This window comes from Heterocephalus glaber, unplaced genomic scaffold, assembly GCF_053883595.1.
Source record: "Heterocephalus glaber isolate CG9 unplaced genomic scaffold, H.glaber_assembly_v1.0 deba00000122, whole genome shotgun sequence".
Taxonomy (NCBI): Eukaryota; Metazoa; Chordata; class Mammalia; order Rodentia; family Bathyergidae; genus Heterocephalus; species Heterocephalus glaber.
This window is the reverse complement of record NW_028258138.1, coordinates 76791745-76928975: the sequence shown is the minus strand read 5'-3', so window position 1 is coordinate 76928975 and position 137231 is coordinate 76791745. Positions and strand designations below refer to the sequence as shown.

The 137231-nt window shown below is 48.6% G+C and overlaps 1 protein-coding gene across 6 annotated transcripts; it reads right to left on the bottom strand.

Moving 5' to 3' along the window:
* Window positions 1-16528: 16528 nt before the first annotated feature.
* LOC101710111 (sodium channel protein type 5 subunit alpha) lies at window positions 16529-113440 on the bottom strand. 6 transcript variants are annotated; one of them, XM_087216501.1, is made up of 28 exons: window positions 113288-113440; window positions 97566-97890; window positions 95118-95235; window positions 89353-89443; window positions 87932-88060; window positions 81680-81771; window positions 78442-78672; window positions 76898-76961; window positions 75732-75873; window positions 75098-75295; window positions 74005-74184; window positions 73094-73453; window positions 66989-67121; window positions 65921-66159; window positions 57856-58029; window positions 56315-56671; window positions 52400-52840; window positions 51062-51220; window positions 48300-48420; window positions 47316-47470; window positions 38678-38851; window positions 35625-35747; window positions 33547-33828; window positions 31514-31567; window positions 30725-30866; window positions 29990-30090; window positions 22141-22411; window positions 16529-19955 (listed from the first exon to the last, which is right to left on the bottom strand). In XM_087216501.1, the coding sequence occupies exons 2-28, from the start codon at window positions 97836-97838 to the stop codon at window positions 18715-18717; spliced, it is 6045 nt and encodes a 2014-aa protein (XP_087072627.1). In that variant the 5' UTR covers window positions 97839-97890; window positions 113288-113440; the 3' UTR covers window positions 16529-18714. The 6 variants fall into 6 exon arrangements, with proteins under 6 accessions (XP_087072627.1, XP_087072625.1, XP_087072630.1 ...); XM_087216499.1 differs by lacking the exon at window positions 81680-81771 and adding an exon at window positions 81449-81540; XM_087216504.1 differs by lacking the exon at window positions 51062-51220.
* Between the last annotated feature and the right edge of the window lie 23791 nt (window positions 113441-137231).

The following is a 137231-nucleotide window of genomic DNA, read 5'->3' as shown; positions in this document are numbered from 1 at the left end:
TGTGGGTGGCACCACCTCATGGGCGGGTAGCCTAGAAGGGATAAAAGAGGCAGGCTGCTATTGCTGCTTCCTCACTGCCTTGCTGCCTTCCTGCCTTCTGCCTACCATGAACTCTTTCTCCTCTGTGATGCCCCTCTGCCATGCCACCCTGCCTTGGAGCCAGCCAACTATGAACTGAAACATCTATAAACTGTGAGCCAAATAAACCTTTCCTCTTTTAACTTTAGGTGTCGGGTATTTTGTCTCAGCAAAGAGAAAAGTAATTAGGATAGTAGTGGTTCATAAAATTAAGCTACAGTCTTCCATGCAACTCCTCCATCAGTAGCAGGCCACCCCTGTCCTAGGTTAGACAAGACTCCTCTCCATCAAAAGTTGGCACCTGCCTTCTTTTAAAATAAGCCTCATAAAGACATCGGGGCGGCTCATTTCTCACCCAAATGCCTGTGATCCCAGGCCCTTCACTGTCATGATTTTACATGCCCTGTGACTCAGCAGTCACATTGAAGCAAAGCACTCAGGACAGGTGACAGCACTGCTGGATTGGGTTGGAAACTGACCTCTCGTGGGGACAGTTGCTCCTCTCACTGTATCATTGCTTCATGTGGCACTTATTCCAGCTAACTGCCCCAGGTCTTTTCCTCATGATCTGCTGTCAGATCAGTTTCCCACAAGGCACATACACAGTCAATTTTGAAACACAAATGTGGAATTTTACGTATGTCCAACTGTTAAGATTTCCTCTTACAGTTTCAATCCATCTTCAAACAAGTTCATATTCTTGATGATTCTGATTTGGCCATCTGACACGTTAACTATGCCTCTCAGCTTTGAGATTGCAGATTGGATAAACAGGCTTTCAATGTGTTAAAAACATCGAATGAGACAGAGCCAACGAAGATCTCTTTGGTAAAAAATTTGTTTTATTGGCAACCCACATCACACAGTCACCCAACACGTTTCTTATGATAATGTGCTCTGGTAATTTCAGTTAAGTTCATTTCTGTTTCTCTAAAGAGAAGGACAACACTAAATTAATTGCAGTGCGGAAATAGGTCTCTGTGACAGTTTGCCTCTGAGTCACTGGACAGGGACTGTGATGGGCCCCCATGGCATGGCCAGACCAGCATTCTGGGCTCTGCAGTAGGTGGGGGACACCAGCCTTTCTGTCTTTCCACTCTCCAGTGGGATAGCTTTGACCAGCTACATCCTCTGAATGGAGTTTCATCCCCAGGTTGAGAATGACCTGCAGGATTTTATGAGGATTGGATGGCAATGTATTAGTTTGGTAAGCTCTTTGTAAATGGTAGCTAGTTACTGTGCATCCTGAGAATGAGAATCAAGTGATTGATGAAGGTCGTGCTGTTCTGAGAGGGTAAAGGGCAGAGTATGACCTCAGGACAGTACTGAGCTGTGGAATGGGGGGAATCAGTCACGTCTCTTTTCAAATCCTAAGTCTCTGTATGATGTGTTGCTGCAACCTTTTGGCCATATCAGGGCTTCACAGTTTATGAAGTACTTTCCCAGCAGAGCGTATCCAGTCCATCATTAGTATAGGTAGTATTCATTCCATTTCATATGTGAAGATATTTTAACTGCAGGAATTTATCAGTTTTCCAGCTCAAAATCTGTTTACCCTTAATCCCTGAAGGAAGTTCACTTCTTTTCATTTGCTTTATAATTCAGTCATTTATGCATTTGCTCATCTTCACCCTACTGTGCCCTGCTGACTTCCTAGAGGTAGGTACCTCATGGAGTTGGCTCCTTTTGGGACTCCCAGAGGGTTCTACCAATAGTAGGTAATCAAACATTTTGGAGTTACCCAACTCAGAAAAGTTGAGCGTATCCTAATGGTTCATTTTCCCTGTTGGGAGGTTGGGGACGAAGGGCTGCTTGGTTGTGGGCACATCTGAGGGTACTCCACGCAGAGCAGCAGCCTGTGTCTCTTGACACTGGGTGCTGAGTGTGGCTGACAACATGCTGGGTTCCTTGGTGTTTCCCTGGGATCCCTGCAGCAGGCTCTGCAGAGTCTGGGCTCTGTCTGAGGCAGCCTGCCCTGTGGGAAGATGGGAACAAGAAGGTGGCAGAGTGTGCCAAGCAGGGTTTTTGTGTTTGGGCCTGGGACAAGGGAAGCAGATCTGGGTCTTGAAATGCATGTGTTTTCTTCCTCCTTCCTCCTCCAGTTACTCCCAGGTAGGAGATGTCCTGCCTCTGGCAATGTCCTCTTAAGGCTTTGGGGGTGGGGACAGTGACAAGCCGAGGTCCTGGGTTTGCCAACCCCCCTGTACCCCTGAGACTTGAGCACAGCTGGCTCCTTGTTAAGACCACCAGGCAGCACAATGTTTTAGTTCCCTGTCATTACCCATGAAGGATCCCTGGCTTCTCCTGCGGACTCCCAATTGACATGTTCTGTGCCCACTCATGCCCTCTGCCTCCACACTCCCTGCTGCTTCCAAGAGAGCCTTGGAGCCCTTGCCAGCCATGCCACTGAGACACAGGTGACAGAGACCAGGCCTGGGGCACAGATGGCAGAATGCTGGCCTGGTGGTGTTTCTTTCTTTTTTTCCTTTCTTTTGGTACCAGGGATTGAACTTGGGTCCTTGCGCTTGCAGGGCAGGTGGCAGAACCACTGAGCTAAATCCCTGGCCCTAGCCTGGTGGTGTTTACCCTAGCTGAGTGGAGCCCAGGACAAGATGACATGACTGTGCCCTCTCTCCCTGAATGGACTGGCCTTCCTCAGGGGTAAATGCCTCTTGTGCCCCCATCACTGTGGCCTTTGGAATCTCTTCTCATTCCCAGACTGAGGTGCAGACCTTTATGTCCTCTGTTCGTGGCTCAGAGCCTGTCTTCTGGGGCTAGCTCTTATATGTATTTTGACATGGTTTTAGGTAAGTGGAGCCTCCTTGCTCCTCAGTTTCCCTGCCTGTTATGTGAGGAGCTAGGCTAGGCAGTCTGCAAGGTTCCTCTCCAGTTGGCATGTCCTGTTTGTGCCCGGCAGAGCCTTCCTTGGAGCTTGTGAGGGAGGCACAGCAGGGTGGGCTAGAGGCACCAGGGCAAAGTGGCCGAGGGCCTCTGAGGAGGTGTGAATGAGGGAGGCCGAGCAGGGCCAGTGTGGACAGGCCTGTCCCGGGCCTATCTCCTGTCTGAGACACCCTCTCCACACCCCAGTGCTGATAAGCAGGTGTGAGCCATGGCCGCCTTGTGACAGGCCCTTCAGCAGGGAGGGTGGTGCTGGGGGTCCACTCCACTTCTGAATCCAGACGTCAGCATCTTCCTCCCCTCACCCTGTTTCTCTGCCAGACCTGACAGACTCAGTGAATCAGGCATTGTCCCTGACAGTTTGCCTTAGCTTTGAGACCCAGTTCCTGCTCCAGGAGGCAGGGTGAGGAGCAGACTCCTCAGGCCTTTCTGGCAGAGTACCAAGGAGGAAGGGCACCTGTGTCCACCCCAGACCCATTTCTGCAGTGACTGTAGCTGCAGGGCTGGCACAGCTGGTGCTTCTTACTGCGTGTGCACTTCAGGGGCCGGTACTTGAGTTCCCATGGCCATCAGCCCCCAGCTTTCCACTCCCAACTTGGCTTTTGGGCCACTGCTCCATCTGGGCCCACACTTTCCCCAGAACCTGACCCATTGTTCACCCAAAGGCCAAAAGCTCCTTTCTGGCTTTGTGGCCATAAGGGTAGGTGGGGGAGGCTTGGAGAAAGAAACAGAAGCTTGGAACTCTAGGGAAGGAAAAGGGAAGACAAATAGGACTGAGCCTGAGGCCACAGAAAGCTCCAGGATGGAAGGTCTGTCTAAGCCTTTTTCTGATCTGAAAGGTTCTTTTCTGTGTTCAGATGTGAAGATTATTTTGATGTGCAGGCTGCAGCCATTCTGTCCCAGGCAGCCCCAAGTGTGTGCATGTGCACGCGCTCCTGTAAGGGGTGTTTGTCTTCCTCTATGTGCTCCTGTGTGTGGGTTTCATTCTCAGCTTCTGCACAGCTTATGAGGCAGCACAGGATACTGGAGCCAGATACATTGACCTAGGGTCAAATCCTAGCTCTGCCACCTTTCCAGGTAGGGAAGCTTGGGCAGGTAGCTCAGCTGCTGTGCACCTGAGTGTCCCATCTATGGGACAAAGAGGATGATACTAATGATAGATGATGCCATCTGAGTTAAAATGTGTAAAGGATTTTGAACTCTACCTGGCACAGTAAGCACTGTGCAACTGTTGATTGTTATGAATCTTTTTTTTTTTTTTTTGTACTGGGGATCGCACTCAGGACCTTGTGCTTGTGAGGCAGCGGCAGAACCACTGAGCTAAATCCCTGGCCCTATTATGAATCTTTTCATAAATTTTATTTTAATGTGATGTCAAACTTCCAGGAAAGTTGCAAGAAATTCTCATATACTTTTATGTAAGTTCATCCATTGTTTGTATTTTGCTCATTTAGCTTATCATTCTCTCTTCATTCCTCATATATATGTGTGTTTAATATGCTCTGTATTACACATATATTAAGCAGAGTATGCCTACAAATATACACATACACATGCATTTTTTACTGAGTTGTTGGAGAATGGGTTGACTGGCCCTTCTCAGGGGTAAGTGTGTCCCTTGCTTGCCCATCACTCTGGCCTTTGGAACTTTTCTTATACATTTGTGTATCATACATTTTTTACCCTTAAGTACTTTGTTGGTAAAGACAAGGATATTCTCAAAACACAGAAAATTTGACATTGATCTAATACTGTTACCTAGTCCACAGTCCATATTCACATTTCATCAGTTGTCTCAATCTTGTTTTCTTTTTGTTTTCTTTTCCCCCTGTTCCTGGGTCACCCATTATATTGAATTGTCACATATCTTTAGCCTCCTTCAATCTGGCAGAGTTTGCCAGCCTTTGTTTCTTGAACTTGACATTGTTTGAAGAATGTAAGGTTATTATTTTAGAGAATGAAGCTATTAAAATTCTGTTTGGTGTTTCCTTATTATAGTTTCAGGTTATGCACTTTTGGCAAGATTGCCACAAGGCAATGCTGTGTGTTTGTGGGTATCGCATCAGAAGGCAGACTGTTGAATTTTCTGCTTGCTAGGGATGTTACCTTTGATTACTTGGTTTTGGTGGTGTCTGTCAAGTCCCACACTGTAGAGTTACTATTTTCTCTTTATAATTAATACCTATTAGTTTTCAAACACTGATGGTTTTCTACTCCATCATTCCTTCTAAATTTATTAGTTGGTCCATTCATACCGGCTTTTGTGTCTTTCGACATATCTCCATCAGTTCTTGAGCACCTTCTTACTTTTTAGCACAACAGGATATTCCAGGCTCATGTGATATTTTCCCTGCTCTACCTCTAGATTGACCATTTTCCCAAAGAGTGGTGGGTGGCATTTAGAAACCAAGATTTCAGTGCTGGATGTGCTCATTGACCCTGGTGTGTTATTTTTATTGTCTAGTCACTTATATGCGATAGGGAACCACTGAAGAAAATTTAGCCTAGGGTTGAGAGGAAGACAAAGGAACGAGATGACCTACGTAGGCAGGTCTCCGTCCTTCTTTAGCTCTCTGGGTCTTTTCTGCTTCTCTTTCCCTCTTCATCATGACCTCATCTCCACTTTCTTGATCAGAATTCCTCTGGAGATTCCAGCTGTGGGAACTTCTGAAGCCATTTCCCCAGCTACGTGTGTGCTATCAGAGGCAGACAACTATGTGACCTTTCTGTGTGAATAGCCAAAGGCAAAGATAATTTATGAGAAAGATTTTGCTTAGAACAATCTGGTGACAAGGTGATTGGGGAAGACGCTTTTGGAAGATTTCCACCTGGAAGTGTTCTTTCTTCCTGCAAGAGAGCACTCAGACCAAAGCCTGTGTGGAGGTAGGGATAGGCTGCCGTTGGAGGTCTGCTCAGCATTCTGAGAACCAGCGAGGAGGATGTACATCCTGGCACAGCTCACTCTTTGTCCGCAGGGAGCAGAGACAATTTAAACCAGCAATGACAGACTGAGGAAAGCCACTTGAATGGCCTCCTTTCTTATGCAACTGTAGGGCAAGTGAGTAGCCTTGTCCCCCACTTAATTAACTGTTTCGAGGCTAGCCTCAAAGTCCCTTTCTCTGAGATCCCTGGTCCTTAGGGCTGGTCCCCGGAGCAAATATGAGTTTCCATGAGGAGCTCAGAGCCACCAGGAGGAAAAAAGCACTGCCCATCTTCTGCTTCTTGGGACTAAACTGAAGGAGGTCTGACAGGGTGGAGTCTGGTGGTCACAATAAAGGCTCTGGGCTAGAAGCCTTCTGAAAACAGTTGTCTAAGGACAATGGAGGGTAGCGTGGTGACTGAGGCTTTAGTACGGGTCCACCTTGCTGGGTGAGGCTGACTCCAGCAGGGTGTGAAGTCATTCCTGGGAGACTACTGTGCTCAGATTGTGCCTGCACTCCTGGAACACAAAGTAGCTCCTAATTCTCTCACTTCCTGCTCTGTACATCCTGGTCCAAGCCACCATCATCTCTCCCTAGAGAGGCTACTTGGCCGGCCCTTGTCTCTCACAAACCTTTCCCTCAGAACAGGCAATGGGATTTTTCTAAAGTGCAAACTTGATTAGCAACTAGACTCATCGCTGCAAATAATGAAAAATGTCTGCAACGGTAACCTCTTCAGAAGCTTTGTGTGCCTCTGGGTCACGCCAGGCTAGATTCTCTCTTGCTCTCTGACTCTCCCTTTGTGGGCTGTCTTTTCCTTCTGGAATGGTGCCTTCCACCTCAGGATCTCTGCTCCTCCCCGCCCCTCTGCCTGGAGAGGCCCACCTCGGGCCAACTCCACACCACATCTTCCACACTTCCCTGACCCTGTCCCCACACAGTCTTGTACTCTGTGCTCCCTCTTGCCAGCTTTGTTAACTAGAGCAGACCCTGTGTATGGAGGCTGAGGTTAATATTTGTCTCCCTGACTTGACTGTGAGCTACATGAGGGCAGGGGGCTTATCTGTTCTTACTCACGATAACTCCAGAATTTGTAAGGTACTCAAAACATGTTTGCTAGGGCTGGGGATTTAGCTCAGCAGCATAGTGTCTGCCTGGCAAGCACAAGGTCCTGAGTTCAATCCCTGGTACAAAAAAAAAATGTTTGCTCAATGAAGAAGGAGCAGATGCCTGGGTTTTCCAGCTGGTCCCTTCGGGGCTGGCCTTACTTAGAGTGAGTGAGGGAGTCAGCCTGTCACTCACTCTGGGTGACTGCTGGTGTCAGTCCTGCTGGCTGGGCTTGGCCCCCGCTGCTCAGCAAACACATACTTACCCTTCAGACATCACAGTCTCCGCAGGGGAGAGAGGGTGCTTGGTCAAGTGGTGGTCAGGGCTGGCTGGGGCAGACACGTGGCCTTGTAGTTCTGTCCCACACAGACCTCACCGGTCCTCAATGGGGGTGCAGGAGCTGAGGAATTGGCCCTGTATCAGGGCCTGGAGGCAGTGGGTGTTGAGGGCAGCATGAGGTGGTAGCTGGCCCAGAGAAGAGGAGGCATGGGGTGGCCAGGGTGCCAAGAGAGTTCTGGGGGGCGCGTGCTGGGGGCTGGGCGGGCTGGGCAGAGCTGCCCACAATCAAGGAGGTGACAATGAGTGTGAAGAGCATGTGTAGTGGAAATGAAGGGTGGGAGTGTGGGAAGGGCAAAGGTTTGTTTCCCCTGACCTCTCATCTTCCCACCCTCATTCCTGCCCCTTGGTGCTTCCATGTCTCTCCAACCTGTTCTTCTAGAGCTCATGGGACCCCAGCCCCTAAGCCCCTCGGCTCCACAGTTGCACCCCCTTTCCCTGCCCTGCCCTGCTGGTGCTCTGGGCCCTGCTGAGCCGCTGCACTCTTCTCTCATCACCTCCTCCTCTCTTTCTCGGCACCCTGGCACCAGCCCCAGATCTGTGTGTGCTGATTCCCCAGCACCCCTGCCCACCTCCCCACCCCACTGCCCCCAGGGGAGGGGCTCAGGGACTTGAGTCACTTCCTTTGGGGGTCCAGCTTTCCTGCGGAAGTCGGGGGGCTAAGGGTGGGGCTGATGAAGGCCTGGCCCCTGCAGAGGGCGAGGCTGCCTGGGAAGAAGTTCTGGGGTGGAGGGGAGAGTATGGTGAGCTGCTGCAGGCTAGGGGATGGGCCCAGCCTCCCTGTTTCTCTTGGTCTTGCGTGGTGTCACTGTGTCTCCTCCATCTTCCCTGGTCCTTCCAGTTGTTCATGGTCCCTCCCATTGGTAGCCAAGAAGCAGAGCCCTAGGCTGTTTCCTGCTTCCTCGTATGTATAACTCTGGTGTCCCATGGCAGGTGGCTGCTGGGGGTGCCCCTGGGTTGGGCAAAGGACCCATAAGGGTGTGTCAGTCAGCAGTGTAACAACTGGGTGGATGCTATTGTGGAGACGAGAACTAGAGGTTATCCAGCTCCCCACCCCCATGTGACCATTGACAGATGAAAACAGACTCTGAAGAGGGGAGTGGGGATGGCAGGAACAAGTCCTGTAGAGTTTCACTGTCACCATCATCATTATCATCTTGGATGTTTATTAAGTGCTTACTACATACCAGGGACTATTATAGATTCTTGCATGTCTTAACTTATACAATCCCCATACTACCATAGGAAGAAAGTGTTCTTATCCCTGTATTACAGAGGAGGAGGCACAGACTAGCACAGAGAAGCCATGGCACAGTGATGAAATGTTGTCACATGTCCAGGGCGTCTTGCTCCTTCACATGATGATGTCAGCACTGCATATAAGCATTCACACAGAGCTCTAGCTATGAGGATGGCCAATAAAAATATGAAAAGATGCTCAGCATCATTAGTTATCATGGAAATGCACATTGAAATTATAAGATACTCCCACTGAAATGGCTAAATTTAAAGGAAAAGTACAAAGGCTGACAATACTAAGTGTTGGCATGGATATGGAGCAACAAGAACTCTCATTGTTGAATGAAAAACACACTTTGGAGACCACTTTGACAATTCCTTATAGAGTTAAAGATATACTACTCATATAACCCCAAAGTTCTTTTATTAGGTATTTACCCAAAAGATAAAAACACATGACCACACAAATACCGTTACACACATGTTCATAGTAGCTTTATTCATCATAGCCCAAAATTTGCAAACAACCCAATATTCATCAACTATTGAATGGAACACAAAAAGTGACACATCCTTATGACAGATACTTCTCAACAGGCAAGAGTAACAGACTGGTGCATGCAACAGCATGGATCCAAGTGCATTAGGCTCAGTGAAAGCAACCGGGTGCAAAAGGCTACATACAATGTGATTCCATTTATAGAAATTCTTCAGAAAAGGCAAATCTATAGGAACAAAAAACAGATTAGTGGTTGCCAGGAGCTGGGGGTAGGGAAAAGGGTTGACTATGAAGGAAACAAAAAAACTTGCCATGGTGAAAATGTTCAATATCTTAATTAAGGTGGTGGCTACCCTGTGTATGCATTTGATAAAACTTTTCAAACCATGCATTTAAAATGGGGAGTTTTATTGTATGCAAATTATACCTCATAAACCTGATTTAAAAATTAATACAATGGTCTGGGGAAGGACAGAAATTAAGATGATCATGGTTGATGTCTTAGTTATTTTCCTATTGCTGGGACAAAATACCCAACACCCAAGACTTAAAGGAGAAGAGATTTTTTTGCCTCATGTTTCTAGTCTATGATTGGCTGGCTCCAGAAATGGCATGGCAGAGGAGCCTGGCAGGGGAGAGCTGCTCACAGCATGGCAAACAAGAAGCAGAGAGAAAGAATAGGACGGGAACAAGAACACACTCTTCCAGATTATTCTCTCAGTGACCCACCTCTGACCAGGACCCACCTCCTAATGGCACATGCCGCTGCTGAACTCGTCCATGGATGAATCCACTGATGACACAGCTTCCTCATCACCCAGTCACCTTCCAAAGCCCCTTCTCTGAAATGAAGGGTTTAGGGGGGCACTCTATAGCTCAATCATAACAGTTGACCTCATGGTAGAAGTGACATCTGTGAAATGACTTGGAGGACGAAGGAAGTGAGCCAGGCTGCTCCCAAGGAAAAAGCGTACTAGGCAGAGGGGTCTGCCAGTGCTGACCAGCTGTGCTCAGCCTGTCTAGGAACCAGGAAGGAGTTCATGTGGCCGAAGTGCAGTGAGACAGGGCTATGGGGGCTCAGGTGGATGGTGGGGAGCTGACCATCAAGGAGGGCTGAGTAAGGCCTCGGGTTTTTTCTCTGAAGTTTCTGAGCAGAGCAGTGGGGTGAACCGACTGGACCATCGTGGCTCCCCCTGGCTGACATGCTGACAATGTCCAGGAGCAGGGAACTTAAGAGACCACCACAGGTATCCAGGGGAGAGACGATGGTGCTAGACTGGTGTGGCGGCAGTGGAGGTACTGAGAAGTGGTTGGATTTGGGATGTATTTTGAGTAAAGCCAACAGGATTTCCTGCTGGATTGGATGTAGGGTATGAGGGAGGAGGCAAGAATGATAAGGTCACTGGCCTGAGCGGCTGGAATCCAGCTGGGGACCCCCTCCCCCACTGTCCTATGCTGTTAAGTGGTTTTAACTGTCTCCTTGGGCCTGTAGGTGAAGTCAAGACAGGGGTGGAGGGAGGGACAGCCTGGCCCTCCTCCTGGCTCTGGGCTGCACATACTTGTTATTCCATTACCCCTTATTTATTGGCCTTATTGGCTCTTGTCATTTCCTTGTCCTCTCCTGTCTGGAGTGAGGGATATGAATGTGATGGATTGATACAGGGTACAAGAGGCCCAATCATCTCTGGTAAACTGGCTTTTCCTCTTGGGCTAGCCCGCCCCAACCTTCACCACTCCTAAGCAACTCCCACAGATTTGCACACAGAAGCAGCCTGGTCTGGCCTTTCCAGGAAAGAGGGGTGCCCCTGAAAGGGTGAGCGGCAGACAGATGGTCCCCAAAGTGAGTCAACTCCAAAGACAAACCTTGGAGGCAACCTCAGCCCCTTGCTATTCACACTTAGCGTCCCAGCACATTCCTTAGTGCTGTGCCCCACAGAGAAACAGGCACAGGGCAGGGCAGGGTAGGCGGGATGACAGGACATACTGTGGCTGGTCAGCCTACATCCGGGGAGGGGGTTCTGGTGTGACCTTACACGCCTTTCTGGAACCCGAGCCAGTCAGTTTCTCCACAAAGACTGGGATGATGAGGCTTTTCTCTCCAGCAGCAGGTGCCTGGCAGCTGCCCGGGGATGCCAGCTTTGTGAGCTGGCATGGGAGGAAGTGCTTGTCGGGATGGTCATTACATGTGCTGGGCTCAGCCTGGCTCGGCCTGACCCCTGTTGCTTAAGGCCTTTTGGGATACCCGAAAGAGGGCAGTGCTTCTCACTGGGCTCCATGGTCCCTCTGAAGTCCCCCAGATAGAGTTTGGCAGCTGGTGCCTTTGAATGTCATTTCTGAATGAAACCCCTTACCACCCCTGTCTGATAGTCCTCTGGCCTGTCTGCCTCTGTCCCTGGGAATGTCCTGAGGCCTCTAGTCCAAGAGGGTTCAGGGCAGGAGGCCTGAGATTTGTTCCTGGGATTTCAGACATTGTCCTCAGCCCCCATCCCCCTCCCCAACACTGATTCTCATTATCAGCTTTGTGTCTATGTGTGCAAGAGTGTACGTGTGTGAACCCACGTGTGTTTTTCCATCTGGATGAGGATCTCAAATGGCTCTGCATCTGGCCTTCTTCCAGAATAACAGTGGAAGGTGGGGCTGCTGCAGAGAAAAGGGGCAGAGGGCCTCAGAGACAGGACAGGTTTAAAAGGAGAGGAGGATCCAGGGGAACCCAGCAGAGAGGGGATTGATGGGTCACTTGGTCTGCTTCTCCTGCAAACATTCCTAATATCTCATCTGGCTAGGGGCTGGAGACACAGGTGTGAACAGACAGGCCTAGCCTGGCCTTTGTCCTGGAGACTGACACAGAGACTGCTCAGAGCCTGGAGGTGGTGGGGTGCAGAGGCTCAATGTCTGCACAGAAGACTGTAGCAGCAGGGCCAGGAAATCCCAGTCTTTAGGGCCACCTTGAGCCCACTGGGGTCTGCTGCCACGCTCTGGCCTTGCTCTCAGTTGCTGCCACATTGCTGCCTGCCGTGTAGAGGGCCTGGGCCTCTGTCTCCCTGATGCTCCCAGTCTCCTGGGCACAGAGTCTCGTGGCTGTCAGGACTGATGGTGGAGGAGCGGCTGGCACAGGGGCAGGGGAGCTGCCAACGTCATGGCCCCAGGGTGAGAGCTGACATTTGTCCAGGAGCATCTCTTTTCCTGCCAAGGGCTGAGATCCCGGGCTGTGTGCCTTCCCTCTGACACAGGAGCTGGCGTCTGTCACTCACAGAGCCACTGGCTACCTGGACCCCAGCCCCACATCAGCGTGGCCCAGTGACAGCTGTGGCATTGCAACAAGCACAGGCCTGGTCCTGGCCCTACTTGCCCCTACCTCCAGGTGAGCCCACCCATGTCCCAGGGCAAGTGAAGGCCCAGCAGGTAGCTGGGAAAGACCAAGGGCTGCGAACCCCAGACTCCCAAGCTTTGGCTTCCAGAGCAGTAAGCCCAGCCCAAGGGAGCATCAGTGTTCCTGGGGCTTGTGACAGTGGAGACCTAACCCACTCACTGCCTTGCAGGGCAGAGGGTCACAGCCTTGGACCCGCCTGCTTTTGCACACCCCACAGACAGTTACTGAGTTCCTATGTGTCCCAGCATTGAGCAAGCTCCCAGGATGCAATGGTAAGGAACAGATGTGGATCCCTTCTTTATGTTTCCTTTCAGTTCTGTTCAGAGAGGTATCTGCTGTCATTTGGGTTACACACACAGGCACTCCCCAGGTTCCATACACGTCTGACACAACAGTTTCACAGAACAGGACTCGTCCTTACCTCACCAGGGGCACCACTGATTCATGCTCTGATGCTCTCTGGAAAAGAGCTGACTGTGATGGTCCACTGATCTGCTGTTTGGGAAACCCTGGTCTGGCTGGAGAAAGACAACTAAGTAGAAGTCATAGGAGCTTAGAGTGGACCCTCCCTGCTCTGGTTTTGACCAAAGGACCAAGATCAAGCATTTCAGAGTACCAAACCCCATGGGCAGATTATTTACAAAGAAAATGTTACCAGACACGCAGAGCCCTGAGTTATGTGAAGATATAAAATGGCATCTGAGAGAGCAAGGAAGGGCTGAAGGGACCTGTGAGCAATGTTCTTTGGGGAGAGCTGTCTCTGTGCTGTGCGTGGAGCCCTGGCACCTTCTCTTGAGGTGGGCCTCCTAAAGGAGACCTTCCTGAGGGGGGCCTGCCAAGGGGGATTCAAGGGGCCTCCCAGAGAGTTTTGAGATGTCAAGACATGGAGAAGTGGACCTTGCTGGGCTCAGAAAGCAAGTGAAGGGTGACTGTGGTCTGACTCTGGCCGAGGAAACTTGACGGGAGCTGAGCCTGCTGCTCCGCTGGGGGCTGCTGTCATGCATAGCCCCTGCCCAGAGTGGCTGGGGCAGTGCTCTGAGTGTTTCCCAGGGACCAGGAGGGTAGGCAGAGAGGGCCTTGGCAGGAAGAGGCTGGGGTTGGGGCAAGGGAAGAGGTACCCCCAGGGGCCCCCAGAAGACACTACATTGCCCGGGCTGTGGAAACTGCAAAAGGTCCAGTAGGGAGTCTCCACAAAGCTCTCAAACATTCCTGCCTGAGCCCCATCAACCATCTGCCTGGCCTGGGCAGCTGATGCCACTCCACCACTCTGCAAACTGAGGCTGTCTTTATAAGAAAAGTGACTGCAGACTGATGCTCTGTTATTTGAGCCCAAATGCTCGAGTGTCTGCCTGGGTCTTACCCAGGGGCAGGGAGGATGGTCTCCACTGAATAATGCTGAAAGGGAGAGGGAGGGACAAAACAGAGGTCAGATTCTATTCTCCCAGGGGCCATGTTTGTTCACATACTTAGGCTTCCCAGGTGTCTGTGAGGGGTATGAGTGCTGTGACAGGGGAGGTGTCAAGAATGGGGTGGGTAATGAGGAAGGTTCTTGGGAGGGGGCATTCTGCTGAGACCAGAAAGGAAAGAGGAAGAGAAGCTGAGCAGAAAGGAGAGTAGGTTTCTTCACAGAGGGAGCAGCAGTTGGCAAGGCTGGGGAGGAAGAGCCTGGAGCCTTATTGGAGAGATATAGTTACAGAGGTTGGCAGGGCTAGAGGGCCAGGGGAGTTTGCCTTGATCCTGAGACAACAGGAAGCCACTAAGAAATTTCACCCAGGGAGTGATGATCTTAGATTAAAATATCACTGGGACAGCTGTGTGAAGAGTTTGGAATGGATGTGGTTAGAGGAAGGAACTGGCCTGGCAGTCTCCATAGGCAAGATGCTGGTCCCAACCAAGCAAGGGGTGACAAGATGGAACCACATGGCAGTATTTGAAAGATGCTAAGAAGGTTGAGCCACAAGTCTTGGACTGAGTGAGTGGGTGAGGGGCAGCAAGTGGTGAACATGGCACCTGTGGGCATGCCTTGACAGCTAGGCTTGGGGGTGAGAGGAGTTCAGTGTTGGAAGGGGTTTGGAGATGCTCAAAGTAGGCAGCTGGATATACTGGCATGGAGGCTGGTGGGGATGCTGGGGCTCAGGAAAATGACTCAAGCTTCTTGAGGTGGGGCTGTAGCTTAATGATAGAACACTGGCCTACATGTGCAAGGCCCTGGTTTCAATTGCCAGCCCTGGGGAAAAAAATAAGATTTAAGACTCTTCTTCAAAGTCAGGTGTGGTTGCACATACTTCTATGACCAGCACTCTGGGAGGCTGAGGCAGGAACATTGCAAGTTCAAGACCAGTCTGGGCAGTTTGACAAGATTTTGTTACAAAAAAATTAAAAAAAAAAAATGTGGGTGAGGATGTAACTCACTATGAAAGCCCTGGGTTCAATCCATCATATCAGAAACAAAAAAAGGTCATGTTTGTTTTGAATGTGTTTCAGTCTTCCTGGAACAGAACCTAAGGCCTAAAGAACTTGGACTTTAGTCAGAATAGAAACAGAAGCCAAAAAGGCATAATTAAAAAGATGGGAGAAGGCACAGGCAACAACAGAAAAGACAAGACAGATTGGACTTTGCGAAAATAAGAAAATTCTGTGTCCAAAGACAATATAGCACCACAATAAAATGGCAACCCACAGAATGGGAGAAAAAAATCCACAATCATATATCTGATGATATATTTGAGAATTCCTCAAACTTGAAAAAAACACAATTAAAAACTGACCAAAGGACTTGTTACAGATATTTTTCCAAAGAAGATTTATAAATGGCCGATAAGTACATAGAAACATGCTCAGCATCACTGGTTACTAGGAATGTAAATCAAACCTAAAAGGAGATACCATCTCAGCATTGGGACTGGTGCTGTATCAAAAGAAAAACACAAAACAACTGCTGGTGAGGATGTGGAAGAACTGGAGCCACTGTACAGTTGGAAATGGTACATTCCCCAGGGAAGGCAGCCTGGCAGCTCTTTACAAGATGAAACAATTACTGTCTGATCCAGCAACTTCACTTCTGGGTAAAGACCTAGAAGAGTTCAAAGTAGGCTTTGGAAGAGGTATTTGTACACTCACGTTCACAACTGGTTTATGCACACAATGGAATATTATTCAGCTTTAAAAAGGAAGGCCATTGCTACACAGGTTGTGAAAGGGATGAACCTGAGGATATTACTCTAAGTGAGGTAATGTAGTCAGAAAAGACAAATGCTGTGTGATCCCAATTATCCAAAGCACTCAGAAGAGTCAAAACCATGGAGATAGACACAGAATGGTGCTTGCCAGAGGTGGGGGAGGGAGGACTGAGGAGTTGTGTTTAGTGGGTTACAGACTTTCAGTTCCCCAAGAGGAAGAGTTCTGGGGATGGACAGTGGGGATGATTGTGTAACAGTATGGATGCATTTAATGCCACTGAACTGTACACTTGAAAATGGTTAAGGTCATACATTTTATACTATGTACATTTTAGCACAGAAGAGGCGAAATGCTGCAGAAGACATGGCCACAGAAGTCAGGGGAGGATATCCAGAGAGGGGGCTGCTGTCCATCAAGCTAAATGCTGTGGAGAGGCACAGATGTGAGAAGAAAAGGTATCACTGGAGCCCCGGGAAGTCCTGCAGGCTTGAGGAGCACTTTTGGCCGGTGGTGGGCTGGCAACAGGGAACCACAGTGGACTGAGGAGTGAAGGGAGGAGAAGACACGTCAGAGCCAGTGGTCACAGATTCAAGGCAGCTGTGACTCCTGCCCTGGGAGCTGTCCCTGGCTTGATTCTGGGTGGGGGCCACCCCATCACAGTGCCCAGGCACCAATCACAAGGGCACACTGCTTTGCCCACACCCCACTTGTGCTGGCCTGGGCCATCTTTCCAGCCACTTTCCAGGGAAAACAACCTGAAGTTCTTCCTGGTTATTGGGATCCCCCCACCTCAGCACCCCGCTCTTCAGTCTTGTTCTGGCCGAGGCCTCCTGACAGCCTTCTTGAGAAGGTGCCACCAATCTTGTCAAGTCTGAATACAAGAACAGAGCCTAGACCAGGTCATGTAAGCCATTTATTGGTTTGTTTTTAAAAATATGTATTTTATTTATACACGAAGTTTGGTGAGAAGTGCTCAATTGGTTCAACAACATCTGGCACTTGAGGCATGTCCCTCCCCCTCTTCCTCCTTATTCTCCCCTCCTGCTGGTCACTGTGCAGTTCTGGAAAAAAAGGAGAGCCATATTGACCTTAGGAGCCAGCTTGGCCCTGCCCTCGGCGCCACCTGCAGCCAGCACCAGCACCTGTCTCCAGGCTCCAGGGCTGTCCACACACAGACCACAGTCTCCTTCCGGCTGGCGGGCAGGGAGCCTGGCTACATTCCTGTGGACAGGGGGGTGAGGGACACACTTCTCCAATCCTTGAGAGCAAAGCACAGGTCTACAAAAATAAGATTTCCACTCGGAAAAGTGTCACTGGGACAGTTAAAACCAAGTCCCACTATGGACTCAAAGGGTACTTGGGAGGAGTCTCTAGGGGTGGGGGTGGGGCTGGGGTTGCCACCGAGGGAACTAGGGTGACAAGAAACATAATACTTTACGCGCCGGCAACGCCCCCTTCAGCACTGCCATGAGCATCGTGATCATCTAGCCCTCCGACAGCGTGGCGAGGTAGGTGAGGAGAGCCAGCCTAGAGCAGGCGGGTGAGACTGAGGTGGCCTGTGAGGTGGTCGCCCCAGCAGGAGGCGGCTCTGCTGAGGAGCTAACTGCCAGTGGGGCTCTTGCCTGCTCAGGCTCCACCAGCAACCCTGTCACCTCAGGCAACAGTGCTTTACTTTAAAAGATTTGCATATGCTAAATAGGATTGTCAGCAGCTATAGAGGTCCTGGGGGTAATTGGACTAGTAAGGTGTTTTTCCCTGAAAAAGCCTTCTTATAAGACCTATGGGACATCCCCAATCCTGTCCCAAGGAAGTCCTGCATGTGGGTACACCAGGCTCTGGCCTCCTTTCCCAGAGGGGCTCATGGTTTTGTCCACCCCCAGGGACAAGAGCCAGGCCTGGCCATCCTGGGAGTCATTTCCGATGAACCCAAGCTACCCTCCCCACTTCACGATGCTGCATCTGGAGAAAAGCTGGGGTCCAGGCGGGATTCCCTCCCCACAAGGCCAGAGTCCTAGGGAGAGGCTGGCAGACAGCAGTGGCTTCTTTCACGTGGGCCTGGAGGCCAACACAGCTGCAAGTGGGTAAACTGAGCCTCAACCTCATGGCTCAGCCTTCTCATCCCTGGCCTGTCAGGCGGGGCCTGCCGGGTTCTAAGAGCAAGGACAAGCTGTAAGCCCGGCTGTGAGTTGGGCTGGTACCCTCATTCCCATGGGTTTTAGTGTTAATACTCTTACAGGAGGGAAGAAAGGCCAACATCCGTGCCCAGGACCAGTCCTGGGGCCCAGGCAAGTCTTCTGGAAGCTTTTTATTTTCGTAGGACTGACCAATGTGGCCTGCATAAAAACACAGGGGAAAAACAGGACCCCGGGGGCAATGGAAGGTCAGAATGAGCTCCAATGACAGAAACTCCATCCATGGACTCAGGAGGTTGGGACAGAGGTGGCTGTCTGACACTGCTCGAGGGGTGCCCGGGCCTCTGTGGCCTGGGTCTGCCCTCATGTGTGGAAGGAGTGTGTGCATGTGTGTGTGAATGAAGAGCCTCAGCCCCCTCAGCCCAAGCAGCAGAGGACCTGTCCCTCCTTCGGGTGGGGAAGGCCTATGGGAGCCATACTGCATTCCACTCTTGCAGGACAGAGTCTGGCAGCTCCCTAGACATTCCTGCTCTGGATTAAGAAGATGCAGCACGAATTGCTGCCAACATCCATGGAAAAAACATTAGTCCTTTGCTCAAGTAAAAAAATATCAAATATAGTAAATTTACGAAAGCCCATTCACAACATGTACAGTCTGTTTTATGTTTCACTTCAACAGCTGCGATGATGAGTGCTTTGCAGAGCCCAGGGTGCCACCTGACTAGGCCAGGCCCCTGATTTGTGCAGGGCTCCAGGGACAGCCTCCAGAATAGTGGGCTCCTCCTGTTTCTGTCTGATGACACAACACCACAGATCTCTGCCGTGTGGAGCCACTGGCCAAGGCCATCTCTCTCTCTTGAAGCTCAAGGCCAGGAAGGCCCCAGCATGCTGGTTTTGACTGCATTCAGGTTTGCCATGGTGCAAGAGCGTGTGTCTTGGCTGGTGGGGCTGGGCTCACACTATCGACTCTCGGTCCCTGTCCGGGGATGGGGGAAAGTCCGCGAGATCCTCACTGTGGCTATAGTCAGACACCCTCACCTGGAGGTTATCGCTAGTGGCCCTGGTGACACTGTCATAGGAGGGTGGGAAGGATGTGGAGGAAATGGAGGAGCTGGAGGGTGGTCTGTCCTGCCGGGAGAAGTTCTCATTCAACATGTAGGCAATGAGGCCCTCTCGCTCGGGGGCATCCTCTTCCGAGAGGCCACCACTGCCCACCTGCTGGCGGAAGAGGAAGGAGGCATGTTTCACAGAGCGCTGCAGCAGGTGCCTCCGGAAGGCCCGCTGGATGACTGTGGCCGACACCTCCTCATGCTTGCGCCGGAGCGTGGTGGTGATGGGCTCATAGGAGATCTTGGATGGGTTGGCGGCCATGAACTTCTCCTCCATCTGGATCTTTAGGGCATCCATCTCCCCAGACTCTCCCAGGACCCTCTTGGTGAAGGCAAAGAGGATGTCCATGCAGTGGATGCGGTCCCCACTCACCATAGGCAGGTCCATATTGATGAGGCTGATCTGGTTGGGCTTGGCGATACGAAGTGGCTCAGACAGGGCATCGGCAAAGTCGGACAGAGCTGAGTACTCGATGAACTGGGTTGCTTCTGGGTCAAACTTCTCCCAGATTTCATAGAACATGTCAAAGTCATCCTCACTCAGGGGCTCAGTGCTCTCCTCTGTGGCCACACTGAAGTTTTCCAGGATGATGGCGATATACATGTTGACCACGATGAGGAAGGAGATGATGATGTAGGTGGTGAAGAAGAGGATGCCCACGGCTGGGCTCCCACAGTTGCCCCGGGAGCCATTGCTGTTGGGCAGATTAGGGTCGCAGTAGGGGGGCCCCGTGTTGAGGATGGGGCTGAGGAGGCCATCCCAGCCAGCCGATGTGGTGATCTGGAAGAGGCACAGCATGCTGTTGGCGAAGGTCTGGAAGTTGAACATGTCGTCGATGCCAGCCTCCCACTTGACATAAGCAAAGTTAGCCATGCCAAAGATGGAGTAGATGAACATGACAAGGAAGAGCAGCAGCCCAATGTTGAAGAGGGCGGGCAGGGACATCATGAGGGCAAAGAGCAGCGTGCGGATCCCCTTGGCCCCTCGGATCAGTCGGAGGATGCGGCCAATTCGGGCCAGGCGGATGACTCGGAAGAGCGTCGGGGAGAAGAAGTACTTCTGAATGATGTCAGAGAGCACCGTGCCTGTGGAGAACAGCAGAGACTGTGGCCACTGACAGCACACTGTCGTCCTCCCAGGCCCGCACTACTCTCTGCTCAGTGAGGAGCCAAGGGGAGGAGGCCCTTGCAGGAGGACTGGGTCCAATGAGCATGATGCACTCTGCCTCCTCTCACCTCCCTGGGACCGACATCCCTAGCAAAGCTCAGGGTACACCTGCACAATGGAGTTGTATCCACCTTCTACACCGTGGGTTCTGAGGCTAGAGGGGACTCACTTACTTAGCATCTTGGCAGCCTAGAACTCAGAATGCAGTCTGAGGGCCGGCGATCATGGACTCTGAGTGCCTATTAGAAATGCAAAATCTCAGCCCCACTACCAGCCTATTTCTTTTAACAAGCCTGGACAATTCATCCATGTGTGGTGGGGGGCAAGAAACACTGGCCCCAAACCAATATTCCTCAAACCATACCATGCCTCAGTCGCTTTTCTCCTCCTTTCTATGATGGTTCCTGTCACCTTTCAGCTTTGCTTCCTTCTAGGGTGTCCCCACCCTTGGGTCTCTAGTGACTACCTGGATTTGGAGTTTTAAGGAACTTGGGTATAAATTATAGAAGAAAGCATGAAATAAACTTACCTTGTATTGGTCCAAGTGACCTTTCCAGGCCCTCATATAATAATAATTTGATGGCTGACATGTGTCAATAGGGCACTGAGCCAAGCACTTTATGACCATCATTCCATTCTGACCTTCCCATCACCCTGGGAAACTGAGCTGATACCATCATCCTCATTTTCCAGAAGAGGAAAACCGAGTGGTGACGTAAATTACTCAAGTTGCCACCTAAGTGAGAAGCAAGGATTTGACCCAGACACACCGGCTCCATCCAGGCTGTCCTCTTTTTTTTTTTTTGGTACTGGGGATGGAACTTGGGTCCTTGCGCTTGCGCAGCAGGCAGCGAAACCACTGAGCTCAATCCCCAGCCCCAGGCTGTCCTCTTAACCATGGCTCCTGGCATAGCTCACACACTGGGACAGGCCATCCTGAGATACATGCTGCACCTCTAAGTCCTCCTGTGATTCTTCCTCCATGGCTCACTCCTGCTGCTCATGTCCTGCAGTCTCTAAAGGGTCTCTCCAGCTCCATGAGGCAACTGTCACCCTCACCTCCACCTGGGACATTAAGGCATTCCTGACCTTCCTTCACGCCTCTAACCATTTGCCCACCATTGCAGTAACAGCCATGCCTGACTTGGCCTCTGCATTACCATTTGGGTTCACCAGAGGCAGAAACACAGAAGTCAGAATCACCCCAAAGGCAGAGGTACCCTTGAGGTAAGGTAAAGGGTTTGGGCTCTGAGCACAATGTGACAAAATAAAATATACATAAAATAAATTAGAATTAGAATTTGTTAATATTAAAAATTCCTGTTCTAGGCCCGGGGATTTAGCTCAGTGGTTCTGCCACCTGCCTCGCAAGCACAAGGATCCGAGTTCGATCCCTGGTACCAAAAAAACCAAACTAAAACAACAGCAAAAAATTCCTGTGCTTCAGTAGATACCACCAAACTTCACAGATAGGGAGAAAATATTGGCAAGTCATATATCTCGTAAGGGACTAATATTCAGAATATATAAAGAACTCTTACACCTCAACAATAAAAAGATAACCCAATTTTTAAAATGAAGCAAAGGATTTGAACAAAGATTTCTCCAAGGGAGATATACAAATGGCCAATAAGCACAAGCAAAGATGTCCAGCATCATCAGTTACCAGGAAAGTATAAAATAAAACCTCATGAGCATTCATACCCACCAGGGCTATAATAAAAAACTAGAGACAATAACATGTATTGGTGAGAAAGTAGAATAATGGGAATTCTCATAGATTTACAGTGAGCATGTAAAATGATGCAGCCACCCTGAAAACAGTTTGTCTCTCAAAACGTTAGATTAGTTGGGCCAGGGATTTAGCTCAGTGGTGCTGCCACCTGCCTTGCAAGCGCAAGGTCCCCAGTTCGATCTCCAGTATCCTCCCAACCCTCCTCGCCACAAACACTTTAGATTAGTGGTTGCTAGAAGCTGTGGGAGAGGGGAAGTGGAGAATGACTACTCATGAGTGGAATTTCTCTTAGGGGTGAGAAAAAATTATAAAATTAGACAATGATGGTTATGCTCTGCCCTCCTTGTTCAGCTGTCTTGCATACCCACCCACGATGGAGAGGATGACAACCACGAAGTCAAAGATGTTCCAGCTGTTGGTGAAGTAATAGTGGCGCAGGGCAGTCATCTTGACAATACACTCGCCTGTGAAGATGGCCACGAAGAGCAAGTTGATCTTGGACAAGATGTTCACTTTTTCAGGGCTTTGGTCATCAGTCTCTACCATCATGGTCACCATATTCAAGCAGATAAGAAACATAATGGTGACATCAAAGGCTTGCTTGGTCACAATATCAAATATGAAGCCCTGGTACTTGTTCTGAAAGGAAGGGCAAAGGGGACAAGCTCAGCAGCAACCTCAGACCAGCCAGTGACCCCCCTGGGGCTGCCTTTTGGTTCAAACCACCTGTCCTTCTTCTCCACTCTCTGGTGAAGACATAGCCCCCACCACACTGCCATGGCCAGTGCAGAGGAGGGTGTCATGGTGGCCAAAACAGTCAGCTTCCTACCTAACATCCTGAGCTCTGAGGCCCAGCCCAAAGGCCCTGTTCTCCAGGAGGCTGTGCCTGGTGGATCTTCAGGGAGACATTTCTCTTATCCTGAGTTTCCTCAGCACACATTCATGATGCTTCTCTTTGTTCCCAGAAGCAGAAGGCTCAAGTCAGATTTAAACTTCAATCCTAGTAATTGTACTGGCTCTCAGATGAATATATTTTCTCTACTCTTTTTATGGTATTGATTTTATTTACTCTACTGAGTAAAAATTATTCTATATTTGTATGTGTGTTTAATTATAAATCAACCTAGATTATTCTGGGGGGAAGAGAAGATTGTAAAGAAGGAAACACACACAAACCTAATCTAGAAAAGACCATGGTGCACAAACAACAATCAGACAAAAGTCACCACTGCCCCCAGCGCTGAGGAGCAGAGCTGCCCCTAGCTCAGAGGAGGTGAACCTTCTGGGCTGCTGTACCACCTCCCCCAGTGCAAAGGAGGTAAACCTCACAGGCACCAGCACCACACATCCAGCCCCCCCCCCCATTGAAATGAGAAGAAATGTAAACAAGTCTCAAAAACAGACTTCCAGATCACCTACAGCAACCACAAAGGGAAACGAGATGGAACAATCTGATACTCAACCACCTTGACTCCCTCAACTGGTAACAAAAGAGGATCTGGAAAAAATGAAATCAGAAATAATTTCTCACATAACAGCAGAGATTGTGCCCATAGTGCAAGACATGATTAATAAATCTAGAGAGGACACAGATAAAAAAAAAATAGAGGAGCTGAGGAACATGATAGAATCCCAACATAGGAAACAAGTGGAATTCACAAAACAGATGCAAATAGATTTTCAGATTAAAAACTCCATTGAAAGTTTACTCAACAGAATGAGCCAATGTGAGGACAGAATTTCAGATATAGAAGATAAGATTGCAATTAGTGACCAGGAAAAGAAATTTTTCTTTAAAATTGTAAGGGACCATGAGAAATCAATCCAGCAGCTGCTAGACGATGCAAAGAAGAATAACATAAGACTGCTCCGAGTCAATGAAGAAACAGGAGAAAACGCAGATGACATAAAAAAACTGTTCACAGAAGTGATGGCAGAAAACGTCCCGAGCAGGGGAAAAGAACTTGACATACAGATGAGTGAGGGATTTAGGACTCCAACTAACCTTAATTAAAAAAAAACTACACATAGACATATAATAGTGAAGATTCCAGAAACCCAACAGAAGAACAAAGTTCTACAAGCAGTTAGAAAAAAGAAACAAATCACACACAAAGGAAAAGCCTATCAGAATCACAGCAGACTTCTCAATGCAAACCCTCAAGGCAAGAAAAGCTTGGAGTGACACATTTCAAGCTCTAAAGGAAAACAGCCACCAACCCAGATTGATGTACCCTGCAAAACTATCTTTCAAAACTGATGGAGAAAGAAGATACTTTCATGACAAAGAGCACCTTAGGAACTTCATGAATACCAAACCAGCACTCCAAAAAATTTTAGACAATATCCTAGGAAAAGACAATGAGGATCACAAGCCCAGGAAGCCCAGCAGAATGACTCCATCAGGCATGACAAGAAACTAAACACAAAGGGGGAGAATCCAACAAAAAGAAAAAGTCATGACAATGATAAGTCAATACGTATTAGTTACAACCATCACTGTTAATGGTCTCAATTCACCAATCAAAAGAAATAGACTGGCAGAATGGGTCAAGAAGCAAGATCCAACAATAAGGTGCATGAAAGAAACACACTTAATTCAAAAAGAAAATCATAGACTGAAAGTTAAAGGATGGAAAACAATACTCCATGTGACAGGAACCCAAAAAAAGCAGGAGTAGCTATCCTCTTTGCAGATCAAGTAGATTTCAAACCAACACTGATTAAGAGGGACAAAGAAGGACACTACATCCTTGTAAAGGGAACAATCCAAGAGGAAGAGTTGACAATCATAAACATATATGCACCAAATACTAGTGCACCCAACTATATAAAACAAATACTAAAGGACATGAAAAATCAAATAAGCACTAATACAATAGTAGTGGGGGGCCTCAATACCCCACTGTCACAAATAGATAGATCAACTGGACAAAAAATAAGCAACAAAATACTAAAACTCAATCAAACTCTTGAACAAATGAACTTAACAGATGTTTACAGAGTGTTCCACCCCACAAAATCAGAATACACATTATTTTCAGCTGCACACAGGTTGTTCTCCAAAATAGACAACATACTTGCTCATAGAACATTTTTAAGTAAATGCAAAATAATTGAAGTTATCCCCTGTATATTATCAGACCACAGTGCGATGAAATTGATCAATAGCAAAAGAAACCTCAAGAATTTCATAAACACATGGAAATTGAACAACACACTTCTGAATAACCAATGGGTCCCAGAGGAAATTAAACAAGAAATCAGACACTTCCTACAACTAAATGACAATGACAATACAACATATCGGAATCTATGGGACACAATGAAAGCAGTCTTGTGAGGGAAATTCATAGCAGTGAATATGCATATTAGGAAAACAGAGCAAGCCCAATTAAACAACCTGGTGCTGAACCTCAAGCTTCTAGAAAAAGAAGAGCAGGACAAACCCAAAGCTCATACAAGGGAGGAAATTATAAAGATCAGAGCAGAAATCAATGCAATGGAGACTAAGAGAATGATACAAAAAAATCAATGAAGCCAAGAGTTGGTTCTTCGAAAGAATAAACAAAATTGACAAACCTTTAGCCAAACTTATCAGAAAAAGGAAAGAAAAGGCCCACATCCATGCAATTAGGAATGAGAAGGGTGAAATTACAACGGACCCAGCAGAAATCCAGAGGATCATCAAAACCTGCTTTGAGAACCTATATGCCAATAAGATGGAAAACACAGAAGAAATGGATAGATTCCTAGAAAAGTATGAATTACCAAAGTTGAAAGAAGACCTAAAAATTCTAAACAACACAATATCAATCAACAAAATTGAAAATGTAATTAAAAACTTACCAACTAAGAAAAGCCTGGGTCATGAGGGCTTCACTGCTCAATTCTACAAGACAGTTAGAGAGGAGCTACTGCCACTGCTGTTTAAACTCTTCAATGAAATTGAAAGGAAGCAATACTCCAAATTCATTCCTGGAAGCAATACTGGCAACTAGAATGCAGAAGATCATCAAGAAGATCATACACCCTGACCAAGTGGGATTCATTGTAGAGATGCAGGGATGGTTCAACATATGAAAATCAATCAATGTAATACACTATATCAATAGAGCCAAGAACAAAAACCATATGGTCATCTCAATAGATGCAGGAAAAGCATTTGACAAAATTCAACACAACATTTATGATTAAAACCCTACAAAGAATTGGAATAGATGGTCTCTACCTCAATCTGATAAAAGCCATCTATGAAAAACCAACAGCCAATATCATACTAAATGGTCAAAAACTGAAATCCTTCACACTAAAATCAGGAACAAGACAAGGATGTCCACTATCACCACTCCTGTTCAATATAGTTCTGGAAACATTAGCCATGGCAATTAGACAAGAGAAAGAAATAAAAGGAATAAAGATAGGAAATGAAGAAGTTAAATTGTCATTATTCACAGATGACATGAAACTCTATATAGAAGACCCAAAGAACTCCACCAAAAGTCTTCTAGACTTAATAACCAAATTCAGTAGAGTAGCTGGATACAAGGTCAATACACAAAAATCAATAGCTTTCCTCTACACTAAAAACAGACTCACTGAGAGAGAAATAGGGCAAACAATTCCTTTCACAATAGCATCCAAAAAATTGAAATACTTAGGAATCAACCTAACAAAAGAAATCAAAGACCTCTTCTCTGAAAAGTATAGCACTCTGAAAAGATTAAAGATGATATCAGAAAATGGAAAGACATCCCTTGCTCCTGGGTAGAAAATGGCGATATTTCCAAAACTGCTATATAGATTCAATGCAATCCCAATTGAAATCCCAGCAGCATACTTCACAGACTTGGAGAAAACAATCCAAAAATTCATTTGGAGCAAGAAGAGACCTAGAATACCAAAAGCAATTCTAGGCAACAGAGACATGGCAGTTGGTATCACAACCCCAACTTGAAACTGTACTACAAAGCTACTGTGATAAAAACAGCATGGTACCAGCAAAGAAATAGACCTGAGGACCAGTGGAACAGATTAGAAGATGTAGACTCTAGACACACTCAGTCATCTCATCTTTGACAAAGGAGCCAAACACCCTCACTGGAGGAAAGATAGCCTCTTTAATAAATCATGCTGGAAAAATTGGGCTTCAACATGCCAAAGATTAAAACTAGACCTATATCTCTCACCATGCACTAAACTAAAATCAAAATGGATTAAAGATCTAAATATTTTTTAAAATTTTATTTTAATGGTACATTTTAGGCATATAATATAATGACATTCATCATTGGAAATTTGGACTTTTACATAATCTCTCTTGGATCTTATTTTTCCCCCTTCCCCTGCCCTCCCTTCAACCCCTCTATCCCTCCCTATTTACAAAGACTTTGTTTCCATTTTTTCATTTTCTCATATTAATTCCATTCCCTTGTTTTCTTTCCCCTCCCCCTCCCACTTCCCCTTCCGCTTTGCCCCTTTTCTTCCTATTTCACATTATCTATTATACCTTTTAGTCCTCATTCTATTCAGTATTCAGTCCTCAAAACTATTCAGTATTTATACATGTGTGTCCTATTTATTTCACTTAAGAGTATCACCTCAATGTGCATCCATTTAGCTGTGTCTAATTTCTCATTTGGTGGGGGGTGGTTTTTTTTTTCTTTTCGTACCTGGGATCAAACTTGGGTCCTTGTGCTTGCGCAGCAGGTGGTGAAACCACTGAGCTAAATCCCCAGCCCTAATTTCTCATTTTTAAAGTAGTAGTACTGAGTAGTACTTCATTTTATTAAAAAAACACATTTTCTTTATCCAGTCTCCAGTTGATGGGCATTTGGGCTGTTTCCAAGTTTTAGCTATTACAAATTGTGCTGCTATGAATATGGATGCACATATATCACTGTGGTATGATTCTTTTAATTCTTTGTGGAAGATACCCTGCAGGGGAATAGCTGGGTCAAATGGGGCTTGAGTCCTAGTTTAAAGATCTAAACATTAAGACAGAAACACTTAACCGGCTGGAACAGAGGTTAGGTAGAAATCTTGAAGACCTTGGTGTAGGAAAAGATTTTATGAACAAAACCTCAGTTGCCTGTGAACTAGCACAGATAATCAACAAGTGGGATCTCTTCTTATTAAAAAGCTTCTGCACAGCAAGAGAAACCACCAACAGAGTGAAGAGACAACCCAGAACGTGGGAAAAAATTTTCACCTACTGTTCCTCAAACAAAAGTCTACTATCTAGAAGCTATAAAGAACTTAAAAAAATCAGATCTCCCAACTTAAAGACCCAATCCAAAAATGGGCATCTGAAATGAACAGACATTTCTCAAAGAAGTAGAAATATCAAATAAACATATGAAAAAGTTCAACATCACTGGTCATTCGAGAGATGCAAATGAAAACAATGCTGAGATTCCACTTCACTCCAGAAAGAATGGCTGCTATCATGAAATCAACCAATAACAAATGCTGGCCAGGCTGTGGGGAAAGAGGAACCCTGCTCCACTGCTGGTGGGAGTGTAGACTGGTGCAAGCACTGTGGAAATCCGTACAGAGATACCTCAAAGAACTAGGACTGGAAGTCCCATTTGACTCAGGTATTCCCCTGCTGGGGATCTTCCCCAAGGAATTAAAAGAATCATACCACAGAGATATATGTGCACCCTTGTTCATAGCAGCACAGTTTGTAATGGCTAAAACTTGGAAGCACCCCAATTGCCCATCAACTGGAGACTGGATAAAGAAAATGTGGTTTTTCCATCCAGAAACATCAGGTGTAATAGTCCCACTATACTAATTTTATGGTTTGTATAAACACTAACATTTTTTGCTGCTTGTAGTTGCATGAAAAACAAATATTGTTAATATAGTAGATAAATTGTTGTAAAATGCCAGAACAAACAAAAGTCTGTATCTTTTAACTGAGAACAACCAGTAGCCAAATAAATGACTGTATTAGGACTAAACTGCTTGTTACTACACAGAGTTGCCCAGAACCCTAAACTAATTCACAAGAGAAAATACCGATTAGTTATTGGTTATTCCTCATAAGTGTAGCTGTTGATGTTGTATCTAACTATTTGCTTTTTTATTTTATTAAAATTGTATAAAATTACATTTTTTTCCAGAGAAGAAAAAAAGTCAAAGAATCAAAAAGTAACATCTAATCATTCTTTCTGTTCTTTTGGTTTTTAACCACCTTTGGGGTTTCCCTTTGCAGAAACTACAGAAATATTCCCTTAGAATAAAATAGTATATTTGTATTTGAAAAAAAAAAGAAAATGTGGTTTTTTAATAAAATGGAGTACTACTCAGCCATAAAAAGTGAGAAATTAGAGACATTTATAGGTAAATAGATGCACATTGAGGCGATATTCTTAAGTGAAATAAATAGGACACACATGTGTAAATACACATGTGTGAGAAACTGAAAGTGTAAATAAGGACTAAAAGGTGTAATAGATAATGTGAAATAGGAAGAAAAGGGGCAAAGGAGAAGGGGAAGTGGGAGGGGTAGGGGAAAGGAAAGAAGGAAATGGAATTAATATGAGAAAATGAAAAAATGGAAACAAAGTCTTTGTAAATAGGGAGGGATAGAGGGGTTGAAGGGAGGGCAGGGGAAGGGGGAAAAATAAAAGCCAAGAGAGATTATGTAAAGGTGCAAATTTTCAATGATAAATGTCATTATATTGTATACCTAAAATGTACCAATAAAATTAATTTTTAAAAAACCAATCAGATGAAAGTGATGAGCTTGGATTTAAAAAAACTAGGTGTGCCACTCATTAGATTGAGGTTACATCACTTAATTATGTTGGGCTTTCTTCTCTTCCTACTCTTTGGGAGAGCAGCTTGATCAGGTCAAGGAACACAGCCTAGGAGAGAACCCAGCACTCCAGAGCCCAGCTCTGCTCACCCAGGGATTCCTGACCACAGCTCCTGATAACACAGGAGGAGGGGATGGGTGCTGTATAGGCTGGGAATGCTGCCTGCACTCTCCAGGGAAAATCTGTACCCTGAAGGATCAGTAGTATCTTCCAGATTACATAGCTTCTTCCCTGTTATCCATGTGCTGTAAGGACCTCTGTGTGGTCAGACATCCAAGAGCACCTCTAGATGGGATGACAAATTGTGAAGAGGCTCTAGTGGCTGGCTGCATGGCTGAGAGATCCCATCCAGAAGACTCTCTCCAGTCTGCCAGGAAGCCTGACTCACCAGGGGCCGAGGGATGGGCTTCTGGGGCTTCTTGGAGCCCAGCTTCTTCATGGCGTTGTAGTACTTCTTCTGCTCCTCTGTCATGAAGATATCCTGGCCCCCTAAGTGCAGAGAGACAAGGACCTGCCTCATTTTGGAGTTCTTAGTGCCCCAGCACAGGGAGCATAGGATCTTGCCACCAGCGTTAAGCGGGTCACCTCCTCACTCCTCCTGGTGGAGAAATGATGTCCCTATCCTGCACCAGAGATTCTACCCAGCTTTGCTTTTCCAGAATCCCTGTCCCCATTCACCTTAACATTTCCGTGGCATGGTGACCTGAAAATCCAATGCCCACCCTACCTCTTCCCCTTGCCCAGCTAAGCCAGGCCTGTGGTTCTCTCTGTCCCCTTGGTTTCCCTGCAAACAGTCGTGGCCCCCATGATGGAGCTCCAGGAAGACCTTGGGCATTTGCACCCATGACCTCTGACTACGGCCCAGATGAAAAGCCAAGCATCACCCCTGCAGCTCTCAGGGAGGTTTGGCAGGCACTGGGTCTCCCACCAAAGCCCCTTTTTATGTTCTTATGGGCCTCGGTGTGTTACATCCATGGATGCCCCCACTATACTTATTCTACCGCAGTAAGAGGACCATCCCCAGCAGGGATGGGGAGATGCGCCTTATAGCCACACTAGCTCCTCAGTACCCGGGCTCCAGCCCTGCCCAGCCCCGCTCTGCCCATGTGGAGCAGTGCTCTACGTATCTTTTTCTTCTGTTGGTTGAAGTTATCAATGATGACACCAATGAAAAGGTTCAGGGTGAAGAAGGACCCGAAGATGATGAAAACGACAAAGTAGATGTACATGTAGAGGTTGTACTCCCACTGGGGCTGCTCTTCGTACTAAGGGGAGAAATCAGACAGGGAGATCAGACAGGCTGAGGTCTCAGGATCTGACAGGTGGGGGCGGTGGCAGAGGGCCATTCTGTGGGAGAGGCTGTGTCCAGAGAAAGGCCACCAGCATGGGTGTATGGTAGTGTGTCTGTGAATACAGAGCAAGGCCACAGGAAGGTGGCACAGAGGTAAAAGGAATGGACAGTGGCAGGTAGGGGCAGCAAAAATGCTGGGCCCAGTGCTGGCACTGTGTCAGTGTGTGACTTCAGCTCCAGGGCCACTGATAGGTTGGGTATATTGGGGCCACTCTTAGTCTTCATTGAGCTGCCAGTGTGATTGTGTGGGGCACAAGGACAAAGAAGAACTATGATTTTCATCTCTGTCGCTGTCATCTCATTCTCCTGGAATAAGATCTGAGTAAACTACAGTGAGCTTAATTTAAAACACATTTGAGAATTGGAGTCTTCTTGGGCAATCATGCAACCCTGCTCTAGAGCTGGGCCTGGGTGCTCCAGTGAGGTTGAAGCTCAGGTGGATACACAAGATCTTGGCCTGGCAGGTGGGGTGTTCAGATGTGGACACTGATTCCCTGGCAGCCAAGCAGCCAAAAGCTTCAGGTGCTCCATCTGGTGACAGAGACAAGGGTGGCAACCTACCCCTCTTGAGTCCACGGCAGCATACATGATGTCCATCCAGCCTTTAAATGTTGCCTGGAAAGAAAAGAGAGGTTAAGAAAATCACTGAACTCTGCATCTTGCTTGGGCTATGCAAGGCTCCAGTCTTGACAGCCGAGGCCAGGAAAAAGCCTCCTATAGGAAGCAAGCAGGCCCTGTACACCCATTCAGTTGGTCCAAATGGCTGGGTGGTCCATGGAAACGTCTCCTTTAGGTCTAAGGGTGAAAGGGAAGCAGCTGAACAGACACCACAAGAAGGCTGTGCTGTGAGAGGTAACCTTCTTGATGGTGCCTTGAAGGGAGGTCTGCCTTTTGCTTTGCATATACTTCAGGTTCTAACACAACAGAGTCTCACCAGTGGGCATCAGGGACAAAGAGGTGGGCCTTGGACTCCCTGTCCCAGCTTAAGGTTGACCTCAGTGGTGACCTGAACCCCCTCATCCTGCACTTCAAGGAACCATGTGGCTTCTGCTCTGTGGACTTCCCCTGAAATGCATGAAAAATCCCTGCCTTGGCCTTAAGGAGACCTCTGGGCAGTGGCATGTTGGTCTTGGATTTCCAGAAAGAAAAACCTTCATTGTTGTGTTGACCAATTTCTCTTATATAAATACTCCTTCCATAGCCGATTTCAAGTCACCAACATGTTATTACTGAACACAGAGTTGGAAAGAGATGTGAAGAGGGACAGTGTTACAGTATTTCTAGTACAGGTAGAATAGATGTAAATAACTTCCCCAGCATAGATGATACTAAAAAGTAATGCTGAGTTTTGAGTATTTGCTACTTCTGTTTTAATCTCAGTTAATTATACATTCATAAAATTTAATTTTTTATAATGGCTGTGCTTAAGAACTGGCTTGCAAAATTTCTGCTAATGTTATACCCAGACCCAGCACAGCACAGCAAAGCACACCAAGGAATGTCTGGTTGGGGGCTGAGTGAAGGGGGCAGGGTCCTGGCGTGGCCATACTGGCTGCCCCAGTCTGGGCTGCTAGGAAGATTCAGAAAGTGCCAAGAGACATGCTTGGTGGTGAGACCAGTGGCCCAGTGGGGTCTTAATTGTGTACCTGGCAAAACCTAATCATGCCCAAGCCTCTCTTCAACACACAAACTCAGCTACACAAACTTTCTGTGCCTAAGCATACTGAGGTGGTCAAGTGCCATGGTTTGTATCTGGAGTGCCCCCTCAAATCTGTGTGGCACAGGCTTGGTCCCCTGCAAGACCTCCTGGGATGTAGGGAACCTTTCAGAGGTGGTACCTAGCAGGAGGTCCTCAGGGCACTGGGGTGGTGCCCTGGAAAGGGGGTGGGGGTGGGGTGGTTACTGCTGGGACTTAAGGGTTGGGCAGAGCTGTGAATGGATGCACAAAAAGTTTCCAGGTGATAGTCTCCTGAGTTTCCCTTGATTTTGGGGGGCTAGAGACATCCAGATTTATAATTAGGTAGCAAGATAATCAAGGTGCATGTATAATAATTCTGCTGGCATTTCTGTTGTCAAGGCTAATGGTAGGTTAATTTTTGGCATATGTCAGAATCACTGATGCTATCAAATTCACAGAATCAGTGGAAAGTCTAGAAGCACTGTGTGTTTAGACACTACATATCCTGCACATCAAAAATGGAAGAAAACATATTCTTTTAAAAAACACAAGAGGTGTTACTTCCTTTTACAACAAAGGGGTGGCCAGAGCCAGTTTTGCTAATAGTCCAGCCCCTGGGGAGTCTACAGTTTTTCACGTTTAACTGGCGCCATCACACTGCCTACCAGATAGCCTGAAGAGGTCCACTTGACTACTGGCTGGGAAGCTGGTTCTGCCACAGTACTGACCTGGCCCTTGTGCCATGCACCTTTTAGAGTGTGGCATCTGTTCTACAACTGAAAATCTGGGGACTTCTCAAGGCTCTGGAAAAATCCTTAGCCTCCTTGGGGCTCATCACCCCCTCTTGCCCACACCAGGGATGAAGGCAGGTGCTGCTGAGAGCTGGTGAGAGAAGTCCCTCCTCTCTGAGACTTACCACCTGCAGGAGGGCCAGGTACCCGGCCCCAACGTTGTCAAAATTGACCTTCACCTTGGTCCAGTACAACTCTCCAGTCATATTGAAGGACTCGCACTCGCTCTTGTTGTTCACAATGGTGTAGTTCAAAGGCAGGTCTCCCTCAGTCTGGTTGATGCACCTCCCAAACTTCCCCGCAAAGAGGTTCACACCCATGATGCTGAAGATGAGCCAGAAGATGAGGCAGACGAGGAGGACGTTCATGATGGATGGGATGGCACCCACCAGGGCATTGACCACCACCTCAAGGGGACCAAGAGGAGACTCAGTTCTTGAGGGTGCCCAGAGCATACACCCTTCTCCAGACTGCCCACTGAACTAATTCCCTGGCTACAGGTGGCTGCTGTGGGGAAGAGTACAGATCTATGATCATGGGAGAGGCCAACTCCATGGCTGGAAGCATGGCAGAACATATACGCCTTCCTTTGCACCAACATAACCGCAGAGCATATGTTTTTCCCTTGTTGCCTCTGCCTTGCTTGTATCCATGAGCTTCAAAACTTGACTTTTTATAAAAACAGGGTCTCTTTCAGTTGAGGATTCTCATGGGAAAGGGCCTCCAAAAACATATCCCCAAGAACCTCCTATCAGTACCACTAGTCTTACATTCCCTGGGATAAGTTTCTGGTTCCTTTCAGGGCGACTGCTACTGGAATCAATGGGCATTTTTCCCTAAAGCATACCCAGGGGACCTTTGTGTGACATGTCTGGAGCACACTGTGACAGTTCTGCAATGCTCAGTTAAGAACAGAGCTATACTGGCTGTGGCCTGGGCTCCCCTTGTGCCTCTCAATACCCAGTGAGGGCCTATCTGGCCCCATCAAGCCGAAGCCTCAACTCTCTTTGAATAATGCCCCCAACAACCAAGACAGGGCTCCCTGGAAGATTTGTTTGGGGTACACAGCCTCACTGAGGGACTTATCTGTCTATGAGCTGGGAGAATGTTTATCCCATGGAGGGGCTGGAGCTGGTGTGGGACTCTGTAGTATGGCTTAGAGGGCTCGGATGCCAAGGTGGGAGGTGCTGCTCCCCAGCAGGCAGGAGCAACCCTTGAACAGGGTGGGAAACCTGGCTCTCAAGGGCACCAAACTTGCCTAGGGAGAGGGCAGATCCTTCAGGAGTTGCCCTTGCTGGCTCTGGGGCCAGTGGCCAGAGGCATTCTTGGCATTTGGCATTTCCCTGTGTCCCTCTGGAACCAAATGCTTTTGCTCCCAAAGAGATCTTTAGGTCCAGACCAATTATTCACTTGTGGATGGTTTTCCACCAGGAATAAGCAACATATCTCTCCATATATTGGGGATGTGGGTAAGGTTCAAAGCTGTCAGCCAAATGGTGAGTGACAGTGCCCTCCAGGTCAGGGAGGTGACACATGTGACTTCAGCAGCCACATGGAATTGTGTATGTTTCGTTAGAAACAACAAAAACAAAGACACATACAGAAACACATGCATGTGTGTTTTCTTGTTACATGTCATAGCTAGTGTTTTTCTTGGGGGCTTTTAATTTGCCTTGAGTGCTCATATTCTTGATGGTAAAAAATATGGTGGCCTGCAAAATGCACAGGGAGGTGCACTAAGAAAACAGTGCAAAAGCATTCACTAAGCACATGATCCTTTCACTCTGCACACTGGCACCTGATGGTGCAAATACAGCTTGATCTGAGTCGCCTGGCCTTGGCTTTCCTGCCACAGTCCCCTGCCCAGCACAGATGGAGGGAAGGCAGCCCACGTCTGCCAGGAGCCAGGGGATGCCGACACACAGAGTGGGCACACAGACAGATGAGACCTCTCTCAGGGTGGAGGTGGAGGAGTCCTGGGTGCCAGGGACCTGGGGTGTCATTGAAACATCTGTGCCCAGTGAGCTCTTGTCTCCCCTCCTTTGTCCAGGGCTCTCTCAGTCTTCCACCTTCTGGGGGCCCCAGACTGGAGATTCTGGGCCATGCTTTCACCAAGTCTCTAGGACACTGCCAGCAAGCAGAGTCCAGAGGTCTCTGCGTGACTCCTCCCACAGCCTGGTAGAAAGGCCACAGCTCCTCTTACCCTCATGCCCTCAAATCGTGACAGGGCTCTCAGGGGTCGGAGGGCACGTAGCGTCCGCAGCGACTTGATGGGGCCCATCTCAGAAAAGCCCAGAGTGTTGGCCACCAGGCTGACCAGCGAGACCTGTGGAGCAAAGTGGAGGTGGGACATAGGACAGGGACAGATGGCAGGGCTCCAGGGCCAACTCGGACAGGCTGTGGGTGAGCTGGTCTCCATTGTCCCTGGCTGGCTTAGCTTCACAGGCTTGTGAGTACTGGGCCAGGCTCCAAGCACCCAAGGTTTAGGTCAAGCCAGAGAGTTGTGGCCTTGTACCCTTCTGAGAGCCACTGTGCACGTCACACATGTGCTCTGAAGGGGGCCACTATCCGAGATGGGGTGCACAGCATGCCCAGTCCACACAGAAGAACTCTGAGTTCCCCAGGGAACTCCCACTTGGTGCCTTTTGTCCTCTGAGCTCTGTGGGATCCACTCGTTGCCTGCTCCACTGCTGGCTGGTGGTCACAGGCTACAGAGGCCTCCTGTCTGACCTCCCTGAACCCTGCCCTGGTGCTCAGGCAGCCTGGGATGTGGAGGGTGGTAGCCGGGGCCTAAGTCCCAGAGCCTCCTTATCCCAGATGTGGGAGCACTGTGGGGCCGAGGGCTGGCTGCAAAGGGGCTGGAGGAGGCAGGGGGAATGTCTCGGGCAGGGCATCCAGAGCACCAAGTCCGGCCGGTCTGCTGGTCCCACTCCTGACAAGCCACCCTCGGCGTACTGTTCCTTCTGAAGCTCGCCCTGCCTGCCCCACCCTCGTCTCCCATCTGTTGATGGCAACCCCATCCTCTCAGGGCCATAATGTTGTCCCTGCCTCCTCCGTCACTGACACCCTAGGTCTAACCCGTCAGGATTTCCTGTTGGCTCTGCCTTCAAACTACATCAGATGGCTAACCCTTTCTCACCATGTCTGCTGCCGCTGTCCTGACCCGGCCCCCTCATCCCTCCCAAGGTGACTGTCACGGCCTCCTGACTCTGCTCCTACTATGCCCTCTCCCTCTTCCTGTGCCCTCCACCCACATCAGAGCCATCCTTTATGCGCAAAACCCAGGGCACATCACTGTTCCGTCCAAAGCCCTCCAATGCCTTCTGCATTTCATTCTTAATAAAAGCCAGTACCCCCACCCCTCCTGTGCAGTCCGGCCCAGTCCCCAGCCTTCAATCCTCTGTTCCAGCTACTCTGGTCCACTTCCATTTCCTCAAGTGTGCCATGGGTGCGCCAGCCTCAGAGGCTCTGTGTGGCTTTTCCAACCTCTGCTTGGAATGGTCTGCGGACATCCACCCTGCTAGCCCCGGCTTCCTTCAGAATTGCTCAGAAATCACCTCTCTGGACTCACTCTGGGCAGGTATTCACAGCTGTGACCTGCACCCCACCCCAGCTCTGCCCCACAGCTTCTACTCCTAATCCCCTTCCCTCCCCTAGTTCCTGTTCCCCCATGCTACATATTACCTTCTAACCTAACCTAACCTAACATAAAATTGGTTTCTTCCTTATGTCTCTTGTTAGCTGTCACCTTCTCCATGTGGGCAGGAGTTTTGTCTGTTTTGTTCCCTGAGATCTCTAGCACCTCCAGCAGTGCTTGTGCATAATAGATGCTTAATGGTATTGAAAAAAAATGCACAGACAGATGCTGGGAACCCCCTCTCCCAGAATGAAGCCCAAGACCTTTCCTGGGCAGCATGGCAACTGTCAAGAAACCCACCTCCTCTGCCCAGTGGTGGGCAAGGCCCTCCTTGTGGTGACTTCAGTGGCTTCTCCACAGGCTCATCCTCCTGGTGGCCTGAGTAGGAAGCACTGTCACTCCTTTTTCTCTACCTGGCCTGGACTCTGGTAGCAGGTTCTTGGGGCTCTGGGGGTGCCCCTCAGCAGTCCCAACTTCCCGAGCAGCTGCTGGAACAGCTGGGCAGGGAGCCTTGGTGTTCTTCCTTCACCTTGGGGAGGCTCAAGGACTGGGCCAGGCTGCCCAGGACATCTAGAACTCCGTCTCTCCAACCCCTGGAATACTGCACCCCTCATCCAAGAACTGGGGGGACAGAGACCCCAAATGGGGGCCCAAGGACCTGGGTCTGAGTCTCTCACATACTCTCCAGCCCATGTAGCCTCTCCTGCTGAGGACCCCATGGTCCGAGGGCCCCTCCTCCCACCCACACTTGGTGTCCCAGGCCTGCATCTAAACCAGATCTACGGGGGGCTGAGCCCCTGCCTTTGACCCCTGAGCAGGGTGTGGGAACTGAGCCTCTTCTGTAACTGCAGCAAGTCCCCCTTCTGGTGTGGAGAGCACATGTCATGCCCAGGAGCCCACAGACCAGCACTTTTTGGGAAGGCCTTTGCAGCCTGCAAGTCCTGACCTGTGCTCCGGGCTGTGTGTGGGGTCCCACAGATGAGCATGCACTGGAGTCCTCTGTACTCTTTGCTTCACTGTGACTCCTCTGGGACTCCCCTTGGTGACAGCAGGTCTGGGGGCTCCCACTTGACTGTGCTCAGGACCCCTGCTGAAGCCTACATACACCTTGCATGGTAGCTGCAGCACCCTGGGGCCTGGGAGGCTTGGGCTCAGGGCTTTCTACTCTGCCTGCCAATGGGGCACCTGGGCCAGTTATGCATCCCTGCTACACAGGTGACCTCACCCAGCCTTGTCCTCCCTGAGTGCACCTTCTCTCTGCACCTGCCCTGTCCTTCCCCAGCCTTCTCCCCTCTACTCCCCCCACCCCCAGTATGGTGCAGAGGCTCTGAGACACTTTGGAGTCACCTGTGGGGAGGACTACAGTACAGGTGTGTCTGCCACCTTCTCTTCTGGCCAGCTGGAGAGGGGGAACCTCTCATCCTCTCTGGCTCATGTACAGCCTGAATGGCTTTTGTACTGTCTCTCCTGAAAACAGGGGCTTTGATTTCCCCATTGCTTCTGCTCCTGCTCTAAGTAGGGGTTCCTAAGATTGGAGCCAGGTCTCCTACTTCTGCTCTTCCTTCCACATTGGGGACCATGAGGTCTCCCCCACCCCAGCTGGGAGTTCCCACACTCACGTCCACGATGAGGAAGTCCAGCCAGCACCAGGCATTGGTGAAGTACTTCTTGAAGCCATAGGCCACCCACTTGAGCAGCATCTCCAGCACGAAGACGTAGGTGAACATCTTGTCTGCGTACTCCAGCAGAACCTTGATGGTCTTCCGCTCCTCCAGGTAAATGTCCTCAAAGGCCTGTGGGCAAAGCAGACAGATGGGCACAGTGTCCTAGCCACCGCAGGGTCCACCATGTAGGAGGCACCAGGTCTAACAATAGTGCACTCAGGATGGTAGGAACAGAGGTGAGAACCACAGTGCTGGACTAGGTTCCCCTCCCAGCTTGAGTCGGAAGTGGTCCTGGCAGTAGGTGGATGGACAGGGCAGTAAGTGAGAACAGTTCTTCCTTTATGTTAAAAAGCAAATGCCAGTTCTGGGCCAGGGCATCTCTAAGATTAACTTTTCTCAAATACACACACATTCCATTTTAATACAGAGAGAGGGCAAGCAGGCTCGGCTCATTACTTTCTGCCCCAAACAGTGTAAAATGGTTTTTGCTTTCATTTTATTTAAACAGTTGCCTAATTTTCACAGGAAATAATAATGGTCTCTTATTATAATAATTATTATTTCCCTTTATAAAAAACCAGTGCGAGTTGCTCTACAGTAGAACTGTAAATACACGATCATGAAAGAGGAGCTGGGTGTGGTGGTGCACACCTGTAATCCCAGCACTTTGGAAGGCTGAGGCAGGAGGGTGGCAAGTTTGAGCTCATCCTGGGCAATTTAGTGACATCCTGTCTCAAAAAATTGAAAAAAGTTTGCAGATGTAGCTCAGCACAAAGGTCCTGGGTTCAATCCTTAGTACCACACACACACACACACACACACAAGATTTTAGATATGTAGTTTAGGAAATACCAATCTAGATGAAGTCAAATTTCTTGCAATCCTCAGAATCTAGGAGTCAAAGTTTTTAAAACACTAGAGGTTGTAAGTCTGTCTCCATTTGCTTATTCCTGCCACTACCCAATTCCTGAGCCAGTAGGAAGTGCCCTGCGGCCCTGTCTTCAGATCTGTACCGTTCCTTAGGTCCCTTCTCATCCTGAGCATGCCCTGAGGTCCCTGTCTAGGCAACTGAACACGTCACTCAGCTCCCAGGGGTGAAGCCTTCTCCTGCCACTCCTGGGCCACCTTGTGTGACTTTGGGGCCTCTGTGAGCTACAGTGACCAAGAGTGAGTGCAGCTGGAGGTGCCTGGGGATACACTGCAGAGGTGTAGAGAATATATAATGGTGCCTTGGTTCATGAACTTAGTTTGTTCCATGATCTTGGAAAAGATGGCCACATTTGTATTTGTGTGAGAAAGATGGCTGTCACCAAGTTTGTCACTGGATGCAGTCTGCAAACAAAAAGAAAATTTTGCCAAATGCTTCTGTTTGTGAACCAAATTGTTTGCAAACAAAACTGTTCATGAGCCGAGGCATCACTGCATATAGCTAATTGGGTCAGTGTAGACAGCACAACAGTGTAATTTAGGTCCCTAAATGGACTTTGGGAGTTGTTTGAGGTAAAGAGTAGGGGTGGTGTGTGTGTGTGTGTGTGTGTGTGTGTGTATGTGTTTAATGTTCCTTAAATAAAAATGCGTATTTCCTACCAAAAATATTTAATTTTTTCTATATTATTTAAATATAGAAATGATAAAAGATTAGCATTTCTAATTTCATGATACCACTGTAACTAATCACTGCTAACATGTAGGCAAACATCATTCTTGACACTAATTATGAGTGTGTGTACAAATGCATGTGTATTCACACACTCATGCACACACAACACACTTTAATAAAAGCCTCTGAATATTTGGCTTGAAATAGCTTTTATCATCAATATGTTGTGAACATTTATACTCTTGATGATGTGAATGCAAATTACATGATGAGTTTTAAAAGTCTGCATGATATTTCAATATTTGTGTACTACTATTTAGTCAGCTAATAACCCTAACAAGCACATTTCTGTTGTTTCCAGCTTATTCTGAGTAGAAACAACATGGGGATGAACAATGTGTGAGCACTTGTTGAGGATAAATTTCTAGAGCTGGGGTGTCAGGTCACAGGCAGCTTTCAGTACAAGCTGTGCACAGGCCCCTGGAAGAGGATACTGATTTATGTTCTGTCCACAGAGCACAAGCAGGCCTCTTTCCCCACCCTCCAGGCATGCTGGTATTGCTGCCCAGGTTAATGAACTAAAATTGTATTCTGTTACCTTTTAATTTATCTCCTTACAGAGACACTAATATCTCTTTCTTGAGTACGTGCAGTGTCCCTTTTGTGATCACCTGTTCATATCCTTTGCCTATTTTGAGTCTGGTATATTTGGTGACATTTTATTTGATAAACTTTATCCAGTTTGTTGTGTACCTTTAAACCTTGTTTGCTTTTGCTTACCATACTTCATTATCATTTATTATTTTACCATTTAATATAGTTACATCATTTGTTACAATTTTCATTTAGTAAAATCTTTGGTCTTATATTAAGAAAGCTCTTCCCAGCCAGGTGTGGTGGTGCACACTTGTAATCCCAGCACTCTGGGAAGCTGAGGCAGGAGGATCTTGAGTTCAAAGAGATCATGGCCTACATAGTGAGGCCACATCTAAAAAAAAAAAAAAAGAAAGCCTATCTCAAGACTAGAAAAATAAAAAAACAACAACCAAAACAAAAAACTTTTTTAAAATGATTTTTGGTTTAATTGTTTTATATTACCATTTTAAAATTTAAACATTTTGATAAAGTAAATACTTATTTTAATAAACTTTAATACTTCATCAAATAATTCACTTAAAATCCATTGATAAGAAGTCAATTTTAAAGCTGGGTGCAGTGGTGCACGCCTGTAATCCCAGCACTCAGGAGGCTGAGGCAGGAGGATCACTCCAAGTTCGAGAACAGCCTGGGCTACATAGTGAGTTGAAGGCCAGCCTGAAATACATGGTGAGATCCCTGTCTCAAAAAGCCAAAAAAAAAAAAAAAAGTCAATTTTATCATATACTCCATTTTGTATTTATTTAAATCTATTTCAGGTCTATGTGTTGTGTGTGTGTGTGTGTGTGTGTGTGTGTGTGTGTGTGTTGGATAGAACCCAGGATTGTATGCATGCTAGACATGAGCTATACCACAGAGCCACATCCCCAAGTTCCCCTATGTGGTTTTGATGCTGTCTAGTCCTGAATTAATATCATGTACATTTCCCTGGGCCTTTTTTTGCAATCTTCAAGACAAACTTCAGCAACTTTTATCAAATACACTCAAAATACGGTTGAAAATTTATTGCTATTTGTTATGGCTTATATCTAGATGTCCCCCCATAGCCTCATATGCTCATAGGTGGAGCTTTTTAGACGTGGCTGGATTTAGGGTGTGTGAATATGGATGAAGGGTGTGTGATAGCTAAATTAATCCATTGATTGTTTTAGCACAGTTCTGGATGTGGACAATGAGAAGCCCTACCCTGGGTGTGGGTGGCATCAACCTATAGGCTTGTAATCTGGAAGGCATAAAAATCCAGAAGACTTGCTGCTTTGCTGCTTCCTGCCTGTCTTGCCATGGACTGTTTCTTCTCTACCATGCTGTCCTGCCTTATGGACTAAAACCTTTACAAACTGTGAGCTGAAATAAACCTTTCCTCCTTTAACTTGTGGGTGTCAGGCATTTTGTCCTAGCAATGAGGAAGTAACTAAGATACTATTGCACTAAATCTATCAACTGCTTTAAGAACTAATATAGAGTTTTCCTGTTTGAGATCAGAGTATATATATTCATTTTTAAAATATTCTTTAGCAAAGTTTTAAACTGTTTTTCATGTACTTCTTTTATGTTGCTTATTATACAGTTATACCTTGGTTCCCAAACTTAATTATTTCCATGATTCTGGTTGCAAACTGAATTGGATGAGAACCAAATCAAATTCAATGGTTAGGTTCACTGTTGACCTTATGGGGAGATTTGATTTGGCTCTTGTCCAATTCGGTTTGCAACCAGAATCACAGAAAGAATTAAGTTTGTGAACCAAGGCACCAATGTATTTATTCCTGATTATGTTATGCTTACAGTGTCTGGCAGGTAAGGAATATTTGAGAAATATTATTTGTGACTAAATGGTTTCTGTTAGTATAAAACAGTAACAAGCCAGGTGTGGTGGCAAATGCTGGTAATTCCAGCATTCTAGGAGGCTGGGGCAGGAAGATTGCAAATTTGAGCCTAACCTGGGCATCTTAGTGACTTTGTGAGATCTTTTTTCAAAATAAAAGGGCTGGGAGTGTAGCTCAGTACAAAGGCCCTGGGTTTAATCTCCAGTACAACAAACAAACCAAAAATAAAACTAAACAAAGCAAAACACAGCAACAACCACGACAATTTCTTGTATGCTTATTTCATAATTGGCTAAATAATGTTTTAAATATTTTCTTTCTGTTTTTGTTTTTTTGGATTTTTTTTGGGGGGGGTACATGCTAGGCAAACACTCTACTAACTAGTTTTATCCCTAGCCTCAATTTTTATTATTTTTAAATTCTGCATTTATACTTGACTAATTGTACTGACTTCAATTCTTCCATTTTCCAATTTTTACTTTTCTGGATTAATTACACTGGTTAGTACTTAAAGATTCTTATTAAATAATGAGCAACAGCTACAGAGCAAGTAAATGATCCTTTTCATAGTCCTAACCCTAATGAAAACGTTCCAAGTACTATACTATTGTTGATGATAGAAGTTAATTTGAGAGTTCTTCACTGAAGTAAGAAAATAGTTTTTATTTCTATTTTACCAGAGTTTTAAACAGGTATTCCTTGGAATAATTATATGTTTTTAAAAAATCTGTTCTATTCATATACTTAGATTTCTTAATATGGCATCATACTGACATTTTAGAATATACCTAACTATGATATATTTAAGCTTTTAAATATACAACTGGATCCTGTTTTTATGTATTAATTTCAAGATTTTTTTAACCACTATTCACAAGTATGGAGTATGAGGTATAAAATTGATCTTTTATTTTCTTTTTTATATACTTTAAGTTTTTAAAATCAGCATTATCTTTTATAAGAATAATTTATAAACTTTCATCTTTTTTCATATACTAGTATATTTTAAATAGGATTGATTTGAAATTGTCTTCTTCCTTAAGAAAATGAGACTCCACCCTTTGAGATGTAAGAATTTAGCTAGTATTTTTATCTACTTGAGTGTTTTCAGTTTTGAAGGAATCAGCTTTGGAATTTTAAATAAATTTATTCTTTATTTTCTAATTCATTATTTTATGTTTTATTTAACTATTTCCTTTAGTTTTCCTAAGATTATTTTGCTGTTATATTTATAATTTCTTAAGTTATTAACTTATTTCACCCTTTTTATTTAATGGTAAACGTATCTATAAATTTTCCTCTTCTTACAGCTTACTACATTCCATATGCAGCATTCTTAAAATTTTTATTTCACTTTTTCTCCCAGGCAGTTCATTCTCTACTTGTATTTTTCCTTTCTTATTTTCCTATTGTTTAAGGTTGACAGAATTATTTGAATCATAACCTTTGATTTATAGCACATTGTAATTATTGGTCCATGAATAGCCCTCTTTATTGTATTTATTTGTTCACTTATTTACTGAACATCCATGAACCTACCACAAAACTATTTTGTGCTTGATACAAGGTCTGTTTAACAATGACTTTTACATTTTATTTTCTAACCTTCCTTCTTTCCCTCTCTCCCTATCTTCTTTCTCTTTCTTTCTCTATCAATTAATTTCTTTCTCCCCTTCCTTCCTTTCTGCCTGCCTGCCTGCCTGTAATGGTAGGGATCAAACCCAGGCCTCACACAAGCTAGATAAATGCTCTATCACTGAGTACAGCACCAGCCCCCATTTTTGATGATGTTTCCTTGCCCATAAAATTCATTTAATAACAGTATCTATCTCATAAGGTACTGTTACTTCAGAATTAAATGAGTTAAGGTTTATAAAATGCCTAAGTCAGTATCTGGCACATAATGCTACTCAAGTGTTAGTTAATATTTTTTTTGTTAGTTAATATTTTTATTATTCTGTTTGATCAAATTTATTAACAGTATATTTTTAGGCCTTTCATTTTCTTATTCTTTCCATTTGATTTGTGAAAAACTAATAGAATCATGGTAAAATCTTCCAGTACTATCAGATTTTGGAGCAATTTGGATTTGGGGTTAGGGTTGCTCAACTGCTAAAGTGTATGCAAACGTTCTCAGATCCCAAAATCTCCAAGATTGGAAACATCTCTGGTTCTGAGCATTTTGGATTTGGGATATTCATCTGTATAACTGCTTCATGTTTAACATTTCCAAGTCATCTTGTTTTGGATCTGTCATTTGAGAAGGCCCTTGAAATTGTCCTTTGCTTCAGTTTCCCTTCCCTCACTCATCATCCCTAATCTTTAGGCTGCAGAGAAGCCTGCTTAGATGTTAGCTGCTCAGCCTTTCTTTAGATCTACAGAATTCAGATGGTCTCTGTACCATCTTCCTCAGTAACTAGCTTCAGGAAGCTGAAATCCACTGTGATGTCCTGGACGAGCCATGCCCTCGCTGAGGAAGGCCCTACTCAGCCTGCAGCCTCTTTGCCTCCTCCGCTCCCTGTCCAAACCACTGTCCCTGAGCTTTGAGGAATGAGTGAGCCCTCTCTCTTCTTCAGAGCCTTTCTGAAATAATCCTGGTTCCTTCTCAGCAACACTTGTCTCCTGGATAGTGGTAGTTGAGCAGCAGGTAGCCTTGACATTTGCCTCTGGTAATGAGAACATACAACTGACTTTAAAAAAATGCATTCAGAACCCTTTCCTTTTAGAAGATTAATTTTATCCAGTTACATTTATTATTAAAGCATATTCAATCTTGCCTCTGCCATATTATCTTCTGTTTTCTGATTTTATGCTTCTTTTTTCTTCTCTCTTGTGTTGTAAAATCTCTTAAATAATTTTCCCCCCTCAGCAATTTGGAAGGAATATAGTTTGCTTTCGTTAAGCAAGTTTACAACTTTAAATAACACACTCAGACTTCTTTTTCCCAATATATCATTGACATGATTTTTAACACAGAGCTTGGCTGTCTATCCTGATTAGACTCATCAGACGCTTGCCAAAACTCCTCCTCACTTATGCCAGGCAGAGCTTTTCCTCCACAGCCCAGGCTAAAAGGCTTTGGCTGCCCTTGTTTATGGCTGTTTCCAAACAAAACTTGTTAACATATTGTCAAATCATCCTTCTTGGAAATACAGATTTGGCTGGCTCTGGCTGCGATGGTAAAACAGCAGGCAGGCTTCCAGTTGTGGCTCTAGACCACCCTGAGCCAGTGGAGGGGCAGTGCTGAGTGGGGTGGGAGGCCCAGAAGTTTGGGAGTGACTGCTCCAGAGCTGAGGAGTGACAGGTGCAAGGCCTCCCTGTGGCTGCCCCATAGGAGGCCACCATGTGAAGAGGAGGCCTAGAGCAGCATTAGGTCAAAGTGCCCTTTTCCCATTCTATTATCCAAAGGATTCCCCATTCCCTGCTTCCCAACGTACAGGGTTTCCTGCCTATGAGCCAAGATGCTTCCATTTCTTCTGCCTTCTTTTTTTTTTTGTGGAACAGGGGATTGAACCCGGGTCCTTGCACTTGCAAGGCAGGCGACAGAACCACTGAGCTAAATCCCTGGGCCCCGTACCTTCTTGATCTCCATTTTCTCTACTCACTAGCACCTTCCAGATCCTTCTCCAGGGCTGTCCCACCTCTTCCTAGAAGGGCTCTGACAGATCAGCCCAGGGTGCTTGAAAGTTTGGGGCATCTCTGGAGGCTTCTCTGCTCCTCCTGGCCTCAACCAACCTCCCTGACCTCTGAAGCTCAGCTCCAGCTTCCCCCAAGGAGTCCTCTTGACCTCCTATTCCTTACCTCTCCATGCCATTCTTGCTCAACTCTCTTGTTCCAATCTGTGACATCTCAAAGCTGAGGAATCTGGTTTCTCTAACTATACTCAGAGTGTTTGAGGCCTGAGCTGTGGTCTTCTGTGTCTGTTGCTCCCCCATGGTTTATAGGGCAAGACACAAGAAAAGCTAAGAATAGAACTATTGAATGAATGGAAGGTCAAGGCAAAGAACTCTGGAATCTGACTGCTTGGGTTCAAATGCTGGATCTGGTGGTGGGGCTTGAGGTAAGTTACCTAATGTCTCCACAAAGGTTGCTGTGGGTGTTAAATGCAACAATGTGAATGACATGGCCCAGCCTCCAGCCTAGAGAGGGTATGGACTAAGTGGAGTCAGTTATGACCAGGTCATACAGACTTGACTTGACAGAATATGTGGTACTGTATACAGGGGTAGGTGTGTCACCAGAGCTCCAGTGTGAGAGGCTGGTGACCAGGCACAAAGAATTTCCTTTTCATGGAAGAAGGAAGAGGACTGGACACATGGCCTTTGCTCTGGCCTCCATAAATGCTGTGGGTGTTGAGAGCGTGAACTCTGCTCCAGGGGCCTGGGGAGCACATTTTCAGCAGAGGTATTGACCCAGTTTCTGGCCTGGATTTCCATCAGGAGGCCTCCTTTCCCTGCTCTTTTCCCTTCCTCTAGCCTGGCCAGCCCAGCCCCACATCCCCAAGAGGTACCAGTGCTCCACTGCTGAGCAGGATCATGAAAATGATGAACGTCTCGAACCAGCTGTGCTCTACAATTCGATAGCAGGTCTTACGTAGTCTCCACCAGACCTTCCCTGGGGACTGTGTGGTGTCCACTGCACAGCAAGGACAGCGCCGGATGCAGCCTATGGGGAAGGGTGACAGTTAGGCTCAGCTCAGGCCCTTATGAATACCCTTGTCTGGGTGGCTGAGGGAATGGCTGAGGAATGGGGTGGTAGACGGGGTAACATGGTGGGTGGGCCCAGTGCGGGTGGACTGAGGGCATTCCCTACAGGGACCACACACACAGCCTAATGGACTAAGCACCCAGTGAGCAGGGAACAGCCTGGCAGGTCTGGGCAGGGCTTTGCAAGGCTGTGGCTGACATGGGTCCCAGCTTTTTCTCTGTGCATCTGGGAAGCCCTTTCCCTGAGAAAATGCTCTGGGGTACTCTGTCCTAGGTCTTCTCCATCTTTGTAGTTTCTGAGTCTTGGGAAGGGAGACCACTCAGTGATAGCCCTGACTGACACGCCACATGAAAGGAAACTCCTCATTTTATCCAACGTATACCACCAATTCATAAAAGATGTCAGTCACCAACATGGCCACATGCCACATCCACCTTGGGTATTGTCAAGGGCCTCCAATGTGCACAGCCTGGTGGTACAGGGGTGAGTTAGGGCCCATCCCTGCTGCAGTGGGGCACACACTTGTGCCACCATATCACCAAGTGTCACCGGTCCATGGTGCTGCTATACTACAGCTGCCCAGCCCTGCTCACCTGACTTGCCATGGCTATGTCACAGGTCGATGGAGGAAACCTGGTGTCACAGAGAACTGGGTACAGAGGACAGGTTCCAGGTTGGGGTGGGGGTGGGACATGGCCCCTTAAGGTGGGAACCTTAAGGAGCTGCTGGTCCTCCTGTCCCCTCTAGGTGGCGTTGGGGCTGGGGCAGAGGTCTGCCCAGGCAGTACCTTCAGTGAAGCAGTCCTCTGGATCCTTGACGTCCTCGCCGAGGTCGGGGATCTGCTCCAGGAGGTCAGCAGTGTTGGTCATGTCTGCTGTGCTACCTTCAGAGTAACTGTCCTCGTGGGTCTGTGGGCATGGCAAAGGGGTGGGAAGGGTGAGGGCATTGATCCCAGAGTCTAGGGGAAGTTGGGGAGCTCATATCATCCTCCGTGGCACACCCAGGCAAGCTGAGGTTGGGGCACCTGCTGCAGAGGCAGGGCCAGGGGGACTGAGCCCAGGCTGACCTCGGGGTCCTTTTGTCTGTGATTCTGGTCAGCTGGGGCTTAGGGCTGGGATGTGGGCATGTGAATGGCTCTGAAGAACTCTGGGATGGGGTGCATCTGGCTGGGAACAAGCAGACATGGGGCAGTAACAGGGACACATGCTGGGATATGGACACACACCCAGAACAGAGTCAGAACCAGAATCACAGCACACAGAGCAGCAAGGTAGGCATGCAGAAAATAGGGCAGCAACCCATCCGTGCTTCTCCCCTAACTATGTGGGTCCAGGTGTGACATTTATGCCCAAGATAAGACTGAGAAGGTGCTGAAGCCTTCCTTTCCTGGCCACTCAGGGTTTGCTGCCCAGACATTAACTTGATTACAGGGAGGTGTGGGTTGCATATGGATGCAGGTGTGTTCTTGTGAATGTGCCACCTGTGGGCAGTGGCCACTGCTGCTGCTCGGTGCAGGTCCCCTCTATTATAGGACCAGAGAACCCATGCCTGACCGGCTCAGCTGATCCCTCCTCCAGAAAACTCTTTCCGCAGGGAGCTGCCATCCTGGGAAAGGACTCTGCAGATACCAACGCTCAGCAGGACTCAGGACTCCAGAGGGCCAGCTCCTGCCTTAAGCTGGGACCACACAGTACAGTTTAGGCTCCAGAGCACCCCTGGGCTCAGGCAGGGTGGGCTCCAGCCTTTACCTAGCTTCTTCCTTTGCCTCATCTGCTCCTGGCACTTCCTTAGGGGTCTCTCCTAAGAGCACTTCCTCAACAAGTGATCTGCACAGCGATCCCTGTCCCCCAGTCCCAGCTCCAGCTCTTGTCCCAGGGAGCCCAGCCCAAAGACAGGTGTGGGGAAAGCATCATGTGAAGAAAGGAAATCCCTCTTCTGCTTCCAGCCGAGTCCAGCTCTGCCTCTGTTGGCTCCAGGCCCTACTTGGAGCAGGCTGAACTGAACTCTCAAGCACAGCTGTCCTTCTCTGGCTCTGCTCTTTCTCTTCCCTCAATGAATGGCTCTGCCAATGTCTACGTCATCTTTTCCATTTTTGAGGTTTGTGATGAGAAAGGTCTGGCTCTGGGGAAAGCAGAGCCTGCTACTGGGTGTGGACAGGCATGAGGCTCTGCATTTTGTGGTCCAATGGCTTTGAGGGCTAGGAAAGGGGAGGGCTGAGAAGGTCTTTCTGCTGCTATTCTGATATCCCTGGAGATGCCATGCAGAAGGACAAGATCATAGGATCCCACTCCAGGTGAGATGAGAGAGTCCTTTCCCAGGGAAAACTCCAGTACATTTTTCTCTCCCTTTTAAAGGTCCCACAATAAACTGATTTAAGGAAAGGAAGAGGTTACACAATATGGTCAAAGACACACATTCTTACTGGGACTTTTCCCCATCTTCCTGCTACCATGTGGTTCAAGGGTCAGACCATCAGGGGGAGGTGATAACCAGCAGAGTTGGGGCAATGACTCTACTAGGCTCTTGTGTCCCAGAACTGGCTGTGACCACAGGAACCCCTGGGCCTATTTCACAGGATGGAGTCACATGCCCTGGGCTGAGGACTGAGGTCAGCCCTCTGAACATGTGGCCTCCCCTTCCACATGCTTGACGTGAGGGAGGCTAGGCAGCACAGTTAGTCATACCACAGTCCCTCAGCTCTGGGGCCAAGCAGGGAATGACAGGTGGCCCTGCAGCACACCTGAGAGCTCCAACCACAGTCAGGAAGGTGGCTACCCCTTAGCTGGCTCCTTTAGCAGGGGGTGGCACCTCTTCCAATTTTAAAAGAGAAGTCAGAATGCAGATTTTTACATAAAAAGCTCCCAAGTTTGAAAAGGTGTTATGTAATTCAAAGTAAAACTTGTTTACTTTTAAATTTTGGTGCTAGAGATTGAACCCAGGGCCTCTGCACTGAGTTACATCCTCTGCTCATTTAAAAGAAAATGTTCTTTTTGAGACAAGGTCTTAATAAATTGCCCAGGCTGGGTTTGAACTTGCAGTCCTCCTGCCTTAATCTCCCAGAGTGCTGAGGTAACAGGTGTGCACCACCCCACCTGGCTAAAGTAAAACCTTTTGGTGGCAAAATAAATCTCTTTGGCAGGCTGGGGGTGGGGGGCTCCCGTTTGTGGCCTCTGCTTTAGTAGAGTAGAGAAGCATCTGGTGACCAATGTACTAGGAAGTTTTCTGAGCTCCTGGTGGGGGCTTCACAGGACAAACACTTGCCAAACAGGATGAGAGCATAGGAGTAGAATGTGAGGGTGAAGCCAGAGGTGTCAGGTTAGTGTTGTACCAGGTCTGGGACTGTCTGCTCCACAGGGGCCCGGATCCATCGGCACCATCTCTCCCATCAGGACGGGTGTCCACCCTCCTCTTTGCAGACAGATCCCCATGCTTCCTGTGACAGCGACAGTGGCTCCCAGCAGCAAGTACAGGTGTGTGCTGGGATCTCTTGCAGCTGTGCCCTCCCAAGCAGCAAGGCCCGCTGATTCCAGGGACAAAGGCGTGCATTACCTCACTGCACCCTGGGGCCTGGGGCTCTGCTTTCCGCTGCTGCCGCCAGTCTGCTTGAGACGCCCTGGCCTCAGCCTCCCAGGAGGTGGTCTCTGACCCCTGGCTCCAGGCCCTGGGCTCCTGGGGGGGTTCTGGGCCATCAGACACAGGCTGGGATTCCTGCCGAAGAGACCCCAGCCCATGAGCTGGCCTATACACCCAGCCAGAAGGTCTCTCTGTGGGCAGCCATCTCGCTGTGGACATACAGGGTCCTGAGTGGGTGGTGGGAGCTGCCTGTAGCTCCAGGCACAGGTCCTGTAGCCAACACCCCCCCGCCCCGCCAGCCTGGCACAAATCCCATCTCCAGACCTCAGCAAGGGCGCAGCTGGACCATGCTGTGAGTACGACCAACTTCCCTGAGGAGGGACACGCTGACTTCCCCCAGGAGCTTCCGGGCACCCCAGTGTGGTGGCTCATGTGTGCTTGCGTGTGCACGCACACACACACACACACACACACACACACACACACTCCCATGCTAGCCCCAGGGAGCCAGAGTCAACAGGCTCAAGGGAAGGAAAGGACAGGAAAAAGGGGGGTAGCCGGAATTCCACTCCTGGGCAGGAGATAATTGGAAGCTGTGCTCTTGGCAACACCAGACTCCCCTCCCGCAGTGGTACAGACCTGACTGCACAGGCAAGGCTGGCCTCTGGGACCCCACGGAGACCAGGGAGGCGGCGCTGCGCCCTGAGCTCCCCATGTGGCAAGGGGCAGAAGAGCTCCGCTCTCCACTGCCAGGCAGCCCAGCACCAGCCCACCTCTATGGGGAGAACAGGACTGCTGCTTGATTTGAAGACCCAAGGAGAAGCCTCTGGAGCCTGGCTCTGGCCAAGGGAACATTGCGGGGTGGCGCTGTCTGTTTTGTCCAGACACTGGTCCCGAGTGTTAAAAATAACAGGTTGGGAGATAAGATAGTGCTGTCTCTGACACCTCCGTCTTAGGGATGCTTATTTTTAAATCTCAGAATGAGCCCCGGGCATGGAGGAGGGGAAGGGGCAATCCGAAGGTCAGGAAACCACACTCCTGCCACGCCAAGACATTCCACCTTGCTGGTCTTGCAAGTGAACAGTGGTCAGGGTGGGGGCCTGGATCTGGCCTAGACTCACAAGGAGCTCCTAGCAAGTCTCTGCTGCCTTGCCTCAGTTTCCCTGTCTGTACAGCCAGCTTCCCATAACCAGCTGGCCTCAGAAGCCCTCTGTCCTCACCCCACTCCTCCAAGGTCTTCTGCTGCTACTGAGGTAGCAGGGTGGGGCTGGGAGTGAGACCCCTGGACAGCAGTGCTCTGTGGGCATGGCTCACCTGCTTGCTGGATTCTTCCTCGGTGGCCAGACTGTTTTCATCATCCTCCTCCTGGTCGTCCGTGTCTGACTCGGCCACGGCGATGGGCACGCACACAGGCTCTGGCTCCCCGGGGGCGCCCTGGCCAGGACACTTGCCCTCTTCAAACCGTGTTTCCTTGCGGGCTGGGGGTGCCTTCTCCACTTCTGGGGGTGGTGGGGAGCTGGGGCTGGCCATGCAGTTGGGCAGCTGACTGCGGGGAGCCAGGGCCGCAGGCTTCTTAGGCCGCCGCCGCAGGAGCCCACAGCAGAAGTCCCAAGTGGTCCGTTTGATGAAGCGCAGGCCCCGCTGGATGCGGGCCAAGGCCAGCTGTAGGTTGTTCATCTCTCCATCCTCATCGGGGGCTGTGAGGTTGTCTGCACTGAAGGAGCTGAGCAGCAAGGCCAGGAAGAGGTTCAGGACCTGTGGGGGACAGGGCTGGCTCACCCAGGCACCGTGCATGGCATGGGGCCAGCCTCAGCTCTGTGGTGGGGACACTGAGGCCAGAGGTCCTGAGCACTGCCTAGCACAAACAGCTCTAAGGCTTGAAGCCAGGGCCCTGGAGCCTCACTCTAACCCCCAGCCCGTGTTCTCTGGCATGTGGAGGATTTGTCTATAAAAGAGATATTCAAATACTTCCTCCAAAAAGGTGAGATAGTCTGAACTTTCAGAGCCAGGTCTCCTATATCCTAGCTCAGGCCCAGGCTGGAGATGGGGCTTAGGCCCAGAGGGGTTTGGCAAAGCTGCACAGAAGTAGGCAGAGTCCATCCAGGAGCCAGCTGCTTCTCCACACAGACCTTCCTCCTGCCTTACCTCTTCCTGCTACCTTGGGAGTAACATGGCAATAGGGTCAGGGTGGGCACAGGGGAAAGGGCATTCAGGGAGCAAAAAGAATCCCACTGGAAACCCCCACAGCTCTAGGGACCCTTGGGAAGGCGCCATGTGTCTATTGTTGAGGGAGCTGCAGAGATCTGCCTCTGAGCTCTCCACAGAAGTGGCTCCTGCTTGGAGACCAGGAGCTGCTGCTGTAGGGCACAGTCTACCTGTGTTCCCCATCTGACTGTTCTTTCCAGGGAAGGAATACAAGGGACTGAGCAGAGAAAAGGTAATGGCAGGAAAAGAGGCCAGGAGGGCACAAGAAGCCCTCAGGTGTCTCTGGCTGATTGTGGGATTGGCCACAGAGAGGTGGCTATGTCTAGCTTGTTAAGCCACCTAAGGGGATGCTGTGTGGGACCAGACCCTGTGGGGTGAGGACCTGGGGCTGGTGCCAGGGTCAGCCTGTTTTCAAAGCCCATTCTGCTGCAGAGGTCAGAGGAGCTGCATACGGTCCTGAGGTTCCGAAGGCACAGGACTTTTCTGAAGTCAGTACTTATTCAGGTGAGGGACTTGGGACTTGCATGACCTCTCGGCCTTTGTACGATTCTGGACAACTGTGTTGTCAAACCATCTTGCACATGTGGGGCTTTTGTTAAGAACAAGTGTCTGCTGTGTGACAAGGGGCTGGGCTTGGGTCCACTTCCCAGGCTCGTGGAGGGTGAACGAAAATAGCAGCTGGTTTGGCCCACACAGGGTCAGGCTGATCCATGAGCATTGCCAGGCTGACAGTGCTGGGTCACAGTCTCCCTGCAGTGGGCTTGGTGTCCTCTGGAGCGGGAGTGGAATTCAATGGGGACTTTGCAGTAGGGTGGCTGGTGAGGGGGCACACAGTTCTTGATGGAGATCCTCTCTGTTCTGGCTTCACAGCCCTGCAGAGATGCCCTCACCGGGACCCCACACTTGTCAGAAAGCTGGGAATGAGAATTCTGATGGAAACAGGAAGAAGGCTGGAGAACCAGGCCTTATGAACAGACCTTCTGTTTAAAAAGTAACACATAGTTACATGGCTGGTATGGGAAGCTTTAGGAGCAGGCAGCTTGGGCTGTCTCTGGGAGAGACGATCACTCCTGACACTGGGCAGTTCTTTCTTTGTCATCATTGTGGGGCACAACATGTGATGGGAATCAGAGCTGTTATCTATATGCACCTCTGGCCTGGCCTTTGACTGCGGTCTCAAAGGGCCAGGTATGCCCCTCCTGTGTTCCTGCAGACCCCAGGAACCCTCCCCTGCAGCCCTCAGCCTTGTCTGGCCCCAGGTCCCTCAATCCCAAGAGTTTTGGGCCCAGCAGGGGGGCATCTGGTGGTCTTGTCCACCCACATGGGACCTGTGGGCCTCCCTTGTCCCCAGCTTCCCAAGCTCAGCTTCTTCCAGTGCTTCTGCGTCAATCATATACTGCTCTCCAGCCCTGCCTGATCATCGCTTCCCATTTCAATGGCAATCTTGCTTCCACCCACGCTGCCAGCAGCAGCCCAATTCCTGAGGCGGCCAGGGAGGGGGCGTGGGCTGGCATTAGCTTCCCTCCTCCAGCAGCCTCTAATCTCATCCCCAAGCAGATCCGCTTGGAAATGGCAGGGCTCTGTGTGTGAGGGGAGGCTTGGCCTGGCCCTGGGCTGAGTGCTCCACACATTTGCTTTCTGCTTAGAACAGTCTGGCAGCCCATCCCTGCTACCTCAGGCCTTGGGCCAGGGGCTAAGTAAGGCTCCACCCCAGGGCAGCAGGTTTGAAGGCATGGAAGAGGTAATGTGAGGCCAGCCATAGAACTGGGTTCTATTGGCAGTGTGCACTGATGTCCTGGTTCCTTTGGGGGACTGAGGGGCCTGACTCTGGCTTAGCTTGGCTTGGTCTGGCCTGGCCTGGTTAAAGCTCCTGGGAGGTGAAGGCAGATTTGGGGAAATGCTCTGGTTCTACAGTCCAGTCTTATCCCACAGCAGGCTGAAAAAGTGGATTTAAAATCTCTCTATGTGCTTATGTGACCCTGTACTGCCCATGACAGAGACAACTACAGTGGAGCCAGACCATGCAGGTATGGGTGTCAGGAAGGTGGCTCCACATCCACAGGGGACCCTGACTTGTGTCTGAAGCACTGACTCACCTCAACCTTGCTTCTTCTTAAGGCCCCTTCTCTGGAACTTAGATTTCAATCTCTCTCATCTCTGGAATTCTGCACATTATAATGATACAAGGCAAGAGACACTTGCACTGGGACAGATGAGTGGCCATAGGAGCAAAGGCCTGGCCTTTGATGGAAAAGCAGGATGGAACATCAGGATGAGACTCCCACCACCGCTGCTCAGGACGACATAAAAAGCTCTTACTGGGCCCCACCCCACCAGGATATCCACATGTCTGCCCCTATGCTTGTTCACCCTTTGGCATTACCTGTTTCTTAGGCCAGTTTCTTCCAGGAAGCCTTCCTTCATCTCCCTAGCTGGAGGGGAACAGCACCCATGGGTTCCTCCTCAATGGCTCTGCTCACTCTGACCAGTCTGAGGATGATTTGAGGCCAGTCTGAACTCCCCATCTCCCTTTCTCTCTAGGTGAGCAGCATTAGGCTGAGGCTGGGCCCCATATACCTCTGTGTGCCCACCAGCATCTAGTACAACGTTTTGCATGCTGAATAAAATAATGTGTAGGTGAGTCAATAAATGAAAAAATGTGTAAATAATGAATAAACCTGCAGATAAGTGGGTAAATTAATTAGTAAGAAAAATACAATTCAGAGTGAGTGATTGGGGCTGGGGATGTAGCTCAGTGGTAGAGAGATTGCCTACCAGGTGTGAGGCCCTGGGTTCAATACCTAATAGTGCTAAAAAAAAAAAAGTGAATGAATGGATGGATGAGTTAATGAGTGACAGAGTAGCTAGCAAGATGGATGGGACTGGTTCATGAATGAATGGATGGGTAGGTTGATAGATGGTTGGGGTAGGGAATGAGTGGAAGGCTAGATGGGTGAATGGACAATGGATGACGGATGAATGGATGGACGGATGAGGTATTTGTGAGGCCCTTGGCTGACTCACCACAAGGTTGCCAATGACCATGACAAGCAAGAAGACCAGCAGGCACAATGACTGCCCAGACACCTCCATGCAGTCCCACATGGTCTCGATCCATTCTCCACAGAGTATGCGGAAGATGATGAGGAAAGCATGGAAGAAGTCCATCATGTGCCAGCGTGGCAGCAGGCCTGAGTCACTGATGCGATGCCTCAGCTCTGAGTAGTTCTTGCCAAAGAGCTGCATGCCCACCACAGCAAAGATGAACACAATGATGGCCAGCACCAGCGTCAGGTTCCCCAGCGCTCCCACTGAGTTCCCGATGATCTTGATGAGTGTGTTCAGGGTGGGCCATGATTTGGCCAACTTGAAGACCCGTAGCTGGTGAAGGAGGAATAGGAAGGAGACTTGTGAAGGGCTTTGGCTCTGATTGCCCATGGACACCCTTACTCTCCACAGATCCTGCTCCAAAGCCCAAGAAAGCCTTGATGTCACCAACATCTGTTTCTCCCCATTTCTGCAAGATCACCCACTATAGTTTTTCTGAATGGTCTGAGGGAGGCCTCACTGGACTCGGCTGTGGGGATCAGATCAACATCTCCCACCCGTCTCCCCAACTTAGACTCTCTGTCTCCACATCAGCCTACTACCTGGCTCTGTCTTACTTCTTGGAACTGCCCAATAGATTCTCCTGTCCTGGAATGTCCTTCCTCATAGACCCATCCCCATCAAGAATCCTTCAGGCCAACTCAAACCATCTCTGACTCATCCAATCACCCCCATCTTTCTCTTCACAGAGAAAGGGGGCAGGTGCTTAGCATTTATTGAATACCTACATGGACGAACTTCTCCAGAGTACTCCCAATAACCATAGGAGTTGGCACTATTACTACCTTGTTTGACAAATGAAGAAGTCAATCCTTTATGATGATGGAGCTGGGATTAGAACCCATAGCCTGCACTTTTCTTACTGCACCATCAGCCTACCTTCCTACGTCCCCCAGTGGAACCATTCACAGTGCTCAGGACTGGCTCTGGGCAACCTTCCCAAAATCTGGACCTCGGAGTCATTTGGAGCTACAAGTGTTGTATGGTGTCACCTAAGGCCTACTGAACCAGCCTCTGCCTTACAAGATCCTCAGGAGATTTGTGTGTGCACACATTAGTTCAAGAATACCTATCCTGCCTGCTTCACAAGAGCAAGGTCCTGCGTTTGATCCCCAATATCGCCCCCCCCCCGCCCCCGCCACAAGCCTATCCAGCAAACAGAGTCCTGGATGAGCAGCTGGCAGACTTGGCTCCACCAGTTACTTCCATGTGGCTTTGGGAAACTCATTTCATCTCTTAGCCTTAGTCTCTTCATCTGTGAAATGGGGATGGAGAAACACCAGCCCCTGGGACACCACTAGCATTGGGTCAGGCATTAAGGGACAGGCACTACTAGCAAAAGGCTCTGGGGTTCAGGCATGACACAGCAAAGCAAGAGTGGTTGAGTGGTGACCTCAGAGGGAGGTGCACTCAGCCCCCTTGCCCCACCCCCACCCCTGCAGCAGGACCCCTGGTACCAGGCGGAAGGAGCGCAGCACCGACAGGTTGCCCATACGGGACAGGCCCAGCTCCATGAGACTAAGAATGACGATGATGCTGTCGAAGATGTTCCAGCCCTGCTGGAAGTAGTAGTAGGGGTCGAGGGCAATGATCTTGAAGGTCATTTCTGCTGTGAAGATCCCTGTGAAGACCTAAGGAGGAAGCAGGAATCAGGGGTCCTGAAGTGTGTGCTGGAGAAACCTGTGGCCAGCAAGGGTACCCTGCTTCCTGACCTGCTCTGGCAGGGTCTTCTTCCAGGGTTGCCAGCTCTGACTGCTCCTGGGCTCCCCTGGGTGCCCGCTCAGCCATGGCTCTCTTCTCCAGCCTGATGCCCCAACCCTCTCAGCTGCTCACCAAACACAGCACCAGCCTGGCACTCAGAAACAGCTGGGGCCTACCCTGGGGTCTACAGGGACTCCAGCTCCAGAGGCTCCTGGAGCAGGGGAGGCTGAGGTAGGCAATAACTTAGCTCCAGGCTCTTTCCAGCAGTGGGCTGCATAGGAAGTGCTTCTCTCCTATGCAAAATCCATGCATCCCCACACACATCTGGCACACGTGACTCAGGGCCTTTGCCCAAGCTATACTTGCTACCTGAAAAACCCTCCCTCCTTAATACAAGCCAGGCTTTTCCCACCATAATATCAACCAGCCAGTGTTTCTCCACAGCTGACAATGTGCCAAGCAGTGGTCCAGAATTCTCCACATGTGTTGTTTCATTTAATCGGTCTAACAATCCTGTGGAGATATTATAACTGTCCCCATATGACAGATAAGGAAACTGAGGCACTGGAAGATGAAGTGGCTCTCTGGAGTCTACTTAGTATTTTTGAGATCAGGAGAGACAGTGCTGTCTCCAAGATTTGGAGCATGCCCTCTCTGCTGGAGACCTTCCAGAGAGTGCAGAAGCTGGGCTGTGCCTGGCTTGTTGACTCATGAGCCCCATGCTGCCTGGCCTGGGCCTGCGATGTGGTGGACCTGGCAGCCATCACCACAGCCAGCTGCTGCAAAGGGTGCCAACTGCTGTGATGCGGGCATGGTGCCAGAGGAAGGGGTGTCTGGTGAGCACATGGCTGGCTGGAAGCCAGGGGCCTATACACAGGGTTCTTGGCCAAGGTGAAGAGGTGGGAGCTGTTCTGAGGGCAGGGAGGAGATACTCAGGGTCTTCTGGAGGGGAGGGCTGTGTGGAGAGGACTGGGTGCCTCCGGAAACAGTGCCAGGCCTGCAGCAGCCATGAAGATACGGGAGTTGGAGACCGGCATGGTCACAGCACCTTGCTGGGGTTCAGCAATCAGAAGGAATTGGAATCTGCATTTTGGCCAGATTCCCAGGCCATGTGAAATTTAAGAAGTGCTTCTTTGGAGCAGGTGTACTCTGGGATCACCTAGGGAGTCCTGAAATTGTTGACACCCGGAGATTCCAAGTAAACTGGGCTGGAGGGCAGCTCTGGGATAGAGAGCTTTAAAGACCTCTCGGGAGACTTTAACATGTACATAAGCTTGAGAAGGACATGAGGTCTGGTACCAGACCTTCTCCTTTCCCAGAGTCACTCAGATTTTAAGGCCATGTGTTCACAGATGGACAACTAACCTTTTGGCTTGCCTGGCCACACTGATGAAGAATTATCTTGGGCCATGTATAAAATATGTAATACAGTTAATGTATATAAGCAACAAAACTTCCTTTTTTGAGGGAGAGGGGATAGAACCTAGGGCCTCTGCACTGAGCTACATCCCCAGCCATTATAAAATTTTGAGACAGGTTCTTACTAAGTCGCTAAATTGCCCAAAATTGAACTAAAAATTGTGATCTTTCTGCCTCAGCCTCCTGGAGTGCTGGGATTACAAGTGTGTGTCACCACACCCGGTGTTGTATTTTTGTATTTTTATTATAACATCAATAAGAAAGAGGGCCACTGGCCCATAGGCTGTGGGTTGGACATGCCTCTTACACTTGCACACCAGTAGAGAACACAGCTGGGTCTGCCCCTGTGTGGGGTTGGGCCAATCTCTCCATCTCTCTGAGCCTTGAGTGTCCCTGTATGTGAGGGGGGGTGTACTAATAATTCTATAGGAGTTTCTAAGAGTCACCGCTACTAGATATAAAGTGGATGCCCTGCAAGAGGGTGGTGATTATTACTATCAGCAACATTTATTCTGGCTGCCGAGACTGGCCAAGAACACCAGATCTGAGCAGGGGCTGCTGCAGACGTAAGCAGATGCATATATCTGGCAGGGCTCTGGGCATGGAGACCCACTTCCCCTGCCTCCTGGCAGGAGGCCACCAGCAGGGCTAATGGCTTCCCTAAGATGGGGACCATCCGGGGAACCCCAAACTCTCTTGACCTTGCCATATGCCTGTAGTGGAATCATACTCTACACACTGTAAACCTGCACTTAAAACACAATACCCTGTGAATATCCTTCCATTCTAGATTTTTTTTGGTTTTTTTGGTACCAGGGATTGAACTCAGGACCTTGCGCTTGCAAGGCAAGTGGCAGTACCACTGAGCTAAATCCCCGGCCCTTCCATTCTAATTAAACACAGTCTTCAGCATCATTTTCTTTTTTTAAAAAAAGTTTTAACAGTTAAGGCATATTCCTCTGTGCAGATATGCCATAACTAGTTTAAGCAATTCTCTGAAATAGGCATTTTCCCTATTAAAAACATTGCCGCCATAATAAATAGCATGTTACATACTTGTCTTAAAATAACCTGCACTTTCTTTTCATAGGATAGGTTTCTGGAAATGCAATTATATAGTCAACGATCATTTTTAGAGATTCTGGTACATGGCTAATGATCCTCAGGGTTAGGTCTTAATCAATCCCAGCAGATGGATGTAACCACCTGCCTCTTACTATGCTAATACTGGGTATCCCATTCCTACTACCTTTTCTAATTCAACAGGACATGGCTGTTTTATTGACCATTTCTTTGATTTTTGTATTTTCTTCTGCAAATTTGCCTGTTCATGTTTTCTGCTTATTATTCTAGTAGGGTGTTTACTTTTTAAAAATTGTCTATAAATATATTTTAGGGCTATTATCCTTCAGTCCACTGTACAGATTGCTATGATATTCCTGGTTTGTCATATATCTTTATTGCATTTTTTAAGTTAAAAAATTCAAGAATATATACTTTAAGTACAGATAATATAACATGTACCTTTTATGTACCACAAACTCTAGCAAATGTTAACATTTTGCCATTTGTTTCAAATGCTGTTTTATTTTTCCTCACAAAATAATAAAAGTAAAGACTTAAATAGTATTTACTATATGCCAGTAATTGCTCTAGTGTTTTACATAAATTAAATCATTTAACCCTATTATATATTTAACCCTTATTATCTCCATTTTATAGAAAAGGGGAAGTCAAGTCACAGACCCAAATGGTGGCTTCCGTCATTACGTCTCATCCACCACGTGTCACCAAGAGAAAGAGGAAGCCATCCATAGTGCTATATTCATTGCAAGGCAACCATCACTCCAGATTTGATGTTCATTTTTCCTATACTGTCCATGTTTTTATGTTTTAGTACATATAGCAATACACTATATTTTTGTGTTAATTTAAGCTTTATATAAATGGGCTTTGTTGTTGGTGCTTTCAAGTTCCTTTTATTCTGAACATCATGTTTATGAGATTTATCCATTTTGATACATTTATATGTATTCTAATTGCATGCAGCATTTCATTGTATGAATATACCACAAATTATTTATCCATCTTTTATGGATGGCTGGAAATTTACATTGACTCCACTTTTCATTATGACTAACACGTTTGTGTCAATGTGTGAGACTGTCCTAAGAATATATATAGGCAATTGTCAGGGTGGTGGTACCCAATCTATACTCTTACAAACTGTGACTTCCCACTGTTCCACATCCTTGCCAACCATAGTTTATTTTTTATTCTATTAGAGGTGAGAAATAGTATCTCAATATTGTTTTAATTTTCCTTCCTTTGTGTTTCTCTTTATTTGCTTATAACCATCTTAATTTCTTCTTCCATGCTTTGTCTGTCACTTCTGTCCATTGCTGTGGTTGTGTTTTTACCATTGGATTGTACTCTTTCTTCTTGATGTGTAAGGGTTCAATATTGTCTGCAGTCTATGTCTTTCTAGTTAAATACTTTTCATAATGTCAATTTCCAGTTTGTGGTAGGGATTTAACTTAGTTCACAGTATCCTTTGCTGTACAGACCTTGTAAATTTCAACACAGGTAAACTTAGCAATCTTTTCTTTCATGGAATAAATGTTTCAATTTCCTAAAGGGTTTTCTCCTATTTTTTTATTCTACAGGATTTAAAGTTTTGCTTTATCACATTTAAGTGTTAAATCCAATTCCTCTTTATCTAGGTCATAAGTAGGGTATGAGGTAGGGATATAAATTTATTTTCTTTTATAAAGATAATCATTCTTTCCAGCATCTTTTATGGAATAATCATACTTTTCCTATGGTTTATAATACAATTTATGTTATTTGTCAAGTCTCCAAATATGGCTTGTTGTATTTCTGAAACCTTAATTCCACAGCACTGGTCCATTTTTCTATCTCTATACCAATGCTATATGCCAGGAATTGTTCTGGTGTTTTACATAAATTAAATCATTTAACCTTACAATATATGTAATGCTTATTATCTCCATTTTATAGATAGAAACAGGGAAATCAAGTCACAGACCCAAATGGTAGCTTCTATAAATACTATATATAAATAAATACTATATATTTTTGTTTTATAATATATCTCAATATATGGCAGTAAATTCTTTACCATATCCTTTAATTTACCTCAAGATTTACTTTTCTATGTGAATTTTAAAATCAGAACTTGCCAAGTTCTATGAAAACCAGTGTTGATATTTGGATTGGAATGATATTGAATTTATAGGTTAATTTAGGAAGAATTAACTTCTCGACAATATTAAGAATTCCATCCACAGAAATGGCACATCTTTCTACTCATTTAAGTCTTCTTTTGTTTTCCAATAGTTTCATATTTTTTCATTTAAAATGTATAGATCTTTTGTTATGTTTATTCCTAGATTTCTTAGTTTTAATTGAAATTGTGTGATAACTTTTAAAAACTACTCTTTCCAAATCATTGTTGATGGTGACTAGCTGCCAATTTGTTGATTAAGCCTGCATGTACTAATAGTGTCCAACTTTCTTATTAGTTCTAAAGACCTCTCTATAGATTTTCTTGGATTACCTACAAAGACAACAACATAAACTGGAAAATAATGCCAAATTTGTTTCCCTTCCATCTTGTTTCTTTTGTTTGTCTCACGGTGCTACTCTTGGGGCAGCTTCCTTAGATCTAAATTTGTATTTATTTACTTATCTCCTCAGCTGTATTAATGTTCTATTTGATTTGCACACTGAGATTTAAACTTCAATGTATTTATTTTTCATTTCTAAAGATCTTCTTTGGTCCTTTTTCAAAGTTGTCTTATTCCTTTCTTAGTTATTTCCTTCTTTTACATCTTCAGTTATTAAAAACATTGTTTTACCATCTGTAGCCAACAATTTTATATGTCATTTTTAAGAGGTTAAGCCTAACTCTGTGTGTGTGTGTGTGTGTGTGTGTGTGTGTGTTTGCTCACTGTTTTTCACAGTAGAATATCTTCTTGTGTGGTTTTTAATTTGAGGAATCCAGTCTGGGTTATCTTAAAGATGTGTCCTTCCTTAGAAGTTCTGTGTTTGCCTCTTTCAGGGACCCCAACACATCACACCAGGATCACTGTACATGCTAATTCTCTAGGCATAGGCTGAACCTGAAATCCAGAAAAGGCCAAGTTCATTGTCACAAGCTTCCTTGGGTTATTGCTTTTCACTCTCTGGCTCTGGCGAAGATAAAGCTTTTTCATCATTTCTCAGTGTCTGTGTGTAGGTTTTTCTGGTTTGCCATCTTCCTGGTCATTTCTCTGATTTGAACATCCCTTCCAAAATTCACTTCAAAATTTAGTTGCCATCATGGTGGTCTGAAGAGATGGAACCCTGAAGAGGTGACTGAGTCATGGGGCACCATGTTCATGAATGAGCTAAGGCTGCTATTTTGAGCATGGCTGGTTTCGTGGGCGCGTCTGGCCCCTTTCCTCCCTTACTCCTGCTCGCACTCAGGTCATATGATGACACAAGAAGAAGGCCTTCACCATATGTTGCCCCTGATCTTGGGCTTCCCAGGCTCAAGGACCATGAGCCAATAAAATTCCATTGTTTATCAATCACTCCATAGCCGCAGAAAACAGAACAAAGCAGTCATATTTTTGCGGGGCTACTCAGTTCCTACTTCCATGTCCTCTGTGCTATGCTCATTAAAACCCAAGCCTCCAGATCACCCAAATCAGCATCCTCACCACCTGCTCAGGCCCACTGCAGAACCATTTCACATGCTTACTGCTAGGGTTTTTCTATAATAGACTTCTCAGGTTATTCTGTCCACTGTGTTTCTGGGAATTGAAGTTGCATTTGCCTTTTATCTTGCTTACATAATGGACTAAAAAGTTAGTCAAGTGTATCAGTCTTCTCCTTTACAGAGTTTGTCTTTAGAGATGTACTTAGAAAGGCTTGCCACATACCAAGATTATTACCTATGCGTATTTTTATGGTTTTGTTTCTTTATATTTAGTATTTAAGCCACTTAGAACACAGTAAATGCAAGAAAATCAAAATCTTACATATTAGCAATAAAGCTATCCAAACAACAAAATATAGCTATAATCCAACTATATCAATCACCTTTTATTGAAACCAAGTCCCAGATTCAGTACAACTGCTATTCAACCACAACTTGGTGGCCCTGTGCTCTTTACCACACCTGACTGCTATTCAGGCCAGCCCAGCACTCACATTCCAATAAATGCAAACCCCACATAGCCACCATCGAAGACCACCCAGTGCCTTGCAGTGCCATGAGTCTCCTGCAGGCTGAGATGCACCTTTTCCTTGCATAGAGAAGAAGGAAAGGAAAGGAAATTACAGCCAATGGGATATTAGTGAAAAAATATGAATACACCCTGCAAAGAACTATCTAGAGCCTTGGGTTTGGAGAGTAATAGAAGGAGAAAATGCTCCCAACCCACAGTGGGGGAGACCCACCTGCCTGTGGGGGCCGCCTGAGACAGCTTAGACTGAATGGCCAGGGGCCTCCCTGCCAACCTCAGTAGTGATACCAGGAGCTCCTTCCCGAGACAGAGGGCTCAGTCCTGCCCTAGGGTCCCTCAGAGAGGGGCTGGCACAGTGTTTACCAGGATGAAGCCAATATGGTTGGTGCCTGGGAGTCAGGGGACAGTGGGTACATACCCAAATTTCTCTACTACGTCCTCCTGTCTCTGGGCCTCAGTTTCCCTATTTGTATGGTAAGGAGATAGGCTTGATTTGGTCTCAAGAAAAAAAAATCAGAATTAGAATTCAAACGTTTTGACTTCTAGGGTTGGCGTCCTTAATAACAATAATACCCACAGATACCATTTATTTTAAGTGCTTATCAAACTCTAAGTGAAGCACATTACACAAATTATCTTATTCAATCCTCATTAGCTTCCTATGAGGTTAATATTGTCACACTAATTTTATATTTATTAAATTCAGCAAATATTTATTGTGCCAATTGTGTAGACTGAGTAATTTACTTGAGGTCCTAGAGTAAGAGCTGGCTCAGAATTCAAATCTGGCTGTGCCTGGTTTACACACTCCATCCATCCATCCATCCATCCATCCATCCATCCATCCATCCCTGCTCCTCCTCCCACTCTCTAGCCAACCATTCATCCATCCTTCCCCCATCCAACAACACGATTGGTCATCTCAGCAAGACTGGCCATCCAAGAACTGCCTCTTCCTGTGGACACTCTTTTCCTCCATCTACTTACTACAAAATCCTGCCTCTCCACACACACATTTCAGACTTAGTCCCAGCTCACTTTTGCTTCCCAGCCTTTGGGTATCTTCATAAACTTTTACAATGCCAGCTGGCCAAGAGCCCCTCACCTCAGGACACATACTGAAGAGTCTGCAGCAGGCAGCCCTTACCAAGTTTCCAACCTGCAGCATCTCCTCAAATTCGGTTGTCATGTTGTAGTGCTCCAGCGCCATGAAGAGGGTGTTGAGTACAATGCACATGGTGATGGTGAGGTCGGCAAATGGGTCCATGACCACGAACTTCACTTTCTGCTTGATGGACATCCACAGCGGACAGCACTCCCAGATCAAGTAGCGCTCGGCAAAGCGGTTCCAGCATGGGGGACACTTGCGGTGAGACTCCTCCAACTCTGAGGGTACAGAAAGCAGTTAGCAGGGTTTTGTTAATGTAGTCATACATATCTGGGGTTCCTGGGGGGTGGACAGGGTGGCTACATGACAGTAAGACTGAGTGGGGCAAGGAAAGCCAAGGGAATGGGTAGCCTGTCTTCTTACTCAGGCAATGTAGGAGAAGAGGACCAGAGGGGCAGGGGACCAAAAGGGATGCTAGGAAAACTGGGACACAGGACAGATGAGGACAAATGCAGGCTCATTTGAGCCAGCAGTTCTATGCATAGCTGGGGATATCTGGTGGGGAATAGACAATCATGGGACAGGAAAGTTTATGTATGAGGACACCCAGGACAGAGAAGGAAGGAATAGATGAGGATATGTGGGGGAGACGGGGGGAGGTTCCTGGACAGCTGTAAGCCATGAGTATACCCCTGGGACAGGAGGGAACACAATGGGGTGCCCAGTTTGGGTTACCTAAGGTGGGACAGGCTGGGATGGCTGTGGGATGCCTGGGGACAGGATAGGGCAGGAAGGGAAGGCTTGGGATGCAAGGCTCCAGACATGGGTATGCTGGGGAGAGGAGAGGGGAGAGGAGGAAGAGCTGGGGATGGCCCAGGACAGATGCAGAGGTGCTGAGAGGAACACAGATGTAGGCATGCCCAGGAGAACACAAGCTGAACCCGATGAAAAGATCCCTAGGAGAGCTGAGGACATTTAAGGCCACAGAGGACAGAGCAGTGACATCCATGGTAGCCAAAGCACAAAGAGGATAACCATGGGGCTGGGATGGAGGTGGGGTGCCTGGAGCAGAATAGAGGAGTGTCTGGAGAGTGCAGGGGTACTGACCTTCCAGGGCACTGGTGAGGACGCTGACTGCACTGAGTGCCCGCTGCCGTGCTCCTGGCTCCTCGAAGCCATCTGCACACGGAGCCTGGGGCGTCAGCATCTGGGCCCCACCTAGCTCCTCCGAAGGTGTGGTCTGGGTACAACCAGGAGATAGGGGTCAGCCTGGTCCTGTTGAGCCTGGGGTGGCTAACCCAGGCTCAGGCTGGGAAGGCCACAGGGGGACAGGGGAAGTCTCGATAGGACACTGGGTACTGGGCTGAGAGAAGATAAACCCAAGTCTCTCCCAACTAACAACCCCTTACTCCTGCCAATCATCATCTCCTTTATTTTCTTTTCTTTGTCACCCCCTCACTGGCAGTAATTCTTGAGTGTGGCCAGGAAAGTACATGCATCACACAGGCTCCTTCTGCTCAGGTGCTACCATATACATTAGTACATGCAAAAATGAATGACCCTGCAGTCTTAATTGACCACAAGCTCCCTAGAGCCAAGGACATAAAGAACCTGAAAAAAAAAATCTAACATGCTCTAAGATGACACGAATAGAAGCATAAAGCACCATGCTTAGATGTGGCTGTGGGAGGCCATGACTTTTGTGGAGGCAGTTTGGCTGTATCTACCAAGACAATTTAAAATTGGTCCTGTAATTCCAAGTCTAGTAATCTAACTTCATAAATAATTATACACATGCACCCAAAATACACATAAATGAGGCCCTTGCAGTACTGTTCCTATTACCATCAAAACAAAACAAGCAATCAATAGGAAGAATATTAAAATCAATTATAGATTCAACTGCATTCTGGACTTATAAAGACAATAATGAGCACAAGGTGGTTCCATGTATGCTCCTGTGGGAATATCTCAAGACAGTTAGATGAAGATGCAAGACCGAGATCTGGAAGATAAACACTGAATTGTTAATGTGGATATATCTGGGAACTGGGGTCAGGGAGAGGAAAGCAGACAGAAGTCCCCTTTTCATTTTATGAACTCATGCACTGTGGCTTTGTCCCCAACATGCACACCTCATTTTTATAAATACGAGGACCACACCTGCAAGCAGAGGTGTGGCGTGGCCTGTGAGGGAGCCATAGGCTGGCGTTCCCTAGACTCCAGCAGAGCACACCCAGGAGTGAGGAGGGACAGGAGAGCTGTGTCAGCAGCCTGTGTGGCTATGGCTTGTGTGCCTGAGTTGAAAGCAGGCTCTCAGTGTGCAATTGTGAGTGCTAGGGTCTTGCTATGGTTTGGGTCTGGCTGTCCCCCCGAAAGCCTCATGTGGTCATAGGCTTTTGCAAAGGTGGCTGGATCTAGTGTGTGAAGCTGGAATTGATTCATGATGCAATGTTAGGCCCAAGGGCACTCGGATTAAGGGTGTGAGCGCTACCTGCCCTAAGTAGTCTGAATAAAATAAAAGGGGCAGGGAGATGCTGTTAAGTCCCTTTGTTGCCTTTGCTACCTTCTGTGCACCATGTTGTTTCTCCTCTGCAATGTCTGTTTGCCATCCCTGTCTTGGAGCCAACCGACTATGGACTGAAACCTCTATGAACTGTAAGCCAAAGAAACCTCTTCCCTTTTAACTTTGGGTGTCTGGTATTTTGTCTCAACTGCAAGATAAGAGTAACTAACACAGGTCTGGATCTGAAACGTCCCCCAAGGGCCATGAGCCAAGGTTTGGGCACCAGCTTGTGGTGCCACTGGAAGGCAGTGCAACCTTGAGGAGGTGGGGCCTGGCTGAGGAAATAGATCAGGGGGTGCGCCCAGAAGGGTATCTCAAGAATCTCTCTCTCTCTCTCTCCATCTATGATAGGCTGGGTTACTCTTGAGCAAATATTTCTTTCTTTCTCTCCTGCTCCGGGTGAAGGAGAATCCCCTGCCCCTGACAGCAGACTTGCTTTGGCCGAAGGATAGGAAGTGGGCACAATGTGCAGATGCCCAGTGTGTTAACACTGTTTGCCTTTCCTATGTGCTCCAGGAACTCTCTATGACGGAGCTTCCCTTTCAGCCTGAGCCTCAGAACAAACACAAGTGGAGCAGCCCTGGCCTAACCCACAGTGTGGAGCAGGCCCAGCTATAGGCAGCCTGCAGCCGGACTGCCCAGCTGAGCCCCACCTAGATCCACCAAGTCAGACGTCCTGCAGATGAGCAGTATAAGAACTAAGGCTTACAGTTAGCCACTGACTCCTGGGATGGTTTGTTACACAGCATTACTGTGGCAATAGCTACTGATGTACAATCCTAGTATAAACCATCATCATCTCTTTCCTAACACTATTGCAACAGCCTCCTACCTGGTCCCTTCTCTATATTCTCTATATAGCAGAAGAGGACTCCCTCAAAAAAGCAAATAAGATGTCACCCCTTGTTCAGCAACTCTCTCCCCACTGCTCCCCAAATTACTCAGGGTACACCCCAAATTTTATGTACCTACAGGGCTTGTCTAGTACAAAGCATAGCTCTCCAAACCCTGTTCCTGTTTCTCCCTACTGTATACTCTGGCCCTATTGTTGGGGTCAGTGCTGCAGGCCCTCTTACCCCATTCATCCTCAGGCCTTATACTTGTCCCTCTGCTGAACTCTATCCCTCCATGTATTTGTGGCTGGCTCCCTAAAAATCACCTGTCAATTTTAATGTCTTTCAGCAAGGCCTTCCCCGAGTGTGCTGTCAGCCCTCATCCACAGTCCTCCCCAGCATGGCCCTGCTGCTATGTGAACATATTTATCAGTCCACTGTCCATCTTCAAGACTCTCATGCAAACTCCACCCGGATGAGGTCAGGTCTGTCTGTTCACTACTATAACTCTGGAGCCTCAGCCCCGCCAGGCACTCAGCAGGGCAGGGTGGCACCAGAAGAGTTCCGGGTAGAGGATAAATACTCGGAGGTCTCAGCTCAGGTCAGAGATCCAGCTCTGCCCCCACCTTGCTAGATGACCGGGAAGAGTGAAGGTGAAAGTCTAATGTGTGGAGGGAGAAAGAGAATGGCTGTCCAGTGTGTTTCCCCTCCTATCTGGCCCTCCAGATCCAGGCACTGTCGTGAAGCTGGGGGACAAAGGACTTGTGCAGCCGTTCACCCCAGAGTGGATACTCTGCAGTGGGCTCTCTGCTGGCCTGGCCCTTCCTCCCCTCCTGGGCTGACTGGGTGACCCTGTGAGCCGAAACTGCTGCATTGTGGGCTGGAGCTGGATCCGGTGGAGGCAGAGAAGGCATTCCCAGGGGCCTACAGCCTGCTAATCTCTTTGACTTTTCAAATGTCTCCATCTTGGTCGATAATTCCTTTAACTTTGCAAATGACCCGGTCTTGGCCTGCTAATCCCTTTAAGGTTATGAATGGGCCCTACAGGAGTGAGAATGGCTGAAGTCAGAGTTCCTGGTAATGAAGTGTTTGAACTTGCATTCCTCCCTACATGTGCAGCACAGTGAGATGATTTTCTGCCTAACGAGATTAGGAAATTCTATTAGCGCTCCTGGCTGCTGACCTGCTCCCCAGGCACAGGCTCCGGAGCAGACCTGCTTGGTTCAGTGTCCCTGGCAGCTGGAGAGCCGCCCTCCAGGTAATGGGTCTGCTCCCCACCGCACAAGGTCCCCATTCACACCTGCTCCAGAGGACTCAAGGGTCCCCAGTAGCCTGCAACACCCTGAACCCGAGAAGTCTGTCCTCAACAACATCAACAACAGCTCAACACTTGAACCTAAGGCAAGTTCTGGCCTCAGTACTAGACTGTTTTAACTCACCTGGTCCTTACCACAGCCTGCTGATATATTAATTTTACTTTCACTTTATAGATGAGAAAACTGAGGTTGAGTAACCTGTACAGAGTCCCACAGCTACACTGAGCTGGCGGGGACACTGGAGGGCATGCACTCTGGCTGCCTGACTAAGCTGCCGGCTCCTCAGAAGCTGCCTGCCTCCCGAGCTCAACTTTCTCCTGGGGGTGCTGCTCTGGTGTGGTGTTGGGTCAGGGTCAGCAAGGTCACTCGACAGTCAATGGACAGTCTTTGGTCTTTACCCATCTACTGGGTGCCAAAGCTCTGGTTGGCCTTTCATAAGCGAGGCAGTCCCTCTCCATCGCCTTTCTGACACTAACTCTGACTACTCCTTCGCTCTCTCTGTTCTAGCCACACTGACCGTATGGCTCAGAAATCCAAGTAATGCTGGGCGTGGTGGCACAAGCCTATAATTCCAGCATTCAGGAGATTGAGGCAGAAGGATCAAGAGCTTGAGGTCAGCCTGGGCTACATGGTGAGGCCCTGTCTCAAAAAACCAAACCAATTCAAAGACCCAGTTCAAAAATGGACATCTGAAATGAACAGACATTTCTCAAAGAAGTAAAAGCAACAAATAAATATATGAAAAAATGTTCAACATCACTTGTTATTGAAGAGATGCAGATGAAAACAATGCTGAGATTCCACCTCATCCCAGAAAGAATGGCTGCTATTAAGAAATCATCCAGTAACAAATGCTGGCAGGGGTGTGGGGAGAAAGGAACCCTTCTCCATAGTTGGTGGGAGTGCAGACTGGTGCAACCACTGTGGAAAGCAGTACGGAGATACCTCAAAGAACTAGGACTAGAGATCCCATTTGACCCAGCTATTCCCCTGCTGGGTATCTTCACAAAAGAATTAAAAGAATCATACCACAACGATATATGTGCACCCATGTTTATAGTGGCACAGTTTGCAATAGCAAAAGCTTGGAAACAGCCCAAGTGCCCATTAACTGGAAACTGGATAAAGAAGATGTGGTTTTTTAATAAAATGGAGTACTACTCATCCATAAAGAATGCGAAACTAGAGACATTTATAGCTAAATGGATGCATACTGAGGCCATACTCTTAAGTGAAAAAAATAGGACACAACATGTGTAAATACCGAATAGTTTCTCTAGTGTGAGAAACTGAGAGTGTAAATAAGGATACACATGGATGAAATTGCCTAATAACATATTTCTCAGATTGTGTTTCCATGGCGTATCATATGACTGTATCGAAATTTAAATTAGGGAGAAGCTTAGCTTATGTGGAGTCTGCTAACTAACTGGAGTTTTTTCCAGACCACTATTTGTTCAATGATGGTTTTGGGGATCTTTCTGAAACAAATCACATCCTCTGGTGTCTTGTTGGTGCTTGAGATTTTTTTCAGTTATATGGAAAAATGTTTAAGTGCTTCTCAGTTTTGTTTTGGTTGAGTTGTACTGTATTTGAATATTATTGTATTTTTTTCCCTTGCATTGTTCTTCTTTGAATGGTTTTAATTTTTGTATGTGTGTGTGTTTGATAATAAAGTTATTAAAAAAAAAAACTAAGCCAAACCAAGCCAAAGGCTAGGCATGTTTTTGCTTTTCTCTACATCCAGAACAAGCTCCTCGATGATGGTAGTGATGGGACGTCGCTAGGCTGCTTTAACAACACTGACACATTCGTGCATGTCCTCAGCGCCTTACCCAGATGAGGCCACTCCATCCTTGCCATAGTCCCGAGATGGTTATTTTTCACCCAATTTACAGACAAGAGGCTGAGGTACACTACCCCTCCTAGTTTCAGAAAGCAGCCTGGCTCCTATTCTCCTTCTATCTTTGTTCACATTTCTTCTAACTCGTGGGGAGTCCTTCTCTCCTTTTTCTTGCTCCCACCCCCATGGAACTTACTTGGGCTGATATCGAGTTACCAGTGGGTAAAGTGCTGGCGTATTTCTAACTTGGTGAGTTGTGGCTGGACTCCTTCACATCCCCTCAATGCTCCGGCACCTTCTCCCAAGCCCCCTGGGTTGCTGCCCATGACCCTGCACAGCACAGGCCCTTGGGGACACTCGATGCTGTTACCAGGGCATCTCAGTGCCTGGGCCTCCGCAGCGGGGAACCTTTAGCCATCAACCCAATTATCCCCATCGCACACCTCATACACCTCTACACACATACTGTTTCTTCTTTCCTGGTTTTTGTTTCTCTGCCTCCATTAGCATGGAAGCTCTACAAGGCCGAGGCTTGTTGGAAGTGCAGCACACAATAGGTCCTCAATTATCTGGTGAGTATTTCCGGGCCTGGCACTGACAGCCAGGTAGGGAGCCTGGATCTACCCTGGCACCTGCACCTCAGGGCTGGCTCACCGTGTCTGGGGGTCGCTCCAGCATCATGGGGCGGAGGAGGCGGCTCCCTGGGGACATGGCCTCAGTGTCACCTGCCCCCAGCAAGGAGACCACCCCATTGCAGTCCACGGTGCTGTTTCTTTTGCCGTTGAGGACATGGCTTGGAGCAGAGGCCCCGGGACTGGGCTGCCCCTGGGCACTGGGCCGGCGCAGGGGCCAGGGCACCAGCAGTGATGTGCGGTGGCTCTCACTGTCCCCTGCTGTGCTGTTCTCATCATCTGCAAAGTCGGTCTCGGACCCCAGGTCTCGACGGCGAAAGGTGAAAATGCTCCCTCGGCTGGAGCGAGGCTTCACTGAAGTCCTGCTGAGGCTGAGGTGATTCTGAGGGCACAGGGAGGGGCGGTATGACCATGTGGCTTTAGGCCCAACTCAGCCTCTTGGAGCATTGAGGGCCTCTGCTAGTCACACAGGAACTGAGTGGGGTGAGCCAGAGGGTGGGTGGCAGGGGTATCCTGCATCTTCTGGCATCTCAAATCTATGCCTCTGGGGCTTTGACCCTTAAGTTATCTAGGTGCTGAGGCTGGGCTGGAGAGGGGGAGGGACGGCCCCTGACGTCGTAGATGAGTCTGGCCCAAGTAGCATCTGGAGTACTCAGCCATCCCCTGGACTCACATGGGCATGTTCTGGGGCTCATGGGGTGTCCCTGGCTCCAATCCCCATTCTGTGGGCTAGCTCAGGGCTATGACACCGAAACCCATCCTGACCCTCCTCCACTCCAAGAAAATATGGGAAACAGGAGGAGTTGGGAGGGGCTCAAGGATGCCTTCCTTGGAGAGGAACCTTCAGGGCTCTTACTGTACCAGGGGCCTGGCATGATGGGCTGAGTATGCCAGACCCACCTTGAGAAAGCCAGGACCATGTCTGGGGATTACCATTGCTCTGGGACCATCTTCTGAGTCAGACTTGGGAAACCGTTCATCTCCACACTCTTCTGTTCCTGAAGACATTCGTTTTCTCCTCTTGCTTCTTCTCTCGTGGTTGGTTACTGGGGCCAGAGGGGACATCTCCAAGGAGCTACGGGACACAGTATCCACACCCCTGATGGTGAGGGCCTAGAAGAGGGTAGAAGAAATGTCTCAATCACTGAGAGATTAGGCAGGCCAGGCCCCTCCCAGTGGTCTGGATTAACCTACTGGTAAGTGGACTTGCACATAATTCAAAATGAGGGCATCATGGAGATAATCTTAGACAGAATCCTATTTTGAGAAAGATCAAGATTCTGGAGGGAAAAGAGTGACTAAAGTGGGCAGCTCTTGGAAGAGAGGAGTGTGTGAGACAGTGGGAGAGGGAGTTGATGAGCAGGCGAGATAGCAGAACTAAAGGTTCAGCTGGGCAGAAGGTACTGGAGCAGGTGGCACGGGACAGCGGGAAGAACCAGTGGATGTCTACAGTCTGGCTTCTGATTGCTGGCTCTGTAATGGCCTCAGGGGCTGTGGGTGGCCAGGGCAGCATTGCCAGTGTCTCTTTTCTGAGTTGGCTCAGGTCTCTGACCCAGGAGCTTCCTTACTACTGTGCCAGAAGGGATGATCCCTTGACCAGGATAAACTGTATCCATGGACACACGGATGTCTCTTGTCCAGCATATGCTCACAAGGACTACCTTCACCCAGGAGTTCCCACCCTCACCCAGCATGTGACATTCTTACCCAGTTGGCACCACTTTCACCTGGAAGACACGAGGATCACAGGGAACAACTTTACCCTGCATCACCACACTCAAGGGCCCACGTGAGCCCACCTTACCCTACTTTTACCAACAGAGACCTCACTGACAGGCAACGTCTTTAGCCAGAGGATTCTAAATTTTTACCCAGCAGACACCATATTCATAGGAAATACAGAAGACAGCATCTTTACCCAGCATGCACCACTCACTGGCTTTACTCTACATGCACCATACCTCCAGGCACCCATAGTCAGAAGAGGGGTTGGCCTGGAGGCTCCTTGTCTATGCTGTTCACCTACCTCATGCTCTTTCTTGAGCATCTCCATGGCCTCCTGGAAGCGCTTTTCCTTCTCCTCGGTCTCTGCAATAGTGGCTTGGTTTTGTTCCTCGTAGGCCATGGCGACCACAGCCAGGATCAGGTTCACCAGGTAGAAGGAGCCCAGAAAGATGACAAGCATGAAAAATATCATGTAGATCTTCCCTGCGGACCTCAGGGTCTGGAGGGGCAAGGAGGCAGAGGTCATCTTCCCTGGGTCCCTATGGGTTGTGGCATCTCCAAGTCACCAGTGTGGCAGTGCCAGACCCAAGTCTGGCCAGGGGCACAGAGCATGCCAGGTATGGGCTCACAGACAGAGTCCCACCTAGCCGGGGAGCATGTTGTGCCCACAGAGGAGCACATTCTATCCTGTGGGATGAAGGACTGTCCCACTCACAGAGCAGAGAGCTTCCTACATGAAAGGACGGACACATGGTCACCAGGAAAGGAAGTTTCTTGTTAACTCCTCTCTCTCAAATGCAAGAGCCTCTGGCCCCCATTCCTCACACAGCTCTCACCAGTGGGGAGCTGCTGGGACCACATCTGGTGAGTCACCTGTGAACCTGGACCCTGAGCCCATGCCTGGCATCCCTCTGCTTGCCTGGGCACCCACATACCTGCTGGTAGAGGCGTTCCCAGCAGTCCTGTGTCATCAGGCGGAAGAGTGCGAGGAAGGCCCAGGCGAAGGAGTCGAAGCTGGTGTAGCCATGGTCAGGGTTCTCACCTGCCTTTAGGCATCGGTAGCCCTCGGGACATGTCCTGTGGCCAGACATTCACACTCTAGCCCATGCTATATGGAGTCCTCTGTTCTTGGGCCTCCACTGGGCCTGGCTTGTCTCCCTGGGTAGCCTAGCATATGCCCCACTGCTGGGTCCTGTCTCCAGGCCTGGGTTTCAAGACTCCATCTTCCTCTTTTCTCTCCCTCCTTATATCCTCTAAGGCCTGTGTCCAGCTCCTCCAGAACACACTCAGCCACTGTCTGAGCTGTTTCACCCCACAGAGAGGAAGTGCCCAGGTCTGGCACATGCTCCTGGGTGGGGCCATGGGTAGTGGGATGATCCTGCCAGCGACACGTCTGGAGAGTATGTCCATCTGCACCACCATATAGAGCCATTGCTTGCGGAACTGGAGGTGTGTGTGTGTGAGGGGCACTTGACAAGTAGGAGAATGTGGCTGAGGGGCCTCTTTCCCTTCTAATGCCCTAAGACCCTCCAGTCAATCTTCAGCAACAGGAAGGAGGCAGCAAACGGGCTCTGGAACTTCATACCCAGAAATGTGGGAACAGAACTCCACAATACCCTTCGCCCACGGTGAGTCCATGCCCCGCCACTTAACAACACACAGCACAGTCACCCTGCACAAAGCCCTGGAAACTGCACATGTCAGGGACCACAGTCAGGCTGCAGGTCCTATTCTGCTTGGCTTGAGAAGCGTCTAGGCTGTTGGGGGAGGGGCAGAGGCTGGAGTGGAAGGGTGCAGCCCTGGGGAGATACCGGCAAAGAATTGAGCCAGTGGTGGCCTGGCAGGGCCCTGCAGGGCACCCTTGCTGGGGCCTAGACCTGCCCATCTTCAGGGCTCTGCTGGCCCTCTCTGCTGATCTTTCTCTGACCTTTTTTTTACCACTGTGTCCTCTATAGGGTGGGGGAGCTGCCAGGGTGCTGGCAGGAAGAAAGACAGGGAGGCCTCACTGTCCCTAGGGCTGGGCCACAAAGAGAAAGTACAGCCAGCCAAGAAAACACCCAGGGATAGCTGGGAGCGGTGTCCCTCGTGTGGGTGCACTTACCCGGCATCCGAGCTGTTCCCACACAGTAGCACGTCAGAGGTGCCATTCTTGAGCAGGTAATTAACTGTAAGAGAAACATTGGATTCTCTTGAGAGGCACATGTGGCCCAGCTTCCTAGGGTTCCCCCTCTACATCCAGGGCTTTGAAGAGGTGGAGGCATTGCAGGTGGTTGCTTGCCTCTTCCTAGCCCCTGCCCTGACCCTGCCCTTTGCCTAGATAGGCCTCAGTTACTCTGGCTTCTTCCTGGGCTTCCTCCTGCTCCTCCACAGACACTCTGCTGCCAGTGTCCCCCACACTCAGAAGACACAGGAAGTCCTGCCTCAGCTGTCCCTATAGGAAGCTTCCACACCCTGCCCCAAACCACTCAGGGGGGCAGCCAAGGCCAAGAGAAAAGCCAAGCCAGGAGGCAAGGGTCTGGGCAGAGTTCCAGCTTGGCTGCTGAGTCACTGCATGGCCTTGGCGGGCTACTGCCCAGCTCTGGACTCACTTCTATTACATAAAATGGTTCAGGTGACGCGTGCCACAATCACCATGGCAACAGTGCTCTGTTCAGATGGGGCCAGGACTGGACCAGGTGAGACAAGGGATACCTGCTCTGTCCTTTCTTCTCTGGTGCTGCTGCCAGTTCCCATCATTATTCACCATCACCTGCCTTTGTTCTCAAAGTGTGGCCCTTCAACCAGCAGCATCAGTGGCATCGGGAACTGGTTAGAAATACAGCTTCCTGAGTGCCAGCCAGACCTACAGATGCAGGAGCTGGGCCTGGGCCCTCACAGTCTGTTTCTGGGGCCCTTCAGGTGGCTCCGGGGCACAGTGAAGTTTTAAAGCCATTGCTACAAGGCCACAGCTAAATCACAAGCGCGCTCTCTCATTGATCTTCTGTCTGCTTCTATTTTGCAGGGCAGAGTGCTGGTGTACATAAGAGGCCTGATTTCAGAATGGCCCTCTGGGTCTTGTAGCCTGGCATCTGGCTTGCCCCAGTGTCTACCTTCGATCTAGATTGATGGTGCTAATAAGAGAGGTGCTGGGTATCAACCTGGAGAATGGAGGTGTAAGCCATGCAGTGAGATGAGGAGCTCACAGGCTGCACATCTCGTATGTCCCAACCCTCTCACAGGGTTCTGGGGCACACATATATGGAATTAGCATCCTGGCAAGAACACTGATGTCAAATAGGAAACCACCATGCCAAAGGGAGGGGCTCTATTCTACAGCCTCCCTGGGACCCCAGCACCATGTCACACCCTCTCCCTGACTGCTGCTCCTCTGTAGGCAGCCTGGTCTCTTCCCCGGGCCAGCACTCTTGGCTGGCCCCACCTCTGAATGCTACCCTGCCATCTAACTCCATCCTTCCTGTGCTTCAAATATGGTGTCTCCACCTGGCCCTGAAGTCTGCTCTACTCCAGTCTTCCAGCTGGCTCTCAGATGCCTGCACGCATAGCTGTGGACTGAATAGGGCTGGGGTAGCCTCCGAAGCCGAGGCGGACAGTGTCCAACCCCGGTGGTGTCACAGAGCCCTCCCCGGCTACAGAGTGAGTCCGCACCTGGATCATTGAGGTAGAGGTCCAGTGACTCCCAGACCAGGCCTTCGGCCTCCACAGAGCCATTGGTGTCATTGAGCGCTGTGAAGTTGCGCACACACTTGTGCCTTAGGTTGCCCATGAAGAGCTGCAGGCCAATGAGAGCGAAGACACTGAGGCAGAAGACGGTGAGGACCATCACGTCTGCCAGCTTCTTCACAGACTGGATCAGGGCCCCCACGATTGTCTTCAGGCCTGGTGAAGGCAAGAGTGGACATGGGGTCACCCACAGGCTCCCTGGTGCAAGCTCTTATGGGTCACCTGGTGTCACCACTGTATCTCCCAGGTGTCCTGTGCTGAGCTAGGGTGGGGCCTGTGACAGCAACCAGGAGACCGGGCCAGAGTCGTGGAGGCTTTTTTGGCCTTTAGGATCAAAGCCCCTCTTTCCTCAGCTGCTGAGCTTGTGCTGATACCCTGGCTAGAAGTCCAGCCCGGCTTTGCATTTCTGAAGGGGTCTGGTCCTCTTTACCCACCTCCAGCCAATGTAGAAATGCTATAGAAAGTGCTGTTTTCTTGAGGAAACACACACAAAGTGGTCCCTACCTGGCTGGTCCCAAGTTATGCCAGGCCCAGACTTTCAATGTAGCCCATGGGAAAGGAGACTCCTCCCCCAGGTTCATTCCAGGTCGATGCAGAGGTCTCAGCCTTGATCCTGACATGGGCAGAGACATGGCTCTTCCTGGTAGTGGGTCCTTCTGCCTCACTGGTAGGGGATGGTCTCTTTGGTGACACAAGGAGTTTTGACTATTTGGAGGAAACTAAGGGACCCAGGGTCTGGGGTTGGTCTGGGGCTGTGTGTGCTAGGGACCTGAGGGAGAGCTTCGCAGGGCTATGTGGGTGATGTCTTAAGGGGCCTGCTCTAGCTTGGAGGAAAGGGGTTGACTTGTACAGCTTCTTCCTCATTTGTTCTCTGCCTCTGGGACCACCCCACCCCCCACCCCATTCTCCAAAGCTGAGAGGCTATAGTCTGTTAGTTGCATAGCCCAGCTCCCTGCGGAAGCTAGCAGCCCACAGCAGGGTGACAGAAAAGCACATGTAGACACATCCAGTGTGACTCGTAACTACTGTCCTAGGACAAGTGCGAGCAGAGCATCGAAGCAGCGGGATTGAGGGGCTCCTCTGCCGGTAGCAGGGCTTCGCCCCATCCCCCAAGCGGCTAGATCTCAGATTAAGCTCCAACCATCCATCGTCCAGCCGGTTAATGTGTGAGGAGCACCTGTGGCTACTGTGCCCGCAGTGCAGAAACGGGAAGGCAGAGATGGGCAGACACGGGATGAGGAGCAGACGGCCTCCTCACCATGTCACAACCACTGCTGCTGCCCAGGGCTCAGACTCAGCTCTTTGTGGAAATCATCCTGGCAGATGTTGGCAATTGCTGGGGCAGTGGGTGGGCCTGGCAGGTGTCTGGGCACAGAGGGGGTTGTTATTGGTGGTGTGATTTGCTGCTAGGTGGTGGTAACTGCTAGGGGTCCCTGGGGCACACATCAGGCTGCTCTCTGGCCTCTATCTTGTGGGAAACAGAATAGGCCTTCTTGTAACTGCTGTGGTCAGTGTGTTTATCTCTTGGGGTGGGGGTGCCCTAGAGGCTGTCCCTGGGACCCTGGAGGACACACTGTGAGGGCTCTGAACAAGGCCAGTTGACACCTAAGGGCAGTAGCTTTGAGGAAGTGGCTGAAGGCTGACAGCCCCACTGGCCCCTCTTGGTGGGGGTCTAGGCTACTTGTGAGGGGCTCTGGGAGGAAGGGACCTCTGTACACATAACGTGGTGGGTTCAGAGCCCAGGAAGATCACTCTGAGACTGGGTTTGAGTGCAAAATAGTTAGGGGCTCCACTTAAGAAATAACTAACCCAGCCAGAGGAGGCCTGCATTTCTCCTGGGAGCTCAGAGCAGGATTCCTGACTCCCCAGGAGTGACAACAGCCAAGTGCAGGGCATAGTCCTGCCATAGAACAACCAGCTCCCCCATCAGGAGTCAATTCAGTGAACCCTTCCCCTGGTTCCGACACCCTCCTGAAACCTGTCTTTAGCTGCCTTAACTGAAGTGCCTTCTCCAATTGCAAGTATGGCTCATTTCATGAAGGAGCCTGTGGGCACTGTCCTTCCTGGGCAAGTTCCTCAGAACAGGGACCCTGAGGCTTCAGATCACTTTAATCTGGGGAGGCTGACTGAAGATGCATGCCAAGTGTGCTGGGTGCCACACTCGACTTCAGACCCAGTACCTCACACAACAGGGCTCTGAGGTCTTCTGGAGTCGTGAGAGTCTTCCTGGATGGATGAGTGGAATGGTTTCCACTGAGGCAATGTGGGCTCAGAAGATCACCCAGGTACAGCTGCCAACATCTGTCAAGGAGGATTTCTTCCTGAGGCTACCATGCACGGTTTGCTAAACCTCTACCGCACCATGCAGTGAGGACTGTTAGACGCCAAGGCCCAATGACGCCTGTCCACAGAGTACACTCCGTTCTGCAGAAGAGGACTGAGAATCTGCTGTACACACATCCCCAGAGGGGCACAAGGCTGGCACAGGGCACTCGGTCATAAAAGACTGTGCTGGAGTTTTCTTTTTAGATCTGAGTGTATGTGTGCTCCCTCAAATATGGTCTTCTTTGGTTTCCTGACCAAAGAACATCACTGCATGCTAAAGCAATGCATGACCAGACTTTTAACTGTGCAAGCAATTGTGTCCAGCTGCAAAAGAACTTCACTATTTTGGGAAGAATTTGGGTTCAATGCAGACCGTGTCATGGGTGCTCTGTGCCCACTGGTGTCTGAGAATAGGCTTGGCTGGATGGGCAGCCTGAAGCCCATTCTGCGGCTCTGCAAGGCAGAAGCACCCACCATCCTGAGCTCTAGGAAAGGTATTCTGGTGACAGGCACATTCAGAGGGCTTCCTGGGGTTGGCCTTGGTTCCCAGGTGGCTGGAAAGGCCCAGGCATGTTCCTCCAGCCTTGGCGTTTAACCTGATTTTCACCTGAAATGACTGATATAGTTTTCAAGGCCCGGAGGACTCGGAAGGTGCGTAAGGCTGAGACATTGCCCAGGTCCACAAATTCAGTTGTGTATCTGTAACAAGGGAAATTCACACACGAGACAGTGACAACACGGCAATAGGAGACACAAGGTCAGAGGAGGAGAGGGGTGGGGGACACAGAGAAAGAATCACTTGTAGCTGAGATCTGAGAGGCAAACCTGGACATCTTACCTGGGATAACTGAAATAGTTTTTAGAGCTCTCAGGACTCTGAAAGTTCGAAGAGCCGACAAATTGCCTAGCTTTATATTTTCTGATACATACCTGCAGAATCAAACCACAGTTATTGGGAATTACAAAGCAGAAGCTCAGCCTGCCCTCCCCAGCCAGCCCTCTCCCTTCTCCCTGACCCACGGTGGGCTGTGGAGAGCCTGGACCCTTCCCTGGGCTTTCTTCCTGATCATGATCCTGCTGACGTGGGACCTCAACATATCCTTAAGTATATCCACATAGCAAACCTCCAGATGTCTCTTTCTGTGATCATCCCGTGAAAACCCAGTGCTAGCAGGCAACTACTCTGCCACCTTCTCCAAGTCTGTGAGACACAAAGCATGCGACAAGGTCTGAGGCTTGGGACACATTGGAGTGAAGACAGGAACTCTGCTTTCCAGGAGGTGAGGTTGGAAGCGAATTGTTTTCTGATGCTAGTTTTGCTCTGCCTCTTCTGTTTCTTGTGAGATCATGTGGGCTCAGAAGACTGTTCAGGTACAGCTGCCAACATCTATCAAGGAGGATTTCTTCCTGAGGCTCCCAGGGGAGTCTGAAGACCACTAGAGGAGTGACTGGGTCTCTGAGGGCAGCCCACTTGTTCCTCCCTGTGCAGGACTGGTCAGGAGACCCTGAAGTCACAAGCTGGAGGTGGCATGAGTAGTCCCCAAGATACAAGCATCTGAAGATGGGAAGGGAGGGTTCCTCAACTTCTCATGGGCAATGCCAACCGAAGAGAAAGGAGCAGATAAGAGGCCCCTCCCCCACAAGCCCACAGACTCATGGTTGGGTCCTGGTGTCCTCAAGGGATACACTGACCTCAGGAGGTGAGCAGCCCTCCTGGGGGTCTGTTCTGCACAGATCTGAGTGACGCCTGGCAGGGCCAAGTGGCTGTGGGGCACTCATCTAGTGCCTGGGTGCTCGTCCATCTCTGGCTTTCACAGGCACAGGAGGCATTGGTCTCTGGGGGCCAGGGACCTGGCCATGCAGAGTGTGAGGACATGCAGTAGACAGGCCACATGACCACAAGGATGTGTGAGAGGTGGGTGGACCGTGTGTGACTGAGGCCACTGGGGCAGTGGCTAATGACCTGTGATATTTAACCAAAGACCTCGCATGCAGGGTGTCTGACATTTCACTGAAGGTATTCAATGTTAACAAAGGATGACGAACTCAGGATGTCTGGTGTTGAACCAAGTGTGTCTGAGCCAGGTGTCTGAGGGATGTCAGGCTGCAATGCCAGCCCTGCAGAGCTGGGCAAGTGTTGAGAGTGTGGCAGGCAGGACAGCCACACTTACTCTGCCACGTGGCCTAGACCTCCAGAACCCTCTGCTCTGCTCAGAGCATCTGAATTCCTCTCTGGGCCGTAGGTGACTACAGGAAAGGTCTCAGCAGGCTGTCGAGGGACTCAGTGTCCCAGGGTCAGCAGGTCCAGCCCGGTCCAGCTCTGACACCAGTGTTCTCTTCCACTTGTGGGCCCATCTGTCCCCACAGGGACCTGCAACGGGGCTGCTCCCTTCCTTACTCACATAGCCCTGCAGAGATGGGCAGTGGCAGATAGTCCCCGGCTACACCCAACCCTTTCTGTGGTGTGGTTTCCATTCTACTCCCTGGATGCACTTCAGCTTGCAAAGTCTGACGCAGCAGTCAGATGCACCTTATCATGATGTGGCAAGCAGAAGTCACTTCCCTTGTGCTGGCCTATGTGCACCTGTTAATTTACACAAGCTCCTTCTTAACTTTTCATAGCAACTCCATTTCCCTCGGAGGCTCATAGCCACAGGCCTTGGTCCCACACTCCTGTGGTCTCTGTCCAGACTGTGAGGGTGAGCCTGGAACACTGCCACATTGCCATCACATGGAAGCCATGGTTCTACCCCTTTAGAGGCTCTGGGTCTCCTTCCTGGCTGCTGGTCTAGAAGGTGTGGCCTGGGATAACACCCTCTCCCAGGACACTGGATTTAAGGCTGTCTCTTCTGATTGCAGGGAGTGAGTGTAGCACCATGCTGGTCAGAGAAGGAACCAACTATATTTGCTTCTCTTCTCCTGTGCCTTATGGACCTGGTCTTATAGACTGCCTGTCCTTGCCTGCTCCCGCTTCAGGGTCCTCTCTACTCACCACCTGCTTCCTCCACAGGTCTTGCAGGCACAGAGAAGCTAGGATCTCCAGGTGACAAGGACAGGCTAGCGACCAAATAGGGAGGGTCGTGTCTGAGCTCTTGGCAGGCCTGCAACACCAGCAAGTGGCTGGGAACAGGGGTAGGGCTGATGCTTGTGTTTGTATGGAGAGCAGGGGTAGGGCTGATGCTTGTGTTTGTATGGAGAGCAGTTATGGCTTGGAGGAAGTTTTCAAAGGAGGAGACGGGGCTGGGGCTGGGACCATCATGTCTGGAACTCATGGGGCTACTGGCTGTTTCACACTGTCCAGTACTTGGCATCTGGCTGTGTTGTACCCTAAGACCCTAGGCTCACACTGGGGCCTCTCTTGGGGACCCTGAAAGTGGCAGGACAGAAGTGATCTTCTATATGGCACAAGGCCAGGTTTAGGCTGCAAAATGCTCTTCCAAGTCAGCCCACTGATTTGCTATGGGCAAGCAGCTGGCCAGAGGCAGCAGCTGGAGTGGAACCATGGGCCCTGCCACAGAAGGAGCAGGGGTTGGGGGGTGAGAAGTGCACTGTGTCACATTGGTCCAGCATGGGGCGGGGGGGGGGGCTTTGTGGAGACCAAGAAACCATGAGGAAGGGAGGATACTGGCCTTCTTCCAGCTCTACCCTTATCCCTGATGGTGAAGCCCACATCGTTAGCTGTGGTGGTGACTGCCACCCCTCCTCTCTGCCCTCCCTCCTTCCCCTCCAGGTTTGGTTTCCATAACAACCGTAGAAGGTGGGAGGCTGTGCTAACTAGCAGGTAATGCCCAGCTGAGAGGGGGGCCTCAGGAAGAGCTCTGGCTGGAGGGCTGCAAGCTGAGCTTGGCAGACACCAGGGAACTCCAGCCACGATGTCTAAATAGGTGGGCTGAGGCGTCAGGTCCAAACCTGGCCAGGAGCATCAGATTCGGGATGCCTCTCCCAGCCAGACCATGGCTACAAGTTAAGTTCTTTGGTTTTAGTTCCAGGATTGCTGCTGATTCATTTTATAATTTTGGGCAGGTGGCTGGGACTCTCTGAGCCTCAGTTTCTCCATCTGTATAATGGAGGATAGATGGGGAATTTCACTGAATTGAACTTTTCTGCTATCCAAGACTCTGCTGATCATCTTAGAAGCCCCAGGTTATTGAACCATTTCATCTACAGCAGAAGGCATTTTGGGGGTCAGTAATTAACTGGCTTTCATAAGGCAGAATCCCTGGCAGTCAGAGCTGCAGGGTTGGTCCACCAAGCGCACAAAGCTGACATTCCAGTGGGTCCGTGCAGCCCTACAGAAAGTGATTGTGCTATTTCTGTGAGATGCTTGGAAATGTGATGATTATCTGAGCCACCGAGGTCCTGTTCTGCTTTGTCACACCTGGTTCTGAGACAGAGTGGAGGTGAACAGAGTTTGACGAGGAAGGCACACCTGCTCTGTGATTCTGAGCGGAAGTGGTTCCCTGTGGGATCCCACTGGGAACAAAACCGGGATTTTCCCAGAAGACAGGGCTGAGGTCACACAGAGCTCTCCCAGAGGGACAGGCTGAGCTCAGACCAAAGCCTGGCTTACGACAATCTCTTGTTCTTGCTGCAGCACCAGGATGCGGAAGTAGGAAAGGCTCAGGCAGATGCTGTCCCCGCTCCTGCCTGAAGCCCCCTTGGTTCTCTGCCATCTGGCCCTCCAGAACCTGTGAAGGATACTTCTGAGCTGAAGCCAGCCTGACAACTGTTCTCCATTCCTAAGTCAGTGCAATTTCCCGCTCTAGCATGTCCCCCTCAAACCTTAGACATGCCTCCCCACTCTGCCCTCACTGATGATCTCGCTTCTTATGTCACAGAGAAAATAGAAGCAATCAGAAGAGAAATTCCTTCTTCTCTCATCGTCAACTCTATCAATCTACCTCCATCTCCACCAGAAATTCTGTCCTCTCTGTGCTGAAGGTCGGCGCTCCTCCTTGGCATTGGATCCCCACTCCCTTGGGAGGCTTGAGCTTTATTCCTGCACCCTGCCCCACCCCTGCTCATCTACATCTTCCAACGTCCCCTCTCTTCCACACGATTTCCATCAGCATCCCTTCTTCTAACGTCTTCCCTTGATCCACATTTTATGCAACCCTCTCTAACCAGGTGCGTATCCTCCCACTGCTTTGAAAGCTCTCATGTCAAGGGCAATAGTGACCTCTCCAAATCCAACAGTCCATCGTTAGTCTTCACCTTTCTTAATTTCTTCCTGGTATGTTTTAAGTTGAATCATTCCTCAGTCGGCTTTTTGGATATCAATCTCCTAACCACCCCCACCCCCCACTGGCCAGTTACCTCCAGTCTCCTTCGTTCAGACCTTCCGCCTCTTCTTTCCTAACCTTGAGATGTTGGGGTGTCCTTGGCCATATGCACTCACCTGGTATCTGGTTCTAGCTACCATCTGTGTCCCCATGGCTTCTAATTGCACCTCTACCTTGGACTTCTTTCCTGAACTCCAGACTGGCATATCCAGCTGCCCTCTCAGTATCTCGTCCTGGACACTTCCAAACCCAATACATTCCAAAGAAGACTTCTGATTCCCTTCTGCCCCCAGTCAGGGTCTCTCTCCAGTTCTCCATTTCATCAAATGCTAACACCGTTTATTCAGCTGTTCCAAACAAAAACCAGCAGCCCTACCTGCAAAACACACCCAGTTTTGGATCAGGTCTCCTCTTTTCCACTTGGACCCTGGTTCTAGCCTCTACCGTCTCTCTCCTGGCTACCAAAATAGCCTCCTGGCTGCTGTCTGCCTCCACAATTCCCCTCCTCCCAGCCTCAGGGAGGCCTCTCTCTACAGGATGTAAATTGGGCCACAGTTCTGCCTGCTGGCATCCCCCAGTGGCTCCCATCACAGCTGGCTCTTAGCATGACCTGTGACAACGGCATGATTTGTCCCCCACCCTACCACTTTGCAACTTCACCTGCTAACCTTCTTTCCCTGCCCACTCAGCTCCACCCAGAGTTAAATCTACACTGGCTTTTGGGAAAGGACTATTGTGACCCTGAACCTCAGTTTCCTCACCTGTAAAATGGAGGCCTAGAGTCAGCCCACAAACAGTGTACCTAGAAACAGGTTCTGATGTATTTTCTAACCACCAGTTTCTCCATCTGGTCAGACCGTGCCCCGCTGGGAGAGTCCAGTTTCCCTTCTTTGTCCTCACTCCCCATAACATGGCTGAATTCAGGACTACTCACATTTGGGGTTAAATAAAGCTCTACAGTGAACAAGTGGATCCATTGATTCCAAGACCCTCAGAAAATGGGAGCCAAACCGAGCCCTGCTCAGGACTAATGCATGACAGGCCCACCCTGATCACCAGACCCCAGCATATGATCCCCAACACACACAGGTTTGAGCACCTCCTCAACACAGCCCTCTACAAGAGGGCTCCTAGGAAAGAAAGTGAGGCCTCACCTGGGCCGAAGCAAGCCTGGTCACATTCTCTTTTCAGTGGGCTCCCTGTGGACCCTTGGCATCAGTTTTTTGTCAATAAAATGGGGCTAAGTAGCCCCTTGCAGCCAACCTCTCTGGCTGGTGTGAAGATCCACTGGATTGGGTGGAGGACAGGGTGCCCTAAAATGTGCCGAATACAGGGCCTCTGAATGGAGAGAGCAGATGCCCCTGTCTACCTGTCCCAAGCTCCTGGGGGATGCCTGGTCACTTCTCCAGGCTCCTTTACTGCAATTTCATTCCTAATCACCTTGGAATCCAAGTCACTGTCCACAGCAGGCCAGGGATTTGGGGCTGTAATATTGGTTTCTCTTGGAAGAAAGAGCAGAGGATGCTAAAGCAGAATCTCAGTGATGTCCCTTGAGCACAGGGCTGCCATGGGCTCAGATGAACCAGGGGGCCTGACCATTGTTGGCCACCTGAGCTATGTGGACCTGCCTTTCCCCACCAGGGCCACCACTTGGTCCTCCTTCTGCCACAGCAGCAAGGCGAGTGCTCTATAGCCTGGATGCAGAGCTGAGGTGACTGCAACAGGAAGCCCGGAGGCTGGGGCTTGGGGAACTGCCCCTTAGTGTGGCCTGGCATGGCACAGCATGATGCCGTGAGCAAGATACTTACGCCATGACGATCACACTGAAATCCAGCCAGTTCCATGGGTCCCGGAGGAAGGTAAATGCATGCAGGCAGAAGCCTCGAGCCAGAATCTTGACCAGAGACTCAAAGGTATAGATGGCAGTAAAGGTGTACCTGGGGAGGAGAGGCCAGTGGGGTTGGCAGGGAGGCTGAAGCCCATGGGCCAGGCTTACCACACTCCCTACGTGGTACAAGCCCAGTGTAGCTCCCCATGCCAAGGGGCTATCACACCAGCTCTCTGCATTGCCCCAGAGTAGAGCTGGAGTCGGGGACTGCAGCTCTCTCCCAAACATCTGGCTCAACAGTCTATTTTCCCATTTATTTTACTGCATACCTCCTATGTGTCCAGTGAACTCTTCATGTTCTCTTAGTTGTCAGGGTGAGAAGACTCCTACCTACGTTTTCCCCCAGCCCTGGGGTCCATGGGCATTTGGTGACCACGGGGTCTCCCCATGGATAGGCAGAGTCATTGCTCCTTCCCAGGCACGTGGGTACTCAGAGACTAGCAATGGAGACTGGGGCATCCTTAACTGCCTACAGGGGAGGCAGATTCAGCTGCCTCAGCCTGAAGGGCTCTTGTTCTAATGTGTGAGGCTGGATGGGCGGCTGTTCTGCTGGGAGCATCCCAGGGAATCAAAAATGCTTGGATTCTGGGATTGGCCAAGAGGGCTGGAATGAGAGAAAACCACATCCCAGGTTTCAGAGCAGCCAGATGAAGCTCCGTTCACATACCACCAGCCTTGTGTGAATGTGGAGAACAACTTGGCAAGTTATTTCTGTACAAAAGGTTGCCAGACATTCTGTTGGCCTCTGCAGGAGCCCAGTCCAGTAAGGGTTGTCAAGTGGGCTTTGAACCTGCAGGAGAGGTACTTTCATTTGGGAAGAAAAGACCAGGAGTCATTTTCTAAGACTGTATAAATGGTTATGGGAGGCAGGACTTGGGAAAAAGGCAGCGAAGTGCAGTACTGACATGGGGACAGCCCTGGGCTTCTGTGGCCACACTGCCTACCTGCATGACATCAGGCCAGAGCTGCTCCTCTGTCCAGTGGGGATGGTGGTTGTGCCTACTCTGTTGGGTTGCTGGAGGGTTAGAGGAGGCCATGATTATTGTTCCAAGACATTGCCTGGCAAGAACTAAGTGCTCAGTAAATTACCATTATTATTTCAGAGCCTTCTCCAATGCCATAGGGACAAGGAGAAAGTCCCTTCTGTGCCTGCCAATCAGGTCTTCCACTGAGGGCAAAACTTAAAACAAGCACTTGGAAGGACTGGGAAAGGTAAAAGAGACTAGAGGCAGGACCAAGGCCACCTACTGGTTTCTGGACCTGGACACAGCTTTCTTTGGGTGTCTTTAGGGGTCACAGCATAGGATGGAAAATGCAGTGACAGGCCCTAAAGATACTTACTCAACGTATTTGGTCCAGGATGGAGGGTCATGCTGGGCCATGAACACGCAGTTGGTCAAGATGGTGCACATGATGAGCATGCTGAAGAGCGTGGTGAGAGGTCAAGGAAGATACGTGTGGAGCCAGCCAGGTACCACCACAGAGTCCCGGCCCTGGGGACAATACTGCCAGGCCAGGGCTGCCAGATCAATAAGAGAAGGGTTCCAAGGAGATGCACCCTTCAAGACCCCCTCAGCAGGAAGCCCTCAGCACCCAGCAGCCTGACAACTCCTTGGTTGTGGTGGCATCAACACTCCCAGAGCATCCAGCATAGCACTTTTAGCCTCAGCTGCTCATTGAATGGCAAAGCCCACCTGTCTCCTACTGGAAGGGGTACTCTTCAAATGCCAGACTGTGTCTTGGGCATCCCTGGGGGCCCTCAGCCCTGAACTGCACTGGCCTAGGCTTATCTAACTCTGGCCAGGATGGACACAGCTCTGACTGGCCTCCTCCACCTCTCCATCACCTTTGCAAGACCTTCAGGGGCAGAAGGGGCAGGCCTTGGGCCTTGTGAAGGGCTGGGCCACCTGAGAGGCCTGGCCCTTCACAGGGACACTGTGGTGCCCTCACAAGTCCCCTCCCCAGGCTGAGAAGAGAGGCTGTGCCTCCCACTCCCTGTGGCTGCCCCAGCTCCCAAACCCATGGCCCAGCCTCAGCTCTCCGCTGCCCAAAGGCAATTCCCATAGGCAGCCCAGGAGCTGCAGTAATTGAACTCCAGAGGCTGCCTCTTCCCTCCCCAGCACAACTCTGCTTGCCTGGGGGGAGGCCAGCGCTGTCTGACCCAAGACCAGGCCAAGCTGCACTTGCTCAACGTTGACTGCCCTGGCTGGGGAGAGGGGGTGCCCCCTACCCTGGAATCTAACCAGGTGCATTCCTTTCCCACCACTGGTCCTTCTGGGGAATCCAGGCAATCAGAAAAGAAGCCTCCCAAACCCACCTCCAGTTTATAATAAATTCTCCAATCACCCGTCTGCAATGAGAAGCGATCAGGCTTTGGGAATCCCCTGATCAGATCCAGGCTGGAAGCCCTCAGGACACCCTGGCCAGAAGGTGGCTCTCCAGGCACTGGAGTCCCTTCCTAAGTGTAGTATCTACCCAGCCCTCTGCCATGGCCAGGCCACTTTCCCTCTCCAGCTTTCAGGGCCGGGTCAGGTACTCATCTCAGGGCCCTTGTCTCTCACACACATGGTTTTTTACACCCAGGATGCCCCCAAGACTTTCCTCACAGGGTGACAGTTCACAAGCCCCTCAGCCTTTATTTGTCCCCACAAGGGACAGAGAGACATCTGAATCCCAGATGGTTCCAGAGATATGCAGGTAATAATGCTGAGTGGGTATTTATCGAGCCCTTCCTGGAAACCAGGCTGTGTCCATCAACTAATGTGATCCTCTCACCAACCGTCTGAGGTGTTTCCATTTTAAGCAATGAGAAAACTGAGGCACAAAGAGGTCAAGTTGAAGGTCACTGGAATGTGACCACTGGTAAAATAATGACTCCCCTAAAGATGACCAGTTCTGAGCACCTGGAAACTGACTATGTCAATTTCTATGACAGAAGGGACTTCACAGATGTGATGGAATGGAGGACCTTGAGGTGGGGAGAGCACCCTGGATCATCCAAGTGGGCCTGATGTAGTTCTTGAGAAAGAGGAGGCAGAAGGTCAGCACCTTGTGATTCTAGAAGACACAACTGGCTATTGCTGGCTTGAAGATGAGAAGAGGACTGGGAGCTGAGGAATGGAAAAGCCCAGCAAACAGACTTGCCCTAGAGCCTACAAGAGGGAACATGGCCCTGTTGGTATCTTGACTTGAGCCCAGTGAGAAGCTCCACATTGTAAGATGATAAATGTATGTTGTTTTCAGCCATGGAGTTTGCAGTCACTTGTTTCAGCAGCATCAGGAAACTACTGTGTTTATAAAACTGATGGGTGGCAGAGCCAACTAGAGCCCCAGCTGTCCTCCAGGGGGACCAGGCCTTGCTCCCAGCCCCTTGCTACACAAGGATACCATGGGTCATGAGGGCCATTCTCCTGCCTCCTGATTGGAGGGTCTGAGTGAGTTACACTGCTTCTGGCCCTCACCTCCCAGCAGGTGTGTTATTCCTCACCTGCCATCCATGGGGCCAGTATGAAAACCAAATGAAGGGGACTGCCATGCAAGAGGGGAATGCAAGTGTGTGCCATTTTTAAGAGCAAACCTCACCTGGACATGAGTGCCTGCCCTGTGTTGGAGTCAGAGAGACAGCAGAGCCTGACCCTGAAGTGCTCTGAGATGGGAAGTTATGAGAAGGAAACACTTCTGGCTGGACCGGGCAGGAAGGCTTCCTGGAGGAGGCCTTTAGATGGCACCAAAGGCTGGCTGGGGTTCCTCTAGCAGCCCAGTTGTCCCAGGGGAGCAGTGAGGACTGGGGCCTCTGAGACCCCTCTCTGTGGAGCCAGGCTCCTACCTGCACTGAGCAGACCTCTTCCAGCACTCCTTAGAGAAAAGCCCCCCTCTCCAGAAAGCAGCAGTGTGGATGGGGTGCCTTGGACCAGTGCACTTGGCTGGAGACAGACAGAGTGAGGGCTCTGACATTAAGACCCAGGGAGGAGCAGGGGCTCACAGCCTGGTCCCACAATGGGCAACGAGCCAGCAAAGGCTCAGAGTGAGGTGAGGCAGCCTCTCCTCCTGCCACTTGACTGCTCGAAGTCTTTGCCTGGCTTCCCTGGTTTAAGGATGGCACTTTGACTGTTCTCCATTGTGTGTGTGTGTATTAGATCACCTCTTACTCAGACCGTGTGGTTCTGCCTAAAGCATTCCCCAGGTCCCCCGTGGAGCCCAGCATGCAGCCAATACCAGACAGATGAGTCAACTAAACTGGCCAGGGTGCACCTGTTTGCACTGCCTGCTAATTTCAGGCCAATGATCAAGCTGGTCCTCTGTGTGGGGAGAGGCAAAGGCCAGCTCTCCAGGCTTTAGCTCAGCGGGACGTCTTCAATCCTGTCGTATCATTGTCCCAATCACCCACTGCCACCCTGTGATTACAATACCAGCGAGGACTGCCCATATAGGCTGAGGGGCATGCCTGAACCAAAAATTCCCAAGGGAAAGGAATGAACCATGGGGGGGTGCTTTCACGACTTTTTGGTATTAAATGAACATGCATGTGTGCACAAGCAGACTTGCGCACACACACACAGTGTGAGTGCTCATTTGAGTCTGATAGGGGAAGGTGGAAGGGTTCTGTGAGCAGATCCTGTCCACCCAGGAAGGAAAAATGCTTCTTGGAGTGAATGTGAGCCCTTTCTGAATGTGACCACTGTGGAATTTGGAGTTCAGTTGGTTTCTTTAATTTAATCCCAGCAGGAATACGTTCTGCGGAGTTATAACAGAAATACATAAAAAATAAATCTACATGCACATATGTACATTTGCAGCAATTTTTAAGGCTGTACTATGAGCACACAGCAAAGAGCCCAGCAAAATGGCTGGATGGGGCATTTGCTGTGGGCCCCTGCATGGTTACCAGGGACCCCTGGATGGCTATTGGGGAGTAGACTTTCTTGCCAGGCAGGATTCCTGTCCCCTTTTAAGTTTGTCTTTGCCATTTCCAAAGAGCCTACTTTACACATGTAGGGACTTAGCAGATGCTTGAATGAATGTAAAAATTTAAGCAGAGTGAAAGTTCACAATTCTAAACATGAGATCTAGCTATTCATTAGAAATGCACAGGGTTGCTTTTTGGGGTGATGGAAAGATAGGGTAAGGGATGCATAATCTTGCAAATGTATTAAAAGCTTCAGAATTGTGCACTTGGAATTGATACACTGTATGATATGTGAAGTATATCTCAATTTGAAGAAAAGGAAATGAGTGGAGAGCTTGTCGATTCCTAACCTCACACTGGCGATTCAAATCTGGAAAGGTCAAGGAATTTGCCTGTTAAACAAATAGGTGACACAGAGGTGGCCCTCACAGGGTGACATTTGGAAACACTTGGAAACTTGCCCGAGAGCAGTATGCATATGAGAACCTTGCTAACATGCAGGTTCTGGGGTGCCGCTGAGACTTGGCAATTCCTACAAAATCCTGAAAGGTGTCAAGACTCAAGGACACAAGGGGCTGCTCTCAAACCCCACAAATCCTGCCCCTTCTTCCCACTAGGTGGCGCTTTTGAGGGTCAACAACTTGCTCCCATCCCCAGGCAGTGAGTGGAACCTCAAGGCAGTCGGTAGGAGCCCAGGATAGGGCCTCCCAGACACTGAGCACTTCCTGGGGTGGCAACCCTGTGGAAAGCAGCCACTTCAGAGCCCCGAGGGTCAGTTCTGCCAGGTGGAACCAGCACCTCACATCCCCAGAGCCACTGCTCAGCAGACCCTCTGGGCTGGTCGAGGACTCCAGCACCCCCACTGCCTCCCTTGCCTACCAACTTCCCTGGCCTCTCATCTGCCTGCAGCCCAGCTTAGTGGCAGGCAGGAGCCCTGGGATTGCTGCTGCATCCCTGGGGGCTTCTGTAGCTGCCAAACAGTTCTGGGTTGGTTAGATACCTGGAAGAGAAGCCCCAGGTGAGAGCCAGAGGATGCTTTCAAGGAGGCCCCGCCCTTGGAGCAAAGCTGGAGACCAGCTCAGAGAGCCAGCGGGGGAGCTTGCTTTTCCTCTTCCAGCTGCTTGATTGGGCGTTCTGCTCTTCGAACCAGGCTGTGACCACACTCTGGCAGGAATGACAACTATTTGTGTAGTTACCTTATCTCACAGAGGGGACTGTGGTGCTCCCAAGGGGAATGGCCTTTCACCTTTCACAGCAGAAGACTGAAAGGAACCTTGGGGAGCATTGTCCAGCCAGCCCACCAGCCCCACAACCTGTCACACTGCAGAGCCTGCAGCATTGCTTAGATGAGAGCAGAGCTGCCTGCATTTGTGCACTTCCCCTGGTCACCAGCGGCCAAAGGAAAGGCCAACCTGGTGCTCAGAGTCAAGTGTAAATGCCTCTGCAGTCCACACCAGCTTTTCCCCAGGGCTCCATCTTCGACATTCAGAGGACAGGTGGAGGAGGGGCTGTCACCCATCCCACGTTCTGCCTGAGCACAGCCCCCTCCAGCCCAGCAAGGCTGACGAGGTCCCGTATCTCAGTGCATTGCTCCACTAGCTCTCTCCACAGGCTGCAGCTTTTTGGGCTGTGGTTTATATAATTTAATGCTAACCACAGTTCTCTGAGCTGCCCTGAAACTGCAAACATTTTGTCAACACCTAGTCCTAGAGTAAGTGCTGCCTCTCTCGAAAGATCCCCACGTGAGAGGAAGCCGGAGGCCTCTTTACTGGGAAATGGCTTTTCCTTGGTTGAGCCTGGGTGACCTGCCTGAAGGTCCCCACAAGTGGGTGGGGAGGTGGCAGGCCCTGTGGTGTGCCAGCAGTGGGATGCTTAGAGCCAGGGAAAGGCCTCTGGGATTCTCAGTCACTTGACTTTTAGGATGCTTTTCTTCTGGTTGGTCAAGGGAGGGGTCGCAAGCCTTCATGAACCCAAGAATCCCCTGGGGATCCCGTTAAGCTGCAGGTGCTGACTCAGCAGGTCGGGGGGTGGGTGTTGAGGGGGGTGTGGGGTGTCAAGGTTCTACATTTCAATCAGCAGTCAGGCTGGGCCATGCTTGCCCTACACCAGGACTGGATGGGCGGAGCAGCACTCTTCACACATCCTCAGTATGGGACCCCAGAGAAGGTACACAGGACAGAGAGGAACCGCAAAGGATATGAATGAACCAGAATCTTCACAGCTGCTCTTCGGACAGGGTGGAAGGGACTGAGGATGTACAAGGCTTTGGTGGCACTGAAACGGAAGATGGTCTTGCCCTTATTCAGTACGATGAAGGTCTGCGGACAGAGAATGATGTCAGGGCAGGGCAGCAGCTCTCCGGCCATGTGGAGAGAGGCTTTTAGGGTCAGCTGTGGACTCAGAGCTGTAGGATGGTAGCAGGGTGGGGAGCACTGAAGAGGGGTGGGAAGGGGCAGCCAGCACATTCAGCAGTACAGTGGACCCTCACTGCTTGGCTCATGGTGAGGTCTAGTTTAGGGAATACTAGGTTGGTTGAGATTTAGTTTCAGAATTACAGTCCCAAGAAGAAGAGGTCTTTCATGGTCCTTGCCCAGCTGTCATCACAACAGAGACCCAGAAGACCCAGGGGTGCCTCTTCCTGCCCCTTCTCCCTCGGGTGACTGCCCTGCCCTGTACACCTTCTGGGCCCTTTGGAAGTGAAGACATGGCTAGGGGCAGGGGGAGGGGCAGGGGCAGGGTGAGAAGGAGAGCGACAGAGGAAAAAGAGACCATCCAGAGAGTTGGCTACCCCACCCATGACCCTTTGGGAACAGGAGCCACCCAAGGTGGACCCTGGGCTTCTAGGAGATCTCCGTCTACACAGCTGATTAGGGTATGTGAATAACGAGTAGTGGAGGCTGAACCATGAGCACATGAGCTGGGAGCCTAGGCCAAAAGCAGCTCTGGAGGACAGCAGGCTTTTCCCATCTTCCCAGGTACGTGTGGGTACTGCCCAGGGATCTCACTTCTTCAGGGGTTGGGCTGGTGGGACAAGCTTCTATTTAATCTGGGCTGGAGAGACAAGCTGACCAGACAGACAGAGCCAAAAGTTCTGTTGTGGTGCGTCCACCAGCCTGAGGGGCTGCTAACAGTGTGGCCGGTGTGAGACAAGGGGTTAGTGGCTATGACCCGGAGCCACTGTTCAAGCATCTCCAGACTTATGGACTGAACAAATGGTGATCCCTGACTCCTCCCAGGCTGACACCAGCCCGGCCCTGATACCAGTCTCAGGAAGGTCCCTTGGCTGTGACTCCTGCCTGTCCCAGCTAACTCCAACCTAATTGCCACCTGTCCTCTCACCATAATACCTTGATTCCTACCTGCTGAGGCCTTAACCTCGACCCCAATTCCCCCTCCAGCTCTGACGAACCATGACCTAGGCCCACCCACTCCGATTAATCCTGGCTTCCAACCTATGAACTCTGACCCCACTCCCTAACCTTGAGCCCACCTGAGTCACCTGAACCAGGGGAGGTTCACCTGGAAGTCTAGGAGCAGGCCCAGGTTCAGGTTCAAGGGCTCCTCTCCTGCCTGTTTATATACATGTGTAAACAACAGCCATTCACAGGCTCTTGGGCTTCTAAACTCTCTTGAACCACAGTCATACACAGTCACACTCAGGCACTTGGTGACACAGACGCTGCTCACACTTGCCACGTGTTCATATAAAAGCAGACACTCACGCTGATCACACTTGTCCCATGCTCCCCGAGTGTGACCTCAGCCTGGGGTGACTGTAGAGATGTGAGAAGCCACTGTCCTCCTTGGTAACCCCCCCTTTCTGGGGAAAGTTCAAATCCGTCCATAGGGGACTTGTGAGTGTGGCAGCAAGCGTGGCAGCATGCAGGGAGACAGAGCCTCAGCAGGGCCTTGTGCACCTGTGAGCTGGCAGTGCAGGCCAGGACCCATGGTCCTGCTGAAGAGGCCAGAGCAGGCAGGGATCCAGGCTGGGGAGCTCACTCCTGGGGGGAAGCCTGAGTCACCCCAAAAGTGGACAAAAGCCACTTCCTCCCCTACACTCAAGAGGGACAACAGCAGAGCAACCTGGCAGTTATTGCCCCTCACTCTCTCAGGGTTTCTGGTGAGACTTATGGTCCCACAGCAGGTTCACAGGATCAGGGGGCTGCTGCTGTGGCCCCAGTAGGCACAGCCAATGCCTAGCAAGATCTCGGTGCTGCTGGGGAGGGGTGGCATATGCGGTCTCTGGTTTGTGGAAGAGACCATATGCTGTCTCCTGGGGCCCAAACTTAACTCTAATTCACATGCACACATGTACACAAACACACACACACACACACACACACACACGGGACAGGTAGGAGTCCTCCAGTGGTGAACATCTAGCCACAGGTAACTCTCAAAGGTCTCCATTAGGGAAGGCTGCCCTCTTTTTCCTTCATAGCATCAAGCTAGCAGCTCAAGCCGCACAATTCCTGTCCTTTATTCTAGAACTCCAAAGTGAAAGTGATTGGAATACAGATGACCAGTGAGTCATCCTCCACAGCCCAGAGGGGCTGCCCCAAACACAGCGCCCAAGGAAACCAGGTCTGCTCAGCAGCCATACAGGGAGCTGCATGGAAGGGTGGGATGGGGAGAGATTGACAGTCACCTTTTGGGTGCTGTAGAAGGGGTCCAGGTCCTCCAGGGGCTCCCCAATAAGCTCTCGGGGTGGGTTGCCATAGAGATCTGGTAGCTTTTTGGAGGCCTGCAGGTCCAGCTGGGGCTGGGGAGCCTCCTCTTCGGGTAGCCCCTCATGGGTCTCCTGTGAGGTGGCCGAGCCTTGGGCTTGTTTCTCAGCCATGCGCTTCTCGATGGCCGCCAGGGACTCTCTTGTGAACCTGCGGAAGCTGCTGGTGCCCCGAGGTAACAGGAAGTTTGCCATCTTCTCATCCTGCTTCTGGGGCACAGGCTGTCCTCAGTGCCTGGGGGGGAAGCTGGAAGACACAGAGAACAGGCCTGATGGGAGGCCAGGGCCCAAGGGCAGGGCAGCCGGACCTGTGAGGTGTGGCCATGACAGTGGAGGGAAGTGCAGTTTTCGCAAAGATTCTTGGGACCTCAGGTTGCTAATCACTGCACAGGCACACCCAGTGGACATTGGCCTGGGCGTACCACACCCTCCAGCCTGTGGGGCGTGTGTGAGTCCCCGGGGAAGTCACTGTCCCTTCCCATTCTAACAAATATGTCTGAATGCAGCCTGGCAAGAGCAATTGTGTCAATGCAGCACCTTCATCATGCCTCATCCAACACAGAAGGAAACATGCACCCTTGCCTGTCCTCATTTGACACCCCACAAGTGGTGTTACTGCCTCAGCTGACAGGGGATGCCCCATGGGGAACGGGCAGGTCTTGTCATCTTTTTATTCCAGATTCTTGGCATAGCTGGTCCTGAACAAATAAAGGACTCAGTAAGTGCTGGGGAGCCGGGGCATCAGAAGGGACCAGGTCCTGCCCTCCTCTCTGGGGCAGAGCCCCAGCCTAAGTGCTGTCTCAGTGTGCCCTTGAGGGGAGTGGTGGTTTTCAGATTTCACCTGGGGTGTCAATTGATGGGACATCTTCTTTGCTGTAGGAGACCCAGGAAAATCCTGTGGATTTTCAGAAACATCTGGCCAACAACTTTGGAGCTGTCATCCAGATGTTGGCACCCTGATGTACACAGCTGTCGTAGAGTCCCTGCTGGGGATCTCAAAGGAATCCCCAGGGTATGGGGTCCTCCCAAGCTAATCTGATTCCAAAGATGGGAGATGCCCATGAGCACTTCTGGCTCCTCTCATGGCTCCTCTCCCTCCTCCCCCTATAGGTGAACAAATAAACCCCAATCCCAAGGGACAGCAGAACCAGAAAACCGTGACTGCTATTGACCAGGACATCCAGTCAGCATATGCATGTGACATCAAACTGGGAGAATGTGGCCCCTGGTGGCCTCAAATGATCTAGAAAGTGGTGTGAACACATTGCCTATGACAGCGAGGCAGAAGAATGCATTCCCAACTGCCCCTCCCAAACAGGATGTGGTCAGAAGGGCTCCTGATATGACAACCGAGCCAGGACACTGTGCTGCTAATTACCACATCAAACCCGGGAAAGGCCAGGCACTGGCGCGAGAGGGCATAGTGGGCACCTGTTGGAGATCTCTGCCAGGACAGAATCTTTTCCTGTCATCAACCAGGGGCTTTGCTCTGATCTTACTCCTGCAAAACAAGTCACCAAGAACCCCCTGAGCTACTGCTGTACCCATCCCTGTGTAGAGCCAGCAAAGGGCCTGGACTGGGGCCCCCTAAGCACTAGGGACCGCAGGGACCTGGCCAAGTGGCAGGTAAGCAGTGAGCACACACAACACAGCCCCACCTCAGAAAGGCTCTGCTGGTCCCCGGGGAGATGCAGCATGGCATGCATGAAGGGAGAAGGACAGAGGTCCCTGGACCTGTATTTTTAGAGCCACCCCGTCCTCTCTGTTTCTTGTTTCATTCACAAGAAGATAAAGGAGAATCTGATAAAAATAACAGGTGAGGTTGTATGTTTTCACTTCATAAAAGCAACTTCCCTGTTTACCTTCCATCTTTGAGTGAACAGAGAGCACTAACACTTTTCACAGAAAGTAAACAGCTCTAGTTGGGGGGAATTTGGATAATTTGAAACTTTCTTTGCACTTTTTTCTTGCCTGAATTTGTTATGATGAACTTATAAAAACAATAAAGCCATTATTCCTTTTACTTAAAAAATAAAAATACCGAGCCTGGATGACAGCAGTCCCTTGAATGGCAACCCTCTGCACCGGGAACAATCATTAGTTCTGTAAATTGGGAGGCCACCCCTTTAGCTTGGAATTATTTGCTAAAAATAGTGTTTCCTGTCTCACTGTATTCATCTGTGTCCATACACCTGCAAGCGTTCTGGAGACACGTGTACGCCCATGGATGTACAGAGGCTCACTAGCACACACCAGCAACAGTGTGCATGTGTGTGTACAGGTTTGCACCTGCATGTATGTCTGTTCCAGTAATTTGTAATTTGTGTTGCAATAAAGGATTCATGCAATAAATGTATAAGTGGATGAATTTCCAGAAACTGAACACACTTGGTAACCAGCACCTAGATAAGGTCACAGATTGTTTTTAATCTGTCCCTCAGTCGGGTTCTCTTCCAGACATGACCCTCCCTGTCTGACAAGGATAACCTCTCTCTTGACTGCTGAGTGGATGGATGAGTTCTGATTGTCTATATAGTTTGGTGGCTCTTAACAGATCCCTTGGAGGGATGGGGAAAGGATTCGGGAGAGAAATAGCATCTCTTTTTCTCCAAACTCCCACTCAAATTTAGCATTTCCTTCATGTATGACTGTGGGCAACAAAACAAGTGTTAGCACTACCGGTGACCAAAAGGCCCTGCACTAGCTCCCTGTCTCATAAGAGTTGCTGCTGGTATCTTGAATATTATTAATGCTCATCACTATTTCAAAATTACAGTACTTAGACCTGCTGCTCAATGTTATTTAAAACATTAATAAAGAAGCACATATATTACTCTATCAAAAGTTGACTTTCAAGTGTGCTCAGAGCTGTATTCAATACAACTGGTTTTCTTTTTAACCCTGTATGTTTTGCTTGATTCTGAAATGGGCTTTGCCCAACTGGCAAAGAAAGGTTAGGATCCTGGCTTAGTCTCTGCTCGGTTGCTAAGCCTGGGGTGTCCTCCTCTACCCCTCACCTTGTCTGTGAGGTAAGGAAGGTGGACAAAGAGATACTCAGTGTCCTTCTGGGACTCTGATGGTTTCCCCTGGTTCTGCTCATGGTGGGCTTCAGCCTGTCCCTAGCTGCCTGCAGCTCAGACTCCCCTGGACTCTGTTACTTCTGGGCAGGGATGGAGGTCACACTGAAAGGTGTACTGAAAGGAAGCCTGGCCTGGAGACCCCTGCCTGCCCTGCCCCTGGGCTGGACAAATTCCATCCTGAGTCCAGCAAGAGAGGCAGAGCAACCCTCAAGGGCTAGGGGCCAGTTCCTGGGGGATGCACAGAGACCAGTAGCACCTGTGTCCAGTCCCTTTCATCTGAGCACTCACAATGGGGCCCCGGGTTCTAAGGGTCTTATTCCAGCTGGCCTCCGCCAGCTGAGCACCCACACCCTCAGATCCCTGGCTAGGGATAGGTATGGGCCACCCAGGGGAGTGGCTGAAACCAGATTCCAGATGAAGTTTCCTGCTCCCCAGCAGCCAGGCAGCCTCAGGTTCCAAAGCAAATGTGCCAAGAGCGTCTTTTGTCCCTGGGCCTGCTCAGGATGGGCGAGCAGGATTCGTTTTCTCCCTTGTTCACCAGCTGCCTGCACCCAGCCCTGGCCTTGCCCTTTCTCCAGCAGCTCAAGGCCCATGCCCAGCTGTGGGCAGGTCTAGGTGAGCCTGGGCTGCAGTTCCTAGGATGCCAGGCTGAGGGGGCTCAGGCTAGGGAAGAAGCCTCAGCTCTGGGGAGGCCTTACTTGTGGCTGTGTGGGACTGCAGTGGAAACACCTGAGCAGGTCTCTGTGACAGCTCAGCAGCTGGAGAGACTGTGGTGGGTCTGATTCCAAACCATAGCTGCTCTCTCCTGAGAGGCCAGTGCACAGTCCTCCCTTCCCCCAGGACAGCTCCCTCTCCACCAGCCCTGCAGCTGCTGGGACAGCTCCTTCTGTGAGCACTTGGCCTAGGCCAGTTGCCCTGTCTTTCCATTCACTCTGGAAACCCTGCTCCTCCTACATACGCTTATCTGCCTCTGGTTACTAGGCTCACCTCGCCCTACAGGCCACTGGCTCCAGAGAGTAAGAGGGAGCAAACTGTGACTCTGCCTTTTCACAGTTCTTCCTCCTGACACCTCTTCTTCTGATCCTCCACCCAACCCCAGTTTTATTGCCTCCAACCCCAGTGCCACTGCCTGGGGACCATGGCCATGCCTCTGTTGCTTTCCTCTTTCCTTCTATCCCACTCCATCATGGAGACATTCCCCAACATTCTCTGTTCCCAGATGATAGCAGCTGCCTCCACCAGGACACCTCTAACTGTCCAACCACCTATGTCAGCTTCCCTCTCTGTGTCCCCACACCCAGCCCTGCCCTGGCTGGTCTCCGCAGGCACCTGGATGCCTCTTCTTAGGTCAGGGCCTGGAACGCCCTCTATCCCACTGGACTATCAGAGATGCTGTGGGGTGTGGGGAGGCTACTGACTGTTCCACCAGAGCGGGGACCCCCTGTACTTCTCAACTGGCCTCCCTGAACCCAGGGGTGCTTAGTTGGTGACCAATCAATGGTGCTTATAGTGCCGTGACATGGAACCCACAGCCTGGCAGCCTGATGCAGAATGACTCCTGGTTTTCATGGGATTTTGCTGGTTTTAATAGTGAAATTCCTACATCCCAGGATGGCTGGTCACAGAGGGGCAAGGTCCCTGCCTACTCCAATCCCAGATCCCTGAAGGCAGGCACACTCTAGTGTCCTGAGTCATGTCTGGCATTTTGGTCTCCTTGGAATGGGAGCCTCTGGAAACCAGCCTGAAAGGATATTCTTTGCCATGTAAATTTATGCAAAGTGCTCTGTGGAAGTGGCTCCCAGGCTTCTGCAGAAATCTCTGCCAGCTTCTCTCCTCTGGCTTCCTCTGCTCCAGTGCTCCTTTCTCCTGCCTGGAGGTCTAGTGACCTCAGGCTGAAGCACCCACCACCCTGGCTTGCAGTCTTACTCCCCGGGGCCCACCTTCGCCAGGCCCTGTGGCACTCTCCTCTGCCTGCCCCTGGGGAGAGGGCATGGGTACCACTGAAGCAGGGGGTCACCCTCCAGGGGTGGAGACCAGGGCATCATGGACTCCTGGGCACACCCTGGCCACACCACCTATGAGCTTGGGGCTCCTGCTCTCTGCACAGTGTGATGGGACACATGAAGAAGACAGGTGCCCCTAGAGTCTAGACTGACCACAGCAGTGACAGAGGATGGGGTTAGCAGAAATCTGACAAGCACAAGCCCAGGAGCCAGATACTGATGTGAGAACTGGGGGCCTCACTCACTCTGCAGGCAGTGGCAACTTCATTTCTTCCTGGAGGAGAACATGCTAACTAATTTGCACCTCAGCTCACAGGCTCATTTCATTAACCAAATGATGTAGTGAACATCTAATCAGCACCCACCAGGTACATACCCCCACAGATGATGTCACAGAATTCTTTTCTTCCCAAGGTGGTGGATCCCAAATCAACAGGTGAAGATGAGAAAACGAACAACTCATCAACAAAGAGACTCCACGCTGACTTGCAAGAAACTTTTCTACGCAGACTTGCTGAGTTTGGCAATGAGACAATGCCCTGATCCAGACAACCTGCTCCATCTCTGTGTCTGCTCCTCTTTGGGCTCCCTGCTTCCTTCCCCATTTGAAGATGCCCTGTTCTTGCATGGAGGGAGGTAGTGGTTAGCTGTGGAGTGGAAGCTAGCTTACCTACAGGAACCTGGGCCTTGACACTGATTTACTAAGTATCCTTGGGCACGCCAATGATTTCTCCAGTGTGATTTTCTGTCTGTAATGGGGTTAATAATTGTTAACTATTTCGCCAGGCTGTGAGGCGTATCCTGCATATGTTTCCAGGCCTGGCATACAGCATGTGTTCAGTGAGTATTAGGTGCTTTTATCATTGAGTTATCACTATCATGACATCCATGTGTTGCTTAACAGCAAGCATCATTAGGTGATCCTGCCATTGTGTGCATCTCGCAGAGGACACTCACACAAGACTAGATGGGAAAGGTCAGGCACTGGGTGCGGCCTTTTTGTTCTTTCTGGCCTGGATAATGGCGACTGAACCCGTCAGCTAAGCATACCCTCTACCACGCACCGAGCAGCGCCCAGCCCTGAACTCAACTCGGCCTCTTGACGCAATTTCAGGGAGCTAAACACTCGTTGTATGCAGCTGCTGCCAGCATAGTAGGCATATTGCTTTACATAAACTTTTTAAAGGAGTCCATTTTAGAACAACAATAAAAGCATAGTGCAGTAAATATGTAAACTGGTAACACAGTCATTTACTATGTACGGGGTACACCACTTATGTGCTATACTTTTGTTTTGAGACTGGGCCTCGCTATGTTGAGCAGGCTGGGCTTGAACTCAAGAGCTCCCTACCTCCTGGTGGTTGAGTCACAGGCCTGTGCCACTGTACCCAGCTGAGCTCTGCTTTTACACAACTAGCGGTGTAGCAGGTTTGCATAACCAGCACCACCACCCACATGTGAGTGTGAGCTGCACTGTGGCATAACAACGGTCACAGCATCCCCAAGTGACAGGTATCTATCTGTTCAGTGTTGCTGCAGTCTCATAGCACTATCCACCCTGGACAGGAACATAGTCACACAGTGCATGTTACTGAGCTCGTGACAGACCCTGCTCAGGGGACCTGCCTTCCACACGGCCCTCCCTCCTAGCACACCTGCATTCCCACATTCACTCCATCATAGGGTTGAATAGTTTACTTCCACCATACCTCCCAACTTGGCATGTGTCCTGAGCTCTCAAAGCAGGGCCTGGCCCAAGGAGGTGCCCATGACTGAAGGAATGAGTGTATGAATGGATGTGATTTTAACCATCCTGTTGGCCAGCCACAAGCCCACTCTGTGATCCTGGTCCTCCTTTGGGACCTCAGTTTCCCCAACTCTGAGCTGGGGTGGGCACGGGATAAGGGCTGTCCCATAGTATCACATGCTGCTTATGAGCTCAGACTGTTCTAAGTGCTGTTATGATCACCTTATTCTCATCTTATTTCCTCCTTGAAATAACCCTAGGAAAGTACAACATCCTTTTACCTATGGGAAGTCTGATGTTTAGAGATCAAGAAGCCCTGGTCTTCCTGAAGACTACTGCACTGCACTGCCTCCTGCCTCCTAGGGCAAGGAGAGCTGGGAGAAATGGACATGGCCAACCTGTGGCTGCCTGTCTGGACTGAGCCGGTCTGTGACTTCCACTCCAAGACTAACAGTCAGTGGCTGGCACAGTTAAGGCTGGGCCTTTCCCTATGAGGCTGGTGCCCATGCTTGGGCCAGGGCTCACAGGTAGACCTGGCCAATTTCTGCCTATGCCCAGAGCCAGCAATTTTCCTGAAAAAAGTGATCCTCCAGCACTCTCCAGCTCTGGCACTATCAAACACAGCAGCGACTCACTCACTTGAGCTCAGATGGAGACAAGCGCTTGGGAATCCTCACCTTTTGAAGGCTTCCTTGGAGACAAAGAATGCTAACTATTTCATTAATAATTTTTATTGATTGCAAGTGAAACATAATATTTAACTTGATACTATACTGGATCAAAACACATTAAAATTAATCTCATCTGTTTCTTTTTACTTTTTTAAACATAGCTGCTAGGAAAATCTAAAATTGCATATGTGATGTGCATCTGTTGAATGGCATCAGAAAAATGTAGAGTTCTGGCTATCAAGCTCTCAGTTTGGAAGGCCACCCGTTCAGGGGCCCAGGCCTCAGGCTGGCCTCTGAGGGTGGGAGTCCAGGAGGAGTGTGGGTGGATGGAAGGAGAGCTGTCCTGGCAGAGTGACCACTCTGTCTCTAACAGTGGTGGTGGGTGGCTGTGGAGCTCAAGCCGCAGGTTGGGATGCTGGGGGAAGGGGAGGGGTCGACAGCTGGCTTCAGACAACCCCTCCAGCCCGCCCAGGCAATTATCTGCAGTCTGCCTCTCCTGGGTAACCGCTGGGACAAAGCCTCCTCGGGGGTGCCAGCTGGTGCTGTGGCCTGTGCATTCAGGCCCTTGCTCCCAGATCAAAGGCACATTGATGCGTCCTTGCACAAGGGCCTCCACTGACCTGCTCCCCGCAGGCTCCACTCCTTTGAGGATGCACAAGCGTCCCCATCCCACCCCCAGCGATCTGGGGAAGTCCGGCAGAATCACCCCCATTCCACCCGGCAGGGAACACGCCCTCCCCTGAATCTGGGGATGCCCTCATTTACACATATTTGCATCTCATTTATTCCAACATGCGACTGAAGCCGAGGCTAATTCAGCTGACTGGAAAACCCTGCTCGCTTCAGCTCTGCTGAAGTGATTCCCCAGGCTGGGTAAGACGGGGGTCTGTGGTACCAAGGTTCCATCCAGGGTGGGAGCTGAGAGGAGAGCTAGCACCTTCAGCTCCAAGCTGCATTTAGCTCACTTCCCAAGAAGGAACTGGCATTGCGAGTTCCCCCTGAAGGTGCCCCCAGCCCAGCTTTCTCCTCCCTGCCCCTCCCCCACGGTAAGGAGGGGTGGGGATTTGACAGTGGCTCATTCTCTCTAAGAGCTGCTCAGCAGTGTCTGGGTGCTGGGCCCAGGGAAGAGCAAACTCCCCCAGTTGTGAGGACCCCCTCCAGGCCTGAGTCTTCCTCCTGAGCCCCTTTACTGGCCCAGGCAGGGGGGATCCTAGTGCCCTAGTGCTGAGTAGTGCTGTGGTGTGAGCCAAGACCCAACACAGCCAGGGCCCTGGGTCTCCTCGGTGGAAGCCTGAGAGATCCCGAGACCACAGCAGCTCAGAGTTAGAGCCTCTGCTCAGTCACCAGGGTCACTTCCATCCCAGACACCAGAGCAGGTGCCTAGCCCACCAAGCACACATACAATCAGACCTGGAAGGTACCCACCAGAGAGGGGCCCCCCAAAACTCCCACAGATGTCTGCCTTCAAGATGGCAATCATCACCCTGACTCTGGAGCCCGGTGCCTTCCAACTCATTTCTCTGGATACCTAGTGATAAAAGCCTTCATGGGGAACTGTGTACTGATGCCAGGGTGACAGAAGCATTTATGAGGCACCTATTGTGTGCACTGAAGGAGACAGACATGGCCCAGGGGTACCAGGGGTAGACCCAGGGAGGTCTACCCTCTGAGGCCCTTATCACCCAGCGGGAGAAATCCAATCTACCCAGGCTCTAAATCCAAGTCTCCAAAGTGTCCAAGACACAGTACAGGCAAATGTGCAACTTCTTTTTCCTTAATGCTCTTAAAATTTAAATAGTTTAGCTGTAGAGGTGGGTGAACTGTGATGAACGCACACACCTGTGCACCTGCTGCCTCAACACAGTAAACCTTCCCTCACCCCAGAAAGACCCCTTCTGTGCCTTTCAGCCAACTGTTCTGATTTCTGTCACCGGAGGTCAGTTCACACATACAGGCTCTTCTGAGTTGGGCTGCTTTTGTTCAACATAATGTTTTTGAGATTGTAACTTGTCATGTCTTGTGAGTGCCATCCAAGTTACCTGGGCCCTGTACTGTGAACACAAGTGATCCATCTCAAGGATGGATAAGTCTTTAATGCGACCATGAAAGGGGAGAGCTGGAAGGGACCCAAAGTCCAGCCATCTCTGGGGACAGTAGGTCCCAAAAGAACCTTAGGGATTTCTCTCTCTCTCTCTCTCTCTCTCTCTCTCTCTCTCTCTCTCTCTCTCTCTTTCCCTCAGACGTTCCTGAAACGGAAGCTCAGCAATTACACATCTAATAGGCACCAGGCTCGGCAAGTAAGCGGGGGCTTTCCCTGGGTTTCCAGCTTTGTTGGCAACTAGCTGTCGCATTATTTAACTGGCAGTCTGTGCTGTATCCGACTCAGCACAGTGTCAGGGTTGGTGCTGCACGAGGCCCTGCAGCTGAGCACCTGTGCCTCCCTCTGCTCAGGTCTGGCTGTGGGGGACAGACCTCTGGCCTCAGGATCCCCGAACCCCCATACCAGCCCAGGTCCCCTGGGCGGGGCCCTAGTACAGACAAAGGACAGCAGACTGATGGGCTGGGTTCTTCTTGGGAATTTGCTCTGAGGCAGCAGAGCTGGGCAGCCAGAGGCTCTGAAGGGTTTGTCTCACCCTCTTTCTGCTCTTGCCCGTGGGTCCAGGAGGCTGGGGCTTTGAGGGCTATGCAGGAAGCACTGATTGGGCTTTGCCGGTCCCTCCTCTGGTCTGATCTCACCTGTTCCTTAGGTCCATCTGGTGGGGGGCGGCGCTCAGGTGTGGGTGGGGAAGGGCTAATGTGGCCTGAGAACTGCTTTGGGGCCAGAAGCCAGATCACCTTTCCCTACCCTGCCCTCTCTCAGAAAACTGCTTCTTCAGCCAGCCCTTCCTTCACACAGGCCTTCGAGGAATCAATACCCACAAGAGAGAGCTGTTTGCTGCCCTCCGGATGCCAGGAGGGGCTTTCCTGCAGCTCCGGATCCATTCCCAGAAAGCACAGGTGCCCCGGGCTGAGAGCTCCTCTGGCATCCCCATGCCTGTGTGACCTTGAGCTGCTGTGGCCAGTGGCCTCAGCCTTCCAGGAGTATGGGAGCAGCCAGAGCATGAGGGATGGGGGCAGGGGGACCACCGAGTGGGTGAGGGACCTGCCCCACACACGCAGCTGTGTAGGAGCAGCTTGGTCCCTCTCTCCTGAATACCCCTGCCGGGACTGACTTTCTACTGCCTCCCGGGGAGATTTGATCAGAAGGAACCGAGGAGAGAAAGGCTGCAGGCCTCAGAGTACAAACACTCTCTTCTAATAACAGGCCCAGAGACAAATACTTTCATCATTCACCACCAAATTCCAATCATCCTCCACAGCCAGGCTCCAGTCCGAGGCATGACTGCATCCCTTTCACCTCTGCAAAGCCGGTATGATCGAGCCTTCCTCTTACACGAAGCCTTCCCTGGCTGCTCTGGGAGATACTGACCACCCCCAGGGAAGCTGGGCCCCTAACTCCAGGCCTGCATTCTCCTTGTCCTGGGCAGATGGCTTTCCAGCCCATGGGGTGACTTGAGAAACTGCGAGGGCCCTCGATGTTCTCCCCCCACCCCCAGGTAGAAAACAGTGAAGATGGCAGAAGAGGCTGAAAACTGTCCCACTCGGTGGTGGCTTCACCAGGCACACATCAATTTTCTGCCAGGGCTGGGCCACATTAGTTCCCCTTCAGGAAAGGAGGTTGCTGGTCACTCTGGTCCCTGACCCCCAGCCCATGGTCGTGACTGCAGGAACAAGGCGAGTGCAGGCTAGGAGGTGACACAAGTTTCAAAGAATCTATGTCAGATGTCCCTGAGGTTGTGCCAGCCGTGGTGCCTGTCCCCACAAAGCCTGGCCTTGGACTCTCTCCCCTATCTGGGGGTCCCAGGCCTCAGGAGTTGACGTGGGGTCTCTATAAATAGTGCCATTCCATATTGATCATCTTAAAAAGACACGGTATGTTCTGGGCCCACAGAGAGGAGAGTTGTGTCTAAAAATAATCTCATTGCCAGGAACCGCTGCCAGCGGAGGCGAGTGGTGTGAGCCGTGCGTGGCTGAAGGGACAGGCCACTGAGAGGTGGAGTTAGCTGAGGCATGGCACCGCTCCACCTCCCCCTGTCCTCCTGAGCCTGTCCCCACCTCAGGGCCTTTGCACTGGCAGCTTCCTCATCAATACCCTTTCCCTGGATCTCCTCAGACTCCGTTCTTTCTCATTACTCAGGCCTCAGATCAGTCTCCTCCTCCACGAGGCCTTCCCTGGTCAGCCAGTCTAGAATCACCCTTGCTCTCTGATCGATCCTGTTTCTCTTCCTTCACAGCAGTCTCTGTGGATTATTATCTTCTGTATCTGTTTAGTAGTATCCAGTCTGTCTTTCCCCAGAAATATGCAAACTTCATGAGAGCAGTCATTGTAGGTCTTATGACACCTTCTAGAAACTTCTGTGGCCTCAAATGGATACTGAATGTCCTCCCTCATCCCTCCCCAGCACGTGAGGCTGAACTCGGCCTCAGACTTTCGTCAGGCCAGCCTGGGCTGGCAGAAGGTATGGTTGGTAGCCACGGCCTCTGCCACCCTGTGGCTGTACCACCCAGCCTCTGTCCACAGGTGCCCATGGGCCTTGGCTTCTCTCTGCCGCCTCTGTAGTTCAGCTGTGGGACTTTCACCTCTATCTCTCTTTTCCCTCTTCAACCATCAAACCCCTTGAAAGTGCTGTCTGCACGTGCTGTCTCCACGTCTTCACCTCCTGCTCACCCTCAAGCCACACTCCAAACTGGCTCCCATTCCTACCAGTCCATTCTCTGATCCACCCACCCATTCATTCATCAGGAGTCCAGTGGTGCAGGGCACTGTACCCTTTAGGTGCAGAGTGAAGTTCTTGCCAAGGTCGCCAGCACCCTCCCATTTGCTCAATCTAATGGGCAATTCATTCTATGTTATTCATTCTTTCTCATCTACCCAGGGACTTCCACAAAGGAAAGGTCAGGCGGCTGTCCCTCTTCCTGGGACTTGCCCACCTCTGCCATCAGGACAACTCCCACTCCTGGTTTCCTTCTTCCTCTCTGGCTGCTTCTTCCCAGCCTTCCTCGTAGACTTAGGCCTTCACTGCTGAAGTGCCCTTGGGCTCCTGACTCAACTTTCCTCCCTCTCACCCCCTCTACCACAAACCCACTGCTGCTCAAGCTCCTCCCAAGGACCAACTGTATCAGTGGCTGGAGTGGGCATGGGTATTTTTATGGAAAGTTTTCCAAGTGAGGTTAATGCTGCCAGTATTGAGAATCAAAGGTCTGCGTTTTCTCTGGACTCTCACTTCACTGCTGGCTCTGCACACCAGCCTTGGCTGAGGACTCCAAGTTCCGGTCTCCAGCCCAGACCCCCTTCCGGAGGGCATGTCCTTCCTGATCCATGCCCCTAACTCCCTGCTGGAGGCCAGCAGTTCTTCTGGGAACCCGAAATACCTCTCCCCTTCCCTCCATTTTTTGGGCTTTGCTTGCCCTTCCCCTCTCACAGAGTGACACGGGCCATGCTCCTCCTTATCAAGCCCTTGAAGTCAGGGACGGCAGAGCAGTGCATCCCTTCATGGGGACGAAGACACCTGTAGTAACCTGCCTGTCACCCCTTCCTCAACTTAAAGACTTCCCACAGTACCCACAGTCTGCTCTGGGGAGGCGGCACGACACAGAGCAGATCCACTGACACCGGGCCGAGTTCTGCTGCCCAGTAGGTGTGTGACAGGGTGCAGCTGCTCTACTTTCTGGACCCCAGTTTCATCCTCTGCAAAGTGGCCATTATTGTTCCTGCTGCCCATGGTGATGCAAGGAGTTACAGTGAGAAGGGCCTCACAAAGGGCTCAGGGTGCCCCTGGCCCACAGCAAGCACACAGTTCATGTTAGCTACTTTTACAGCGTTACTGAGGATAAATTCTCAATTCCAGAGCAGAGCTCACAAGGGCTCCCGTGACTTACTTGGCTTTCACTCCGTTCTTCTCTCCCTTGCACCATGGACCCTACAGATCATGCAACTAATTAACATCCGTGCTGTCTCTTATCTCCCTGCTTTAGTACATTCCAGTTCCGAGGGCTGGACTGCACTGTCCTCACCTGGAAAACTATTTATCCTCCAAAACCCAGGTGGAAGGTTATTTTGTTAGAAAGAGACTTTCGATTGTCTGGCCAAAGGTAATCACTCCTCCTTTGAGTGGGCTCTGGGGTCACACTTTTACCACTGGACATCTTCCAAAAACCTCCCCAAGGATCAGCAGGAACTGGCCTCTTGTGAAACAGAGGCTTCCACGTATGACTGTCGAGTGTTCTCGGGACTCCCTTCTCTGTGGATACCACGGTCACCGGCCTCTCGCGCTCCGTGTCCCCAGCTCTCTCTGGTGCTTCCCACCTTTCCTCCAGGCCCACTCTTCAGGCTGAGAGTCCATCCTGGAATTCTTCCAGAGGAGTGCTGCTCACCACATAGAGACGATGCCAAGCCCCTAGAGTAAGTGCAACGGCTGTCCAAGCCACACTAGCTGAAGGCTACTTCCCTTTCTGCTCAGATCCTCCATCCAGAGTGGTGCCCTGGATCCAGTGACCTTCTGTGTGACCTTGAATAAGTCCTTGATGCCCCCTGGCCCCCAGTTTCCCTACGTTTACAACATGGTGGTGATAGGGTTATGTTAAAAGTTTAATGGTGCTCTCGAAGCACTTTGGCCATGCTAGCAAAGAATCTCTTCTATACCTCGGCTGTCCCCACCCGCCCCCATACTCCTGTGATGTCTGCCTGTCCCTTCCTCAGTCCACCCTCATCACCACCACTCATATAACCAGTCCAGTTCTCACTAGGCAGGGATGAGAGCAGAAGACACTGTGGAGGGCAGGGACTCGAGTTGATCTAGGCCCATGGGGATGGTGGGAAGCTGGGAGGGGGCGAGATGCCCACTGTCCTGGAGGTTATGAGGTTCGCTGGCTGACTGCCACTGGGAGACCATCCCAGTGGGTCTAGTGACCCTGGGAGAGAGGTGCTTGAAGTCTCAGCCAGAGGTGAGCAGACAGCCAGGGAGTGGAAAGCCAGCCTAGGACCTTGACAGGGTCCCTATCCCATGTCCCCAGGCTGGGCTCCAGGCACTAAAGAGAAAGGCATGAGTTGGGCCGCGGCTGTGGTGCGCTGCCCTCCAACAGGTGTTTGTTTGTGAGGCAGCCTGCAGCCAGGCCCTTGTCCCCTGTGTCTCCCCAGAGCGGCACCTCTGCCACCGCCATTCTTCACATCTCTGCCTCCACCAGCCCCCCAGACAAGGCCACCCGAGGAGGCACCTCCACTTCCTCCCACAGCGCCACGGAAGACAAGGAAATAACAGAGGTCAAGAGCAGCCTCCCGAAGGGGTGAGTCTGACCAGGCCAGAGCAGCGAGGGCAGAGGACTCCTCTGAATCTCAGCGCCTCGAGACCTCTCTGCGCCCCCACACATAGACCAGACAGAGGAGACGCAGCCACTTCAGGGCGTCAGAGGGCACGGAGATCTCCTCGTGGTCTTGGGGCTCAGAGCTAGGAAACGCACATAGATCTCTCCTGCGTTAGAGCACACGGAGATCTGTCAAGCCACGCAGAGATCTCGTCCAACAGAGAAAACAGCCCTGGCTGAAGGCTCCTCAGCGCCCAGAGAAGGGGTGCTTGGCCTTCTCTCCCATTCCCAGTCCCCCTCAGCCCCGTTCTCTGGGAACACGTTGACTGCGTGCCTTGTAGCGGCTCTGACCTTGGGGTCTCCGCCTCGGGAATCCGGGTCCCAATCCCAGACCCTACCGGAGCCTGCGCCAAGGATGGCCCGGGAAGCCCGGGCCGGAGCTCCCCCTCCCCCGGCCCTCGACAGCGCACTGGGAAACCCGGAAGGAAAGGGGAGAGGAGGGGGCGCCAGCTACCAGAGACGCCCCCCGGGGGATCCCCATAGCCAGCTCGCGCTGCGCCCCTTCTGCTCCCGGCTCAGCCTCGGGGGCGCGATGGGGGAGGGAGCGGCCGGGCAGACCCGGGCAGAGCAGAAAGGCTCAGGGGCTGGAGCCTCGGGCCCTCGGGGAGGAAAGTTGGGAGGCGGCGGGCGGAGGGGTTCCGGCCGGGCCGGGCCGCCCGGCGCTGGGGCGCTTGCTTCTCACCTGGGGTCCCCCGCTTGGCCCGCACCGGGCGGCGGCGATGGGCGCGGACGCGGCTCGGCCCCGGCTCTGGGCACGGGCGCAGGCTCAGCAGCCCCGGGGGCGCGATCCCCGCATCCCACGGCGCCGCGGCCGTCTCGGCTCCGGCTCTGCTCGGGCTCAGGGCTCTGGGCTCGGCGGGCGGGCGCGGGCTGGGGGCGGGGTCGGGGGCGGGCCCCGCCTGGGCTCGGCCTGGGGCACGGGGCTCCGGGTTGGCTCCGCCCCAGAGCGACAAGCCGGGCTCCGCACGTGGCGCTCCCCTCGCGGCCCTCTCCAGGGCGCACACCCCCGTGCCGACCCGGGGCGCCCCGCCATGGACAGCGCCCACGCGGACGCGGACCGACCACGGACACTGCGCACGGCGGCGTGCGCACATCGACCTGGGGACGCGTCGCCAGGGAGAGCCACCCACGCCGACACGGACAGGCACGCGCCGAGCCGACCGAGGGCACATGCGCTTGTGCACACACACACCCCTTCTCGCAGACTTGGGACCCCATCGCCAACACCTGTGGACGTGGGCGCAGACATCTGTGACATCCGTACTGACCCAGACACACACCTGCGCTCACACACATGGACACGAACATGGACTCGGACAGACACATCGCTGACACACACTGACACTGAGGCAGACACCCTGACAAACTCAGGGACACTTTTCTCTACTCAGCAACTCACATCCACTGGCACTGCTACAGCACACACTCACATAGAGCCACACTACCCTAGGGACACACGGTGACAGCATGGAAGCTGGCACAACAGTGGATACATCCACAGACACATAGACGCACATGTGCTGACAGAATCCAGATCAATCACACAACCAACACACGCACAAACACCCCCACAAATGCAGATGCACGGTCACACTCAGCCCTCTAGCCTTGTATAACCGTGACACACACAGAGACCCAGAATCACACTGACATGTCCACGGTCTCACACAAGGACACTGTTATAGGGGTGCACACACTCCGAGAGACGTCCTTGCACACGCGGGCACCCATGTATGCACCTGGAGCTGCGAGGTAGCGCCCAGAGTCGGGAGAGCTCACCTCTCCTGTCCAAACCAGATGGACCACCAGCCTTTGCCCAGAGGCTGTGGGAAGGGACAGCGCATTTCCCTACTTGCAGTGGCCACTGCTCAGAGCCGTCCCAGAAGCGCATACACACACACACACACACACACACACACACACACACTCACACACACATTGTTTTCATCTACAACAGCATTTTACTTTCTTCTCTCCCTCATTTTCGAGTCCCCTAGAAGCAAGAACCACTCCTGGAAGGCAAACGAGTGCTGGGGTCTCGGAGGGCACTGAGGTACTGGCTTTGGAAGCGTAAGATGCTGGAGCTGCCCCTCCGTTACTGGGATCTTGAAGAGGTGAAGATGGGGAGTGTCTTGGGGACCTGGATACCGAGCTCCAGGGGTCACTGGGTGCCTCACACGAACAGGAAGAATCTACTTTCATAGGGGCTCAGTAAAAGCCAGTCTGTGGGAATGCGCAGGACGCAGGACCCTCTGCCTCTCAGTAGGGCGAGGCATTAGGCTGGCCCGACCCATGGACCACAGACCTACGGCCCGCTTCAGCCCCTGCCCGGCCTCAGGTTGGCCAGCAGCTCCCACTAGTGGCCAGAGCGAGACGCGCAGTCAGCTTCCGCTTTTGAGCTCGAGTGTGTTCGCGCCTTCCCGGATCTCACTGGCAGTACGGAGGAGGAGAGTGCAGGAGCAGCCCGGTCCCACCCTCCTCCAGATACTCTACCACCCGCTTCTGGATACAGAATGAAGATTCAAATGAAGATTCGTGCCTACGGACGAAGGGCCAAGCAGGAGAGAGGGCTGGAAGAGCAGGTGCTGCGGATGGGAGCAGAGAGCTCCTCTTCCCTCTCTACCTGGCACAGGTAGGGTTTCCACGTTCTTCCTTAGTGCTGCTGGGTGAGGGCCAAATCCACGAATAGATGCGCTCCGAGTTGAAACGGGGAGGGAGGTGAGATGAGGATCCCACGAGAAAGAGCAGTCAGAGCCGTGACCTCATGAAGGGTCCGCCAGGACTCTGGGCCGGGAGAGGCTGCAGCCTGCAGGAAGGGCACCGGCATCTGGAGATGGCACAACCAACAGGGAGCCCTGCCATGCTCTGGGCTGCAGTGAGAGGAATATGCGGCCAGAGAGCCTCAAAGGTCTGTTGAGACCAGTGTTTCTTTACCCCACACTCCCCCACCTCAGGTTTAAGGTTGGATTAAGCACATTGTCGCTGGGGATCCCTGTAAGACTCTTCTCTCATGACTTTCTCTTCCCTGTTACCACTACCCCACTGCCAATTCTCTCCACACACAAGTGCCATCTCTAATAGATAAAGTAAGTCTTTAGTTGGGCATGGTGCCACATGCTTATAATCACAGTGCTCTGGGAGGCTGAGGCAGGAGGACCGTAAATTCAAGCCCAGCTTGGGCAACTTAGTGGCTTAGTGAGACCTTGTCTCAAAATTTTAAAAAATTAAAATTAAAAAGGACTGTGAGTGTAGCTCAGTGTGAAGGTTCTGGGTTCGATCTCTAGTACTGAAAAACAAAAAGCAGGTCTTCAAGTATGTACATACCTTTATAAAATATGTAGTATTGTTTGTGCACATGTGTTTTGTTTTTACTGCCCAGGCCATTCCTTTTATGTTTTTCCTCTGTGGACCTATATACCGGAAGATGTTTGTTCTCTAAGTGTTCGAGTCAGGGCTTTTCCCCAGTTGGACATATAAGTATAAGCAGCACATGGAAACCAAGCAGAACCCCACCCTGGAAGCCCCTTTCATTTTCTCTTCCTGTCGCTGTCACTGCCACCTGCAGTTAACTACTATACCACCATCAAATTCCCTCTGCTTGCTTTGCTCTAGTAGCTTTATGTTTGTGAGATTAATCCAAATTGCTGTTTGTTGTTGTAGCTCATTTGCTGTCATTACTATACTGAATGCCATTGTAATGCATCTACCAAACTGTGTTTATCCATTTATGGCTGAGAAGTGCCTCCAGATTCTAGTTTGGGGTTCCTATGATGCACACACTGTAAACACTTTAGTGCATGAATTTTGGAGAGTGTAAGTACCCATTATACCAGGCACATGTCTGGGAATGTAACTGCTGAGTCATATGAGAGCATGTGTGAACTTTTAGTATGCACCACCAGACAGTTTTCCAAAGTGGTTCTACCAATGTACACTCCACTATCAGTGAATGTATGAGAATTTTCAGTCATTTACATTCTGCAGCACTTGGTATTTTTGTCGTTTTCATTTTAGTCACTTGAGTGGGTGTATAGAGGTTTCACATTGTGGTTTTAATTGCCATTTCCCTGATGACTAATGAAATCAAGCACTTTTTCATGGTTTATTGGCCATTTGTGTGTATGCACTTTTCATTTATATAAATGGGTATTGTTCTAGATTTCATTCTCTTCTTATGTTTCTCCCTCAATTCTCTGGTTTTGAGCTTAATCTGTGGTGTGGTGTAGGCAGCCAGTTCTTTGCTTCTGATAGCAGCAGAGCATTCTGTATTATGCATCCACCACCTTTTATTTATCCACTTTCCATAGAGGTGAGGGACTGAAGCTGACAAGTGGATGGAGGAGTAGTAACTCTCTTGTGTTTCTGTTTTTTCCACTCTGCTAATTTCTGAGGTGGAGGTGGTAAAGAAGCAAACATATTCAGGTCTCAGAATCCAGAAGCCCTGGAGTAGAAGGCATCTTGGACAGTGGAGATGCGGGGTGGCCCAATGAAGGCCAACAGAGTCTTCCAGCCAGAGGTTAATCCTTCCCCAATCAGCCCGATCTCTGGGATAGTAGAGGCAGGAGTGAGGAGTTTCCCTGAGAGGAAGGTGGTCTACTGAGAGCTCTCACCCCCGCTTCTGTAGGTGCTGGGACTCTGGCTTTTGCGTGCACATTCCCAGTGCAGGTGTCCAGGGAAGCCCACACCGAGACCCAGCCAGCCCAAAAGAAGACGCCTCTGATACTGGCTGCCCACTTGACTAGCACACCTGCCAGGAAACTCCCTCATCCCACTCAGCCCACTGCTCCTGCCTGCCTTTCCTCCCTCCTACAGAGGTGGCAATGCTTAGTATTTGTCCCCACCATTTCCCTGTAAACAGTGTGGCAGTGGAACTCAAGGATGGCAAAGGGTCACAAGCAAACCTCAGCCCAGAAGTGGCCATCTTTGGGAAAGCATTGTTTTCCCAATGGATGGGAGCCTCGGGATCTGTTTGCTTCCTTCTCTTCCTCCCTCTCATCTTGCCCAGGACATGATGGTAGGAGCTGACTAATCCTCTCCCAATGATGAAGATAAAGTGGAATATTTGCAGAGATCTTGGCTGCAATGACAAGGAGCCACAGAACCAAAGCCTTTTTACTTTTTTCCTGCCCTTTGTGTCAGCAAATAAAACAGCCATCTAGTGTTGGGCAAGGAGTATTCTGGGAGCCAGTTGCTCCTGTATAGAAGTTGCCACTGACCTGTTTTTAGCCTCACCCCTCCTCCTCAGGTCAGAAGCTTGATGCTTGAGTCCTGGGACAGTCCAGAATTCTGAGAAGACGGGTACTGGGTACTGCTTGCTTATTTTCCAAGGGGGGAACCTCTCCTTCTGTAGGCACTTTGAATCCAGCTCTGCCAACGCATGAACTACTCAGACTTCCAGAAAGTTGTCATCGCATTTGCTGTTGGTTCTTCTTACATTCCTTTGGTCCTTGTAGGGTCTATGCCTTTCAAAAATATTTAATTTTAGGGACATTTCAAGAGATGCTGTCAATCCATCACATCTAGTTCATTTTCCACTTCACATAATATTAAGAAGTGATCAGATGCTACCCTCAGGGTTGTCAGCATTCTGGTTTTATTTTCAATGCCCAAGCAGTTGAGACCCTCTAGAGTTCAAGGGCACAGGCATGACCTTCTGCCAAATGGGAATGGCCATCTGATCCTGCTTTCATACCTAGTGAATGGACAGGTTAGTACAATTAACTGAGGGAGCATTGCCAGGTGGGGAGCATCTGCTGTCTTCTACATCCACCCTCAGCCTGAGTTTAGACACACACCAGAACAGAGACGCCAGCCCGCAAGTAAAGAGCTGCCCCTGCCTCAAGACACTCGACTGCCATCTGCTGGACATTTCAGAGAAAATAGACATAGTCTGAGGACTAGGAATGCATGTCCTACCCTGAAGTGTGGTACACAGCTGGACAAGGCAGCGCCTGCCTTCTCTCTCCTTCACACTTCGGTCCCCTGCCCATCAGCTCTGGCTCTGCAGTAAGCAGAGAGTAGGGCTTGGTGGGTCAGGAGCCTGGATCAGAGTTGTCACCGACAGTCCATGTGAACTTGGACTAGGCATGCGACCGTTTCTGGACCTTTCTTTACAAAGTCTTTGTAAATCGGGAAGGGTGGAGGAGGTGAAGGGAGCACAGGGAATGGGGAAAAAATAAGAACCAAGATACATCATGTGCAGGTACAAGTATCCAATGATAAATGTAAATGTATTGTATACCTAAAATGTACCAATAAAAGAATTTAAGCAAAAAACAAACAAAAAATGGTACAATTATCTATACACTTCACTGAGTTATTAAGAGGAGCAAATAATGTAACATGAGAAATATATTCTTAAAAATGGAATAAATGTTTTACAGATTGAATTTTACAGTCACAGTATTTAAAACCTGTTCACTCTTTGTCTTCAGTTGGGTTTCCTAAAAGCAGGCTCTGAGATAGAGCATTGCATGTAGAGGCTCCGCAGAGTGCACTGGGAAACCACATCCTCAAGGATGAGAGAGAGGCGGGGTGGGTCAAGGGAGCAGCTGAAGTCTAAGGCAGTTGCAACATGGCCTCAGCCAAGACCCCAGGAAGCTCTGGAGCTGGATGACCCCTCAGTGCTGCCCCATCCAGACACCAGAGAGTGAAGAGCAAGCTTTTCTACGTTTACCTCACGCAGTCATTGGTGTGCTGCTCCTGGTGGCAAGGACCATAAGCTGAGGCTCAGAAAGGGCACAGTCATGCTCCTGGCCACAGGAGGAATGACTGGAGCTGGGTCCTAAGGGGTAGAGTGTCGTCCTTGGTGGCTGTGGCTGAAAAAAAGAGGTGAAAGAGCTGTAGGTTGGCTCTGCACACTGCAGACCCCTCCTGGGTTTGAGCTGTGCAGGTGAGGAGCACCCGATTGCTGTGGTTGTGGTGGGATCTCTTGCTATGTTCTGTGCACCCAGCTGGCCTCTCTGACAGCTGCATCTGCTCGAAGCACACTACCCATAAGGCCACCTGAGGCAGCCTACCACCTTCATAACAGTGACATGGTTGCTTTGTATTCTGTTGTATTTCAGATCAGTGCAGTGTGTAGTTGAGTATGAGGGTAAGAGCCAGAGATTCTGAGACTGCAGACTGAGACCTGGTTTCAGCCCGTAGGGTTGTATGTGTGAGTGTGAAAGTACAGAGCATCAAACAGTATGTAATCAATCACATGCCTGTCTTTACCTGGGACATGTACTCTCTGGGTTGTATTATGCTTATTAAGAGGACCTGGAGGTGTTTGAGGTCTCCTGTCTTGGGTTAAGAACAAGCTGCCAAGTGGTGTTCTGGAGCATGTGGCCATGTGAACTGGGCTCAGAAGAAGCTGGGTGCTGAGGGAGGGCTGGGAATTTGGGCTGCGATCAGGCTGTGTGTTGTCAGGAGCAGCCGGTCAGGGACACTAGGGCTGACAGTGGGGTGGGTTGTGGAGAAGCTGGAAGCTCCACAAGGTGGGAATTCTGATGGGCCACTGAATTTCCACTGGAGTTTTATTTTTATATGTTTAAGAAGCAGTTTTTAAAAAACAAATAACATGGATATATCCTAAATGTGACATGCTAGGTGAAAGAAGCCAGCCTGAAAAGATTACATCCACTCAATATGATTCCTGTGATATGGTGTTCTGGTAAAAGCAGAATGGATGGAACGGGTACAGAACACTGGTTGTCAGGGGTTGGGGTGGAGGGAGCTGTGGGGTCCACTGCAAAGGGCCAGTGTGAGAGAGGAGCTGCTCTAGGGTGAGGGACCCTTGCTGCAGCATGACTGGGGTGGTGGCTCCTGACTCTGCGTTTGTCAAAACTCACAGAATTGTACAGCAAGAAGAACTTGCCTGAATGCAAGTAAAAATATAAATAAAAACCTAAAAGATGGGGTGTGAGGGTGCCATCGGGCGGCATCTGTGTCAGAACCCCTGCTCTGGGGCAGGTCCTGATCCTCAGGGAGTCAGGATCTGCTGCTCTGTACTGAGATACTTACTGCCCAGAAGCAGGAGTCCTGGGCTTTGAAACAAAAGGCTCTTTTCGTTAAAAAAAAATTTTTTTTTATCAGTACAGGTTTCCAGAACATAATGGCTATATTCATTTTAAGGAGTAGATGCATTTACTTAACACATCTTTATTCTTTTTATTCCCTTCTCCTCCCCTCCCTCCTCCCTGTCTCTAGATCCTTGTCTCATGTGCAAATGATCTATCTCCCTGCTTCCTATTGTCTATCTTTTATTTTCTTTTTTGAAATTATTTGTATTTTGGGTTTGTTTTTGATGATGGCTTTTCTCCCGAGTGCTTGGGTGGTGGAGAAGATGGAGGGAGCCAGGCCCACACCTCGGGAATCTCTCCAGTCTCCTTCAGTTCCTTTTCTTCCTCAGAATCCACAGCTTCCTAAAATACAGACATTCTGGACACTGAATGTGGCCTGCATGGGGAGCAGGGGAACCATTGACTCCAGTCCTTTGCTTGTAGACCAACTAGAAGGCTGCTCTGATCTGTGTCCTCATCTCTAAGAGAAAAGCCACAGACTGTGAAATCCTGCAGTTGGTTGTTTGTCTCTAACATGAGTGAGAATGTCTCTTTGATGGGGAAAAGGAAGCCCCCCAGAAAGGGCTGGAGTTCTCCCTCTGCCTTACTCTGCCTGGGGCCACCTCCCTCACCTCTGCATCAAAGCAGTGACAAAAGTCCTGGTGTCCCCACCTAGCCCATGGCATCTGCACACTCCCAAGAACAATGAATGTTCAACAGAGCGGCCAGACCTGACATGAGAATTCAGAAGACTTTGGGATTTCTTTCCCACTGCAAGTCAGTGGTTCAGGCCAAAAGAAAACAATGCTCAGGACTAGCAGCAACTGACAAAAGCTGCCTCTTGTCTGGGAGTGCATCAGCTTGTGAGAGATAAGAGGCAGGGGCTGGAGTGCCGGCTTCTCAAGTGAACACTGACAGGAGAACAGAAGAGCTGCCTCCCACTCCCAGAGCTGCACAGAGCATCCGGGCTGCCAGGGCGGAGACACTGCCTCCAGCCCCCTCCTGCTCTGAGGATGGGAGACAGTGGCCTGCCTAGGGGCTGTAAGTGCTGATGGCTGTTGCTGGGCTCCTTGGGGGTGTCCTGGGGAGCCGGCAGTCTGTATGTGCATGGTCGGAGTGCGGGACTGCTCTATTGCTTGGACAAAGCTTGATCCTCTCTGACAGCTGCCAAGAACAGGATCCCTGTGGCTTCCATCTGGGACAGGAGTGTTGGGGCCCATTCAGTCACACTTCCAGGGCCACACCCTATTGATGGGTGGTTGAGGGTAGGTTGAACACTGGGTGTGGCTGTGTTCTTTGGAAGTCCTTGCTGAATAGTTCTCATCTCTCCCCAGGGTCCAGACCTCAGCTGTAATCTCTTTGTCTAAACTCTAGGGCTCCATCTGTGTTACCCCTCCCTGGCAGATAAACCCCCACTAGGAATGACTTCTCCTAAGAACCTTCCTGTAGGGGTCTTTGTATGAGCATATGCTTTCTTTTCTTTCATCTAAGTAGCTAGGAGTGAAATGGCTGGATCTTATAGTAAATGTATACTTCATTTTTGGGGGTTTTTTTTTGTTTTTTTTTTTGGTACTGGGGATCGAACTTGGGTCTTTCTGCTTGCAAGGCAGGTGAGGGCCACTGAGCTAAATCCCCTGCCCTGTATACTTCATTTTTAAAGAAATTATCATAGTGGTTGTATCATTCCCAACAGGAATGGGAAATCCTACTTGTTCCTCATCCTTCCCAACACTTGGTCTGGCCAGTCATTTAAAATTTGAAGAAGATGGGTAATGGCATATCACTGAGGTTTAGTTTGTATTTTCCTAATGACCAGTGAGGCTGAACATCTTTTTGTGTACGAGTACTAGAGATTGAACGCAGGACCTTTGCACTGAGCTACACCCCCAGCCCTTTAATTTCTGTTTTAAGACAGGATCTTATTAAGTTGCTAAATGGCCCAGGCTGAGCTCAAACTTGTGATCTTCTTGGCTCAGTCTCCCAGAGTGCTGGGATTACAGGAGTGTGCCACAGTCTGGCTCCATTTTTTATATCTCTTTATGTGTGAACTGTTTGTTGAAGTCTTTGCTCACTTTTTATATTAGGTTATTTCCCTATAGTGACTTTTTTTCCTTTTTCTTTTTTTTTCGGTCCGGGGCTCGAACTTGGGTCCTTGTCTATTACTGACTTTTGAAAGTTCTTTATGTATCAGCATATATAAAGATTAAAATCCTTTATCAGATTTGTGCTTTGCAAATATTTTTTCCTAGTCAGTGGCTTATCTTTCCATTTCCTTAAGAGTTTCTCTGGCAGAACAGTTTAAAATTTTAATGAAGTATATTTTATCACTTTTTCTTTTTGTAAGTATTGTGTTTTATCTAAGAAATCTTTGCCTAATCCAAGGTCAAGAATTATTCTCTCACATGTTTCCTCCTAGAAGTTTTGTTTCAGGTTTCACAGTTGCGCACATGTGCCATTTTGAGTTAATCTTTGTATATGCTGTGAAGTATGGATTGAAATTCTTTTCCTTTGCTATTGTCCAAGCACCATTTGTTGAAAAGATCATCCTTTTCCATTAAACTGCCACTGTGCTTTTGTAAAAAAATCAATTTTCTGTATATGCATGAGTCTACTTTGGATTCTATTCTGTTCCATTAATCTATATGTCTACATTTTTATCAGTGTTACACTGCCTTGATTACTAAAGATTTACAGTAAATAAATCAAGTGATGAGGATTCTCTAGGATTTTTCAAAAACATTGTTTTTGACTTTTTAAAGTTTTTCTTCCTTCTCAAATGAGTTTTAGAATTAGTTTGTCAATTTCTACAAAAAAATTCTTCTGGGATTTTGGTTGAGATTGTGTTAAATCTGTGGATCAATTTGGGGGAGAATTGCCATTTTAGTAATATTGAGCTTTTCAATTCATAGACATGAATATCTCTACATTTATTTAGGTCTTATTTTATTTTTTACATCTGTGTTTTATACATAGGTCCAGCATGTATCTCCTGTGTATGTTTGTTAGATTTATACTAACTTTTGATGATTTTTTCATGCTGTTGCATTTTCTTTTTCATTTCAACTTGTATTTGACTTTAGAGGGAATATCTTTGATGCTCCAGATTCCTGAACCTTTTCTTAGAAACCTTGCTGAAGTTAGGTGCCCCTGAATTTTAATGGAGTTTATCTTCCATTTTCTTATTCATATCTGTCTTACCAAGGCAAGTGGAAAACCTACTACTTCCTGTTGATGAGCACAATATCAAGAATAATATGGACCAGTATGCTGTTATGTAGAATGTCAATATGATGAAGATTTCTTCAGACTATATAACTGCAGAGAACAGTTAAGTTTAAATGGTCCTGTGTCAAAACTGTACAGGTAAATTATTAGTCCTACCAGGTAAAAGCAAGCAGCTTCTGGTGATCCTTGGAAACTGATATGAAGGTTGGTCCCTAAGGTAATGGTACTGAAAGATGATTGAACATTTAAGAAGTGGGTCTTAGTGGAAAGAGACTGGGTTATGATTGTCCTAAGCAGAGATTAATGCTAGTCTCAAGCAGCAGGTTAGATATCACAGAAGTGGGTTGATTAGTTCCTGTGAGATGAGTTTGTTATAAAACAGTGAACCTCAACCTTCCCTGCTCTCTTGCTTCCTCTCTCACCTTGTGAATGATCTCTCTGTCTCTGTGTCTGTATCTCTGTCTCTCTCCTTCTCTCACTTGTGCACACATACACACATGCACACACACATTCTAGCTGAGTGATGGCCTCTGTCATGTTGCACAGTGGTCAATGAGCCCTCACTAGATTCCATGCTGTTTGGTCTTTTCAGAAATCATGAGCCAAATGAACCTCTTTATATAATACCCAACATCATGTATTTTATTATAGCAACATAAAACAGACTAAGACACTGATAGTCCCAATTTTTGTGTCATGTGTGAATTTAGTTCTGATTATTGCTTTATCTTCTCAGACTGTGTTTTATCTTGGCATTTTGTTTCTTCACAATTTTTTCTGGAAGTTGTATAGGTCAGTAGACACTGCATTAAATATTTTTACACTTGGAGATGAGCATGCTTTTCCTTTTGCTAGGCCTATAGTGTGGGTGTGTGTGCTAATCTAGTCAGTAGTTGGCTGTGTCTGAAAGTGGCTCCTTGGTTACCTTTGGGTTTCCCTTTGTGCTGCTCCTCAAAGGGAATAAATTTCTTGCTGCTCTCTCACTTGGATTTCACTGTTATTTTTACATGATGTTTGTTTGCCTGGTGGTAGAGAGGAGGGAAGGGAAACATCCTTTATATGTATTTATTTGGCCTCAATCTTAGGTGGGGACAGGCTCTGGGTGGGATTTTGTCTGTGGCTGTTGTTCCCCTTTCCTGGTCAGCACTGGGGAGGGAGTTTTATCAAGACTCTTCCCTGGGAGATCCAGATGTAGGGGGGTTTCCTGGAGTGGAAAGATCAAGAGGATATGAGCTCCACTATTTATGTGGCTCCCACTCCACAAGAGTTTTACTCTTTCAGGCTATCCTGACTTGTGTTTTATAATTCATTAAAGGTTTATAGTTGAATATTGACATCCAGTGGCATCTATCCCATGAAGGCAAAGACTTAGACTTACAGAACCTGCCTGTGCAGGTATTGGGCTTGTTGTTTGCTCTGTAATCTCAGATATTTTATGGATTTAAGAAAACTTGTTAATCTCCAGTGGGAGCAATGCTATTTTCTAGCTCTCTACATCTCTCTGCTGAATAGAGAAAATTTAATATAAAGAATTGTTAATAGGTATCAAGCTGCTAACCATGACACTGAAGCGGTTAAAAGCAGAACATTAGGGTATCATTGTGGGAACAGCTACAGGAGGCAAGTATGACTAGACAGAGTGGAGGTATGAAGCAAAGAGTTGTGTAAGGGACTTAGAGGAGCTGAGATGAATTTAAAGGGGCTTCTGGATGGGGAGTGCAGGCCCTCCTGGGGGTGAAGCAGGAGACAGTTTCTCTGTAAGTGTTGGATAGTGCAAACAAGATTCGACTGCTGCTCTGGGAAGGCACTGCTGCTCAGCACTCTACTAATAGGAGAGAGGTGCCTTAACTTGTGTGTCTGCTAACCTAAGAGTCAGTGACTTTGACCAGAACTGCGGAATAACAGAAGATTGAAAACTAGAAGTTCATGTCTCCTTTGTTTGAACTATTTTTGAAGATAGGCAGTCCAGACCAGGTTTGGTGGTTCTGTGATCAGCAGATGCTGATCAATTCTCCATCAATTCTCCATCATCCTAATTCACAGTTGCTGTCACTTCATGGTCCAGGATGATTGTTCTGTCTGATTTGTATGATCAGCTGGGTGGAGGAATGAAGACAAAGGTCAAAATGGTTTGCATCCTTTATTTTAAGGCATTTTCTAGGAGTTGTAAAAATACCTCTGTGCCAAGTATAGTGTTGCACACCTTCCAATCCAAGCTACTTGGGACATTAAAGCAGGAGGATCACAGGTTCAAGACCAACCTAGAAACCTTAGTAGGATCCTGACTCTAAATAAAAAATAAAAAAGGTTGGGGATGTAGTTCAGTGGTAGAGCACTTGTCTAACATGCATGAGCCGCTGGGTTCAATCTTCAGTATTGCAATGAACAAACAAACAAACAAACAAAACAAAATTGCTCCCCCTCAAAACCATATGGTCATATCAGTCAGAAGTCAGTCATATATCAACAACAGAAGCAAGGGAAGCTGGTAAGGCTGTATTTTACCTGGGCACATTTGTTAGGGTTTTGTTATTGAGGAAGAAGAGACTGGATTTTAGAAAGCAATTAGCTGTCTCTTCCACTATCTGACAGGGAGAGTGTACGAAAACTTGGTAGCAAACACACAAAACTTTAGATCTAACTACTAAAGTCAGAAACAAGAATATGTTATCAGTCCTTTTCTATTATTCACCATTGCTTATGAGGTCCTCGGTGCACTGAGAAGAAAAGAGAGATTTAAGAATTGAAAAAATAAATAGGGAAAACATTTATTTACAAAAGATATGATTCTGTACAAGAAAAATTGAGGAGAATTTTCAAGCTTGTACACCAATGGGAGTTCAGAAAGGTTTTCAGACATAAGACCCACATTTGAACATCAACAATAACAATGACTATTCAAAAAAAGCAACGGTAACAAAGGTAATAGTAACAAACTGTCTCCTAGAAATAAGTATAATAACAAATGCAAACTTTTGTCAAATATTATTGAAGAACATATGAAATCTGAGTAAATGGATGAACATCTTGATGTTGGATTAGAAGACTGAATTTTCAAAAGATGTGAGTTCTTTGCTAACAATCTATGAATTTGAAGTATTTTCAATAAATATTCTAATAGATGATTTTATGGAACAAATAATAATTCTAAAATTAATATGCAAGACTGTCTTCATTACTTTTCTTGTTGATGAGTCAAAATACCCAACATCCACAAGTTAAAGGAGGAGAGGTTTATTTTGTCTCACAGTTTGTAGAGGTTTCTGTCTATAGGTGGCTAGCTTTAAGGCAGGGTGGCATGGCAGAGGAGCATGGTAGAGGAGAAACGGCATGGCAGAGCAGGCAGGAGGCAGAAAGCAGCATAGCAAGCCTCCCTTTCTTTTTTATTCCATCCAGGCTATAAGCCTTTTAAGTGGTGCCACTCACACCCAGAGTGGGACTTTCCATTATCCACATCCAGAGCTATGCTAAACCAATCAGTGGACAATTTAGTACAACCCACCCTTAATCCGAGTACCGCACACCCTAGATCCAGTCAGCCTGGAAGAGCCCTGCCTATATGAGCACAAGACTTTGGGGAGGGGCATCTAGGTACAAGCCATAACATAAGACTAAGGGACTAAGAACAGTAATAAAACTCTAAGTAAGACCAAGGAAGGAAGGCTTTGCCTATGAGAGTTATAGCAATATAGATACTGTTTTACCAGTTCAGGACAGGAATACATACTAGTGGATTAAGAAAATATCCACAAACAGGCCCAAGCATATGTAGAAACTTGATATTATATATGTTAGAGGCATTTTTTCAAGTCACTTGTGGAGCAGATGATTCTCTACAAAGTGATGTTGGAAGAAATGATTACAAATATGGAAAAGTGTTGGATTTGCTGGTGGAAATAACTGGTTATTTCCCAATATCCATTCTCCTATTTTTGTAAAGAAGTTTTAGTTCAGCACAGCCCCACTCCAAGACAGATTACGAAGATGGTGTGGTTACCACAGGTGTGGCAGTGAAGAAAGCCACAGAGTGTGGGTGAGAGCTGGCTATCCAAAGTGGCCCACCACTGGCAGAAGGTCTGGGTAAGCCAGGCCTGGTCTGCAGAAGTCACCTGCCATTGTTGTTGGTGTACCACACTTTGAGGGTCCAACTCAAGCTGGTCTTCTGTGCTGAATAGTTCTAATGGAGGACTAGAACTGGAAAGGAATGTGTTCTTGTTACAACTCAGTCATGCAGCAACACTTACCTATGAGGAAGGCTATGAGAAATGAACTGCGGGCAACTCCCAGTCATGCTCTTAAAAGAAGAGAAGGAACTTTCCACTTTCTCATTTCCCACTGGTTGGAATGTGGATGCAATAATGGGAACCAGAACAGTCTTTGTAGGTCATGAAATGAAAACTTCATGATCATGTCAGAGTGGTATGATAAAAGAACCCTTGCTTCTCTTTAAGTTTTTGTGAGTTTGGGTCTCTCTGTTATAGCAGCCAAGTTTCTCTGTGTGTCTCTCTCTGACATAAAAGTAAAATCCAAGGTGAATTAAAGATCTGATAAACAAAAATCAAACACACAAACGTCTACACCATCAGAAGAAAAATACAAAAAGAGCTTTACTGTCAGGCTGATAGCCCAACCAGTCACCAGGGGATGAGGGGACAATGGTAGATGAAAGAATACTATGGAAAGAGCAAGGAATAGAGAATAACAAACAACAGTTTATTACTTGGGGGGCTCGAAATTGACCTTTAGCTCTCTCCTGGCTAAAGACCACCTCATTTTAGCTAAGACCATGAGTTCTGGATTAGTCAGTATTTATAATTATACAACACAGCAAGGGGGTGTAAAGACAGATGTAAGGAATAGCAGAACTAATGCACTTAATGAGCCAGGCTGTGCAAGAGGAGCAACTATGTACACTGGTGAAGGCCGGGTCACAGTTAACAAGGCACCTGTGTTATCTTGGCGGTCACAGCTAAAAAGCCACCTGTATTATCTTGGCTCACGTTTGATCTTGGAGAAGGGCTCCATAAAGTTATAATTCCTCAGCTATAGTTATAGAGACAGCACAACCTCATTGATCATTGAGACCTCAATTGTGAATGTTGGCATAGGGAATTCTATCTCCAAACATCAGCCAAAAGATCAATTAGCAATTCACACTTAGGCCTTAGAGTGACTTATAGTCTTAATCAATAGCCGAATTTATAAGCCAAATCAATAATATCTAAAGCCTGCTCAGTGAGGTTTCAAGCTGGTCTCCTACATTTACAAACTCTAAAATATAAAAAATGGTTTATTAGACCATAAAGTGAGAAAAGATTGATAAATATTTTTAGATTTAAATCCTCTCCTTGGGCCAGAGATTTACCTCAGTGGTGCTGCCGCCTGCCTCGAAAGCGCAAGGTCCTGAGTTCAATCCCCTGTACCAAAAACAAAAAAACAAAAAAAGATAAATCTTTTCCTTACAAAAATCACCAAAATTAAATAGTAACTAATATTTGGCGAAAACGTATTCTTTGCGAGTGACTATTGTAAATTTTTTTGAGTAATTGTATACAGTATTTATTATCAAAATAATGCTCTGAGTCAATGCTATTTCTATCTTTGCTTTGCCAGAGAGGAAGTGGGTGCACAAAGGTCATTTCCACAAGGTCACAGGCTATTAAGTAGTAGGAGGGGTGGGCTTGAACCTTGGTAGTCAAGTGCAGAGGGCTGAACACCTGACCACCACATTATGGTGCCCTTCATTGATTTCTAAATGGATTAGAAAGACAGAAGACAGGCCGGAAGAAGACATCTTGAATCTACATAGCAGGTAAACATTTTGTACCCAAAATAAGTAGGAACGTCTACAAATACATAGTAAGAAAAAGATAAACAATGCAATAGTCAAGTGAACAAAAAGTACAGACAGTTCAAAGAAGAAGAGAAATTTCAAATGGCTCAAACAATTTAAAAAACCCCCCTACAGTCGTGTTTACAAAATCTTCCAGAAAATACAAGAGAGAACTCTCCCCATCTTATGTTAAGAAGTGGTTACACTGATAGGATAGCCAGACAAAGAAAGCCCCCAAAATAAAAAAGACACCAATATCTCTCATAAACATAGACACAAAAACTTCTACAAAATGCTATTAAATGAATTTAGAAATGCTTAAAATAATCATGCACCACAACCAACTAGGGTTTACTCAAACCTGGCTTGAAAGTAATTTGAATTTATGAGAATAAATTGATGCAACCTCCATACAACAGGCTAAAAATTATATGATCATACTAATTGATTTAGGAAAAGCATTTGTAAAAATCCAACACCCATTCATTAGAAAAACTCTCAGCAGTTTAGAAATAAGAGGAGTTTCAGGGCCAGGGATTTAGCTCAGTGGCGCTGCGCCTGCCTCACAAGCACAAGTTCCCGAGTTTGATCCCCGGTACCAAAAAAAAAAAAAAGGAATAGAGGAGTTTCTTCACCTTCATAAAGAGGAGCTACACAAACCTACAGCTATCATGATACTTCGTGGTGGAAGACTGTGTGCTTTCCTTGTGAGGTTGGGAGCAAGGCAAGGCTGTCTACTCCTACCATCACTCTTATTCAACACATAACTGGAAGTTCTAGGCATTAGTATTGTCTAGCAGGAAATCACAAGGAAGCTACACAAACTCCTCAAACTAATAAATGAGTCCAGTAAGATCGCAGAATACAAGAGCAACACACAACATTCAAATACATTTCTACACCGGTGAGCTTGTGTAAACCAAAATTAAACACATAATATAATTATTGTAAAAGAATGAAACATATGAATCGAACACAACCTGCACAGGCTCTATATCCTGAAAATTACTAAATATGGATGGAAAAAAGAGACCTAAATAAATATAGATTGGAGGATTCATGATTTAATCTTGGATTTGAAAATTCAATATAATAAAAGTATTAGTGCTCCCTAAATTAATCAAAGATTGAAAGAACTTTTTAAATAAAAAAGTTAGCAACAGTTTTTGTAGAAATTGGCAGGGTTATTCTAAATATTACTTTATTTTATTTATTTATTTATTTTTGGTACCAGGGATCAAACTCTGGACCTTGTGCCTGCAAAGCAGGTGCCGGAACCTCTAAATATTACTTTAAAAAGCTCAAGACTTAAAATAACTAAAGTAGTTTTGAAAAAGAAAAGGTGGAAGAAATCACTCTATTTGACATTAGAATTTACTATATATTTGCGCTAATCAAGATAGTGTAGCACTAGTGGAGGAACAAACACAAGTAAGTGGAATAGGACAGTAGTCAACCTGGTAATAGATCCACATAAATATGCCCGAATATATTTTTGTTTTTTCCCATTTCCCAAATAACCTTTTTCTTTCTGATTTTTTTAAGTTAAATTCTTTTATTGGTACATTTTAGCTATACAACACAATTACATTTCTCATTGGGAACTTGTACCTTTGCATAATGCATCTTTGTTCTTATTTTTTCCCCATTTCCTGCCCTCCCTTCACCCCCTCCACCCTTCCCTATTTACAAAGACTTTGTTTCCATTTTTTCCATTTCTCATCATTTTTTCTTTCCCTTCTTTCCTTTCCCTCACCCCTCCCACTACCCCTACCCCTTTGGACCTTTTCTTCCTATTTTGCATTATCAATTATTCATTCTAATCCCAAATAACTTTTAACAAAGGTGTAAAAAGCAATTTAGCTGAGGAAGATAATCTCTTCAACAAATGTGCTGGAGTGACCAGACATCCAAGCATAAAAACAGGAATCTCAACCTCAAAATTAACTCAAAATAAACCACTGTCTTAAATGTAAAACATAAAACTACAAAATTTTAGAAGAATATTCAGGTGAAAATTTTCAGAATTTTCAGGCTTAGACTTGACATGAAAATTCTGAAGCACTCAGTGGTCTTCCCAACACTCATACATGGATGTTCATGCTCTTTTTTTTTTTTTCCCATTAAGTTTATTGGTACATTTTCGGTATAAAATACAGTTACATTCATCATTGGGATCTTGTACCCTTACATGAGCATCTTGGCTCTTATTCCCTTCCTTTTCCCCTGCCCTCCCTTCACCCTCTCCACCCCTCCCCACTTGCAAAGACCCTGCCTCCATCTTTTTCCCTTTCTCATATTTCTTCTTTTCCCTTTTTTCCCTTCCCCCACCCCTCCCACTTCCCCTACTCCTTTATACCTCTTCTTCCTATTACACAACATCAATTATACATTTTTAAAATTACAGTATCAGGATCTAGGAGACAATACCACAGATTTTACAGAATACAAAAGGATATAAAAAGCATATTACAAAAATCTTTTTTGAGATAAATTTGACAACTTCTAAGAAGTACCTTGGAAGTCAAGTTAATGAAACCAACTCTGGAGGAAATATAAAATTTAAATAGCACCTATTAAAGAAAGTATATTCCCAGCTTGAAAACCTACCTATACGACAACAACAGGCTCATGTGCATTTTAACTGATAAATTATATCAAACATTTAAAGCAGAAAAAAGAAGGAACACTTCTCCCCTCATTTTAGGAAATCAACATTGTGCTAATCACAAAACTGGACAAAGATAATAGAAGAAAAAAGTATAAACATAGATAGAAATTTGTTTAGTAGAACAAACTATTATAAGTCAGATCTGGCAGTATGTAGAAAGTGGTCTTGTTATAGGGATGGCAGTGTTGGTTCAGCATTGGAAGATCCACCCCCAAAAGTCATCACCCTAACAGAGGAAAGGAAAAAGCCATGCAATCCTGTCAGTAGTTGGAGAAAAAGCACTGGACTGAATTCTACAGCTGTTCATGACAAAAGCTATCAGGAGACTAGAAGCAGAACAGAACCTTCTCAACAGATCAAAGACATGTACTCCATATTTCAAGCAAAAACACCTAATATGAATGGAAAAGATAGAATGCTTTCTCCCTAAGGTGGGGAACAAGGGCAGATATGCCTACTCTTCATCTGTCCATTAAACTTTGAAACATAGGCCCAAACCAAAATAGTCTGGCAATAAAGCCCCTAGAACTTGTATTTGAATTTAGCAGGATTAGAAAATACAAGGTATATATAACAATTCAGGTCTATACATACTTGCCACAAACAAAGAGTTGGATATTGAAATTTGTAAGAATATGTAGGAATTATGTAGGAATACAAAGGACCTAGAAAAGCAAAAAGAAAAAGAAAAAAAAAGTGTTGCAAGACATTTAGTACCCAATTCCAAGACTTCCTCCAAAGCTACAGCAATCAAGACAGTATTGGTGTAAGGAAAGACATACAGATCATTGGCATAAAACAGAGGATCCAGAAATCAAACCACACATATATGGTCCACTGAGTTTTGAAAGATTATTTAACATTAACATTTCATAGAACATAAACTCAATTCAAGAGCAGAGGAAAAGATAGTGTTTTCAGCAAATGGCACTAGAACACCTGGTATCCGTATATAAAAAAATAACCTCAACCCTTTATTTCCATACATAAAAATAACTTGAAAGGATCTATGAACCTAAATATAAAAGACTAAAACTATAAAACTTTAAGAAGAAATCATAAGGGAAAATATTTATGAATTTAGGATAGGCAAGAATTTCCTAGGATACAAAAAACATGATGTATAAAAGAAAAAAATTGATAAATGAGATTCCATCAAAACTTGGAACTTTAAATGACATCATTAAGAAAATGAAAAGTAGTCCTTAAACAGACCATATTCACAATGCATATGACCTATGACCAGAACATATAAAGAACTCTTACAGCTCATTAATAGACAACACAATTAAAAAGTAGACACAAGAAGATGATAAATAGCCAGTACAGCATAAGGAAAGGTGTGCAACACTAGAATCAGAAAAAATACTAATCAGTACAATATTAAGATTGAATTATATACTCAATAGGGAGATGAAATTAAAATTTTAAAAGAACAAATGTCAGCTTAGTTGTGAACTAGTTAGAACTTTCTAATACTGCTAATGTGAATGTAAAATGATAAAACCATTTTGGAAAACAATATAGAAATTTCTTGTATTACTGTTAAGAACCAACAGTCCTGTTCTTAAGTTTTCACTTGAGAGGAATGAAAACATATGTTCATAATAGATTTGTACATACAAGTTGAGTATCCCTTATCTGAAATTCTTGGGACCAGAGTATTTCAGATTTTCATTTGAAATCCACTTGATCTGCAAAGAGGGTAGCTACTCCTGCTTTTTTTTGGGTTCCTGTCGCATGGAGTATTGTTTTCCACCCTTTAAGTTTCAGTCTATGGGTTTCCTTTTGAATTAAGTGTGTTTCTTGTATGCAGCATATTGTTTGACCTTGCGTCTTTTTTTTTTTGTATTAAATTCTTTATGGGTACATTGTAGGTACACAACACAATTACATTTCTCATTGGGAATTGTACCTCTATATAATGCATCTCGGTTCTTATTTTTTCCCCATTCCTAGCCCTCCCTTCACGCCCTCCACCCTTCCCTATTTACAAAGACTTCATTTCCATTTTTTCCATTTCTCATCATTCTTTCCTTTCCCTTTGTTCCTTTCCCCTGCCCCTCCCACTACCCCGACCCCTACGGACGTTTTCTTCCTATTTTACATTATCTACTATTCATTCTAATCATTGGTACATTTTAGGTATACAATATAATGACATTCATCATTGGAAATTTGCACCTTTACATAGTCTCTCTTGGTTCTTATTTTTCATCCTTGCCCAGCCCTCCCTTCAACCACTCCAGTCCTCCCTATTTACAAAGATTTTGTTCCTATTTTTCCACTTTCTCATATTAATCCCATTCCCCTCTATCCTCTCCCCTAGCCCTCCCACTTCCTTCCCCTTTGCCCCTTTTCTTCCTATTTCACATTACCTATTATACATTTAGTCCTTATTTACACTTTCAGTTTCTCACACCAGAGAAACTATTTGGTATTTACACATGTGTGTCCTATTTATTTCACTTAAGAGTATTGCCTCAATATGCATCCACTTAGCTATAAATGTCTCTAATTTCTCATTTTTTATGGCTGAGTAGTACTCCATTTTATAAAAAAACCACATTTTCTTTATCCAGTCTCCAGTTGATGGGCATTTGGGCTGTTTCCAAGTTTTAGCTATTACAAACTGTGTTGCTATGAACATGGGTGCACATATATCACTGTGGTGTGATTCTTTTAATTCTTTGGGGAAGATCCCCAGCAGTGGAATAGCGGGGTCAAATGGGACTTCCAGTCCTAGTTCTTTGAGGTATCTCCATACTGATTTCCACAATGCTTGCACCAGTCTACACTTCCACCAGCAGTGGAGCAGGGATCCTCTTTCCCCACAGCCCCGCCAGCATTTGTTATTGGTTGATTTCATGATAGCAGCCATTCTTTCTGGAGTGAAGTGGAATCTCAGTGTTGTTTTCATTTGCATCTCTCGAATGACCAGTGATGTTGAACATTTTTTCATGTATTTGTTTGCTATTTCTACTTCTTTGTGTGAGAAATGTCTGTTCATTTCAGATCCCCATTTTTGGATTGGGTCTTTAAATTTGGGAGGTCTGATCTTTTTAAATTCTTTATAGATTCGAGATAGTAGACCTTTGTCTGAGGAAGAGCAGGTGAAGATTTTTTCCCACATTGTGGGTTGTCTCTTCACACTGCTGGTGGTTTCTCTTGCTGTGCAGAAGCTTTTTAATAAGAAGAGATCCCATTTGTTGATTGTTTGTGCTAGTTCACGGGCAACTGAGGTTTTGTTCATAAAATCTTTTCCTATACCGATGTCTTCAAGGGTTCTACCTAACCTCTGTTCCAACTGGTTCAGAGTTTCTAGATCTTTAATCCATTTTGATATTAGTTTAGTGCACGGTGAGAGATATAGGTCTAGTTTGAATCTTTGGCAAGTTGAAGCCCAATTTTTCCAGCACCATTTATTAAAGAGGCTATCTTTCCTCCAGTGAGAGTGTTTGGCTCCTTTGTTGAAGATGAGATGGCTGAGTGTGTCTGGTGTTGTTTCTGCATCTTCTAATCTGTTCCACTGGTCCTCAGGTCTGTTTCTTTGCCAGTACCATGCTGTTTTGATCACAGTAGCTTTGTAGTATAGTTGCAGGTTGGGGATTGTGATACCCCCTGCCATGTCTCTGTTACCTAGAATTGCTTTTGCTATTCTGGGTCTCTTCTTGCTCCAAATGAATTTTTGGATTGTTTTCTCAAGGTCTATGAAGTATGATGCTGGGATCTCAATTGGAATTGCATTAAATCTATATAGCAGTTTTGGAAGTATGGCCATTTCCACTATATTAATCCTTCCTACCCAGGAGCAGGGGATGTCTGTCCATTTTCTGATATCATCTTCAATCTCTCTTTTCAGAGTGCCATAGTTTTCAGAGAAGTGGTCTTTGATTTCTTTCATTAGGTTGATTCCTAGGTATTTCAGTTTTTTGGATGCTATCATGAAAGGAATTATTTTCCCTATTTCTCTCTCAGTGAATCTGTCATTGGTGTAGAGGAAAGCTATTGATTTTTGTGTGTTGACCTTGTAACCAACTTCTTGACTGAATTTGGTTATTAAATCTGGAAGACTTTTGGTGGAGTTCTTGGGGTCTTCTATGTAGAGTATCATGTCATCTGCAAATAATGACAGTTTGACTTCTTCATTTCCTATCTTTATTGCTTTTCTTTCTTTCTTTTGTCTAATTGCCGTGGCTAATGTTTCCAGAACTATATTGAACAAGAGTGGTGATAGTGGACATCCTTGTCTTGTTCCTGATTTTAGTGTGAAGGATTTCAGTTTTTGACCATTTAGTATGATATTGACTGTTGGTTTTTCATAGATGGCTTCTATCAGTTTGAGGTAGAGACCATCTATTCCAATTTTTTGTAGGGTTTTTATCATAAATGCATGTTGGATTTTGTCAAATGCTTTTTCTGCATCTATGGAGGTAATCATATGGTTTTTGTCCTTGGCTCTATTGATATAGTGTATTACATTAATTGATTTTCATATATTGAACCATCCCTGCATCCCTGGGATGAATCCCACTTGATCAGGGTGTATGATCTTCTTGATGATCTTCTGCATTCTATTTGCCAGTATCTTATTAAGGATTTTTGCATCTATGTTCATTAGTGAGATTGGCCTATAGTTCTCTTTTTCAGTTGGGTCTTTCTCTGCTTTGGGGATCAAGGTGATGCTTGCTTGCAGGGATGAATTTGGGAGTATTGCTTCCCTTTCAATTTCATTGAAGAGTTTAAACAGTAGTGGCAGCAGTTCCTCTCTAAATGTCTTGTAGAATTCAGCAGTGAAGCCATCAGGGCCCAGGATTTTCTTAGTTGATAAGTTTTTAATTACATTTTCAAT

What these genes read in the sequence shown, in the direction of transcription:
- LOC101710111 (XM_087216501.1), bottom strand. Translation starts at nt 97,838, where the DNA reads ATGGCAAACTTCCTGTTACCTCGGGGCACCAGCAGCTTCCGCAGGTTC. An exon ending in TTCAGTGTGATCGTCATGGC is followed by an intron (nt 81,772 to 87,931) that starts GTAAGTATCTTG and finishes TTGATTCTGCAG; the next exon opens with GTATGTATCAGAAAATATAA. An exon ending in TGGACTTCCTCATCGTGGAC is followed by an intron (nt 35,748 to 38,677) that starts GTGAGTGTGGGA and finishes TTTGCTCCACAG; the next exon opens with GTCTCGCTGGTCAGCCTGGT.